This window comes from Pleurodeles waltl, chromosome 10, assembly GCF_031143425.1.
Source record: "Pleurodeles waltl isolate 20211129_DDA chromosome 10, aPleWal1.hap1.20221129, whole genome shotgun sequence".
In the NCBI taxonomy this organism is placed as follows: domain Eukaryota; kingdom Metazoa; phylum Chordata; class Amphibia; order Caudata; family Salamandridae; genus Pleurodeles; species Pleurodeles waltl.
In genome coordinates this window covers 575,798,004-575,942,182 of record NC_090449.1, presented here as the reverse complement: position 1 = coordinate 575,942,182, position 144,179 = coordinate 575,798,004, and positions in this window count along the sequence as shown.

Sequence of the window (144,179 nt, the reverse complement as noted above, 5' to 3'; positions counted from 1 at the left end):
GAATGTATTCAACATTATACAAAAAATCCTGTAAACGAGCAGACAACCTGGCAAATCTTGCAGAACCTTTGCCCGCCCCTCCTGCCAACAATACCTTCACTAGAGGTTTGTGATCTGTTCTCAATTTGAAACTAATGCCCCACAAAAATGTCCTAACGTACTCCACTGACCAGGCAGCTGCTAAGCCTCTCGCTCAATCACTGAGTAATTTTTTCACTTTCAGTCAGTGAGCGTGAGGCAAAAGCCACTGTCCTTTCAACTCCTTGGTGCAGTTGAGTTAACTCTGCACCCACACCAGACTCTCTTGCAACTACAGCAACAATAGTAGGGAATGACGTATTGAAATGTACAAAAATTCTTGCAATACATACTTCACGTTTTATATTGTCAAAACACGCTTGTTGAACCTCTGACCATATGAAACTACAACCTTTGCGCAGCAACAGTCTCAACCCCTCTGTTTTGTCTGCAAGTTTTCAACAAACTTTGAATAATATTCTATGAGTCCCATGAAAGATCTTAGTTCATCTTTGTTTTTCAGACATGGAGACAGCTTTATAGCCTCTAACAGATCTCTTTTTGGTTTCACTCCTTCACCAGAAATTGTGTGGCCCAAATACTCAATCTCCTTACTTAAAAAAACGCAATTCTCTTTACGCAGTGTAAGTCCCACTCCAAAAGTTTTTTAAGCACCTTTCTCAAAATTTGATTATGTTCTATAACAGTAGGTGCAAACACCAAAATGTCATCCTCGAAGAATACTACATTGTTAAAGCCCTCAAACACTTGCGACATCATATGCTGAAAAACACTTGCAGCAGATGATAGACCAAAGGGCATTCTGATGAAGTGAAAAGTGCCATCCATGGTGATGAATGCTGTAACATCCCGCGAACTGTGATGTAAACTGATCTGATGGTAAGCACACTTAAGGTCCAATTTAGAAAAGTACTTGTCTCCATTGAGTAACATAATGAGTTCGCTAATATTAGGTAGAGGAAAATTATCCGTTACAATGTTCTGATTAACACTGCAAAGGTCCACACAAAATCTCAATTGACCATTGGATATTTTTCTAATAACTATGGGCGAAACCCAATCAGAAGCCTCCACAGGTTCGATCACACCTTCCTTTAACATATGTTTCAACATATTACTGACTTCCTCTCTGACTACAATGGGTATCTTCCTAACTTTATGTTTTACAGCAACTGCTCCTGGCTTCATGCAACTTTAGTGCATATACCCCTTTAACTCCCCCAACTCTTCTCAAAACACTTCTTTTACTTCTTCAAGAATATCATTCACATCACAACCTTCAACAATCAAAATTGGTTCTGAATCTCTTGGGTTCACAATTATATTAAGGTTGTATTGGTGCATCCAACCTATGATTGGTGGTCCACTTTTAGCCACTTATACCTTGCCATAGTTTTCTCTCATATGACAGTTGAGAAAAACCCCAAAATCTCATTTTCTTCCCCTTGAGATCCACCTGGACAAATGTCTTTTGCTCCCAACTCAAGTTGTGACCACTTCTCTAGAAAAATATCTTTAGGAATAATGGTATACTTTGGACCAGTATCCACCATTAACTCTACATCTACGTTTTCAATGTTGAACAAGGCTTTGGGCCCATTTTCCCTTCTGTCACTCTCCATTTTATTGTCCTCACCTAAGCTAAGGATGCGATCAGATGGCTCACATCTATCTTCACACGCCACCACACCCTTTGACTTAGGCCATTCAACACACATGCGCGCAAAGTGGCCTTTGCACTCTTTGCCTATGGCATAACATACCTTGGATTTACTGCTGTGTAAATTACTACCACACCTGTTACACTTCTTACTATTTGACTTATTAAGAACAAATTTCTGTGTCTTCTGTGAATTCTGTGTATTCTTTCCCACAACTCCCATACTACCACAGTTACTTTCAACTCCTCCTACAACTTCTTGTGTCATTTGCTCTCCTCCTCCACTGGCAAATTTCCCCATTTCTTTCATGCATAATTCGGATTCTTCCACCACTTCGGCCATGTCAATGGCATCTTTCAAAGTAGGATTCTTTGCAGCCCACAATCTTTCCTGAACCTTTCTACTCTTGCACTGAACCATTAACTGATCTCTAATAATTTCTTCACACATGCCACCAAAATGGCATTTCACTGACAACTCTCTCAATCTGTACACAAACTCATCAATAGACTTGCCCACCCTCTGTGGTTGAGTATAAAACTTGTACCTTGCCAACACTACATTAGTTTCCTTCGCAAACCTATTGTTTAATCTCATTCTGTCTTCTCTGTATTGATCAGCAATCTGAGCTCCATTGTCAGTAGCCACAGGTATGAATTTAAATAATCTCTTCACCTCTGACCCTAAGCAATTAAAAATAAATTGCTTTTTTACGCACAGAACTAAAATCCTTGCTATCTAACGCCAACAAATAATTATCAAAAATATCTATCTAGTCTTCCCACTCGACCGCCGGTACTCCTTGATGAGGCAAGAAACATGGTGGTGCAGTAATCGAGACGTGTTCCATGATGTGCTAATACACAAATGCACAAGACTACAAAGTAACAAAAACAAACCAAGCTCACAACGTACAGTCAATGAATAATAACGCATATACACACATCCATTTACTTTAACGTATTGTTGTGAAAGTGTGCGCATCACCGTGTTGAATGTGAAGAAATTGAATGGTGCACACACTACTAGTCCTAGAATGTTAGGTGTGCATGTCACCGTGCTTGAATCTTAAAGTTGATCCCTTTAATGGAATTTTGCACTGCTCCGGTGAACCTTCCAAGCGCTATCCCCTTAAATAAATCAGCGCAGCCCCGTCCTTTGAAAAAAAGTCACTCCCAAATAGATGTTGCCCCTTTAAGAAAATATGACACCGCATCACCAGGAAATCTGTCTTCAGGAAGTCGCTCAGTGTAAACGCTGCTCTGCAATCCACAAGAAAGCATTATGCCTTGTAGCACTGCCCCTTCAGGAAGTCGGTCTGCTCCTTTATGAGCTGCTCCTTAAAATAAGTCTTACGCCGTCACCGTGCAACGCTTCCTAAACAGCAGGCAAACCTTCAAGCACGGTATTGCCTGAATAAAGCAAAGCGCTCACAATACCTGTAGTACGGCCGCATCGCAGGTATTTAAAGCAAAATATTATCGCTCACACTGTCTTCTTGCTGCCGCGTCTACGCCTCACTCTGTTCAGTAGTGCTCCAATCATTCAGTAGGTCGATAGTCGGCACGCTCGTCGCCAAATAATGTTATGAAAATGAAGATCACATCCAAATATCGAGGTAAAGATCCTTTTTAATCGACCTACTGCAGCAATCTTTTACTTTGCCAGCAACACTCCAGTTGGCTTCAGGATTCAAAACACAACATTCTTTTTTTCTTGTTCGGAACACGAGCGCTTCTCAACACTAGACAAGCGCTTGTGAAAACCAAGGTTCCACATATGGCACATTCCTCCTACCATGTTATACAAACTAGGTCAACACCACAGGTTCAACCACAATACCCTATTAAACATGATGCTAAAACACCAGTGAGAGAAATACTCTCACAATTCGAGTACCAGGGAGTAATTGAACCCTGCATATCACCAATGAACAACCCTTTGTTCCCCGTAGCTAAGCAGGACCATTCATATAGAATAGTCTTAGATTACAGATACCTTAACAATCACACGCGCATATTTGCAATGTAAACCACACACAGCATAGCACTTATTAACAACTTAGAACAAAAAAAATTAAAAAACAACCTTGGATATTTCCAATGTTTTTTTTCTGGCAAAATCTAGCACCTGAAAGTCGGAATTTGGGTGCCTTGAGTGCGCTTGGCTCTCAAGGAAAATTTTGCCGACTTCCACACTCCAAGATTGTTCTCTGTCTGTGTAACATAAATTTTACATGATATTGACCCCTAGGCATTGTCCTGTGTAGATGATATCTATCTCACAGATGACGACCTCAGAACACACCTAAAACGGGTGGACCACATTGTTGTTGGATTTGCAGAATTAGGCTACAAATTTAATTTAAAAAAAACTAAAACTGCTTTTCTCAGTGTCCTGTTTCTCAGATGAGGGAACGAGTCTGGCACCCCACTTTCTAGAAAAATGGGCACAGTTACAAACTCCTAATAGCAGCAAAAAGCTATAATTATTGTTGGGCTTTTTCAATTTTGGTAGAACCTACATTTCAGATTTTTCACAATGCATAAACCACTTTATGACTTAACACGTCCTGATTTTTCAGGCAAACATTGGACACCTGAACATATACAAATTCTTAGAGCATTGGAACAGGACATGCTTAAAGCAACACACTTACACACATGTGATAACAAAATAAACTTGGTCATCAGAGTAATTGCTGGTGGCATCGGGTTCACCTATGTAACATTCAATGAGGGTGACACTGTTCCAATAGCTTACAAATCACATTGGTACTCAACCGCTGAACAGCACTTTACTCCCACTAAAAAAAATCTGACTGTTGTTCAGACGGCTGTCATAAAAGAGAGACTTCTGGCTGAAGGGAAACGCATTATTGTTGTGACCCCAATTCCAGCCCTAGAAGTTGTTACAAAAGCATGCTTTCCAAACCAAAAGCATTGCATAGACGTTAGATTTAATGGGCAACATTCCTGATGGCCACTGATGTAGATTATGTTTTTGATCTAAAACTTCAGAACCAAGAATTCCTTCAATATGAACTCAAAAACCCAGTGCCTAAATACATTTGCCTTTTGATCAATACCAAATAATAATTCACACTGATGGTTCAGCTCAACCAGCTGTAGGCACTAAACAACAATGCTCCACCGCTTGCGCAGGAGTGAACAGAGTAACGAGAGACAGTAAATTCCTCCCTCAAAATACCTGCACGCACACCCTAGGGAACTGCACTGCACAACATGCAGAGCTTAAGGCTCTAATATTGGCACTGGAACACATGGATTCTGAAATTTCTACATTGATTGTGTGTGATTCACACTATTGTGTCCAGTCCGTCAATGAATGTCTGCATTATTGGCACCAAAATGGGTTCAGAAATTCAAAAGGGAACACCATCCAACACAAATTCTTGTGGGGGAAGGTAGCATATCTGAAAGACAAGCTACCAAAGGCCTATGTAGGCCATACATTGGGTCACCAATGTGTTGGAGTACACGTTGTAGGAAACACTTTGGCCAATGAGACAGCCAAATTTGCAGTAGCTATGGCTCCTGTTGCTGCGATTAATTTTTCACATATGAGGTTGGATTATGAAACACTGGATGCTGTGAAGGCTTTGGCTGACAGCAAGCCCTTACCTAAGGCATATCCTGCCAAATATTCCGACCACCTAAGTGCCCAAAATGTTGCATTTGCAACAATATCTGGGTGGTTGATGGTGTGAATCCCTAACCAAGACCAAAGACTGGATCTCCTTAAAGCAGTGCATGAGAGGTTGCACCTACCCACACTGCAGCACTCATACTCCTTGACCTGTCAGCAGCATTCGACACGGTCTCCCACAGCACTCTGCGCACCAGACTCCATGACATAGGAGTCCGCAGAAGGGCCCTGGAATGGATCCACTCCTTCCTCACCGGCAGGACGCAGAGGGTAGGACTCCCACCCTACACTTCCAGACCCACAGGAGTTAGCTGCGGAGTCCCCCAAGGATCTTCACTGAGTCCCCCCCTGTTCAATTCATACATGGCCCCTCTCACTTACATTGTCAGAAGCCACAGTATGAACATCGTGTCATATGCCAATGACACTCAACTAATAATTTCTGTCACCGAAGACCCGGACACGGCCAAAAGGAACTTCCACTAAGGAATGGAAGCCATCGCCACCTGGAGGAGAGAAAGCTGCCTCAAGCTCAACTCTGATCTCATCATCTTCGGAAACGCCATCTCAGCATGGGACGACTCCTGGTGGCCCACATCCCTCAGCACCCCCCCTGCACTGACTGAGCATGCCCGCAACTTAGGAATCATCCTCGACTCTGACCTATCCATGACCTGCCAGGTAAACTCTGTTGCCTCCTCCTGCTGGCACACACTCCCCAAACTTTGGAAGATCTTCAGATGGATCCCAGCAGACTGTCGCAGGACAGTCACCCACACCTTAGTCACTACCAAGCTTGACTACGGCAAAGCTCTTTTTCACCGGCACCTCAACCACGAACATAAAAAAACTACAACTCATCTAGAACGCCGCCGCCAGACTCATTCTGGACCTCCCTTGCCAAGAACACATCTCCCAACACCTGAGGACCCTCCACTGGCTACCAGTCGAGAAGCGAATCACCTTCAAGCTTCTCACCCACACATACAAGGCCATACACAACGTAGGACCAGCCTACCTGAACCACTGCGTCCCCTTCCACACCCCCGCCAGATCTCTCCGCTCTGACTGAATGGCCATGGCCACCATCCCTCGCATCTGTAAAACCATTGCCGGAGGACGATCCTTCATCTGCACTGCAGCGAAGAGATGGAACAACCTCCCCCTGCACCTCAGACAAAGCCCGTTGCTCACCATCTTCTGGAAGAACCTCAAGACATGGTTCTTCGGATGAGGCCCCTCCCCCCCAGCACCTTGAGACACTCAGGGGTGAATAGCCATACTCTACAAATATTGATTGATTGATTGATTGATGCTGGTGTGGCAGCTATTATTTCCTTACATAAAAAACGCTACTTGTGGCCAGGTCAATACAACAAGACCAAACAGTATGGTGGTCATTATGACATTGGTGGTCAGGTTACCGCCACGCCGATGGCGGTAGTACCGGCGCCAGGCCGTCGGTAATGACTCCAAATAATGACCATGGCGGTGATTCCTTCCATAGAGAGCCAATGTACCACACCAACCGCCAGCAAAGTAAGAACACTGAAAACATCTACAGGCAGGCGGAAGACATGGATCTGCCTCCAAATAATGACGTAGCACACCACCAGGATTTCCGGGCTTGTAGCAACAATACCAAAAGCCTGGCGGAAACACATCATTTGAAAGGATACACTCACCTGCACGTACACAGAGGACTCCGCAGCTGCCATGGAACCAGAACTTCAAGTCTTCCCGATGCTGTACCACACCATGGCCATCCTGGAGCACCAACGCCAACGAAGACAACGACGGTGAGTACAGCCGCCTAGCACACAAGGAGGTGAGGGGGGAGAGTGACACACACACATGCACAACACACACCATACACACACACCACACACCCAGAACCAGCTGCGGAGTAAATCGACAGTAACACGACCCACGAGCAAAGAAGACCAGGACATATACCTCTGTTCCAACTACTGTAATGTTGGATGACAATTCAAATTCAAAGAACATACAACTGCATATGTACATGCAGTCCCAAAGGTCAGTTCAAAGTCACAAATGCCCACAGGGCAAAGTCCAGGTCCCAACGTGACGCCTGACAACTTTGGACTCCACTGTTCAGGGGCATCATGTTGGAAATGGGCAGGCACCTCAGGGGGCGTTGGGGATTGGGTGGGTGGTGAGTGCATCTCATTGTGAGGGGGCTCCTAGCCCACTGGTTCTGGAGGGGTACCCTTGCCCACTGGATACTGAGGGGGCTCTTAGCCCACTGGTTCTGGAGGGGACCCTTGCCCACTGGATACTGAGTGGGCTCCTAGCCCACTGGATATAGAGGGGGCTCCTTGCCCACTGGATACTAAGGGGGTTTCTTGACCACTGGATACTGAGGGGGCTCCTTGTCCACTGGTTTTTGAGGGGACCCTTGCCCACTGAATACAGGGAGGGCTCCTTACCCACTGGACGCTAAGGGGGCCCCTAGCCCACTGGTTCTGGAGGGGACCCTTGCCCACTGGATCCTAAGGGGGCTCCTAGCCCACTGGATAGTGAGGGGGCTCCTTGCCCACTGGATACTGAAGGGGCACCTTGACCACTGGATACTGAGGGGGCTCCTTTCCCACTGGTTCTTGAGGGGACCCTTGCCCACTGGATACTGATGGGGCTCCTAGCCCACTGGATACTGAGTGGGCTCCTTGCCACTGGTTACTGAGGGCTGTCCCTGCCCAATGGTTACTGAGGGCTGTCCTTGTCCACTGGTTCTGGAGGGCTTTCCTTGCCCACTGGTTCTGGAGAGCTAGCCTTGCCCACCTGTTCTGGAGGTCTGTCCTTGCCCACTGGTTCTGGAGGGCTGTCCTTGCCCACTGGTTCTGGAGGGCTAGCCTTGCCCACAGGTTCTGGAGGGCTGTCCTTGGCCACTGGTTCTGGAGGGCTGTCCTTGGCTACTGGTTCTAGAGGGCTAGCCTTGCCCAATAGTTCAGGAGGGCTATCCATGCCCACTGGTTCTGGAGGGATGTCCTTGGGCTTTGTCTTTGTTGGGGCCTCCTTGGGCTTTGTTTTTGTCGGGGCCTCCTGGGCTTTGTTTTTGTAGGGGCCTCCTTGGCCTTGGTCTTGGGAGGGATCTCCTTTGCCCTAGGTTTTGGAGGTGGATCCATGCTCTTGGTTGTCTGTTTGGTAGAGCTCAGCACTTTAGCTCTCTGTTTTGTGGGTGAAGGACTGTCCTTGGGGCGGAGGGCTGGCGTCGCACTCATGTGCCCCTTAGTAGATGCTGGAGACTTTGTGGGTGGTACAATGTCAGTCTGTGAGCTTGAGGTACTGTCATCGGAGGGGTGGGACCTTCCTCTTATGGGCAGGAGGTGGAGGAGGGGGAGGGTGGAGGTCAAGGCAGGCAAGGAAAAAGCTTCTTAATGGGGCGGAAAGTGGGAGGAGGGATGGGAGTACAGGTAGAGGGAGTGGTTCTAGGAGGAGGAGGTGTGCTGGACTTGGGTGCAGGTGCATGGACAGTGTGCGTGTGTGAGGTGGATGGCTGTTGGGGGTCTGAGTGCGAGCATTTGTGTGTCTTGGGGGGGCAGACAGGTTAGGGGAGGACAAACAGGACATGTGGATGGATGTAGTGGTGGTGTCTGCAAGTGAGGTGGGTGTGCTGCATGATGTGGAGAGGTGGTGGTGGTGACTGTGCATGTGGTGTGTGGGGTGCAAGTCTGCGGGTCTGCGGTTGTGGTGACTGTGGGCAAGGCTGTGTAGGTGGCAGGTTCAGGGACTGTTGATGCAGTGCATGCAGGTGTGACTGTGAGGGAGGAGGGGAGATAGTTGAGGCAGTGGATGATGTGTGTGCATCTGTCTGTTGACTGTGTGGGTGTTTGTGGGCTGAAGTGTGCTGTTTATGTGCATGCTTGTCTGAATGCGTGCGTGGGATAGGTTGTGGGTGAGGAGATTGGGACTGGGAAGTGGTAGTTGGAGGGGGGACGGAAGAAACAGGGACACTGGCTGCCACCAGAGAGCAGGCCACAGCCTGAAATGATCTCTGTAGGGCTACAAAGCCACCGTGAATGCCCTCGAGGAAGGCATTGCATTGCTGCATCTGGAAAGCCCCTGGACGGCATTCACTATGGTCGACTGCCCTACAGAGATGGATCTCAGGAGGTCAATAGCCTCCTCACTGAGGGCAGCAAGGCTGACTGGAGAAGGGCCTGAGATGCCTGGGGCCCTGGTGATGCCTACCCTCTGGGATGAGCGGGCACGGGCAACTCAGTGGGGGGCTACTTGGAGGACGGTGCTGGTATGGGGTGGCGGTAGAACCTGTAGCTGGGGTGGTCCCAGAGGGGTCCACCACCACCAGGGAGCTCCCATCAGAGGAAGAAGCAGAGTCAGTGGACCACCTCCTGTCCCCGCCGTGGTGCTCCCCTCGCCCTCCGTCCCATTGGTCCCCTCGGCGTTGGTGGATTCTGCCTCCTGGGTTCCGTGGGCTGCAGCTCCCTCACTCGCCGGTGCCCCTGCTCCTTCGCCAGATGATGCTAATGTACACATGGACAGGATGACAAAAGAAGAGGGGGGAAGAAAGAAAGGGAGCACAGGGTCAATCACAGCACCAACAGCACAGATGGCATACACATCACTGTCACACCATGAGACTGAGAATGGGCAGTATGGACCACACTGGCATTCCATTGGCTAAGTACCACAGCCAAACACTGCCAGCTACACTTCCACTGGTACCAACTAAACCTTGTCTGCCATGGAAAGCCAGCTGCCTACCTATCAAAAACATGCATTTTACCCTATTTACCTAAGCTGGACCACGCAGCAATGTCTAAACTAGCATAATGGGGCATCCACTGACTAGTACCCTGCACCCATATCCCATGCCAGGCAACAGAAATCGTTGTCAAACACACTGTACTCACCCCCTTGTGGCTGCTGTAATGCCCTCAAGCGCCCATCCAACTCATGATTGGCCACCACCACTATGCGGGCCATCGGAGGGGACAGGTTCCGACGGGCACCCCTCCTTCGTTGGGAGACCATCCCCAGCTGGGCCTCCACGGTCTTCCGGGCCCAGCTCGGGTCCTCACACCATTTTCTGCAGTGGGTCCTCCGCCTGCTGTAGACCCCCAAGGTCCGCACTTCCTTGGTGATGGCACACCACAACCCCTTCTTCTGATGGATGCTGACCTGCAGAAGAAACACAAAGACTGGGACACCATGAACAAAACAATCCAGCCTGTTACACATATGGCCTACAAACTGCAGTAGCCCCTCATCAGGCACACACATGACCCGTATCCCTGGATTAACAGTGACACATGCCATAACCCCCCCAATGAGACACTGCTGGCACACTCATACATCTCCATGCAGCCATGTCACATTCAATGTACCCATGATGGACTCACCTGTTGGTCTGGAGGCCCATACAACTGCCTATACAGGGGTAGGACCCCATCAGCAAGCCTATCCAACTCTTCCGCCATGAAGGCTGGGACCCTTTCCCCTGATGCACGTGCCATGGCAGTTTTCCAGACACAGGTCACAGCAGCACATGCAGTAGAGATGTTGTCCTGTGGAAAGTCAGGAATCAAGTGAAGTGGTAGAAAGAAAATGGCAGTCACCACCGGTGTTGATCTTCATTGGTATCTGTACTCCATAGAGGGCCTTGTTAGCCAAAGAGGAATTGCACGGAAGTGCAGACCGCCTCCCGCCATGACGCGAACGCAGGTGGAGTGAGGTCACTTCCACCTGTCTCTGCATACAGGACAGGCGGTAGCCATTTTCTGAAGCTAATACACATGTACAGATTTAAAAGTGCGTCATTGTACTTGAATGTACTCACCTATACAGTTCTATTGTCCAACATACAAGCATGCTCTGTGTACACTGCTGTAGTGAGTTCATGGTTCCTGTTGTCACTCCCTTCTTACTTTTGGGTCCCTTAGGTACCAACCACTGAGGAGGAATAGGAGGAGGAGGCAAGCACCCATGTACAGACCCCTTGTGGGCTTGGATACACTGGAGGACAGGCACATCATACTCACCTATTGTCTGGACAGGGCCACAATTAGAGCATGATCTGCTACCTGCTATCCATTGCACCACAGTAATACCCCCTTTTGTGCAGCTACTCTCAGTGCTCCATTTCCTGGCAACTGGCTCCTTCCAGGTGACAGTGGGCTTGGCTGCTGGAATGTCATAGCCAATGTTCTCTCTATTGTGCTTGCAAGAGTTTTGTCTGCCATGCTCAAACATGTGCAGTTACATCGCACTACCCCAGGTAGATGATTTACCCACTGTGAAGGCTGGATTCTATGCGATGGGACATATACCACATGTAATTGGGGCCACTGACGGGACCCATATTGCCTTAGTCCCCCCAGGGCCAATGAACAGGTGTACAGCAATCTGAAGCGTTTCCACTCACTCAATGTCCAGATGGTGTGCCTTGCTGACCAGTACATTTCCCATGTCATTGCCAAGTATCCTGGGTCGGTGCCTGATGCCTTTGTCCTGAGGAATAGCAGCATCCAACAGATGATGCACAACTACAGAGGCACAGAGTGTGGCTTATACGTGAGCCTGAGTCCCCACCCAATGTATGTCAGTGTATGCCTTCAGGAGTCATACCCCATTCCATTGTGCAGGACTAATGTGTGTCCCTCACTTCCTGCAGGTGATTCCGGCTATCCAAACCTGTCCTGGGTCCTGATCCCTGTAAGGAATCCGAGAACAGGGGCTGAGAATAGGTACAATGATGCTCATGGGTGTACCAGGAGGATTGCTGAAAGACCTTCTGGCTCCTGAAGGCTAGGTTCAGGTGCCTCCATCTGACAGGTGGATCCCTATGCTACTCTCCTGAGAAGGTCTGCAGGATTGTTGTTGTGTGCTGCATGTTGCACAATTTGGCCCTCAGGCGGCATGTGTCCTATCTGCAGGAGAAGGGGGGTGACAATGCAGCTGTGGCAGCAGTGGACATTGAGGACAGTGAGGAGGAGGAAGAGGAGGAGGATGTGGAAAACAGGACACATATGATCCTGCAGTACGTCCAATGACACTCAGGTAAGACTATTGAACTAAACATTTCTCAATTTTTGTGTTGTGCTGTGTGGCTCTAGCATTATGCTAGTCATTACCTTTGCATCCCACTTGACTGTCACCTGTGTCTTCCCTTATTGCAGATGTTGCTGTGGTTACAACAGTGTAATGATGTGATGTTGTAATGTAGCCATTTTTAATATAACTCCATGCACGTTCGTTTAACATTCTAGGCCGCTGTGCACTTTGCCCTAGATACATTTTATTCAGCCCCTCACTGTTATTTTACAATAACCAGTTTTACGGTCTTGTTTTTATTTCCTTCTATCACACTGTTTAGCTTAGTTCAGCACTGTGTTCTCAAATAATGCATTCTTGATCGCCTTGTGCTTCAGTCAAGGCTACAGTCTGGTACATTGCCGGTAAACGTGGTAGAAGTTTAGTCTCCAGTATTCGTAGAAAATACACATCTTTACGTAGGGACATTTTCTTAGAATATCTGCGTGTTAGTTATAAAAACACTTCTTAGTCCTAGTATAGGTCAGAGAGAGATTCCGGCCAGGAACCTACAACTAGATGCTGACTGCCCCGTTGCAGATGCTGATGCAGATTACAGGCCTTTGCTCAGGTATGAAGGTTGATGTCCTCCCGGGGGAACCTGAAAGGCAGGCTTAGAGCTCCACATGCTGTGCTCGAAATATAACTTAGAGAGAACATAATCTAGTGGCACTATGATAGCCTTATTCTTGTGCTTCACTCTCATCGTTACTATTTTATTCCTACTGTGTTGTGTAGTTCTGGTTATTGCAGCTCAAGCTTTGCTATCTAAAATGCAGTCGTTTTATTAAACCAATCTTTAAAACTTAAACTGCCTTTGCCATTTCTATGTCAGACCGCACTGTGTATGAGAGAACCGGTTGTGACCTGAGTGACCACGACTTCCCTAGGAAGTGCTAAGATGTCATGCGCTCGGCTGCCCAATTGTCTCTTCCCTTCGGGAGAGATGAGGCACTGCTAGTTAGCCGGAGCAAAACCCGGATTTAGAGTGACAAGGGTCCTTTACCGTGGGTCAGACTTAGTCCCCCACCCTGTGAACGATCTTGCCGCTCAAAATCCAGTAGTCTCATTAGGATAATGAGAGCCTACGTGACAATGTGTACAGACTGCTAAGACACATTTGTAGAATGGATCAACATGTAACTGGCCATTTACACAGGTTCATGCAGTTCATACCAGTTTGATACATTGAACATTACCTTCAGATAAAGCACTATTACTGAAGTTGTGTCCAAGGGTGTTTATTAAGAATTAGTATACAATGCAAAGTGTAATAGAGTGGGATGATGGTTGAGAATAGTCCAGTGTACTGGGCCAGTCTGTTTATAGCACAGGTCCAGTGTCCAAGGGGCCATAGGAAGGGGAGCAACGTCAGTTCACAGTGGACAAGGAAAATGTGGAACACAAGGGGGACATTCAGGAGGGGCTCATTTCCTGGCAGTGGTCTTGGTCTTGGCAACTGTCTCTAGTGTCTGTCTGGGTCGCAGGGACCGTTTAAGGGGTGGTTCACCTTCTGCAGGAGGAGGGGTGCTGGTGGCCTGTGGGTCCTGTGGAAGGGCCTCCTGTCCACTAGTTGCAGCAGATGTGGAGGGCTGCTCAGTACACAGGCTAGTGGAAGGGGCCCTCTGATGTGCTATGTAGTCCCTCATGATGTTGGCCATATCACCCAGCACCCTTGCAATGGAGACCATGGTGGTGTTCAGGGCCTGCAATTCTTGCTTGATCTCATGGTGGTGTTCCCCCTGCAGCCGCTGGTTTACCTGCATGATATTTATCACCTGACCCATCTTGTCCTGGGATTGTTGGTAAGCCCCCAGGACATTAGTGAGTGCCTCCTGGGCAGTCCGTTTCCTGGATCTGTCCTTCCCCTGGTGCACAGCTGTCCTCCAACCATCCCTGCCCCCTGTGCTTGTGTACCCTGAATGGTGTGCCCACTGCCACTGACCTTAGGACCCTCATTATCTTGCCTGTGAGGTGTGGACTGGGGTCCCTGTACAGGTGGACACACTACTGATTGACGTGTCCTAGGGACAGAGGTCTGGGGATGTTGGGTGGCTGCTGTGGTGTTGTATTCTGAGGGGGGAGGCTCTGTAGTAGATTGGGTTTGGGATGGCGTAGCCGACTGACCAGTGGTCCCTGATGGGCCAGGGAGTTCATCCAGATCCAGAGCTCCAGAGTTGCTATCATCACTGGGGGCATCTTCTGGTGGGGGACTGGGTAGCCATGGCACCTCCTCGCCGCTGAGATGGGCTGGTGCACCTGTGGGGATGTAAGTGGTGTATTATACTACATGTCTGTGACATATTCCGCATCACTAGCTTCCCCTATACTATTGCTGTTGCCCTGCCACCTTTGTTTGCAAATGGTGATGGATTGTGGGATTGTTAGTTCTCCATGCTGTGCATGCATTGGTGGTGGGTGTACATGCAGGGCTGGAAGGGATGTGCATGTAGTGGGTGTAGCATGCAGGGCTTGGCATTTAGATTTGTTAATTGTGTTGGTGCACTGTGTGGGACGGAGTGGGGTGATGGGTGTCAGGGTGAGGGATGGTGGTGGCATGCAGGTATGGGGGGTGATAGGTAGTAAATGCTGACTCACCAGTGTCCAGTCCTCCGGCTGCGCCAGTGAGTCCCTCAGGATGCAGGATTTCCAAGACTTGCTCCTCCCATGCTGTCAGCTGTGGGGTAGTAGGTGGGAATTCACCCCCAGTCCTCTGGATGGCGAGCAGGTGCCTTGCTGCTATGGAACCCACTTTCCCCGTAGGTCATTCCACCTCTTCCTTATGTTGTCCCTTGTGCGTGGATGTAGTCCCACGGCGTTCACCCTGTCCACGATCCTCCGCCATAGCTCCATCTTCCTAGCAATGGATATCTGCTGGAACTTTGCTCCAAACAGCTGTTGCTCTACCCTGACTATTTCCTCAACCATGACCGCAACTCCTCATCGGTGAAACGGGGGTGCCTTTGTGGGACATGGGTGTCATGTGGTGTGTGTAGGTTGTGCAGAGGGTGATGTGTGATGTCGTAGGTTGTGTGGTGCCTGTGGGATGAATAGGTAGTTGTGATATGTGTGTGTGTTTTCTTTTGTGTTAGCGTCGCTAAATGTATCCGTCTTGTTGTGTTAGCAAGGGATTGTGAGTGATGTGGGGGTGTGTTTTATAGTGCTATTGGCGGGTGAGTGGGGGGGGTGTATTTGTGTCAGGTGTGGGTTTTTTGTTCAGACCAATGTTGTCTTGTTTTGTATTTGGGTGGACTTATCTGTCGCAGCGGTGTTCACTGCCAATGGTTTACTGCCGTTGAATGTCCGCTGTGGTGATTTGTGGGTCATTATTTGGAGGGCGTAGTTTTGGTGGCATAACAGTACGGGTGGTAGTTCCGACAGTTTATCATGCTCAGTGGGTCTGGCAGATTTGTGGTTGTTTTCTGTTGGTTTTGTGTGTATGTGTCATAATCTGGCGGATGGATGTTCGCCTCCGCGGCAGTATGTTGGAGGCAGTCACTGCTGTGGTATTCAGAATTTACCACCAATGTCATATTGACGGCCTATGTCCTATGTTGTGACATCTGCCAACAAATAAAAGAGTCCACCGCAGACACCCCTCCTGATTTCCAACAAACTACCCCAATGTGTTTACCTGGACCATTGTGGTCCCTCACAACCTGATAATGCATAAAAATATATTTGAGTCATTGTTGATTCATGCTCCAGACTTCTATAGGCATGGCACTACGATCAGCTGACACTCGAACTGTTATTAAAGATGTACAATTGTTTATTGGGACATATGCAGTTGCAGCATTCTATTCGGATCAGGGAAATACCTTTGCCTCCAGGGGATTCAGGGACACCATGGTGACAGTAGGTGTTCAACTCCATTTCTCATCTCCATACCATCCCGAGGGAAACGCATTTGTGGAGCGGAAAAAACGAGACTTTAAGCAATCCTTAACAGCAAGAGTACAAGGTACGGGTCGTAGTTGGCTTAGCTACCTGTATGGAGTCCAGAGAACACTAAATAATATCCCCAGGTCATTGGGAGGGCATATCCCATACAAGGTTCTGTTCAGCATACCTATGTATGTTCCAGATCTTAATGGCTCTGGCGTGGTGGCAGCAAAAAACACCTTTTCAAATAAAAGAAAATGTCACTGTCTTGAAGAAATAACAACAGTTTAGTCATGGAAATTCATCTGCACAAGCCGCCACCTTGGAAATGAGGGATTTGTCAGCAGCACCAACCGGCTGGATTCCAAAAGTTGGGGATCTAGTGCAAGAAAGATTGCCCGGAAAAAGGAATTTGGCCCATCATATAGAGCACCGGTTCCAGTCCTGGGAATAAACAGTACCAGAACTGTCATTCTACCACCGCTTGTTCTAAAGAAAACTGATTTGTTTCCCTTGACAAAGTCAAGCTACAATATGTGGCCAGTCCTGCACAGTAGACCACGAGGACTCCTGGGTATTTCCAGTGCCCCTCTCCCTGCCAATCAAGATGTGCGTTTACAAATATTAAACAACAATGAAGAAACTTCCTCGAGCATGGGGAGGGTGGAAAATGACCTTTCATTAGTCCATGTCACTATATCTACTACAAGATATTTCCAAAGTTCTGAATGATACTACTCAAATTCAACACATACTGATGGAATTGGTTACTACATACCACCCAGGGATACATGTGCCTGCTCTCCTTCAGAGACACCAGCTCCAGTATTTGAACGTACTGCTTCTGGTTATTTTGTCGACATCAACAACTCATTTTCAAATTCTTCAGCATCTTCTGCAGCACCTGTATCAAAAGCATATAAGCTTTTCTGCTGGCTTAGAACAAACTATCTAATTCGTCCCTGGAACTATCCGTGGATTCTTTTGACTTTGCTTGCCTTCCTTCTCTGGATTGGTTTTGTCATTGTTTTCTTTCTGCTGATACATGGTCATTATCTTCCTGAATGTTCTGCTGTTGAAATGGTGGATGAAGTTTTAAAACCTTACTTGTCCCGAAGATACTTGTCCCTAGTGAACATCTCAGCTATTCCAATTCCAGATTGGATTGTTTGGGATAAAGTACCATTTGATATCTTCGGTCTGATGGAAATGATTCAAATTCCATATGTTTTAAAAGTTTGAAAGAATGATATTATAACACCAGGGGTTGTTTCTGATGGCTGAGATGTAAAAACAGTTGATTCTAAGCTTTCTGAACATGAATATTATACTGCGTTTGAGAGTGAAGATGTTTATCAAACAACTGCAAATTATGGGGAAATGTTCTGTTACCATCATTATAGACATTATTTTCTGCACAAAGCCCTCACCCTGAGAACTGTTTATAATTACATGCATTGGAAATATTGTCCAACTCACCAGAGGGGAGTTACAAAACATACGTAGAAAGGTCCTTGTATTTCACTGGGCATGATGTGAAAAATACAGAGTCTTTTTATTTTAAATTGACACCTTCAAAATTGCAGAACATTTTGTTAACTGATACAAAATTGATAATTCGAAACCTGTATGTTGGGACTGTTCCCCCGTTTTAAGGGGCAAAAGTGGTGTCATAATTCGCTGATTAATCATTTTTACTGGCTAAACATCCATTGATGAGAAGCTGGATGTCTGCAGTAGTACCTACTATAATGCAATGGTGGGAGGAAGTGGGGAGGTGGGGACTGGCAGAGAGACCAGCTCTCTGCAGGGAGGAGTATAGGGGACTACGGAAGAGGCTGATTGCAATGGAGTGGGACGCACTATTGGAGTCCTTTAAAGCCCATGAAGATCCTAATAATTATATCATCCAATCAATCCACAGTGTAACAGACAACACTGGGCATAACAGTGACATTGTCATATCAACATGGGTAACGAGCTACGAAGCCACCATCCAGTTGAGGCAAATAGATCAGGAAAATTTCCAGAAAGCTCTAGCTGTTGCTGATAATGGTATGAACACATTGTCGTACCGCATTTACACCCTGAACAACATTGTGTCATCTTCAATTGCCATTATTCAAAACAAGATGTCATTTTTATATCGTAGACAGAGTCAACAGAGGTCCATTATGCAGCAAGGTTGGACGTTACAAGTTCTGAAAAGAGGTTGCATGCCCTGGCAATACTTCAACTCCAGGGACCTATATTCTGCTTTTAATTTGGCATGAAAGCAGCAGATAATGGCTAAGAAAGAAGCAACTTACATTGTGCTTAACACTGAAAAGTTAGAAAAGTTGCCTTTTACTGTGGCGGAAATTACATCAGCAGTATGGTTAATACATAGAGTAATTATTCTGCCAATTTCAACATTTCAGTTCAATTTGTGTTTGAAACACATTCCAGTAGGAAGATTTGAGCAGCTAGGAGTTGCATTCATCAGGTGTGGGAGCTTCTTTTTCACAGAGCTTGTAATGCTTCAGTAGCAAACTTAGGGGCATATTTATCCTCCATTTGCACCTAATTTGCGTCATGTTTTTTAAGAAAATTTGTCGCAAAACTAACTCCATATTTATATTTTGATGTTAGACCCATCTAACGTCAAAATATTGGAGTTTGCACCATTTTTTAGATGCATGAACCTACCTTGCATCAATGAGATGCATGGTAGGTGTTCCCATCTAAAAAATGGTGCTAACCCAATAGCCCCATATTTATCCGCCTGTGCTAAGATGACGCACGGGTGGGAGGAGGGGCTAAATGATGGTGCAAAGCTGGCTTTGCACCATTATTTAAGGCCTGGGTCAGACCAGGTGTTGGGGACCTGTGGACCCATTTCCATTGTTGAACACCATAAATGGGCCCACAGGTGCCCTCCTCAAGCCCCAGGAACACCCTCATCCACACCAGAGGGACACCGGAAGATGAGGGACCCCGTCCCAGGTAAGTAGGTTAAGTATAGGTGTTAGGGTTTGTGCACAGCAAAGAGCATGTCCCCTCTCACTGCACTAGTGGGTTCTGTAATAGCTCCCTTTTAAACTTACTATTCAAACCCTTTCTTGTTATCTCACCTTCCCCCCCCCTTAGGCTTCTGTGTATGTTGTTTAATGTGCTGTTTTGTTTACACATTGGGCCTTGCTTTTACCAAGGCTTCTTTAAAACACTCCTCCTTAGGCCATGTGTTAATTCAACTCATTTGCATAATAACAGAAACTCTGCACACCTTTCAAGAACATGTGCAGCATGTGAGGACCACACCCAGCCCTTCAAACCACACCCAGCTCTTCGAACCACACCCAGCCCTGTCTATAAAAGGCAGCCCCCGAGCCTCACCCAGTGCTTGTGCTCGTCTACCTCCCGCTTACCTGAGAACAGATCCCTCGGCGCTGGCACTCCTGCTCTCTACAGACTTTCATTGGCTTCAATGCGCGCAGCTGCTGGCTCTTCCTTCTTCTGGTTTCCGGTTCCTCCTTGCCTCAGCCTCTCTCCTACAAACAACCTGCAAAAGAGAAAGAAGACAAGGTTAGACTGATCAGTATCTCTTGCCAGCAACAAGTAAGTGCAAAACTTTTTATTACCTGAAGGAACTTTGACAACAATTTCTGGATTCGTGTGTGGACGGTTTGAAGCAAGATACCTTCCACGAACATTGTGATTCAGGCTCTTTGTTGCAAGAATACCTTGCGGAGCTTTGTGAAACAAACATTGTTTTTTTTTTATGGAACTTTTAAGAATCGAACAGTGGAAACCATTAACAGCAAGGCAAACAGTAAATCAAGGACTTGCACAAATTACATGCTGTATTTTGATGTAAAAGTACAGTATTTGTTTTCCAAAAGATTCTGGAGATATGGGAAAAGTGAGTCTGCTATTGGGAATTTAGGCTTTAGTTATATTAAGATGAATGTTTGATATTGGTAATTCTGATAACGGTATTTGTTTAATGTTTTAGAAGCTTTACAGTAATAGAAAGCACATCCCAGAGCAGTAACACATTCCAAACCTGGAAACTCGAGACCAGGATCCAAGAGGTACTTTTAGAAGAGAATTTCTAATAAATAAAGGGATAGTCAGGAACCCATTTAGGAATAGGTTGCACTTATCTGTTCTTTGTTTATGTTTCATTAGGCACCAGTTTCTACAGAAGTCAGAAAGGGCCGCAGATTTGTGCAGCACTTCAACAGTGGAAACGCAAGAACGGTGTTGTCTCTTTTTTTTTTATTTTATCCACTTCCCCCCTACCCTTGAGCTTCTGTTCTTAGTGCACTGTGTTAAAAACTAGTGTGCTGGAACAAGCAGTTTCAGGGTGGGGTCGGATTGTCTTCAACCTCCATCAGAACTGAACAAGAACTCAGGTGAGCTGGGCTTTGACAGAAGCACAAGCCTTAAAAAAAATTCAGTTCTGGTGGACGATGAATACCGGGGAAGAAATAGAGGGCATTGACGTCACGGATATGGCGCAGGCCCTAAATGAGGACTTGGCTCATAATGAATCAGTGTCTGGCATCTTACAACATATGCAAGAGGAAATAGAGAGATTAAAGATGGAGAATACCTCTTTAAAACAGGATTTAAGCAGGTATAAATTTAGGGGATCTCAGTGGAACACAGCTTTTACGCCTTTGTTTAAAACCACCTCAGAGACAGGGGCGCCATCAAAACATACAACTTTGCCTCCCCCAGTTGAGGTTACTGTTAATGTTCCTAATGCTGTGCCCTTAGCAGCACCTGAACGTTTTCATGGAGATAGTAACAAATTCCATGTTTTTATCCATCAATGTCAATTACACTTCGTTTGTAAGCCACAACAGTTCCCTACTGATGCTACGAAAGTGGCATTCGTCTTGTCTTATTTGGGTGGCACAGCAGCCAATTGGTCAATTCCTTTCGTGGATAGAGATGATCCCATCCTCCATAATTGGAATCAATTTAAACGTACCATGACCAGCCTTTTTGCAAAACACACTTTCATGCAGGCAAGTGATAATGAGCTTTTAAATCTTAAACAAGGTAACAAGGATTTATTGACCTATCTCACTAGTTTTAATCGTTTACTCACCGAGACACAGTGGCCAGAAGGAAAGCGTGTCTCCCTTTTTTATAAAGGTTTGAGAGACGAGTTAAAAGACGCGCTGGCTCATATCGTTGATTTGCCAGAAGACTATTCGGACTTTGTAGATTTAGTTGTGAAATTAGAACATAGACTAGGAGAAAGAAAGGGAGATAAATACAAGCTGGAATCACGGTTAACTTTTATTAAACACGAGAAGAAAGACACAGATAATAAACTCCCTGAACCTGAGCCTATGCAAATAGGGACACTCAGAGGTCCACTCACATCAGAGGAAAAAGAAAGAAGGAGAAAACTTCAATTATGTTTATATTGTGGCAGGGCAGGTCACTTTGCCAGAGAATGTCCAGTAAAGCCTAAAACTCCACAAAAGGGTGCTGTTTCCTCCACCTCCTCAACTGAATCGGGAAACGATTAAGCTCGACAAGGGGAGAGGTTACTTGTTCGAGAAAACATCTTAATCAAACCTCTAATGCTGCAGCCTTCATGGTACCGCACATTCCTAGACATTTCATAATTCAGGTCGTTTTAATTGTTACTACCCAAGTGAGGCATTCTCTCCCTGTCCTACTGGACTCAGGCGCGACAGGAAATTTTGTGGATAATAAGTTAGCTGAAAACTTAGGACTTCCTATGTGCCTAAAGCCTTGTCCAGAAGCAGTATGTGCAGTGGATGGGTCAGAATTGACCTCTGGATTAATCACAAAACAAACAAGTCCACTTGTTATGGTCTGTCAGAACGGGCACACAGAGGTGATTAGCTTTGATCTGATAGATACTCCTAATTTTGGTTTGATTCTCGGGGTACCCTGGTTAACAACTCATAACCCAAAAATTGACTGGGTGAATAGAACTGTTACTTTGGATTCCTCTTTCTGTAGAACCAATTGCTATCAAGAAGCAGGTACAGAACAGAGCACAGTATTACACTGTGCTAGTGTTACACAAGATGAACCAAGTCTCCCTCCTGAATATTCTGACTTTAAAGACGTCTTTGATCCAGTAAAGGCTAGTGTGCTGCCCCCACATCGGTCTTATGACTGCCGTATAGATCTTATCCCAGGGGCCCCTTTACCTAATAACAGAGTATATGCTTTGACTGACGAAGAAACCAAATACTTAAGAACCTACCTAGATGACCTACTACAGTCTGGGTTCATCCGTCATTCCACATCTCCGGTATCATCTCCACTCTTTTTTATCCCGAAGCCGGATAAATCCCTGCGCGCGTGTATCGATTATAGAGGACTAAATAAGGCTACAATAAAGAATAAATATCCTCTTCCTCTAATACCTGTGTTGTTGGATCAATTAAGACATTCTACTGTATACACTAAACTAGATCTGCGGGGAGCTTACCACCTGGTCCGAGTAAAAGAGGGGGATGAGTGGAAGACAGCTTTCAAGACAAAGTTTGGTTTATTTGAGTACACAGTAATGCCCTTTGGGTTATGTAATGCCCCTGCGGCCTTTCAGTTCTTTATAAATGAGGTCCTACACGAATTCCTGGACGTTTGTGTCATAGTATACATAGACGACATCCTCATTTACTCTAAGAACTCAGAAGAACATACCCAACATGTTCGTGCAGTATTATCAAAGTTAAAAGAAAATCATCTTTTTGCTAAGTTAGAAAAGTGTACTTTTAATGTCAGCAAGGTGGACTTTTTAGGATACTGCCTGTCACCTCAAGGAATAACTATGGATGTAAAGAAAATCAGTGCTATTGCTGATTGGCCAGAACCATCCTCTGTAAAAGATATTCAGAAATTTCTGGGTTTCGCCAATTTTTATAGGAGGTTTATTGCACATTTTGCAGACATTGCGGCCCCAATAACTACCTTGTTGCGGAAAGGGCAACGATTTCTTTGGACTGATGAGGCGGCACACGCCTTTCAACTCCTAAAACAAAAGTTCACTTCAGCCCCAATTCTGAAACATCCTGATCCTGACTTGCCCTTTTTTGTTGAAGCGGATGCTTCACAAGTAGCTTTAGGAGGAGTTCTCTCTCAACGAGATATAGTAGATGGCCAGTTACATCCTATAGCCTTCTATTCCAAAAAGTTATTACCAGCTGAACAAAATTACACTGTGGCTGAAAGGGAACTACTAGCTATCAAAGTAGCCTTTTCAGAATGGAGGCATCATTTAATGGGAGCCAAGTACCCAGTTACAATCTTTTCTGACCATAAGAACCTACAGTTTTTTGGATCACTTAAAGCACTAACACCACGTCAGATGCGCTGGTTAAATTTTTTTAGCACATTTGACTTTGTTATAACCTATAGACCAGGTGCACAACAAATTCAATCTGATGTGTTATCTAGATACGGACATACCTCAGACATGAAACAAGATAAAATAGGAGAACCCATTATTCCTCCCCAAAACTTTTTGGCACCAGTACAACAGAAGGATTTCATCACAGATCTATATAATGCACACATGCAAATAGCACCTCAGGATTGGTTAAAGGATTCCCATAACACAATACAACGAGGTTTATTGTATCACGACAACATGCTGTTAGTGCCCACCTCTGAATTACAAACACAGGTGATAATTTGGCATCACGCCTCACCATTGGCAGGTCATCCTGGTTGGGTAAAAACCCTGGAAAATGTGCAAAAACACTTTTGGTGGGACACTATAAGAAAGGACATTAAGCAATTTGTCACTACCTGTCCAATTTGTGCAAGACATAAATCTTCTCATAAGGCCCCTGACGGCTTGTTAATACCAATGCCAACACCCAAGCAACCTTGGCACACTGTGAGCGTAGACTTTATTGTAGGCTTACCACCTGTAAAATCCTTCACAACAGTGTTGGTTATAGTGGATTTTTTATCTAAAATGGCACATTTTGTACCATTACGGAAATTACCCACGGCGGCAGAATTTGCCGATATTTTTATAAGGGAAATTGTGCGTTTACATGGTTTGCCAAGCAAAGTGGTGTCAGATCGAGGGAGCCAGTTCAACTCTAGATTTTGGAAAAAATTATGTGAAAAACTGAAAATAAATGTGGCATTATCCACTGCTTTCCACCCAGAGACAGATGGACAGACTGAACGACTGAACCAAACCTTACTTCAAACGCTACGTTGTTTATTGGCTGATTATTCTAGTGAATGGTTGGAAGCTCTCCCTGTAGCGGAGTTTGTTTATAATAATACTGAGCATTCAGCTCTACTTTGCTCACCATTCTATTTCTTGCAGGGGTATCATCCAAGAGCTATACCCATTTTGTTAGAAGAGTCCCTGTTGCCTACAGTAACGGATAGACTAACGAGGTTAGGTGACATACAAGACAAAGCCAGGAAACATTTATTAAAGTACAAGGAAAGCATGAAAAGACAAGCAGACAAACACAGATCTGAGGCCCCAATGTATAAAATTGGTGACAAGGTATGGCTCTCCACAAAGAACCTAAACATAGAGGGATCCCGAAAGCTGCAACCACGTTTCATTGGACCCTTTAGTATAACTGCCATAGTAAACCCGGTAACAGTAAAATTAGATTTACCAAAAGAATATCCAGTACATACTACATTCCATGTGTCCTTGCTTAAGCCGTACAACCCAAAAACCCGACCTGAACCACCACCTCCACCCATACCAATTAAGGGAAATCTAGAATATGAAGTGAAAAGCATAAAAGACTCAAAAAGAATTAGTGGACGTCTGTTTTATTTAGTAGAATGGAAAGGATATGATGAATCTGAGAATTCATGGGAACCAGCATCATATGTACATGCCCCACAGCTGATTAGACGGTTTTATTTAAAAAACCCAGGAAAACCCCGTCCTGTAGGAGGGCCTTTGAGGGGGGCAACTGTTAGGGTTTGTGCACAGCAAAGAGCATGTCCCCTCTCACTGCACTAGTGGGTTCTGTAATAGCTCCCTTTTAAACTTACTATTCAAACCCTTTCTTGTTATCTCACCTTCCCCCCCCCTTAGGCTTCTGTGTATGTTGTTTAATGTGCTGTTTTGTTTACACATTGGGCCTTGCTTTTACCAAGGCTTCTTTAAAACACTCCTCCTTAGGCCATGTGTTAATTCAACTCATTTGCATAATAACTGAAACTCTGCACACCTTTCAAGAACATGTGCAGCATGTGAGGACCACACCCAGCCCTTCAAACCACACCCAGCTCTTCGAACCACACCCAGCCCTGTCTATAAAAGGCAGCCCCCGAGCCTCACCCAGTGCTTGTGCTCGTCTACCTCCCGCTTACCTGAGAACAGATCCCTCGGCGCTGGCACTCCTGCTCTCTACAGACTTTCATTGGCTTCAATGCGCGCAGCTGCTGGCTCTTCCTTCTTCTGGTTTCCGGTTCCTCCTTGCCTCAGCCTCTCTCCTACAAACAACCTGCAAAAGAGAAAGAAGACAAGGTTAGACTGATCAGTATCTCTTGCCAGCAACAAGTAAGTGCAAAACTTTTTATTACCTGAAGGAACTTTGACAACAATTTCTGGATTCGTGTGTGGACGGTTTGAAGCAAGATACCTTCCACGAACATTGTGATTCAGGCTCTTTGTTGCAAGAATACCTTGCGGAGCTTTGTGAAACAAACATTGTTTTTTTTTTATGGAACTTTTAAGAATCGAACAGTGGAAACCATTAACAGCAAGGCAAACAGTAAATCAAGGACTTGCACAAATTACATGCTGTATTTTGATGTAAAAGTACAGTATTTGTTTTCCAAAAGATTCTGGAGATATGGGAAAAGTGAGTCTGCTATTGGGAATTTAGGCTTTAGTTATATTAAGATGAATGTTTGATATTGGTAATTCTGATAACGGTATTTGTTTAATGTTTTAGAAGCTTTACAGTAATAGAAAGCACATCCCAGAGCAGTAACACATTCCAAACCTGGAAACTCGAGACCAGGATCCAAGAGGTACTTTTAGAAGAGAATTTCTAATAAATAAAGGGATAGTCAGGAACCCATTTAGGAATAGGTTGCACTTATCTGTTCTTTGTTTATGTTTCATTAGGCACCAGTTTCTACAGAAGTCAGAAAGGGCCGCAGATTTGTGCAGCACTTCAACAGTGGAAACGCAAGAACGGTGTTGTCTCTTTTTTTTTTATTTTATCCACTTCCCCCCTACCCTTGAGCTTCTGTTCTTAGTGCACTGTGTTAAAAACTAGTGTGCTGGAACAAGCAGTTTCAGGGTGGGGTCGGATTGTCTTCAACCTCCATCAGAACTGAACAAGAACTCAGGTGAGCTGGGCTTTGACAATAGGTAAGTATTTATTTTTTAATTAAAGTGCCATCGGGGGCCCAATTTGGGGCCCCCTGCATGGCACAGGGTGCAATGGTAATGCCCAGGGGACACTGGAACCCTATGTCGGGCATTGGAGTGGTGGGCATGAATTCTGTCTTTTTTAAGACAGGAGTCATGTGGTATGGATGGTTTTGCACCAGAAAATGACGCTAGGCTGGTTAAAGGCATTTTTTTTGCCTCTAACCAGCCTAACGTCATTTTTTGGTGCAAACCCCTTTCTCCCATACCACCACCCTGGCTAAGGTCTTTTTTTTTGTTAACGCTAGCCCACCCTTTGCGCTGGCTTGCGGCATTCTGTAAATTAGCCACCCGGCTGGCGCTCTGGAATGGCACAAGCCGGCACCATACTTTTTGACACAAAACTGCGTTTGCGCAGTTTTGCATCAAAAAGTATAAATATGGGCCTTAGCTTGTTTATCTGAGGGGTGTTCCTGTCCCTTTGATTCATCCAGCACTCCAGGTGCTCTCGAATAGGAGTTATGTGATGCTGAACGATGAAGGCTGCTCTGGTATGCAGGCCGGGATCGCCTACATGGTTTCGGTTTCCCAAATTGTGACTTGTTGCGGAAATGTGCTTTTCCCGCCAAGCGAGGGATAAACATAGTAGAAATAAGGCCTCATATTGCTAGTCTGAATGTCAGTTTCGATAAGCTGAGCAGACTGAAGGATCGTTTGTTTCAAAAACACATGATGCTTATATCTGCTCACAAGACCTATGATCTCCAAGTGGTGAGGTAATCTGCAGAGCTACAGTCCCTTTCAAATACCAACTTTCCAAAACGTTTTGGTGAATTGATTTGTTGCATTTTTAATGTATCTAACACTCCTGGGATTGTATACTTCTTTAATACTGTTGGTTCTTGTTTTGTCAGCACCTTTGAATCTGTCTTTGGAGTAATACCCTCAGCCACCCACTCACTATTTTAAAGTGTTTTCCGGGGATTCCCTATAACTTTGGCATTCATTTGCGGTATTCTGCTGTTTTTCATTTGCAATGACTGCCCCAACGAGAAATTATGGCGCTTTCACCAGCCCAACTGTGTCGTGAACACATGATGCAGTATTTTGGAGTACCACTCCTGGAAGAACTGGAGTTGAACTGGTCTCTGTCATTCCAACATGCACCAGAAGTATGTCTTGTTATGCGTGAGTACCTTCTTTGGATGCAGGTCTGATTGTGTTCTCGCTGAGGGTTCATTGCCAGGCGTGCCCAATGAGATTGCTATTGCTGTGGGATGCTTCATATGAGCTGCCCTTTGTGGACCAAGTGGCTCCTGGTGCTATAACACCTGGAACTACACAGGATGCTATTGCCCAGGCCGGAACTATGGTTGAGGCACTGGAACATGAGTGCTCCCTCGCTTTTCTTGCCAAAGAGTTGGTTACCTTATCGCCTGCCGGAGTGTGATCTTTATTGCATTCCATCACTATTGATGACATTGGTGATTTTTTGCAGGATCACGATTACTGTTAAACATTGACATTTGGCCTTAATTTGCACTAACTTTAGACAGAATTTTAAATTGACCATTTTAATTTGGGTCTACTTTGGTCTGTCCTACTTGTCAATATAATTTTTTTAATCTCTTTTATGTACATTTTTAGCTTGCTTTTAAATATGTATAGTGGGAATAGTGATTATAGCATAAGGTTTTTAGAATAGAGCTCTGCACTCTTGCACTCACCCAATGGGGAGGATGTTGGGTTATTTTAGCGCTTTGTATGAGCACATTTGTTTTTAACTTTAGGCCTGAGGCCTGTGCCCTTTTACTTAGTTGAATTTCATTTTATTATTTTTATTATTTTAACAAAGCTCATTATAGTGGAGATGTTTTATTATTTTTATCAGTTGCCCTTCCAAGCAGAACTTGTTATTGCACGACATTTCATCTTATGCTTGGCTCAAGGATGTACATGATTATTTACCAGGTATTGCCGGTCCGAAGAGTACAATGTCTACGTTATACAGAAAAGACTTATCATCATGTCAGGGCAGTTCTTAGAACAACAACATGTTTTATTAAAAAAAAACACACTGCCCAAACTAAGCCAGACAGGACATTCCAGTCAGCCAGCCATCTTATGCTGCACCCTGTCTTTGCAGTTCTGCTGAACCCGACGTCTTCTCTCAATCCACTTGAGAGGGTCGCCAGCAGACCAATAGACCGCTTCTCTACCTATTGCACTAGTATGGGGGTTGGGTTTCCTTGCAAAGAATAGGTGGGAAGATCAGGGCTAACACTGCTATTGCTCTCATGTAGATTTATAGTAGTGAATGTACGGATTCTTGATTCACTATTGTTACATAATGTTGGGACCTTTTATTTGTTTCACTTTTCTGGTCACTGCAATAATAGTGTTGTGTTTTATTGTCCTAATAATCACAATTCATGCCTTTTTATATAGAGCACCGTTGCTTCAATAAAATGTTTCGTACCAAATCCTGCTTCTGCTTGTTTTTTGCATATATGAGACTTGTGTAACTGAGAGAAAGGGGTTAGATCTGTTCCATCACAACTTCTCTGAGACGTCTTAGAGTGCCATGCTTCAGGCTGCCACAAATCACCTTTTCTTTTGGGTTTTATGTGAGGTGAAGTTAGCTAGCTGAAAGGGTTAGGACGACAGCTATTAGACAGTGTGGTATAAGACTCAGTCTCCCACGTGTGGTGGTGCTGCTGCCTGAATCCAGCAGTTTCGTTCCCATGACAAGAGACCTATGACATGGCACCAAACGTTGGTTAGGCACTAGCTTTACGAATTTCTCAAGTATGTCTCTCATTACATGCTAAAGACACTCTAATTACCTTATACAGAGATGCCCCTGGCATTAGGGAATATCCTCCTTAGCTAGATAGGTAGTACGTATTTGATGCTTGTTAGAAATTGGGTCTCTAGTTGGCAGAGGTATGCACCCTGTTCAAGTAGGGACCACAGTCCTAGTCAAGATAAGTCACAACACAACCGAAATTACCCTGTGCTCATCCTCCGGTAGCTTGGCACATAGCAGGCAGGCTTGACTTAGAAGGCAATGTGTAAGGTATTTGTGTAATAACCCATACAGTAACACAGTGAAAACACCACAAAAGTACACCAAACCAGTTTAGAAAAATAGATAATATTTATCTGAATAAAACAAGACCAAAATGACAAAGATCCAATCTAGACAAAATATCACTTTTTAGAGGTTTAAGTAAGTCTTAATCCATAAGAATCAATGGATATACCCTCTGATGGCTTGGCACAGAGCTGTCAGGCGTAACTTAGAAGGCATTGTGTAAAGTATTTGTGCCAAGTAAAGAGAAAGTTGCAGTCTCATTACACGTGAAGGGCTCACATAGTTCACAACTAATACCCCAATAACTTACCAATAATGGTAATTATCTTTTACAGACTCAATAAAGTGACTTTCGAGAAGGCCACTCTAAAGTCGACCATGGTTTTCCCATATGGGCTATTGCTTAGAAGCTGACCAAGCAAAACAGAGATTGTGCTATTGCTTTATCAACCTCGGAACAGCATTTGACTCTGTTGATAGAGGATGCCTGTGGGAAAAACTAAGACCCAAATTTATAGTTTGATGAACAGGGTACTCCACCACAAACAGTGGAGTATCCTGTCTGCCAAGCCTTCGGACCACCCACCTCCCTGATGTTTTTTGTTGACAGAGCCCCAGTTGGCTCCATCAATGGAAACATTTCTCTGATGGATTAGAGGCTATCTGAAGGAGGCCATTACACCCCATGCCCTATGTAGGGTAGATGGTGGGATGTCATCTTTCCCTGTCTGTCACTGCCAGGAAATGAGACAGGAAATATAATGCCCCTCCAACTCCCCAAGAGGGGAGAAAACTCCCAGAGTGTGCGAGTCATTATTTTTAGCTTTTTTCTGAAAAAACACACTCTTTGTGAGTTTGTTTCAGAAAAACTAAAATCTTTTGAAAGGTTTGGTGAACACCCATCCAAACCAACAGCAGAAGTTCTCCAAACCTGGACAGGCACTGTCTCTAAATTTGACGGCGGTAGTCCTTCACGATGGTGGAGGCAATTCCTTCCACTATCCTGGTGGTGGAGTACCATCTGTCAAATGTCAAATCATTCCCCAAGTGCTTTGAAAATTCCAGTAGGCCTATTATCAATTATTCTGACATTAGGTCCTTCCAAGTAGAACCGGTTCTATCCTGTGCCTCTCAAAAAATATCACAATGTTAAATGGCTTATGACACGGATGTGTATTTGCCCCCTCCTTATTTGGGTTATAGCTGACTTGGCATCAGCTTTAAAAAATAAATTCCTCTTTTCCACATTCCATGTATTTTATATGCTGATAATTAAATATTACCGGATTATGGGGCAGATTTATAAGATATAATTTTGAGCAGGCGTTAAAAGTGCCATAAAAAATGGCGCAAGGAAATCTCATAGATTTCCTTATGCCATTTTTCCAGGTCCCCTGATGGGGGAAAGCCCCCTTTGGATACATTATGCCTGGCGCAGGCATTATGTAGCACAAAGGGTTACAGAATGGCGCAGTGCATGCATTGTGCCTCCCGCTGTAAATAAGGCGTGGGGATTTCGGCCTCGTTGGGCCACATTAACGTAAAAAATATTTATGTTAATGTGGAGCAAAGTGGCGCTAGGGCATTATAAATATGCCCCTATAATTCTGTGGGTCTTCAAAGGAATCTGACTGTGCTATTCAACAACAGTAAAGCAAATGTTTAAAAAACAAAAATAATGGTGTTTAGAAAGAATCAACATAAGTTGATATAGGTTGTAGGCAACAGTAGACTAGAAGTGGTAAACTCTCATATATATATATATGTAGGCTTATACTCTATGAGTAATCTGAACTGGGAAGAGCCACGTTAAGGCCCAGATTTAACAGACAATGACAGTGCCTCGCTCCGTCATTTTCACAATGCAGGGATGCGCTGTATTTAATAGAATACAGCGCATCCCTGTGTTGATACCTGCGAAGGCGCTAAATTTGCAGCAGAGCGCCAACGCAGCCACCCTTGTGCGCCATTGTGCAAGGATGGCTGCGTTGAGGGGGAGATTGTGCAGGAAGGGACATCTTCCTACACAAAAACAATCTGAAATAGCAACTTGCTCTTTGTATGTGTGCTGCAGAATGCAGTACACATAGAAAGAGCAAAAACAGAGGGAAAATAAAAGTATTTCTCCTCATTGCGCCCTGCTAACGCCACCCTTGGGGTGTATTAGATTTTGGTGCCGCCTCAGGCTTATGAAAACTCGTAAATCTGGGGCAGCGGCAATATGCAATGGGTGTTGCAGGTGGTGGTAAGGGGGCGCAGCGAAAGTGGCGCTGCACTCAGTGCAGCACCACTTTCCATAATTCTGCCCCTTTCTGGTTCAGAATTATTATGGTTAAATTCCAGTGTGTTATGGGGATCTATCAAAAGCTGCTGCCTGAAACAGATTTTAACTCTGCACACTGGATCAACGATCCAGGCTATTCCTTATGTACTTAATATTACTTCATGGGCATCAATGGCAAGAATTCAAACTCTACTTTTTTCGTAAAATAAATTAGCTACATATGAAAGCCCCATAAAAATACCTTGGAAATCTTTCATCCAGCTTGGAACAACTCGATAACATGCTTGTCTATTACATAGGATAATTATTATTTATCAAGGAAAGCACTAGTTTTTAATCTCATGGAAATTTAAAGCATTTTTCCATATTCTCAGTTTAAATTGGTGGACTTAAAATTATGATTCAGGTTATTGTCTGGCAAACTTTAACTGTTCCTGATTTTTATTCTAGAGTGTAGGCAAAAAGCGGAGTCTGTCTGGCACATATACTATAAAGTGTTCATTTCCCATGTGATAATAATACGCTGCCCTTTATGTCTAGAGATTGGAGGAAGGTTTTAAAACCTATTTTTTTATAAATTACTCCACTCTTTTGGGACAACCTCCCGTTGATCGTCTGTTAAATATGTGCTTCTTATATGTTGAAATCAGAATAGTCTGTCTTTCATCCACTGTTAAGCAGTATTCTCTTTAATTGGTGATGATTTTATTCTGTAATTATTTTGTATGCCAATTTTTATAAATATATTTTCTTAAACTTTGTTTTTAATTTAAGATACAGGTCTTTGGCTGCAGTGGATGGCGACAAGAAGTGCGATGGCTAGAAGTTTGCCAGTGCTTATCGTTACTTTCTGGGACATATCACTGGTGTAACAATAGCCCCTGCAGTGGGGGGGAGTGGTGGGAGATCCAGGGGCCCCCCTCAGCACAGTACACTGTGCTCCTGACAGAGTGAAGGGGCTCTCCATGTATTTTGCTGGGGATCCCCTCAAGTTTTGTTACACCACTGGGACTTCTCACCCATAGCTGGTTGGGCAAGGCCCCTAAAGGGCAATGATTGGAAGGGGAGATGCATGTTGGCCTTTTAACAAAGGATTTTGCAACAGGAAAGCCTGTAGGTTTAGACATGAATGCACAAAGTGCTGTGCCAAGCATTCAGCCCCACACTGTTTCAATCTAGTTGGAGGCAAGAAGGTGGGGGACAAGGAATTCAAGGGGGTAACTGGCAGCAGCAATCGCTTAGTGGAAAAGAAGGACAGGGTCAATTGGGAAAGGATCCTCACGGTGGTTAAGATGGAGGTTACTGAGGCGTGGCTTCGGGCGTCAAGATGGCGGTCGCACTCTGAGAGTGCTCTGGACCCCTCCGTCATCCGCCCGTAGTTAGAGTGGCCTGACCGAGCCGGAGACGTCGTTTTGACAGTCCTTGTGACCCCTGGGCCCCTGAGAGGCTCCGGCGAGGAACTCCTGGCGAAAGCAGCCCCCGTTGTCGAGCCACGATCGTCCAGTCCCCGAAAACAAAATGGCGGCCGGGACTGACTTCCGCGGCTGAGCTGGGGCCGGACCGGCGATCCCCCCGGACGCGGCCGCGCTGGAACAGAGGTGCGACGGGGTAAGAAGGGGACCCTGGATAGGGTTGAGGCTACGACCCTAGCGCGACTCCCGCGGCGTGTGGGGCGGCGCCGCTGCATCTGGAGGAAGAGAGCGCCGCGTGGATGAGGCTGCGGCCGTGCGCAAACTTGGGGACAGCGGCGGAGGGAGCTAAGCGGCTGCGCTGTACCCGGGACCCCGCTGGCCGGAGCTGGAGCGGCGGAGGGGCGGTTGCAGAGAGGGACTCCCTGGTGCCCTGAGTGACGGCGGAGGCATGCCGGGGGTCCACGGAGCGCGGCGGAGACATCGAGGCAGGATGAGGCTGTGCTAAAGTTACCGATACGGCCGAAAAATCAGCACCGCGATCCGAACTAACGGAAGGGCAATGGCCCTGAGTGACCTCATGGTGCCACTGGAGCAGCGTAATTAACACCGGGGCCGGTCAAGGCTTTACTGAAGGTACCGGCTCAAAGTGAAAACGGGGTGCGGGAGGGGAAAGGAGTCAGGGAGGAAAGATGCCCTACCCCCCCCCTTAGCACTTAATACCTGGCAACTGGGCCAAGATGAAACTGGACTCATCAGATCTCAAAGGTGAAGAAGATCACAGCTTGGGCCTGAATGCCTCTCCCCACGCACTCATAATCGCAGTAACAGTAAACGTGCAAGGGATCTAGACTTGATTGGAAAACTACCCGACTCCTGTCTCCGATGCCGTGATGGGGAGAGACAAGGCGAACAAGCAACCTCCATCTTCCCAGCAAAAGATTGACCAGTTCACGACACCGGCTGGCCAACGAGGAGAGGGAGACACAGCTAGCGGAGGCCCCGCACCGGACGGAGTGAGTGCCATCCTTCAAGCCATTCAAGCATCACAGTCTGCTGTGGAGACTAAGAACGGGGAAGTACGAGAAGACGTGGGTCTGGTTCGGCAAGACCTCAGAAACGCAGTGAGCCGGATCACCGAGGTTGAAACTAGAGTCTCCCAGACTGAAAACGACCTAGCTGACCTTAGAAGTAAAGTGGCCCAGCTGCAGACTCGAACTGGCGAGCTACACCGTCGTGCGGAAGATGCAGAGAACCGATCAAGACGCAACAACCTGCGTTTCATCGGATTTCCGGAGGGCGTGGAGGATGGTGGGGCATCTGAGTTCCTAGAAGGGTGGATTAAAGCATGGATGCCGGACCAGTCCCTTTCGCCCTGGTTTGCGATTGAGAGAGCCCACAGGGCATTGGCCCCGCGCCCCCCACCGGGCGGCCCAAAACGACCAATGATTGCGCGCTTCTTTAACTTTAAGGATAGAGACAATATCCTTAAAGAGGCTAGGAGGTCGGAAGATCTTCAATGGGAGAACCATAAAATCTTAATTTTCCCAGACTATACCCGTGAGGTCCAGATCCGCCGCCGGTCGTATGAACACGTTAAGCAGAAACTTAGAGCGATGCAACTTTCATACATGCTCCTCTTCCCCGCGCGGCTCAAGGTCCTCTTGGCCGGGCGAGCACATTTTTTTGAAACACCTGAAGAGGCTTGGGACTGGCTGACGGAGGAGGGCATCGGTGCCCGGAGGGGGCCCCTGGAGCACACGGAGGGGGCCCCTCGGGTCGGACTCCTCACCCGGGGAGGCCCCCAGAGGAGCCGGAGGCGCACCAGATACCGGAGAGGGAGACCGAAAGACACAAACAATTTGGACAACAATGAGGAAATCCGAGATTCTGGCTCACAAACAGAGAAGAAATCCACGGACCCTTCTGGGCCTCAGATCTCAGGCCAAACGGCAGATGATAACGGCCTGAGTCAGTCCCCGGTCCTTGGTTAATATGACACACTTGACACCTGCTGATGGGAGTCCAAAATGACTTGAGATGTCCGTTTCACCTATGCAGACCTTACAAGGGTCACTACAGAAGGCGTCATGCCTTTCTACTATAAGATACCTGAGACTTGGCAGGTCACCACTAATTGTAATTGATCCGACTATATGGAGGGGTCCACCACTCCACCCCAAGGACAGTCCTGCTGGCTGTCTGGTTTTGGTTGGATATTTGGGCGACAGATGCTTCCGGGGTGGGAGTATGGGGAGGAGGGTGGTTGGGGGGAGGGTTTTTTGAAGTTAGCCTAGATAGGAAGAAGTTGATTAGCTTCCTTATTATCTTACTGTTTTGTTTGAAATGGTCGTCCCTGGGTCCACAGCCTGACACTCAGCCTTATGCACCACCTATACAATTCACGCCTGGCACTCATTAACTCAGGTTCTTTCTTGGAACGTAAATGGTCTGTTGGATAAGATTAAGAGGTCAGCAGTATTTAACACTCTCCGCAGATACTCCCCCTTAGTGGTCCTTCTGCAGGAAACCCACCTCCTTGGGACTAGGTGCCCCATGCTCATACGGGGAGGGTATGACAGAGTATACCACGCAGGCTTCTCCAGGGGCTCTAGAGGGGTAGCCATTTTACTTCACCGCTCTCTGCCTGTGGTGATCACAGCAACACAGGCCGACCCACAGGGCAGATTTGTAGTGGCTACGGGGACTCTTCATGGAACTCCGATGAATTTTATATCTGCGTATGCCCCCCCGACGAGACTTGATGCCTTCTTGCACTCGCTTCGCCGAGTGGTTGTGGGATTGCCCCAGGGGACCACCCTGCTGGGGGGGGACTTCAACGTGGTTCTCGATCCGGATTTGGATGTATCCGGCGAGATTACGGCCAGTAGATTAGCCAGGGCTTTGGCTCTTACTAGTTGGACCGAGAGCCTTGGCCTCTGCGAGGTATGGAGAACTTGGCACCCTAGGGATCGCCGGTACACCCACATGTCGGCCGCCCACCGGACGCAATCCAGAATTGATCTGGTATTCATGTCTGCTCTGGACCTCTCGAGTGTCACAGGGGCAGAGATACTCCCCCGGGGAGTCTCGGACCACGCACCAGTGCGGGTCCGACTGGGTGGAGCGGATCCCTCCAAACGCCCAGTATGGCGCCTAAACGCATGGTATTTACAAGACAAAGACTACACCCAAGAGATCAGAAATCAACTAACTCAATACTTCGATCTGAATCTGGGGTCGGTCCGCTCCCCAGGATCATTATGGGCCGCCTGTAAGGCTACCCTCAGAGGGCATGCCAAGTACCTTCTCCGTACCCGCGAGCGGGACAGGAACTCCCAGATCTCTGACCTGGAGGCCAGGGCCCTGAGACTGGAACGCCAACAAATGACTTCTTCGTCTGCCGCTGCCCTGAGACAGCTGACTATGGTTAGAGAAGAAATTAAACACATAATGCTAGATTCAGCCAGGTGCATTTGGAGAGCTTCGGTGGCCCGTATATATGGCTGGGGGGACAAAAATGGGAAGCTCCTACATTGGCTGGCCGCGCGTCCTCTGGCCAGCAGGGTTATACCTGAGATTTTGGAGCCCTCGGGCGCCCTCTCTAGGACACCAGCTGAAATCGCACAAAGTTTTGCGTCCTACTATGCCCACCTCTATGCAATGCACCCCGCCCCGCTATTGAGAAAGAGACTCCCCTCCTGAATGAGATCACTCTCCCCAGGATCTCCCTGGAGGCAAGAGACAGGCTAGATGAAACTATTAGCCTTGCAGAGATCACCAGTGCAATCTCCAGCCTGGCATCGGGCAAGACCCCCGGCCCTGACGGATTTCCGGCAGAGCTATATAGCAAATGCAGTGATATACTGGGTCCCCACTTACTCAACATGTATGGGGAAGCCGAGAAACTAGGCCGATTTCCCACCGAGATTGACCAGGCGACAATAGTAGTGATTCCCAAAACTCAGCCCCCATCGAGACATTGTTCGGCATACCGACCCATCTCACTTCTAAACATTGAGATCAAAGTGCTTTCCTCGACCCTGGCCTCTAGACTGAAAGAGATAATGCCTACACTAGTGCACCCTGACCAGTGTGGCTTTATGCCCACTCGTAGCACCAGGCACTGCATTAGGCGGTTGCATCTGGCTCTGGCACATCGCAATACTCTGTCGCACGCACACTTGGCATTACTCTTGCTGGACTTTGAAAAAGCCTTTGACACAGTGGATTGGTCTTACCTTAAACTGGTCTTGCAGAAAAATGGACTCGGTCCCAGATTCCGAGGCCTGGTGAGACTCCTGTACTCCAAACCGACAGCTCGAGTCCGGGTGAATGGAGTGGTCTCTGACCCATTCCCTATTGGCCGCGGAACCCGGCAGGGTTGCCCGCTATCCCCGTTGCTCTTCGCATTAATGATAGAGCCTCTTGCGATACTGCTGCGAGGAGATCCCCTGATCGAGGGCTGGTCCTGGCCTGCCTGTGTAGAAGACCGTGTGGCGCTATACGCAGACGATGTCCTCCTATACCTATCCAACCCGGCTAAAAGTGGCCCCCGCGTGCTAGAGATCCTGGGCCTCTTCGTGGAAGCCTCGGGCTGATCCTGAACCCCGCCAAGTCCCTACTGGTCCCCCTACACCGCTCCGGGGATTGTGTGGACTGGCAGCAAAACATTCCAGTACGAAGAAATAGCTTCAAATATCTGGGAATGTATATTTCACTTCTCCCTGAGTTGTCATGGGAACTTAACATTACACCGTTAACCAGAAAAATCAGAAGTGATCTCCTACACTGGAGGACACTCCCCCTTAACCTGCTCGGTAGAATCGCGCTCTATAAGATGATGATCCTTCCTAGGCTCCTCTACCTCCTGCAAAATTTTCCCCATCCCATCCCTAGGAAATGGTTTGGGGAAATGGACTCATTGGTGCGCCAATTTATATGGAGCGGAGCCCGCCCACGATTAGCGCTCAAAACCTGCCAGAGGGATGTATATGATGGAGGTTTGGGCATGTCCAATATCCACTCCTACCACCTCGCGACACAAGTACTTGTGATTAATGACTGGATGGGGGGTGGGTGGACAGACCCGGCGTACCGACTGGAGCTCCAAATGATGGGTTACCCACGGATTTTGGACACCTTCTATGGAGGTCCGATCTCTCGAGACGTCCCAGATGTGACCAGGGTGGTTCTACAGGGATGGCGGACGGCTCAAAAATCGACGGGGTGGTGGGGACGACTTACCCAGCAGACCCCACTGTGGCATGGGAGGCAATTGGTGGAGGTGGCGGGCTTGGAGGGGTTTCGGAACTGGGACAACATAGGCATCTCCACACTAGGCGATGTCTGGAACGGGTCACACATACGGTCCTTTGAAGATCTCCAGAAAAACTTTTCATTAAACAAGACACAGTTCCACAGATACCTCCAGCTCCGACATGCCTTATCAGTACACATCCGAGAGGGGGAAAACATACCTGAATGCAGCCTCATGGAGGCCAAGGCATTGATGGGGAGCCTAGGTAGGGGAGGTGTTTCCCAGATATATCGCACCCTGGTCTCCGGCACCTCGAGCTCCCTGGGGGTGCTTCGCCAGAGATGGGAGGGGTGGGTGGGCCCTATGGAAGAGATGGAATGGGGTGAGGCGCTAATGGCCCCGCGGGCCCTGGCGATCGCCACCCGTTTCAGATTGATACAAACTTACTTTTTGCACACAGCATACCTCACACCCGACAAACTACACAGAGCGGGCCTCCGCCCCAACGCGGAGTGCCCTCGCTGCAGAAACCTTACAGCTGACTTCTTCCACATGGTGTGGACCTGCCCGGCCATGGTAGCCTATTGGGGAGCGGTCCTGGGGGAGATTTCTGAGGTGTTGCAGGAGAATATAGAGAGAGAGCCTCTACCCCTCCTCCTCGGGATCATGGGTGACATCGAGCTAAGGAGACCAGATCTAATTTTCCTTGGGGTGGCGTGCTTAGTGGCTAAGAGGGACATAGTGGCAAACTGGAAGGCCAAGAATGCCCCATCATTGGCTAAATGGAGACAGGGAGTGGATTGGTGTGCGCAGAGTGAAAAACTTGTATATGAGGCTAGAGGATGTCCGAATAAATATAATAGGATATGGGGGAAATGGGAGGCCGCACTAGGCTCCTGAATACTATGTTATCTGTTATCTTTAATATTAGTGCTATCTGGGATCACAGGTTCGACCAATGTTGGATGCCCGTTGGCATCGTGTTATGACGTTTGTATCATGGTTATTTTTTCTTTTGCAAAAATCAATAAAAATTCTTTATCAAAAAAAAAAAAGATGGAGGTTACTGGATGTAGTTTACCTGAATTGCAGGAACACCATTTTTGTTGAAGAAGGGAATTAGTCAAGATTTTAGATTTGGTTAGCAGGAACCTAGGATTAGCTGGTGAGAAGATTTTGCATTTAGGTAGGGAGCATACCGAGATGGCTAAGTAAAAGCAAATGAAAGAAGTTTCTGAGAGCACAATAAAATGACTTTTCAATAACTGGCCTTTTGAGGTTTTGGTAATGTCACCAATAGGGGTGGTACCTCTAAAAGATAAAGGATAGTTTAGCTTGATTCAACACCCTGCGTGGCCAAGGTGCACTCAGTGAATGTCTTATAGCGATTAGTTGAGCATGGAACATTATGCCTCTGTTGTTGATGTAGTATGCAAGGTCTTTATGACTGTGTGATATAAAGCTAACTTTTTATTTTCTGTCAGTACACTCAGTAGAAATTGAGCTGTTTGGGAAACATTTTCAAAGTCAAGTACATGTGGACAAAGCATTAACTCTAGAATGTTCTATTTCATGTTCTTTGAGCCATTTAGCATATATTTGCAATAGTTGTTCTCCTTTGCAACTGATATAAATGCAGCTACACATTATTTGGCTAATTTTATGTCTGTAGGACCCGTTAACCAGGGTACTTGCTAGGTCAATTCCAACAATTTTCAGAGGCTGGTGGCAGAATTGGAAGTGCTTTCGTCATTGGGTCCAGTGACAGTCATTATGTTGGTGGGGCTCAAGCTAGATTCAGTGGAGATGGAGGTGGGCACCCTACTGCCTGGAACGACTTGTGGTGGCCCACCACACTGGGAAACGTCCCCACTCCCATGGAACAGGTACACAATCTGGGCATCATCCTGGACTCCTCTCTATCCATGACCCGCAAAGTCAACGCCATCACATCATCATGCTTCTATACCCTCTGATTCCGGTGAAAGATTTCAAGTGGATCCCCTCCGACTTGAGGAAGATGGTCATCCACGCACTTGCCACTAGCAAACTGGACAACGGCAACACACCCTGTTCCGGCATCACCAAGAAACTACAATGAAGACTACAAATAATTCAGAATGCAGCAGCTAGACTCATCTTGGACATCCCCCGACACAGCCACATCTCCTCCCACGTCACAGACCTACACTGGCTCCCAGTCAACAAGCACATCACATAAAAACTCCTGCTCCAGCATACCTTAACCACTGCCTTGCCTTCTACGTACCAAACAGACATCTCAGTTCTTCCCACCTCAACCTTGCGGCTGTTCCCAGATCCGGAAAAACACAGCATGAGGAAGATCCTTCTCCTACCTTGCAGCCCGGTCATGGAACATGCTACCTCAAGCTCAGGCAGACTGCATCACTGAAGCAGTTCAGGAAGGAACTCGAACTTGGCTCTTCGATTGAGCAGCACACCCACAAACAGCACCTTGAGACCCTACAGCTGATTTGCTGTGCTTTAAAAATCACTGATTGATTGATTGATCCAGACAAAAATTGGTAATGTCGGCGGACATGTTGGCCAAGAAGTTGATGCAGGCTAGGTCTATATAGGTGTTGTTAGAACACCTCAGTTTTGCTTGGAGACTAGTTAGAGCTGGGAGAATTTTCAGTAGGAGGATTGGGTTGGCAGCAAGTTTTCTACCCTATCAGAGTAAAGTTGTCAGCTAGGTTAGGGCAGATGTGCAAATATATAGTTCCTGAAACATTTCAATGGAGTGTCGCTATGAAGTTTTGGTGTTAAAGCAGAGTGGAGTATTTACATTTTTTTCAGAGGTGACAGTTTCAGCTTATTCTAGCATGGTGGTAGAATGGCCAGTGCATGGAGTCTTGGAAGTGGGAAGGGCAAAACATTGCCCTTGTAGAGTGTTCCCTCTGCTAATAATGTTGATACTTTGGGGTAAGGATTTTGGAAATTCTGGCCTAGATGTAAGAGGGCCTAGCACCATATATCGCCACATTAGCGTCATTCTTTTACACTAATGTGGCAATATTCTGGCAAAAACTCTGCACTATATTTACAAAGTGGCACAATGCATCTATTGCGCCACTTCGTAACCCCTTCTGCCACATTATGCCTCAGCCAGGAATGATGTATGCAAGGGGGTCGTTCCCCTGTTAGTGGGGGCCCACAAAATGGCGCAATGAAATCTAAAAGATTCCTTTGCACCATTTTTAGCTGCATTTTTAATGCCTGCACAGAGCAGGAGGTAAAAAGAGGCACACCATTGTTTTCAATGGGCCTCAACGTGCTTTGCAGGATTAGCATCAACATTTTTGGCGATAATCCTGCAAAGTGCCAAACTAGTGTCAAAAAGTTTGACGTTAGATCCCTAACTACCGCTATGGTGCACCGTATGTTAAATATGGTGCACACATGGTGGCGTTAGGGGGCGCTAAGAGGCGCAAGAAAAGTGGCAGTGCATTGGATAACACAGTAGTTGCACAAATCGCAAACAGACAGTCAATAAAAGATTTGAGAGTTCTCAAATTACTGTGATTTTTTTTCGCTCTGAGCAGTTGCAGAACAAAATTGTATAGTATAAAATTGTATTTAGGGAAAGGCACATACATATCTGAAATCAACAATGAAATTGCATATGTGCGGTGTTGTTTGCGGTGGAGGAGGATCCATGAGCTGGCACCAATAGTAGATATTTATGATACAAATATAGTTTAGGCGGATGAGAGTGATACATTTTAAACTGAAATCATTCACATCTTTTTAGTTTCAATCCATTTTTACTGCATTTCATCAAAGTTAGCACCATGAACCCATAAAAGTTTCCCAAAATCCCATTCCGAACCAAACCCCTCCCTCTCCCACCTGCAACCTTCCCTCATCCGACTAATTCTTATCTCCGGGTTAAAAGCAAACATGTTGAACATAAGTCCTAGAATAATCACATAACTGCTATTGAATATTAATATTATAATATTATAATATAATAATATTGGTACAGAATATTGGTGCTACTCCTGCAGAGTACATAGGGGCACATTCTAAATAATGTAAGCCCCTATTTAACACCTGCTCTAAGCAAGCATTAAAAGTGCCATACAAAATGATGCAAAGATATCTCTTAGATTTCCTTGCGCCATTTTTTTGGCCCCCCTAATGTGGGAACGCCCCTTTGCATACATTATGCCTGGCGCAGGCATAATGTAGCGCAAAGGGTTATAAAGTGGTGCAATGCACGCATTGCGCCACTTTGTTAATATGGCACTAGGATTTTGTCCTCGTTTGGCCACTTTAGCATTAACAAAAAGATGCTACTGTGGCACAAGGTGGCACTAGGGGCTTATAAATATGCCCCCGGTCTTTGTTACTGGCTGGTGATGCCATACCATTGACGTATCTTCCATCACCAGACACCAAATATGACACCGTGCCTACTCTGAATTTATATTTATCTCTTTCAAGTGTGAGTCCTTTATCTTTCATGTCAGGACCTGCCATGATGTTAAATCATGGCTCACTTTATCTTTACCTTATACAAGAATATCATCCTGAAAAAAGATGACAGTCAATTCCTGACAATATTTACTTCATTCGTCTCAGAAACCAAGCATCCAGCCAGGCCTAACCAAACTGTATTCTTATAAATCTTAAAGCTCCTAATAGTATGATAAAAGAAGTGAGAGTTCTTGAGTCTTCCTGAAAAAACACTGATGGTGTGCCGCAAAAAGGTCCATGACACTGAAAATGTTAGCACCTCCTAACATCAGCAATATTTTAACGAAGTTAGGTAGCTGCTTTAGATCCACCCCTATACATCTGTTGACGTTACTTGGATCAAAATACAGTCTCAATTTAGTTCGATAATGTTATGTGCCAAAACTATAGATGACAACCAGTCAGAAGCCTCTATTTCCTCAGTGACCCCTCATTTACCAACCTTTTCAAATCTTCATGTAGTGGTTGTAACATAAGGCTTGCTACTGTCCTTACGCTATGTACAACAGGATTCTTGTGGTTGAAATCTTTCAACAATCCAAGCTCCTCCCTAAAAATCACAATAAATTCCTTCACAACATCATCATTATCATAATTAGCATTAGCTACTAACAAAACCTAGTCAGAGAAATTAGGGTTTAAAGTGATACCTAGATCTCTTTAGTGCTGCCACCCTAAACGTTTGTCATTCTGTTTGGATACATAAACGTTTCCCAGAGTTTCCCTAACCTTGAACGTATTGCTACAGTGTAACCAAACAATTCATTCTTTAATCCAACATATAATTTTGGGTTAATTTCTAGAGATAGTAGAGCTATGTTTTCATTTCCAAAAACGTTGTCCTGATTCTTGTCGCCAATGAGCATGAAAGAATATGAGGTAGCCAAAACCACCACATTTTTCCCAGCAACCTTAATTTCACATTCAGGCATGATAATACGCCTACCATCTATCACTCCATTCAGTGATTTACTCCATTTACCAGTGCTGTCACCTGTAGTATCTCTTTTTGGCCCATTTCCGGGGCATCAATAACATCATGTACTTAGATATTCGTGCACATAAGGGCAAAATTACCTTTCTTGCCACAGTTCATGCAATTTGAACTATAAGCATAACAATAAGGGTTATTTAAGGGACAGCTCGCACTGCCAAACTTATAACGCCTGAACTTAAAATACTGAACAAAACTCAAGTTGGCTTTGTGGGTCATCACCAATTACTTTTGGTATCAACATTTTGTTGCCATCAGGTCCCTCTCAGTCTGGTCTCAAACTAATTACTTTTCTACCATGTTTGCTGACACATTAGGCATTTCTTTGACCCAACAAGACGTATGTTCAGTTCCTTCACCATGAAGTTGGCCTCCTTCAAAGATGGGTTTTTGACTCACAGTTTCTCCTGTACTTCCAGATCATTTGCACAGCGCACCACTTGATATCCAATAAGGGACTTTGTCTTGTCTCCAAATTCACCGCTTCATGCTGGACATTCTTTGCCAAGGTTATGAAGCAATACTACTTGCTTCCTTGCTGGTGGAAACATTTTCACACCAGTTTGCTATCAAATATGAATCAATAGTCATTTCTATTTCCTCCATGGTAGCAGAGGTTCATCAGATTCAGACAGAAATTGTAGGGGGTTGAAGCCTTTGTTTAGGAACATCCAAGATTGAAATTTGATGCAACTAACAAATGAAGAAAACTAACGCAATGGCATAAAATACCAAGCCAAATTCACATCAGAGATTGAAATAAGAACCATGTTGCAATCTTTACCTTTAAACACTTTCATTTTCTGATGTGATTGTGCCATTGTCTCATTAAAGTGGTCTTTTTCACACTTATTTCATGTTATGGTTATTGACTACCTCTCCCAATAATACTCTTCTTCCTTCACTAATCTAGTGTGGAAGCAGAAGAGGAGTTTTGAAAAAGCATAAAAAATGCTTACAGGTGAAGACTTTAGCACATGATGCTTTTCCGATGCAGTTGTGCAGTTGTGCATCGTCGTTGAGCGCAAGATGCAGCAATTTCTCATTCTATAAAATGTATTGAGTTGGCTAGACGGCTGGCAAGCATCCATGCAAAATGTCTGCTGCCAGCAAGAGCAGCCACAATTAACTGGAAGGGATCCCACTGCAGAGAGTTGCCATCCTACGGGGTCAGAAGGTGGATCTTAGGAGGGAAAGTGCTTAAACATTGGGGTAGTGTCAAGGCTGGTGCCAATTATCTACTGTTGGGCCCTGGATCCTCAAACAGAGACCTGCAAGTGACGGTCTCCTTGAGGACCCAGGACAACACATAAGATTGCCTGTGAAACCAATTTCAGGGCTCGCTATATATCTTTTTAGTCCTGTACTGCTGTTTAAGGTAAAGACTTTAATGCATTGTTATATTTTCTCACTTTTGGTCACAAAATATAGCGAGTTCATCACAAAAGTGATGTAAAGAAGCTGGCTTCCTACTTGCGCAAGGAGGGGTTACAAAAGTTTTCATGATGTAAAATAATTGATGTGTAATGTTATCTGCTGTTTAAATGGTATTTGGACAAAATATAAATTAAAACATTTAGAGAGACAGAAATTTGGGAAATGAAATATTGTGACACAAAAATATTGTGATGCAGAAATATTGTTAACAAGAATATTGTTTTTTTAGATAAGTAATATTATTGTAAATAATATTGATTTTGTAATATTGTTTCACCAATTTAGTGAGTAGCAATATCATTTTTTTATTATTTTAATATGCTTTAGTTGATATGTTAATTTTATGTGTTACTATTGTTTATGTAAATGTTATCAATTGTTTTTTAAATATAGCTTGTAATTTCACCCAATTCAGAATTTGTTTAATTAATTTTTAGTAGCAATTTATAGTGTTGTAGGGGGCTGTTGGGTTTGTAGGGTGATATGGTGGGAAGTTAATTAGGTAGTAAATAAGAATTGTTAAAAAGTTTGTATTTAATTATATGACTGCCTTTTTTAATTTAATTTTTGTAATACTGGTTAATTTTAGTTAAATGTTATTTGTGGGATGTTAGGTTTGTAGGGTTTAAGGGTGGGAATTTAATTAATTAATAATTAACAATTTATCATTACTTAATTATTTAATTGATTTAAATATGTACCATATGGTATACTGACGTTAGTTCTATTTTAGATGCAGGATGCTAGGTTTGTAGGGGTATAGGAAGGTAAGTTAATTAAGTAATAATTAACTGGTAATTATTATTTGTAAAATAATTATTTAGTTGAATTGTAAGTATACACATTGTGAAGTGCTTATTTATTTAAATTTTCTTTTAGGTGCAGGATGCTAGTTTTGAAGGGGTCTATGGCGAGAAGTTAATTAAGTCACAATTACAAATTACTTATTAATTGTTAATTATTTTAATTAATTTAAATATGTAAGTTATTAATAGTTATTTTTTAGCTAGATTTTAGGTGTGGTCTGCTAGGTTTGTAGTGAGAAGTTTGAATAACATTTATTTAGTAATTGATAATTTTGTTTATTGAATAGTGATTATGTAATTTGATTGTTTTTAGTTTTTTTATATGTACATGTATTATGTTAATATTTTTTATGCACATTTTATTTTTTCTACATTCATATGTTACTCATATATGTAATGTGCTTGAAGTGAAGTATTTTTCCGCTTTCTCTAATCTTGCACTGAATGGAGTAGGACTAATACATTTTACCATCCGAAATCCAGTGCTTTTTCTATTGTTTCCCAGTTTGGAGTGAAAATAGTAAATATAACCCCTTCAAAGTTCAACACTTTCCCCCCACGTTGCACTGTTTGGAGTGGGAATCATAAATGTAACCTCTCCAATGCCCAACAATTTGCCTACTGTTGTGTAGACTGGAGTGGGAATAGTAAATGTCACCCCTCCAAAGTCCAACACTTTACCTAATATTGCTTGGACTGCAGTGGGGATAGTAGCTTGCACCCCTTTGCAGTCCCACACCTTCCCTACTGTTGTAGTGACTGGAGTGAGAATAGTAAATTTTACCCCTCTGAAATCCAATGTTTTCCCTACTTTTCCCTGTTTTGGATGAGAATAGTAAATTTCACTCCTCTGATATCCATCGTTTTCCAAACTATTGCATAGACTGGGGTGGGAATAGTAAATCTAACATCTCCGAAGTCCAACACCTTCCCTACTTTTGCATAAGATGGAATGCGAATAGTATATTTAATATTTTTAGACTCGAATAGTTTCCATAATTTTGGTTAAATGGATTTTATAGCATTAATTTTTTTATTTGTGTATGTTCTATATTATTTGTTTTTTTTAATTGTTACATTTATTTTCAATATTTATAGTATTTTTGTTAATGTGTGTTTTGGATTATTCAAAATTTTCATATTGTATTTATTGTCTATATTAATTAATACATTCAGTTGTGTAATGTTTTATGGTTTTCTTGTGGATATATATATTACCCAATGGTGGTAGCCAATAGGTAGTTATAGTTAGGACCTACTTTCCATGGATTTTCTTTTTTGAATTGACTATATCTTTGGTGCCGGTTGATCAAAAATTGTTTGCCCAAGGGTCTTGTTGTAAATGGAAAGTTTCAGGCTCATCCTTCAAGCGGTAACAGAGAATAAGGGGGTCAAAAAAAAGTGTGTTACCAATTTTAATTCCACTGCATGACTACAGCCTGAGTCACTTGACAGAATTACACCACATTTGGCAGAGAGGTAGCTTTAGGTCCAGAGATCACGCTTTTTTTTGTTATTTGGTGTAAATTCATTCAGTAGTTTCAAAGTTATTAAATGAAAAAGAAATTTGTATATCTAGAGGTGCGTATCATCCTCGGATTCGGATGAAAACCAAGGCCCTGATTGGCTGGCTGCAACCTGAAAGAAAAGTTGCCTCTGCTATTTTGCTTCTCACATTGGCTGGGAGGAGGGAAAACAGTGTAAACACCACTGCTCCTGACGTGGCTTTCCTGACCGAAACCTGGTGGAACGACTCCTCGTCTCCGGACATCGCCATCGCCATACCGGACGGCTACAAAATCACCAGAAGAGATCGAACCAACGGAATCGGCGGCGGAATAGCCATCGCTCACAAAGCTACCCTCAAAATCCACACCCACTCGGACGACACCCTCAGGACAGCCGAACACCTCCACTTCCAGATCCACACGGACCCCAACACGACCCTCAGAGGAACCCTCATTTACCGCCCTCCAGGACCAAGAGCCCCCTTCAACGACACCATCGCCGACCTTGCAAGCACCCACGCCCTCGCTTCCCCGGATTACATCCTCCTGGGAGATCTGAACTACCATCTGGAAAATGCCAACGACGTCAACACCGCGTCACTGACCTCCAACCTCCTCAACCTCGGTCTCCGCCAGCTAGTCAACACACCTACCCACATCGCCGGTCACACCCTTGACCCCCTCTTCACCTCTAGCAACCACATTTCCTTCAGCCACACCTCCGAACTCCACTGGACTGACCATCACTGTGTCCATTTCACCTATAAGAAAACCACAGAGCAACACCGCATCCAGCTACCTCCCCACCGCCGCTGGGGCAAAGTCACTCAAGAACAACTGACCAGCACCCTCATCAACAACCTTCCACCCGATGCAATCGACCCGAGCACAGCCGCCATCAACCTCCATCAATGGATCCTCGACTGCGCCAACACCCTTGCCCCTCTCAAGAAACCCGCCACCACCCAAGGAAAGAAAAAACCAGCCTGGTTCACAGACGATCTCACCACCTCCAAAAGCAACTGCCAGAAACTCAAAAAGAAATGGATCCAAGAACGCACACCCGACAACCTCGCCGCCCTCAAAAACGCCAACCGCGAACACCACCAACGGATCCGCACCGCCAAGCGCGCCCACTTCACCGAACGCATCAACAACAACGCCCATGACTGCAAAGAACTCTTCGGCATCGTGAAGGAACTCTCCAATCCGAAAGCCAACTCCAACGACATCCCGCCCTCCCAGAAACTCTGCGACGACCTCTCCACCTTCTTCCACCAGAAAATCACCACCATCCACGACAGCTTCATCACCGGTCCACCGCCAGACCCCACCCCGACGTCTCCTCCCGCGACTGCCGCCTCACCGCCTGGACCCACGTGGACGAGGCAGAAACCATAGCAACCATGAACACCATCCACTCAGGCTCCCCCACGGACCCCTGCCCCCATCATGTTTTCAACTCAGCCAACGCCACCATCGCCCCCGAACTCCGCAAGATCATCAACCTCTCCTTCACTTTTGCCACCTTCCCGGACAGCTGGAAACACGCAGAAATCCAACCCCTCCTCAAAAAACCCAAGGCTGACCCCAACGACCTCAAAAACTTCCGTCCGATCTCTCTCCTCCCTTTTCCAGCGAAAGTCATCAAGAAGATCGTCAACACTCAGCTCACCCACTTCCTCGAAGACAATTCCATCCTGGACCCCTCACAATCCGGATTCAGACGAAACCACAGCACTGAGACCGCCCTCCTCGCCGCCACAGATGACATCAGACATCAAATGGACAACGGCGAAACCTCAGCCCTCATCCTCCTCGACCTATCAGCCGCTTTTGACACCGTCTGCCACCGCACCCTACTGACCCGCCTCCAGGAAGCCGGCATCCAAGATAAAGCCCTCCACTGGATCTCATCCTTCCTCTCCGACAGAACGCAGAGAGTCCGTCTCTCCCCTTTCCGCTCCAAAGCCACCAACCTCATCTGCGGCGTCCCCCAAGGATCCTCCCTCAGCCCCACGTTGTTCAACGTCTACATGGCCCCCCTCGCTCAACTGGCCCGCCAACATCATCTCAGCATCATCTCCTACGCCGACGATACCCAGCTCGTCCTCTCCCTGACCAAAGACCCGCTCACCGCCAAAACAAACCTCCACGAGGGACTAAAATCCATTGCCGATTGGATGAACAACAGTCGCCTGAAACTCAACTCCGACAAGACGGAAGTCCTCATCCTCGGACGCACTCCCTCGGCCTGGAACGACTCATGGTGGCCCTCCGTCCTCGGACCCCCACCCACCCCTGCCAGCCACGCAAGAAACCTCGGCTTCATCCTGGACTCCGCCCTCACCATGTCCAAACAGGTCAGCGCCGTCTCCTTCTCCTGTTTCAACACCCTCCGAATGCTCCGCAGAATCTTCAAGTGGATTCCAACAGAAACCAGAAAGACGGTGACCCAGGACCTCGTCAGCAGCAGACTTGACTACGGCAACGCACTCTACACAGGCATCCCAACCAAAGACATCAAACGCCTCCAACGTATCCAAAATGCCTCCGCCCGACTGATCCTCAACATACCCCGCCGAAGTCACATCTCCCCTCACCTAAAGGAACTCCACTGGCTCCCGGTAGACAAGAGGATCACCTTCAAACTCCTGACCCACGCTCACAAGGCACTTCACAACACCGGACCCTCCTACCTCAACACCAGACTCAACTTCTACACTCCAACACGTCAACTCCGATCCGCCAACCTCGCCCTCACCATCGTACCCCGAATCCAGCGCAAGACATCCGGCGGCAGATCCTTCTCCTTCCTCGCCGCCAAGACCTGGAACTCTCTCCCCACATCCCTTCGCCAGACCCAGGACCTCCTCGCATTCAGAAGGCTCCTCAAGACCTGGCTCTTCGACCGCTAAACCAGCAGCGCTCCCCCCCCCCCCCTCAGCGCCTCGAAACCCTGACGGGTACATAGCGCTTTATAAATACTATGATTGATTGATTGATTGATTGTAAACAATATAAGGGGCCCATAGAATGCCCTTTTTTCAGTGAACTGAAGATTCTCGGGTCCTTCTTGGATCCTGGAGAAAAGCAAAGCCCTGATTGGCTGGCCGCAACCTGACAAAAATATTAATGTGTGTATTAAAAAAATAACAGAAATTCACTGAAAAACCAAGGGTTACAGGGACTTTATAATTAGGTTGATGCTTTACCCATACAATACTATAGCAATTTAGCAGTTATAGTTATACTTATCTGAAGAAATTATAACTTGTGCCAGAAAGTAACTTTAGGCAACGAGTTATAGTTTCCTAAAATAAGTATAACTATAACTGCTGAATTTCCATGGTTTTGTATGGGTAAAACATCAACCCAACTATATGTATATATATATATATATATATATATATATATATAGCTATATCTGTTTCAAATGGTCCGAAAAAAAGGTGGCCAAAATGTCAGGCACTACAGGACAAGCACAATCACAAAAATGTATTGCCACAACAAACAAAAAAGGAGACGACTTTCAGCACTGGGCCTTCAGCAGTGTTGCTGGCCCGCACTCCATCATACATCTTATACCAACCTCCCCGAAGCAAGTAACATTGAGTAAGGAAAACAAAACTGCTACTGTGAGGAAAAATAAAAGCAGAGAATGTGGCTGCCATCTTATCACATTACACATATTACAATTCATATCAACCCCACATTGATCAATTGTGAATCATACACACTTGTAACACTGTTGTAACCAATCAAATATCATCCCAAAAGCTGTGATTGGCTTACCCAATAACATTTTACACAGATGGACATTTCTCAGTTGAGGAATTTACTCTCACAAAGCCAAAGAAATATATATGTTTCTTTGGCTTTGTGAGAGTAAATTCAGAACCTAACTATAATGTCCCTATAACCTTTGGTTTTCCAGCAAATTTCTATAGCTTTTTAAATGTAAAGTAATTTTAATTACTATATGTTAATCCAAACACATGGCCTTTCCCCTATAACCACTCAAGCCCGCATCACTTACAATCAGAAATGTTCTGACAAATTGAAAAAGAAAATATTTGTCAAGTTAAAAGAGTGACATCGTCTTTCTGTATGTACCTTAAAGATTCTAAGTTGAAAAGAATTTAAAGCTGAGAAATGACAACTGACAAACCTAGACTGGAATTCTCAATGTTCTGTATGATGGTCTTCTACCCTAACCACTAGGACGCAGGTGAATCCTGATTGTGCGTTCTACAGACATATCTATCACATTTAAATCCAAAGATTGATGGCAAAAAGACATAAATGTTCCATCACAAGCAATGAATAGAATTAAAAATACGAGGAAATAAACAGACACACTGCCATGAGATACCAGGATTTGAACCTTCAACTTACTGAGTGACAGTCCAAGAGCTTTACCAGTAGACCAGATGTGACTCTGTTCTGCTGTGCATCAAAAGGTAACTATAACATCCCAATCAAACATCTTGCTTGTGTGCCGCTTTGAAGTCATTCTATGGAGAGACCATTACAATAACAATCTCTCTCTCTCTCACTTTATGGGATGGAAGAGAGAGAGAGAGAGAGAGACAAGGAGTGACAGGACCAAGGAAGGAGCCTCAAGGCCCCCCCCCCAGGTCTGAGCTGGCTCCCCTCGTCCTGTGAGAGGAGTCCTGGCTCCCGCTTGTAGGGAGTTGCTGCAAATAGCATCTCCCTATGTGTGTGAGCAATGTTTTCATCTCTTTCCCTGCCTGCATGTCTTCGGGCAGGGAAAAAGATGAAAACTCCGCTTTCAGCAAGAGTGAGCATTTTGACAGTTCCTGCTTGCTTAAACTGGAGTGTTTTCTTTTGCTCTCACCAAGCAAAAGCTAACAGCTACCTCCCAAAGGTGGGCACCTTGGGGGGTAGCAGGAGCTGGTCCTAGGGTGTGGCAGTCCCCATGGCCATATATGGCTCCACAAGGGCGACCATGTGGCCCCCCTCCTTGTTTTCAATTTGGCCCAGGGCACATGGTGATCTCCGGGGCCAGGGTTCTGGGACAGACCCCCTACTTAAATGTATTTGTAGCCCTGGGAAAGTGGCGGGCCGAGGCCCCTCGCCATATTTTATAAACAAAGCCCCGTGGAGGTGGCAGTCCTTGGGGGGATCTACAGGCGGCCCCTACTACTGAAATAGAATATTGGTCTGGGGGGATGGTAGTTTCCGGCAAAGGGAACCCCCCTGTATACCTTGAAAACACAGCCCCAGGGAGGGCCCTAGAAGGGGCACCCTGTGTGCCCCCTCCTTTATTCCCCCAAAATGCCCCCAGGACCGTGCCCACCCGGGGGCAACAAAACAGAGAAACACTGGAGACTGCATTTTATTAAAATTACGGTGAAATTCACTGATTCACTCCAAATTTCACAGTGATTTCAAAGAAAAAAATACTTTTAAGCCTGGGGGAGAGGGTCCCTGAGGGACCTTTGCAACAAGGCTACAGAATTAGGGTAAATGTACCCTGACCCCCTTTCTTTTTTTTTTTACATTTCTTTTTGAGACTTGCTGTCAACACTTCCTGGATGAAGTGCTGGCAGCCAATCACAGGGATTGGGACTAGTTGTGAAGACTTTGATCCTATAGATGTACAAATTTGGTTTTCTTTTAATATTTCAAAAACTAATGAACGGATTTACACCAAGTAACAAAAAATACTCTTTCTAGATTCAAGGAGGATCAGCACCTCTAGATATACACATTTCTTTTTCCTTTAATACCTTCGAAACTACAGAATGGATTTACACCAAATAACAAAAAGCCTGATCTCTGGACCAAAAGCTACTGTTCCTCCAAATTCGGTGTAATTCTGTCCAGCAGTTCGGGCTGTAGTCTTGTTCAAAATCCCTCTGGGAATTAAAATGTGAAATGTACTTTTATTTACCCCTCCTTTTCTCGTCCACCGCTTGAAGGATCATCCCAAAACTTTCCATGAACAACAAGACGCTTTGGCACACTTAGTTTGGGAAGTTTTGCAAAGATTCGTCAAACGGCGCCAAAGATATAGCCACGTCTAAAAACGTTTTTTCAATGGAAACTAGGTCCTAACTAATTAACATGAATGCATAAATGCATAAATATGTTCATACTTATAATGGTTAAATGTTAAAAAATAATATAATGTAAAATAAATATTTTTATTATATATCTTCAAAGTAATGCATTTAAAATATAAAAACTATGATATAAAATATATATTTTTATTAATTATGTTAATGTTACAAATTACATATATAACCTTAGTGGTGGTCACTACTAAGTAGTTATAGTTACGTCTGCTTTTCTATGGAAAGAGCGTTTCTTGGATTGCTAATCACTTTGGTCCAATTTGACAAATCTTCACAAAACTTTCACAAAACATTCAACCACCTCAGCTCCTTCCTGGAAAGTTTTGGGGTAATCCATCAAGCGGGGGCCGAGAAAAAAAGGGAGACTCCCAAATGCAAAATTCCCATGCATTTTCCATAGACTTCGTTAGACAAGGCTACCGAAAAAATTGCTGAATGGGTTAACCCCAATTTTGGCAGGAAGCTAGATCTTGGTCCGCAGATTGTGCTTTTTGTGATTTGGTGTAAATCAGTTCAGTTGTTTTTGAGTCAACAACAGTTGTATGTCTGGACAGTAGGGTTTGCAATGGTCTCGAGGGTCGATCACAGGTACGCCAATTTAAAAACAAAGCATTCTGATTGGCCCAGGGAGCGTTATTGTACTTGGGCCATCTCACTCCTGTGGGAGTCAGACTCCTGTGAGAGCAAGCGCTCTGATTGGCTTCCAGTAACATGAGAAAAATGTTGCAGGCAGCCATTGCAGGACTCAGGACCCTGAAAAAATAAAGCTATATAGGGACAGGGGAGGGGATTCCCTGACCTCCACAGGCACCAAAGGGGGGCACCCAGAGGGACCCCAAAGGGCCAAAAAGAAAAAGAAAGGGCCAGAAATGCTACAATCCTGCAAGACTCTCAAGGGTTAGTAAAAAAATATGGAGGCCAGGCCACATTTATTATATTTATGCCCCCGACTGATTTCATAAACGGGAGGGGACTGCGTGGCAACCTTCCCTGATCTTCCAAAAGCTCTGGAGAGACCACCCTGGGGCTAAAAACTGTTTATATGGAGAGGGGGGACACGTGTCCTCCATCTTGGACTGGCCAGAGGCCCTGGGATGCCCACCCCTAGGGCTAAAATTAGCTTATGTAAGGAGGAGGCCCCGGGACCCTTCCCTGAACCTCAAAAGGACCCAGGGAGCCCACCCCCAGGGCCAATTACTTTAAGGGAGGCCTTCCTCTCTGAGCCAATAATGGCCTTGGCTCAGATGCTATATCCCTGGAGTCCACCCCAGGACATAGCAGTTTCCCTGCCCACAGCAACACTGGCAGGGAAACCTGTGTTTGCTCTGGCTTGGCAGGAGCATTTTCAAAACTCCCAGCTTTAAAAATGTTCCCACCTGCTGCGAGCAGACTTTTGATCTCTTTCAGTGCCCATGCTGATGCGCGGCTGGGGCCCCTGGGGTCTAGGGCCTCCCTCTGTGACCCCCAACAAAACTATGGTGGGTGCCCTTGGTGGGCACCAGGGCACCCATCTATAACAGCACCAGGCCCTGGGGAATGGGGTCCCCGGGGCCAAAATAAGCTTGCAAAGGGAGGACTGTGTGCCCCCTCTGCCAAAAAATAACAGTGGGCATCAGGGCATGAGCAAAACCTGCCCTTAAGGGGGGGGGGCACATGCCTACCTCCCCTTAATTTTAATGAGGGACCCTATGTGCTGGGGACTCCAGGGCCTATCAAGGCTCGAGGATGGGGGCCATGTGGACCATCACCAATTCAAAACAATGAAGCCCTGAGTGTTGACGTTACCTGGGCCTAAAAAGGCTAGGGGAGAGGGCCAAGCAACTCCATAGTTAGAAAAAAGGGCTGGGAGATGGGGTCCTCAGAGCCTAATAAGGCTCAGAGATTAGAGCCATGCAGCCCCCTCCTCTTTCATAAAAAAAGAAAATAATTTAAAAAAGGCCCTGGGGATGGTGTGCCCGAAGGCTAATAAGGCTCTGGGAGGAAGGCCATGTGGGTTGGCTACTGGGCCTGGCCACAGGCCAAGGCCAGGCCTTGTGGCCAACCATCCACTGCGCAGGGCTGAAGGTCGTACGCAGGATGTGGCTGGCTGCATGTGGTAGGTTGATGTTCCTATAAATCCGTGGTTCTAGGCAACATGAACTCGGCTACCCATGACATGTATGGTAAAGGGTCAATGTTGCAAATAACATAACCTTGCTTTACCTATGGGGGATGTATGTATGATAGCAGGAGCTATTTTGCACTTACTTTCATAGCTCTAATGGTATACCCATTTAAGGAGCAATGTGTTCAAAATAGGCTTGGGGGATGTCATCAGTGAGGCCATCAATGATGTTATAAATGATGCCTTAGAACATGTCATGAGCGATGTCATATGTGACGTCATCTGCAGTGCATGGTGGGGCACAAGTTATAGTTAGTGCTTTTAACTATAACTGGTAAATTTCTGTGTTTGTTTTAGTTCAAAACGTTAATGTTGTCACTGGCAAATTGACCTAACTATAACGTTACTTTAGCCTTTGTTTTTTTCAGTGAAAAAAATATACATTCAGAAAAGGAATAAGAGAAAAATGTCTGTTTGTCTAGTAAATTTTTTAAGCATTTAAGCATAGGATTAGCACAGTGCCATCCACATTGACCTAGAAAGGGTTAAAGTATTTTGCCATTTCTACAGCAAAGTCTTTAAGCAAAGGATTAGCTAGTGCCATCCATGTCCAGCTGACATAACGACAAAAGCCTTTTACAGGATCAGATATATGGCTATAAGCAGATAACCATCAGGCAGGTTCAAAGAAGCAGAGAGGTTGCTCAGTTGAACAAGAGGTATGATTTTCTGTAGCACTGTAATTTTGAAGGGAACATGCAGGACAATTCTATTTACTTCTTTAAGCATTTACATCAGCCTTAACTTTGAGACTAAACTATGGCTACCTCCTGCATGTTGCTGTAAACTGCATCCACAAAACCTTGTGTTCAGAAGGTAGGAGGGAACTGGTGTTGTCAAAAAACAAGCTTTAAACTAAAAATAAAATAAAAAAATAAATATTACAGACCGGACCCTCAAATACTGAAAACATCAAGCTTTCAACTGCATTTCCACAGCCTCAGTATTCAAAGTCATGATTATAGGGGCTGCTGAGGAATTCTGCATGCTCTAGGCAAGACTTGTCTATAAAAAGGATACCAGCTGGCACTGGAATTTGCCTCAATAGAGTGGATTTTGAGATGAGGATGCATCACTTTGGTACAGGGATGGACGCAATATAGGCATGGATGAGGTACCACAAAATGCTTCAAGGTGTTTTTTTCTGTTTTACAAGGTTTTTAAGCTATGGTGCAAACACCTAAGGGCCAATGACCAATATCCATTGACTATGGAGTGTGAAGGAGACACACCATAAGCTCATTGAAAGCCAGAACATCAGTAACTGCACCTGTTTGCAAGGGGATGTCTAGGGGATCCATAGGACCTCCTTCACCTCCTCCAAAGGGCTGCCATCAGAGGGTGCCTGACAGTGCACCACCTTTTTGCAGGTATGGGTGCAGACGCAAAGCCCAAATGCAAGTGAGGGAACACCCTCTGATGATAGCGCTGGCACTATCTGTATTACAGAAGGGGCCACACAAGCGTCTGCAGCCCCATCGGTAATACCAACGTGCCCCAGGGCCGCACAAACTAGGCACATATGCCCGTTGCACTCCCAGGGCATTTTGTGTAATGCAGTCCCTGTTCTGTTATGTATGTGTAGCAACTGAAGAAACTGGGCCAGTATGGTTAAGTACCAATTTATTCTTGTGACTGAAAGATCATTTACAGAAGCTGACACCAACATGGCCACCTTCTTTCTCCGTTTTCAGGGCTCCTATTATATAGAAGTTTTGGATGTATTGAAAGGCTCCAATTCTCAAGGAAGTCAGAGAGTATATATTTTGGCATATATGATAGGAGAGTCCAAAGACCATGATAAGTCTGCACCCGGTCTGGCGTCTATACCGTATGTGTGTGGCGTCGCCACTAGGAGCCTTGAAAAAGTCAATTTTGACGAAACACGTGTCGGCTGTTTCCTCACAATCATGAGAACTGTTTTGGCTTTCAAACAACTTACCTAGTGTGTTTCATTGGATCAGGGGACTTGTTTCCTGAGACATCACCAAGGAATAAAGGGATTTTACTACAATCCTGCGATGTGCCGTGGGTTTTCTTCTTTGTATACATGGGCTGTGACCTTTCTCAGGTGACAGCTTACACACCCTGTGGCTGGGTGTACAACCACTTGAGCACTCCCTTCTTCAAATCAGACTTTCTCTTCATGAACTGTGTGCATTGAAAGTATCAGAAATTTTGGAAGTGCGCACCATCTACACACAGCCACAATTGTTGATGTCAATGTGGCTATATGTCCAGCTGTCGCACCAGGCACTGTATCCCGCGTGCCCACACCACTCTTGCCCATTTCCAAGATATTGGTGAATCCGCTGCCCTACTACTTATGGACTTTGAAAAAGCCTTCAACACGGTGGACTGGAGCTATCTTGACTCCGTGTTGCACAGCACGTCATTCCGTTCTGTATTCCGTGCTTATATTAAACTTTTGTACAAATTGCCCACAGCACAAGTCGTTATTAATGGGCTGCTGTCCAGTGAATTGCTGATATGGTGAGGGACCATACAAGGCTGCCTTTTCTCCCTGCTCCTCTGTGCTCTAGTTATTGAGCCCCTGGCTCAAGTTATTTGGTGTGACGCTCAGATGCGCATTATATGCAGATGATGTCTTTCTCTTTCTCGCTGACACTTTAACATGTGGCTCTCGTCCATTGACTATTCTACAGCTGTTTGGGGAAGACTCGGGACCCCGGATGAATTGCAGCAAGTCACTTTTGGTTCCATTACACAGAGACAATGTGGTAGCTGAGTGACAGTCTGATATTTTCCGATTTGCCATCTCACCTTCAAATATCTAGAAGTGTAAATAGTTACGGTGGACTTCGCACGTAGCCTCAATCTTGCTTCCATCATAAGAGAGACTAAAACCACACTGAACACCTGGCACAATCTACCCCTTAACACCTTTGGTCATGCCACGGTCATAAAAATTATGATACCCACCTGTTTTCTCTATATTTTACAGATCTTCCTGCTCCACAACCCCAACACCTGGTTTGTCGGGTTGCAGCAATGCTTCAGTCCTTTCTACGGAGAGGTAGACCCCCCACTTAGCGCATGCTAAATGACACTGCTCAGTATATGATGAGGGAACATCTGGCTGTATTACTGGGCATCCCAACCCCTAGTTATTAACAATTGGTTGTCGGTTGGTGGAGCGATCCAGCCTACCACCTGGATGTTGCCTGATTTTGACTCAATGGTATTATGCACTTTCTATACGGCCAACCAGTCCCCCTCCATGTTTCTCAGGTCACTAGGGCAGGCTTTCTGGTGTGGTGAACGGCCAAAAGATTCACAGGGAGAGACAGAAGATTAACCCAACTAATTCCAGTATGGAGAGGTCGGTTGCTGAACCATACTGCACAATTAGAGGGGTTCCGACATTAGGATCTGATTAAAGTTACAGTGCTGGGTAACACATGGCGAGGTTTCCTTCTGCTTTCTTTTCAAGATCTCCAAGCCCACTTTAGACCTTCCTACACTGAACTCCATAAATATTTGCAACTGTGGCACGTGCTCTTGCAACAATAGGCACACCTCACTGAGTTACCTCACATTAGTCCTTTGGAAACTAAGTTGCTGATGGGTGGCCTGAGACATGGGGGGAATTCCCCGGATCTATTGTACCTTTGTCTGCAAGTCTACTGAAGCACTACGGCATCTCCGACTGAGTTGGGAGCAGTGGGTTGAAGACCTGGAGGACACTGAAAAACGAGAGGTGTGCATTGCCCTGTGTGTGCTTACTATTTTAACATGGCTGCGGATGATGCAATTGCATTATTTACACACGACCTACACGCCACCACGGAGGCTCTGGCATGTGGGCATTCATCCCAAACCAGACTGTCCTTGGTGCTCTTCCCCTCGGGCCAAATTCATGCATGTGGTATGGCAATGTCCCATAAATGCTTGTTACTGGAGACAGATCAGCTGATTCTTAGCTAAGATCCTTGCCAGACCTATTGCGTTGACACCAAAAATGGCCCTGCTACGTCTGGGCCTTAATTATGAGTTTCGGGGTTGACGAGGGGAGCTGATGCTCATGAGTCTGGCGGCACTGATTGACAAGAGACACATAGCATGTAGTTGGAAATTGCAACAATAACCGGTGCTGACTGAGTAGGGCCAGCATTGACGGGTGTGCCAAGCAAGAGGAGCCGATTTACACTGCTAGGGACTGTCTGCGCAGTTTTCATCGGGTCTGGGGCAATTGGTGGGAGTTCTATGGTTTGGCAAACACACCAGAAGTGGTGCCCTCACGGGATTAAAATCCTCCATGTCTTGATGAGGACCTGGGGTGGATAGGGAGGTGTGGTATTGACCGTAACACGATTTTTCTTTCCTTTTCATTTTGTCCTTGTATAGCAACTCAAAAATCGATAAAATATGCATATAAAAAGTGGGTTAGAAAACACATAACTACATGACGAAAAAAGGAAATTGAAAGAATGAGTTATAAAAATGCATCAACATTGAAAAAACAATTCAATTAACATAGAAGCACATATACATGTCCTTAACATAAATGAAAATGAATATATTCCCATATTAGCTCACATATTTCTATGAACGTAACCTTCTAACCACTTTGACAGTTTTCTGGTTCTTTTGTAAAAGTCAAGCTCACCATTCCGTTCATGCAACTTTTTATCAGTCGCAGAATAATCACTGTCACAATGATCAGTTTATACACCAATACAACCCATCTCCTCATTAAACCATATCAAAAATCAAAGTATGAGAAACCCCATCCTCCTCCAAAACGTTATGTTCAGTGTGTGCAGAGATCACCTTTTGGCTGTTATTGCACATAGACTTACCCCGGTGACTCACATCTTCAATTTCATCCAACAGATTGCGTCAAACCCATGTCACTCCTTCTGAAATTGCTTCCAAGGCACACAATGCCCAAACCCTGTTATTCACTTTAATACTCACAGGTCTGACACCCTTTTTGATATCGTAATGCAATTTACTTTTCTTATTTCCCTGATAAATGTTGTCACACTCACAGACGACTGCTCAACTCCTTTGCGGAACAACCACTGATGAGTATGTTTGGTTCTGGGATTCCTTCCCCTTGTAATAACAAAAAAAGGTAGTCCTGTGGTTTCATTGTTGGTAATCCTGTAAACCCACACAGTTTTTCCAAGTTTAATGGTCCAGTTCTTGTTACTTGCCATGGTCAACTGTATACCTCTCTGTCATACTGTTACTTCTGGGATTATATAGAGAAGGCATTTTATGTTACACTCCAACATGCTCAAAGTAAAGCTTTGCTTTTGCTGGAGTGAATTTCTTCAGACTGCAAACCAAAACGCATTGAACTAAAACGTGCAAACGTCTATGCTAAATAATACATATATTATGTATTAAACATTTTGGATCAAATAGACATAATTAGGCTTATAAGCATACAAAAGAAATAATAATGTACTGAATTAAATAAGCCTAATGGTCGATGCTATATTAATAGAGATTTATATACTAACATTCGAAAGCATATTTGTCACGATTTAGCTGAAGTTTTGCAAAATATGTTTTTCTCTTTTGCTGCAGATGCTGTAACTTTCCAGAAGACTTCTGTCAGTGAATAGGCATATGTTTTGTATTATACAACTGATAGTGTGGTTCCCACTGGGAGAAAAGACAACAGGAAGATTCATGATTCACGGGAAGAACTGCCTGAGCTGCAAAATGTGGCAACTGTGTAGGAAAGTACCATCTTTGTTGGCATGTTACCCCCATTTTTACCTGTACATTGTATTGTATTGTATTGGAATAGTATTTATATAGCGCTTACTACCCTTGACGAGGCATCGAAGGGCTTTTCGGCGAGTAGCACGCTACTCCGGAACCCAAAAGGAATTAGTGGTAGATTAGTATAGGGAAATAGGAGGACAGTTCTAGTATTGTATGCTTTTGCCTGTCTCATTGGGATCCTGCTGGTCAGGAGCCCAGTACTCATAGTTTGTGGCCTAATGTGTGTGTTGTGAATAGTGCTTAACTTTGTCACTGAGGCTCTGCTAATCAGAACCTCACTGCTTATGCTCTCTCTGCTTTTAAATTTGTCACTATAGGCTAGTGACTTCATTTATCAATTTCAATTGGCACACGGGACCCCCCTTATAAGTCCCTAGTATATGGTACCTAGGTACCCAGGGCATTGGGGTTCCAGGAGGTCTTTATGGGCTGTAGCATTTCTTTTGCCACCCATAAGGAGCTCAGACAAACCCTTTCACAGGACTGCCATTTCAGCCTGGGTGAAATAGTGCACACATTATTTCACAGCCATTTTCACTGCACTTAAGTAACTTATAAGTCCCCCAGCCTCTGGAAATGCTTTGAAGGGCACAGATGGTGCCCTCCTTGCATAAGCCAGACTACACTGTTTCAGGGACCCCTTGTCCCTGCTCTGGTGTTAAACTGGACAAAGGAAAGGGGAGAGACCACTCCCCTGTCCATCACCACCCTAGGGGTGGTGCCCAGAGCTCCTCCAGTGTGTCCCAGACTTCAGCCATCTCGTTTTCCATGGTGTGGGGACACTGTGGAGGCCTCTAAGTGGCCAGTGCCAGCAGATGACATCAGAGAACCCTCCTGATAGGTCCATACCTGATAAGGTAGCCAATACCCCTCTCAGGGCTATTTAGGGTCTCTCCTGTGGGTTTCTCTTCAGATTCTACTTGCAAGTTTCCAGCAGGAATCCTCTGGAACTACTACTTCATCCTCTGACCTCGGATCGACCGCAGACTGCACCAGGAACCACTGTAACAGCCACAAAGTATCCAGAAGGGCTAATTTTCTTCTGCAACTTCGGCTCCAGCCAGCAACTACAACAGTTTCCATGGTGTGCATGCTCTGGGGACTCCCTGTCTTCACCCTGTACCAGAAGGAACGAAGAAATCTCCTGTGGAGTGACGGAGTCACTTCCCTGCTCACGCAGGCACCTTCTAAGTCAACGACCGGTTCTCTTGGACTCCTCTCCTGGCAACAAGCGTGCTCCTTGGAACACAGGTGGTGAACCCCTTCAACACAGACTTTCCTAAGGGCCTGCCGTCCCAATTTGGAGGAGGTAAGACCTTGCCTTCCTCGAGTACGACAGTACCCCTGTGCACCATGTTTTCTCCACCTCCTGAGCTCTCTGTGCACTCTTTGCAAGATTATTTCATGCACAGCCTGGCCCAGGTCACCAGCACTCTATCCTGCGACGCTCAACTCGCTGAGTTGTCCTCCGGCGGCATGGGACCTTCCTTTGTAGTGCTGCACCAACCGCAATTTGCACCTCCTTTGTGCCCGTGTCCTGGGACTCCCGCGGGTGCTGTCTGGTGTCCTGAGGTCTTTCTAAAGTGCTGAGAGCCCCCTCTCCCCCTCACACATAGTTGAGGCCCCCAGGTCCCTCCTGGGACCAGATAGCGTCATTTAGATGCAAAACACGACTTTGCAGGAACCAAGGCTTGTTGGACGAATCCAGTGCCAAAACTCGCCTGCATCCAACATTGCTTCATGGGACATCCATTGCATTATGCAGGAACCCGCCAACATCTTCCTTGGGTGGATTTCTGTAGTCTTCATCCAACTGGAGACTCTTCTTTTGCACCCTCTTCTGGGTTGGCAGAGGCTCCAGTCCTTCCTGGAATTTCTTCCAACTTCTGGACTTTGTCCGCTTCCTTTGCAGATCTTCAGGTCCAGGAATCGACCATTTGTTGTTTGCACTCTTGCTTGGTTCTTGCAATAACTCTAATCACAACTTGTAGTGTGGCCTAAGGAAACTTGCAATACTTTACTCCTACTTTCCTGGGCTCTGGGGTGGGGTAATTTACTTACCTTTACTGTATTCTTACTCCCCCAGTGATTCTCTACACACTACACTTGTCTAGGGGGGAATTTGTGATTCGCATTCCACTTTCTTAGTATATGGTTTGTGTTGCCCCAGACCTATTTTCTCCCATTGCATTCTATAGCATTTCTATTGTTTGCACTATCCTATGTCTAATTACTTATCTTATTTTGGTGTCTAGTGTATATATTGTGTATAATACTTACCTCCAGAAGTAGTATTGCCTCTAAGATATTTTTCGCCTTGTGTCACCCAAATAAACTACCTTTATTTTTGGTATCACTGAGTATTATCTTTACTTGTGTATAAGTACTGTGTAACTATAAGTGTATGGAAGGAGCTTTTCATGTCTCCTAGTTCAGCCTAAACTGCTCTGCTATAGCTTCTTCTATCAGCCTAAGCTGCTAGAACACTACTACATTTCACTAATAAGGGATACCTGGACCTGGTATAAGGTGTAAATACCCAAGGTACCCACTAGAAACCAGGCCAGAATCCTACAAGCAGTATCTGTTGAAGGACTTGTATCTGGGGTCTATTGTGAAGGCGTGAGAAATTGGGGAGTTTACCTACTCTCAGGGGTTTACTGAAATCCTGTTGGATGCTGTGAACAGAGAATGTTATACGTGTTTTGAATCATAATTTGCGATGTTTAGATTAACACATGTTACTAGAATAGGTTGTGACATTCTCTCATAACCCTCTGGCTTTTGACAGGTAGGGTTCTTTGAACTTTACTGATGTCTGTAGGGGTATCCCCCTTACAGAGAGATTTTCATTTAAACTTTTCACTAATAAGATGTCTGAAAATTTAGAGATGACAATATTTTCCAGCTTGATATTTCTTTGGCATAAATGTGAAAGCGCCATGCTTATGCAACTATTCTCTCATCAGAGCTCTTTATTAGGTTTCTGTACTGACGTCTTTACTCTGCCTATTTGCCAACCTATACCTTTAATTCAGCTTAGTGGGAGTGGCCTGGCACCATCCAAGATGTCCGCACATTAGCAGACCTTTATGGTGGCTGCCATAATAACCATTTTGTCTGTCTAAATCTCTGGCATTTTAGGTGCAATCTGAGGCTCGATGTATGGGCCAATGCTCCTGGTCAGCCTGAGCTGCCGCTTGGTGCACCCCAAGGTGGCTCGGGACCGATCGTAGCAAGCAGCCTACGAGTGGTAAAGACCGTGCGGCAGAGACAACAGCATGCCAGATCAGATGCTGCTGTGTGCCTCTTTCATACCAGACCTGCCTGGCGGGAGAAGGTTCATTGGCGACACTGGGGAGCATGTTGGAAGGTGTGAAGGGGCTGCTGCTCCATTGAGGTAGGCTCTCGCTACCTGCTACTGAATAGTAGACTATGGATGTGTCGCGTGGGCTCTCATTATTCTAAATGAGACTACTGGATTTCTAGGTAGCAGGATCGATAACGGTGTGGGGGACTGAGTCTGACCCACGTGTAAAGAACTCTGTCACCCTAAATCCGTTTTTTGCTCCGGCTAACTAGCAGTGCCTCATTTCTCCCATGTGGAAGGAATGATTTGGCAGCCGAGCGCATGACATCTTTGGAACTTCTCAGGGAAGTCGTGGTTACTCAGATCCAAACCAACTCTCTTATTTCCAATATGATCTCATATACAAATGACAAAGACAGTATAAGTTTTATATAATGTTTTAATAAAACGACTGTATTTTAGATATTAAGGCGTGAGCCGCAATAACCAGAACGATACAACACAGTAGGATTGTAATAGTTACCAGGAGAGTAAAACATAAAAACAAAGCTATCATATTGTCAAACAGTTTCTACTCTCCCTCTGCTTGTTCTATCTAGAGCACAGCATGTTAAGCTTCTAGCTTGCCTATTAGAATCACCGTGGAGATATCAGCCCTCATACCTGAGCAAAGACCTGTGATCTTGGTTCAGCATCTGCAACGAGGCAGTCAGCGTCAAGTTGTGGTTCCCTGGTCGGAATCTCCCTCTTGCATGTATTGGGACAAGGAAGTGATTTTATTACTAACATGTCACCGTGATCACAAAATGTCCCTACGCAGGAATGCCAAGTCTAAACTCTTACCACGTCTATCGGCAATGTACCAGACTGTATCCTTGACTGAAGCACAGAGTAAATATGTTATGGAGAACTCCAGTGCTGAAGTAGGCAAAACAGTGTGATATGAATAAAAAACAACACTGTAGAACTGGCTATTTGAAAAATAACAGTACGAAGCCTAATAAAAAACATGTAAAGCAGAGTGCACAGAGGCTCTAAGCCGTCAGCAAATGAATAAAATATATTCAGGGCAAAATGCACAAAGGCCTAAAGCCTGAAGCTAAAGCGCAATGAATACGTAAAACTAACCACACTACACCCTCCCCTTGTCGGTAGCAAGTGGTTCCAATAATATAAAAGGATGCCCTAAATATAAACAATATCTAAAACAAGTATTTCGACAAGGTGAGAATACAACAAAGTCATAAATTTAGGTAACATGTGAGCATAACCAAATTCAATATAGTGTCAATTTCGTAAAAATCCAATCGTCAGACAGAAGCAATAGAACGCAGGAGTTCCTCCACTTCGATATATGTCAATATCGGAAGATCCACGCCACAAAGTACCATGGAGCAGGTTTGATCCAAAGCCCCAAAACCATTCAGGGCGGCACCCCGTGCAGGGCCAATGAAAGAGACAATACCATCTTCCTCCAGGAAGGGAATCTCATAAACTGCCTCACGAAGCAAGCGCATCCGTAGTGCACAAGTCTGGGAATGAGCCCTAATCGGGAACATCAACAGATCAGTATCGACCATTGGAGGGCGCTGCAATGAGAGACAGAGAGCCAGTGCATGTTCAAACGAGCACCAAAGGCATCGAAACACGGGTTGCACACAATCCAAAACCGGTCTGAATGACACAGACCAGTCGCACTCCAAATGTCCCAGGAGTGTTGCTCCAAAATGCTGCATCATGCGTTCACGACACAGCTGCGCTGATGGGAGCAGCAGTACAGGATCTCGTCGTGACGGGACAGCCATTGCGAAAAAATAGCAACAACAGCAAGACTCCAGCCAATAAAGCCAAAGTAATCGGGAAACCCCCAAAAATGCTTCAGAAAATAGAATGTATAGCCGAAGGTATCAAACCGAATGTGGAAGAGAAGGTATGAGCAAAACCAACACCAACGACTTTGAAAAAATGTGCAATACCAGCGGTGCTGGATGCATTAAATATACGTCCCACAAGTTCACCGAAGTGATTCGGAAAGTTAGTATTCAAAAGGGACTGTATCTCCGCCGATGACCTTGCCACCTGAAGTGCGTAGGTCTCGCTAGCAGATGTAAGGGCCACATGCTTTTGAAACAATAAAGCTTTTAGCCGACTCAACTTGTCGAAATCAACCTTGGAAGTAGCAATATGAGGCCAGATGTCTGCTACCTCCCTTATTTGAGTGGGGGGAAACAACACATTCCCGCAGCACGTAACGGCCTTGTTGACAACGACGATGTAAACTATTCCGGCACGCATGCCACAGCAGCGTTCGCTGTTAAGAACAATGTAACTGCCGTTAGAAAGCACCTGGAAAGTGTTTTTAATAACCGGGACTGGAACTCCCTTCAGATAACAAGCTAAGTTAGCAATCGAAGCGTTACACGCCCCGTGCAAGGACAGCTGTTTACAAATCATTGAATGGCTGACAGAAGCTTCGCATTCGCTGCCGCTAAGAAAAACCTCCTTCAAACCATTAACACATCTGTACTGAAAGGGAAGGTCCCACACCTCGTGTATATAACTGTCTCCCAATAGTTCATATCTACCCACCGGAATGTGCTTCAAACACGAAGTAAATTGCAAAGTAGAGATAGGCAAATTAATAACCCCATGGATCAACCATTCAGCTGACGGAATTTCAGCTACCGTGAAAGGCAACTTCTCAATATTTAACATAACATATGTCGCTTCCTTTTTAGCCATCAGTTGTTGTTGACGAGTCAAATTAAAAGAGATAAAGATCTCTCTGGCACGAACTTGCTGCCATGGAACGCGACCCGCCTTCAAGGTCTGAAGAGTCCAACCCAGCTGCATGATGGACCGCGTCTGACTCTGCCCATGATATAAAGAAGACATGTCCGATTTAATAATGTCAATGGCAGAGGAAACAATGCTGTCAATCGTGTAAACACGTTCAGAAAGGGTATGCATGCCATTATCAACAACAGACAAAGTCTGCATCAGATTTTCTTGATCAATCTGCCTCAACCGGGCTGCAGCCTCTTGTTGTGAAAGCTTCCAAATCTCATTATAAACCTCGTATAAGAACCTTTTCTTCCGTGGTACTCTGGGACCTGACAAAAAATCTTGTAAATCAGTATTATTAGACAGTAACATGAGATGTGACTTAACTGCATCCAGTGTGGATGACTTCAACCATTGCTGACAAAGCTTCCCCACACTGTATGTAGTTATAATATCAGCATGTTCTGGTGAAACGTAACGAGGGTCTGCCCTACTAGTCCTGAACCCCCCTGAAGAGGTGACAAAACGTTGATGACACATATTAGTGTCTACAGGCCATAATAACCACCCGCCTGGATGTAACGATGAAGTGTTAAGCGTACTATTCTGGACCCAATGTGTAAAGTCACTGAAAGTAGCATTCACATAGTGCTGCCAATTTTTTAATTTAGAAGGGACAGGTATACTAGGCAAAGTTAACTCCCTAATCGTCGCCAAGCCCAAACAGCTAGTCTGTTGTACTGTGTCATTGAGGAAAATCATCTGCACAGGGATAATACATGCTCTAAATAACGTGTCCCTGCCTTGCATTTGCCAATTTTTCGTACCCCAAACACTTTTCAAGTCAACAGTTTTGAACCAGTATTCATATCCCTCAACCGACAGTTTAGATACAAACAAATTGGAATACAGTAATTTAGTATCGGTCAATAACATTTGCTTATTAGAATACGGTGTAACTTTAAAATAGTAGGACCTAGCATTACGTGGATCATGCCCAGCAAAATATGCAAATATTTCATAATACGTTTTTGAACTCCATTGTGGAGGAGTCGAGCAATGTTCCCATTGCACATAATTAAACATGTGCTTAGGGCTACTAGCTTTATGAATAAAGTGGTGTCCATAATAGTTGTAACAAAACATGTCACCATGATTATCTCTAAACTGGTAAGCATCTTCATCGTCATAGACAGTATAATATTGCAAATCCGTTAGCATAGAATCTACTGTCTTCACATCCCAATCATCAGAAATAATGCCAGGTATAACAATATCATTCATTGATAATTTGAGGACATACGGTATTTGAATCAATTCAGTGGGACCATATATATCAAACATTACTTTATCCCACACAATTCCATCCGGAACTGGTATAGCAGAAATGTTCACTGTGGACAAGTCTCTTCGAACCATATGAGACGAAAAATGTGGTTTTAACACAGTCTCCACGTGCTCAATGTCAGATCGATCAGGAAGAAAATGACCATGTATTATCAGAAAAAAAGTAACCACAAATCCCAACCATAATAAAATAGTCATCACGGCCAAAAACAGCCAAAAATAGTTCCAAGGAAAAACAAAATATGTTCGTTTAAGCCATCCCAGCAGCCGTCGTGGACCGTGGACAGAAGACATCGAAGACGAGGAGCCGGACCCATCATTATCAGCGTCGTTGAAGCAGCCAGAAGCAGTTCTAGCAAAAGGTGCAACTGTGAACAAAGAAGCAGACGGAGGCTCTCGCCGTGGCACGCTATAAACCACATGTTCAGAAACGTCAGTAGAACGTACAGCAATTTGATCACAAGATTCCATATTAATCGCCGTCGGTGGAACAATCGCAAGATCATCATCCACCCTCCCCAAGCTCGGAGAGGAAACAGTGTCGGTGAAAATCACCTGCAGCGGGACTTCTTCCCCAGTAGTGAGAGGGATTCCGGAACTACTGGGTGTCCCTCTTGGTCTGCTGTGCAGAATCGGCCACATGTTGTAACTTGACATTATCAATGGAGACAAAGCAATTTCCTTTGGCCCCTCGCAGCGGCGGTAAAATCACAGTTCTCGTGCCGCTTACCCCTAACACAGGGACAGGTTCTCGATAAGAAGGTCCAAATTCTTTTTTAACTGCGACCTTTTCACGCACTAGATCCCCAATCTTGGGTATCCAACCAGTAGGTGTCACTGGCTCATCCTTAATTCCTGAGGAGGCAGCACTGGCAGAAGAGTTATCTTCACGGAATTGTTGTAAATCCTGCAAAACAGTGACACGATCATTTATGTCAAAGGGCGTATCTGCCGCCTCCACACCAGGACCATCTAGATCAGGAACATACATTTGTGTTCCAAACAGGCACTCATATGAAGTACGACCCCCCAGTGACCTTCTAGGCAAGTTATTAAGTGCTCTCTGTACTCCATATAGGTGGGCTAGCCAACCACGACCCATACCTATAACTCTGGCCGTTAAGGACTGCTTTAAATCACGATTTAAACGCTCCACAACAGAATTTCCCTCGGGATGAAATGGAGACGAGAATTGGAGTTGGACCCCCAACGAAGCCATGGTGTCCCTGAATGCCTTAGACGCAAAAGCAGGGCCCTGGTCCGAATGAAAAGCCGCAACTGCAAATATATCGACAAAGATGCGCAAATCTTTAATAACAGTTTGAGCGTCAGCCGAGCGTTGTGGCCATACCTATACAAATCTGGAGCACGAATCTACAGCAACCAATATATATTTGTATGCACTATCTGGTGTCAGCGGACCACAATGATCCAAGTACACACACTGTAATGGCTTATTTGAAATCAGAAGGGGCGTCTGCTGCGGGCGTCTAGCCGACGATGCTTTAATTTGTTGACAAACGTCACAACAGAGGACATATTGCTTCGTCTCTTTATAGAGACCAGGCCACCAGTAACGAGCCTGTAAAAGTGAAATTGTGGCAGCCACCCCAGCATGTGCAGAAGCCACCCCCTCATGTGCTGCAGAAATCAATCGAGGTCTCTCAATTTTATTGGGAATTTCACGTACACCAATGCCTGGAATTGTAACAGTAGCATTTAGCACACCATTCAAGCAGTAACTATATTTTGAAGGAAATCCTTTAGGAAAGGGCGTGCCATCAGCCGTAGCCTTTATGGCAGCCGAAATTTCTGTGTCTGGTTTGGAACTCGAACGAGTCACTGCGGCCACAGTGGCGACAGCCACTGCCGATTTCGCGGCTTCATCAGCCAAAGTATTACCAGCAACGTGTATTCCAACGCGCTGGTGTCCAAGTGTATGCACAACATGGACTTTAGGAAGCGTTTCCTTCAGATCCGCAACCTTACCCCACAACATTTTATGCTTAATGGTGTTGCCTTTAGAATCTCTGAACCCATTCATCTTCCAATAGTGTAAATATTCGTTGAAAGACTGCACACAGTAGTAGGAGTCACAGACCAGCAAGGTTAAAAGTGCCGGATCCGCGTACTCCAACGCTAACAATAGAGCTTTGAGCTCAGCCAGCTGTGCCGTGCAATCTCCCAAGGTTTTAGTATAAGTATGTCGGGGGCAGAACACTTCCCCCTCCATAGTGCCGCTCACCACCGCACATGCAGCAGAATACTGTTGTTTAGTCCCAACCGCTGGTTGCGCAGAGCCATCAGTATACATGACCACTTCATATTGGTCAATAGGCAATGTACCAGCAGGAACAGGGTATTCTATTTCGTATTGAAGAAATTCTTGAGTCTGCAGTTTAGGGTCAAATACATAATCTACATCAGTGGCTGTCAAAGACGTAGCCCATTGTATCCATCGCGGGTGTAAGGCTTTCGAATTAGGAACACTCGCTTTTGTAACAGCCTCTAAGGCCGGAACCGGGGAAACGACAACTATGCGTTGACCCTGGGCCAGCGGTCTTTCTTTAATAACAGCCATCTGTACTGCAGTGAGAATTTTCTCAGTTTGTGCAAAACGTTGCTCTGCAGCTGAATACAAGTGAGACTTGTATGCAATCGGGACAGTCTCCCCTTCATTAAAGGTGACATAAGTAAACCCAACAGCCCCAGGTATCACCCTGATCACTAAATGTGTCTTATTGTCCCGTGTGTGTAAATGGTTAACTGCTAAAAGATCAGTCTGTAATTCTCGCAGTATGTGTGTATGTTCAATCGTCCAAAATTTACTCGAAAAATTTCGGCGAATCAACTCGTATAAGGGTTTTATACGCGTTGCATAATCAGGAATGTAAGTTCTGCCAAAATTCAGAAACCCCAACAATGACTGGAGCTTCCGAACCGTATTAGGAGGCTGCAATAAAGCACATTTCTCCAAAAAATGTGGCGCTAAGCTCTTGCCCTCACTCAACAACTCATATCCCAGGAAAATGACGCTGAGGAAGGCAATCTTTGATTTCTTAAAATTAAACTTATAGCCAATATCAGCAAACCCCACAACAATGCGCGATACACGCCTTAGATGTTGCAGAATCTCATCATCTGTCAGATATATGTCATCAACATATGATAATGCTTCAGGGTCGAGCTCATGCAGCATTTCAGTTACACGAGCCGAAAACAGTCCTGGGCTATTCTTATACCCCTGAGGCAAACGCCAACATTTTTTCTGAGAGCCAAACGCACTGAAACAGGTATAGTCCCGACTCTCGGGCGCTATATTCTGGCAGAAAAATCCATTCGAAATATCTAATGTTGTTTTGTATTTTTTACGCACTATATTATTCATAAGCGCTGCGCTATGTGAATTCTGTATTGCATATGTGCGTGTATGACTATTCAAATGTCGGTAATCCACCACTATCCTATATGAATGGTTCGGTTTAGCAACCGGAAACAAGGGATTATTCATCGGCGAGACACAGGGCTCAATTACACCCTGATACTCCAATTGTGTAAGAATTTTTCTAACCGATGCCCTAGCTTCAAATTTGATAGGATACTGCGGTTGTGGCTGAGGTTCGCCCTTTATCGGAATTACATGATAAGGTGATTGTCTGTCCCACCCCACGTTATTTCTATACAAGGCGGGAGCCTGTGCTAGAGCCCATGATTTACTATAGGACTCCGCGAGTTCTCTCGGAACAAGTGGTGAGAAGGAAGGTGTAATAACCTCCTCCCCAACTGGACAGTCACGAACAAAGTCAGGTGGCCAATCTTGTTCGGCCAACAGAACATCATATGATTTTACCACATGGTCCCAAAAAATGGCGTTTATAACACGGTCAATGTCCCCTTCCAATCGCAGAGTCACTTCATATACTCTATCAGGATCAGAGACACGCATATCCGCCGTTTCGACTTGTATGAAGTCATCAGTTGCTTTCACCTCCAGATGCTCTAGAAGACTCCGGCGAACTATTGTGACCTCTGCCGCGCTGTCTAACAGTGCTAAAGCCCATGTCTTGTTCGTCAAGAGAACTCTCTTCTTGAGCGGCATGTCTAACTGAGACAGCTGCCACTTTCTTCTTTTTAAATTGCTGTTTTTGTTGCAGCGGTTTCTCTTCTTGTTTAATAGAAACCTCCGCTGAGCGTTGTGAATCCTGTCTCGGTTTCAAGGACTCCGTCCTCCGCTCTGACCGCCCACCTCTCTCACTTCTCTTTTCCGAGGAGTCCTGAAAGGAACGAGATTGGCGTGTCTCAGTATATTGATATCTATCAGGCGTCTTCAAAGTATCCCTATTCCTGAGATTATACTTATTCTGTGGGGTCTCCGGTTGCGGAGACTGCCCACCATCTTTCTTAGGTGTTTGCTGTTTCTTTTCCCAGCGCTTTTTCGAACCCTCAGGTTGTTCCTGTTTAGCATTTTCTTTATTATTTTTACCCTGTAACTGGGGTTTTTGTGGTCTAGCCCCTAGGCTATCACGACCAATACTAGAATATGTTTCCGCTATTATTCTCGGAAGCTCCCGCTCCTGATTAAGCAGCGGTACATCCCAAAGACGCATACGCACTGCTAGTGCTACTACCTCTCCTTTGAGATTACTCAAAATAATAGAAGAAACTGTGGCAAAATTGCCCAGCAACTGCATGCCCAAATCCAAGGCAGGGGCAGCCCCATATTCATCCTGAATCTGTTTAAGTACGTCCGGTAAATTAGCTAATGTCGGTGTACCGTGTGCCGTAGTGTAGAGCGCGGCAAACACCGTGCCCCAGGTATTACAAAGGTCCACCGGAGGAACCATCCCGTACGGCAAACACATCGTCAAAATTCTATGTTTATCCTGAGGTCCCGTATGGGGAAATACTGCTTCCAGCGTATTAATTTTTTGCGCCAGCCAAAACGGAGCCTCCTCTCGTTTAGCCGGTACTTTACCAATAACCGAGTGTACAGTGGCCGGATTAAGACCCGGAACCACAGCCTGTGGGTGCGCTGGAGCAGCACGCGCTGCATTCGTATTTAATGTCTGCATCACAAACTGAACTAATCGTCTATATGTAGCCGTTAATTCTGTATATAAACGACGAACTTCAACCACTGCCAATTGAGCAACCGCAGGATGTGGTGTATATGTAGCCAATAAAGGCCAGGTAGGACCATCATTACTCAGTGGACCTAACCTAACTTGTGCTATTGAGTGTGGGAGGGCGCCATCAAGCCAATTATGGTGTTCTTGATAAGATAGAGGTATTTCTAAATAAGCGTAAGCCCTGTATTGTCCAGGGACATTCGCAACTGTGTATTCATGAAAAGTATTTGTTCCCCCATCCACTGCTGGAAATGCGACCCAAGAATAAAAAAGTTCCGTTCTATAGGCTGCATGGGCATCCACCACAAAAGTGACTGGACCCCCCTGGACTGTCAGTCCATGTGTCAATAGATGTCCCGTGAGCGGATGACGCATATTAATTGCTATGTTCACTACATTAGGATTCGCCATTTTATAAAAAACAGCTACAGGTCAGAGAAGGCACACCAATATCAGGGTTCTTTCCTTTCAAAGTTCAAGCTTGAACAACCAACCACTAAGCAATAGGAAGCACCTATGCCGTGGCGGCGGAAACCCTCAGCCCCACGGACGTCTCCGTATACGGAACCGAGGAGTCAAAATATATATGAGACCAAGAGAGTCAGTCGGACCTAATCATTAGAGCCAGACCAAACGTTGGCGGCGCCATGTCGCGTGGGCTCTCATTATTCTAAATGAGACTACTGGATTTCTAGGTAGCAGGATCGATAACGGTGTGGGGGACTGAGTCTGACCCACGTGTAAAGAACTCTGTCACCCTAAATCCGGTTTTTGCTCCGGCTAACTAGCAGTGCCTCATTTCTCCCATGTGGAAGGAATGATTTGGCAGCCGAGCGCATGACATCTTTGGAACTTCTCAGGGAAGTCGTGGTTACTCAGATCCAAACCAACTCTCTTACTTCCAATATGATCTCATATACAAATGACAAAGACAGTATAAGTTTTATATAATGTTTTAATAAAACGACTGTATTTTAGATAGTAAGGCGTGAGCCGCAATAACCAGAACGATACAACACAGTAGGATTGTAATAGTTACCAGGAGAGTAAAACATAAAAACAAAGCTATCATATTGTCAAACAGTTTCTACTCTCCCTCTGCTTGTTCTATCTAGAGCACAGCATGTTAAGCTTCTAGCTTGCCTATTAGAATCACCGTGGAGATATCAGCCCTCATACCTGAGCAAAGACCTGTGATCTTGGTTCAGCATCTGCAACGAGGCAGTCAGCGTCAAGTTGTGGTTCCCTGGTCGGAATCTCCCTCTTGCATGTATTGGGACAAGGAAGTGATTTTATTACTAACATGTCACCGTGATCACAAAATGTCCCTACGCAGGAATGCCAAGTCTAAACTCTTACCACGTCTATCGGCAATGTACCAGACTGTATCCTTGACTGAAGCACAGAGTAAATATGTTATGGAGAACTCCAGTGCTGAAGTAGGCAAAACAGTGTGATATGAATAAAAAACAACACCGTAGAACTGGCTATTTGAAAAATAACAGTACGAAGCCTAATAAAAAGAATGTAGAGCAGAGTGCACAGAGGCTCTAAGCCGTCAGCAAATGAATAAAATATATTCAGGGCAAAATGCACAAAGGCCTAAAGCCTGAAGCTAAAGCGCAATGAATACGTAAAACTAACCACACTACAGATGTGTGTTGTGAGAGGAGCGGATGTGGTGTTCATGCCGAACGGCCCTGGCCTGGGGAAGTCAGCTGGTGTAGCGGTGGCGCTTTGCAGATTGGGCCTCTCTCTTCCCGTCCCCCATCTCAATCTTCTTTGTTGCTGTGTCCGCAATACTGATTGCGGTGAAGGGGAAAAAAACAAAAGTTCGTGCGGAGTTGAACTCTGCTATGAACAACACTGCTGAGATCCGGCAGCAAGGAGAGCCTTAGCGGGGTGCAACATGCCAGGAAACTGGCGACTCTGACCCAGACAGCCACCTGAGTAATGGAATGTGGGTGCCCCGGTTGCTCTTGTCATAGTAAGTGCACTCGTGGGAGACAAGATGAGCGAATGTCGGGACCGAAGACTGGCCCCTTCTTGCCGCACTGAAAGAGTAAACTGTTGCTGGGCTAGAGACCCTCCCCAACCCTAGCCTCCATGAATACATAAGAGGGGCTACATATCCTAAACTGACCGCTATGTTCTGGGAATGTGATAATCCCTAAAGGGGGTGTCTCATGCTGTATTGCCCGCCTGGCTCAGCTGGCCCTGTGTCATGCCCTTCTTACTTCCCTGAGACTGTATCTGGTGATATCTGACTATGGACTGAAGAAGAGACTCGGCCTGTTGCTACTTTGAGGGCTCCAATCCCTCCATTAAGTACATTAGGGTGAGGACCAAAGGGCCTGTGGTGCCACAGGCCAACAAAATGGCCAACTACGCTTTGCCAAAGACACCGGCTGACAAGGATGATCATGGGGCAGAGCTTCCTGTGGCCTTTAGGGGCTATTATGGCAGTGATTCACAATTTGATGGGCTCATTGGAACCCAAGCTGGATGCTGTGACAGTTGATCAGTTGATGTCTTTGTGCTGACTTCAAGAAAAATAAGTGAAAAGGTGAGACCAGCCATGGCAGCTAAACTCGAGGACCAGGAAGGAAGAGCAAAGAGAAACAATATTAGGGTCGTGGGAGTCCCAGAAGGGGATAAGGGCCAATGTGTAAATCTTTTCCTAGAAGACCTTATTGTTAATACACTCTGCCCCATGCGCCTGTCTAAATTTTTCTCCGGTGAGAGAGCCTATAGGGCACCAATATCCCTGGCCAAGCCTGGTACCCCCCCAACAATCATCAACCAGATATTTAGCTATCGAGTCAGGGAAGCAATTCTTCTGGCCGCATACTCTCAAGGCGGTCTGAACATTCAAACACCATCATTTGTTTCCCAAACTTCACCCCGCAGGTCCAATGCAAAAGGCACAGTTTCGAGAAAGTGAAGAGGGAACTCAGGGCATGAGAGCTCAAGTACATGAAGCTTTATCAGGCCAGACTGGGAGTGATGGTAGAAGGTAAAACATCGCACTTTGAATCGCCAGAAGAGATCTGGCAGTGGTTGGAGGAATGGCGCACCACTGCACGGCAGAGTGACCGGGGGGCATGGGGTGATCAGAATGGCAGACACGCAGACAAGGATTATACTGATTCTCTAGATGGGTGGGCTGAAGAACCTACTCCAAAAGACCCCTGAACAATGTTAATATGAAACACACTAATTACTTTCCTATTTACAGACAATGTTGGGGGCTGTAAGTGATTATTTTTTGGGCTGGGGGTGCACCCGTGGGGTCCAGTAGCGAACATGTGTATTTATGTGCTCACCTGGGGCCACGATCACTTTGTCAAAATAGATGTGAATCATGTTATATTGCCACACCTCAAGATATGAATGCAATGTACTGTTATGTACTGTTAACGAAGGGGTACAATAATTACATATATAGGATCCGTCAGTCAGTCAAGGCTGAGCTGCTCCTTGAGATGCCACCGGAGACATACATTCTGGGCGTGGGGGGCATGAATGATGTGGTGGATCTGGAAATAGACAAGAGTGCCAGGACTGCACCTACAAGGGTATTAGGCCCTCTGCAGGACTTTATGATGGCTATGGGCCTACCAGGCCTCTGGCACAAACATAACCCAGGGACATGATACTATACACATTTATCTGCAGCACTTGGTAGTCTAGCTCGTCTGGACTATATCCTCACTACGACCAAAAATGTAGGCATCTTTATAGTTGCATTCGCTGGTGGAGGTGATGCTATGTGGCACTGTTAATGACTACATACTTCCACCCTGTGTCAATCATTGGCACTTTAAGGATAGAGCATTTAGAGCTTGAATGTGAGACTGGGCAGACCTATATTTGTGAGACAATGAAGGGTCAATTGCATTGGTCTGTATGCTGTGAGAAGCCTTTAAAGCAGTCATCTGAGGCCATGCTCAGGACTTGGTTGGGGGACTGAGGAATGAACGTAAATTGAAATGCAAGGCTCTGGAGCATGGTTGTGCTTCAGTGGAGGGTCGCCTTGTGGTGGGAGAGTCAGCCACTCTCCCACTACAGCATCAATTGCATCTGAAGTGACACAAATTGAGGGAGCTGGAGGAAGAAAGAGTGCTTTCCCACACTCTGGCTACCCAGCATTGCCTATACAATGCTGGGTACAAAGCCAATAAGTTGCTTGCATGGCTAGAGAAGTGAGGCAGGAGACAAAACTGGGTCCTTGAGATTTTTGATAGTGAGGGGACACTACAGATGAAAGGTACAGCCATTGCAGAGACCTTCGCCACATACGACGAGGCTCTATATAGCCCCTGGATCACTACGTCGGATGAGGACTGGGCTGACATCCTGAGATACCATACCCTTGGGACACTCATTGATAATGACAGAAACACACTAGATCAGGACCTGGCAGTGGAATAACTTGGACAATACAAGCCTTAGACTCATGTAAGGTGACTGGGCTGAATGGCCTGCCTGTGGAGCTGTAAATGTATGATTGATAAAATCAGAGAGCATCTGTTGAACATGTTTGAGGCAAATAGAGAGGAGGGGAATCTCCCTGAGTACCAAAGAACTGCTGCAGTGATAGTCATCCCTAAGAAGGGTAAATCAGCAGATGAATGTGGGTCGTATAGACTCATTTCATTGCTCAATTTTGAGGAAAGAACCTGGCGAAGGCCTTCATGACCAGACTGCGGGGGGTAATTGATACGGTGGTCCATCCGGACCAATCCCGATTTATGCCGCATAGAGCGACGCATTTAAATCCCCGCCACCTACATGGGGTATTACCTTCAACCAAATCTCCATTTCCCAAAAACCAGCACTGTTATCACTGGACACCAAGACGGAGCTTGACAGTGTTGAATGGAACTATCTGCTTGCCATGCTCGAAAAGATGGGCTTTGAACCCCAGTTTATCGGCTAGGTCAAACTCCTCTATGTGGGTCCTCTGGCATGAGTGCGAGTTAAAAAAAAATACTGTCTCAAGTCTTTACCCTCCACAAAGGAACAAGATGAAGATGCCTGCTGTCCCCCATGATCTTTACACTGGCGCTTGAACCCTTGGCTGACTGGGTTTGCAGGATCCCTTCATACGGGACATTCAAGTTGAGCAGGAATAGGATGAGAGAATCTCCCTGTATGCAGACGACAATGTGCTATATGTCAAAAGGCCGGTGCTCTTGATTGATAGGATACTGCAATTTTTCAAGTATTTGGTGATCACTATGGATATCTATTAACTGGGAGAAACCCTTAATATTCTGCAGCTCTCCCAAGATGCACAGCCCCAATTGTACTTCCTGGCTTTAAGTACCTGTGTGTCCATGTCACACGAGAGCCCAAGGAATTTTTGGACAGGAACTAACTCCCACAGCTAGATCGGTTCTGCAGAGATTCTCCATAATGGCAGGCACTCCTGCTATCCCAAATGGACCGCCCAGCCCTCTTTAAGATGATAACTCTCCTGCACCTACTATATATTTTACAAAACATGCACTATAGGATCCTACCAGATTTCTTCAAAGAGATAGATTATGAACTACACCAATTGCTATGGGATGGAGGCAGCTCATGTATAGCTTTGCGTAAGCTACAAAGGAGCATCTATGAAGGAGGTCTGGCAGTTCCTGACATATTTAAAAATTACTGAGCCACCCAATTAGTGGCAGTCAACGATTGGGTATTTACCAACCGCACAGAATCAGCTTATTGAGAAGATAGAATAGCCATGGGCACTAGGGGAAAGCCACCTGTTCTCTATTAAAAGAGGCTAAAACAAGACAAGCCTTCCCATACTCAGACTGTGGTGAGGGTGTGGAGAGAGAGGCCACTAAGTACTTGGGATGGGAGGGTAACTGATAGAAAAGACCCCCCATGGGACAGTGACCTTTTGCGTGAAGTGGGTGGCCTTGAAGGTTTCACAAAATGGGCACTGATCTGTCTGGAACATTTGGGTGATATGAGAAGAGGCAGGGGTTAGTATCGTTTGAGATTCTAAAGCAACAGTATGAACTGGGAGATTCAAAGTGATTCCTATATCTGCAATTGGGAAATGCTTTGTGGGGCCACATCTTGTAGGGGGAGCAATTGCCTGAGTCAGCTCCATTGGAAGACCATCTCCTATCAGATCCATTGACAGACAAAGCCATTGCAACTACTTACAGGAAGGTGGTGTGTAACTCCCCGGACCCTATTATAGCCCTGAAACATGGAAGAAAGACTTAGGAGTACTGGAAGATGATGATTGGGTTGAGGCAATACAGAGTCCCCGGGAAGTGGCAATACAAACCCGCTTTTGATTAGTCCAGCTAAAAATATTACAGGACATACTACTACAAAACATTACTACACCGAATGGAGAGAGCTGACACTTCGTTATACTTGAGGGAGTGCTGACAGGAGGGAAGCTTATTTTAAGTACTGTGGGGCTGCACCACAATTCAGTGCGTCTGGGTGGGGCTGGTGCAAATAATGGCCAAGTCACAGGACTAGAGGTCCCCTGTTGGCCACATGGCATCTCCTCAACATTACAGGTGATGAGAAATGGCCCAGATATCAAAGGACTTGGCTGGTCTTAGCAGCAGCAGTTGCCAAAGTAACATTGCGTGAACTTGGGGAGTCATCTCCCTCCCTACATTGATGATTGGGAAACAGACCTATATTGGTGCCAATGGGCGGAGCACACAATATACCTCAGCAGGGGCTGTCCTCACAAATGGGAAAAGTTATGGGGTGACCGGCGCAGTTACCGGGGCACTTGAATGGGTAATGATGTTAGCTAAATGCCTGGACATTCCATGCCATGACACTCGTAATATTGATGCAAATGTTGTGCTCTATGTCGTCTGATTTGAAATATTTCAAACTGTTTTCTTTGCTACAAAACTGTCAATTGAGCAATTGTTCAATAACATTTTTTTTTAATTAGCTGAGGGAATTCCATTATGGAACACACTTCCTGCATTCTTACTATATAGACTTTAATTTTCACTAATATTGTATTTTATCAACTAATAGATCATTTAAATGTATAAGAACAATGACTAAAGAATAATAATTTCTAAATAAAATAGATTGAATTTACTACATTGCTAATAAAACCCTTTAAATCACACAAATGATCTTTTTTGACTTTACACATGTAAAATAAATTGGTTGATAAAGAAGTATAGTTGTAACTTTTCACTCCTTTTAAACTCTCTTCATTGGTGTTCAAAGGTGCATACGACCAGTGGCCGGGGTTATTTAATGATTACACCTGAAGACTGAGATATAAACATCCCTGCTCTGTAGTTGCAAACTGCTCCCCATTATCACTCAAAATGGTAGCTGGAATGCCTTCTGAAATAAAATTTGATCAAGGAACTCCAGAACCAAATATGTATCAGCCTAACCCACAACCTTCACAATCGGCTACTGAGAAAACAAGTCAATTAGGCCCAAAATATATTTCTAAGGAATCCCAGTAGGCCTCACAATATCTCCAGCTACAGATTTCCCATGGATTTTCAGGAATCCAACTCTCACTCACTGGAGGTCTCAAAGTTTGTAAACATTTATCAACCTAACAGCTATTAAGACATTCCCCACAAACTTTTCCATGGCAAGGTCCATACCAGGCCACCAATTTTTTTTTTTTTACAATAGATTCATTTCTAGTAATTCCAAAATGTACCTCATTCTTTAAACTGATAACCATTTCCTGCGAAGTATGCAGAGTTAACACTCTTCCTGTTCTCAAAATTGTACCTTTGTCTGCCATCAACTCTGACCTAATTTTTTAGAAAGGTCTAATTGGTTGCCCCATGCAGTCTTTTTTTGGCTATTCATCCCACAAATAAGTCATAATTGCTTGAAATATCTTATCTTTCTTATATTCAAAATCCCATTCCTCTCCTTTAGCAGCTGGTGTACCATAATCATGCAGTAATGCTATCTGAAATCCATTCCACCATTCATCTTCACACTCCTCCATGTGGGTTGGTATTCTGGATAATAAATCAGCCACATTATCTTTTCATGGTACATACATAATTTTGTAGTTATTATATTGAAAGTGCATGGATAACCTGTCTAATCTGGTGCATGCATTCACTGTACCTTCTGTTGTCAAAATTTAAACCAGGCACTTGTGATTACAATGGATAGTACACGATTTTTCTCAAACAAAATGTCTAAAATAATCCAAATCCCAAGCATGTGCCAAACTTTTAAGCGTAATAAATTGGGTATTTTTCCTCCCAACTGTCAAAGATCTCGAGGAATACACAATTGCAAATTCTTTCTTACACTTATCAATTTGAGTCAAACTGCACTCAGTCCTTTATTGCGAATGTCAATCCCGATGATACTGTCTGCATTCTGGTTAAAAATGTAAAAACTGATGCATTGGAAAGGGGTGAGCACCAACCACTGAAACTGCCTTATTGGAAGTCACGGAATTCATCAAAGAAAATATGGATATTGAACGTGCTGCAATGGTGGTCCTTTTGGACCTGCCAACAGCATTCGACACAGTCTCTCATGCTACCCTTTTAGGAAGATTTAAAATGGCAGGTATTCAAGGGAAAGCCTTTTCTGCGTTGAGGTCCATTTTACAGGAGAGATCACAGAGAGTCCATCTTCAGCCATTTTCATCCACCTCAAGGCCCATACTTTTTGGAGTCCCACACAGTCTGCATTGAGACCTACACTCTTCAAACTTTATTAAGCCCCTTTGGCTCAACTAATTGAAGCTTGTGGTGTACAAGTAGTGTCATTTGCAGACGATACACAACTCCTACTCCACCTTGATTAGGTTCAAAGAATGCCTCAAGTGAGTTGCAAGCTGGATGAATGATGATTTTTGAAAGCTGAACTCTGATAAAACGGAGGTTCTTCTCTTAGGTACGAGCCCTTCTCTTTCTCCTAACATATGGCAGCCTCATGAACTTGAATTTGCCTTTGGCCAACAGACCATGCAAAAAATTTGAGAATCATGTCTAATTCAAGTCTTTAACAAGCAAGCTAAACAGGTGTCTTCAATTTGTTTTGCCAAACTGAGATCTCTAAGGAAGATGTTGCATCTGATCCCAGGACAGACACACAAGATAGTGGTCCACACATTGGTCCCCTCCCAGTTGGACTACACAAATAGTCCACACCTAGGACTCCCTGCTTTTTTTAAATTTGCATAATGCAGATCGTGCAGAATGCAGCAGCAAAGTTGATCCGAAAAGTCCTGTATAAACAGGCCATATCCCCTCACTTGAAGTAACTACATTGGCTACCTGTGATAAATCATATCAAGTTCAAGGCTCCAACACTAGCTTTTAGAGCTTTTTCTGGACAAGGACCTGTATATTGGCAAAAAAGATTGCACCCATATCAACAATGTAGAGCGCTCAGATCTAACCATCTGCTACTACTTCATGTCCTAAACGTTGTGAGGGCAAGGCAAGGAGGAAGATCTTTCACAGTTTTAACAGGCAAGCTGTGGATCTCTCTCCCAATACATTTGCAAAGAGCTGCATCATTTTCAATTTTCAAAAGATTTTTACAACTTTTCTCTTTAACAAAAGCTAGCACTGTTCATGGAATTGCATTGGATTTACTGGCTCTCAACTTTCCGCTTGAGCACCTGGATGCATCATTGGAAGCAGCTATGCACTAAACAAATGGATGATTGATTGATTAGCAATAGCAGTTTTTATGGTGCAAAAACATTTTAGCACTATTCAGACCATTGAGGTTTATGTCTACATTTTAATAATTGTTTAATGTGATAAGTTTTCTCTGCAAATTAAGGAATATATTTAGAACAATATTTCGCTAATCCAAATGAATGTACGTTATCTTTACTTGTGGGAGCAGATGCTTCCTGAACTGCTTCAAGATGGATTTAATTTAACACTTTATCCGCTTATTACAGGACATAGGGCCAGATGTAGCAAAATAACATTTTGCGACTTGCAAATAGCGAGTCATTGCGACTCGCTGTTTGCAAGTCGCAAAATGTTATGCAGAACGGTGTCTCAGACACCGTCTGCAAGTCGGTATGGGGTCGCAATGACCCACCTCATGAATATTCATGAGGTGGGTCGCAAATTGCGGCCCCATACCGACTATGGGCACTCGCAAACATGGAGGCCTGCTGTAGTCAGCAGACCTCCGTGTTCGTGGCTGCTTTAAATAAAGCAGTTTTTTTTTTTTTAAGTGTAGCCCGTTTTCCTTAAAGGAAAACGAGCTGCACTTAAAAAAAAAACCGAAACCTTTAGTTTCGGTATTTTTTCAGGGCAGGGAGTGGTCCCTTGGACCACTCCCTGCCCTGAAAAAATGTTTCTGGGTCCAGTCACAAACTGGAAGGGGTCCCATGGGGACCCCTTCCAATTTGCGAGTGGGTTACCATCCACTTGAAGTGGATGGTAACTGCAACACCATTTGCGACCGCATATGCGGTCGCAAATGGTGTTGCATACCACTAGGAATCGCAAATAGGAAGGGAACACCCCTTCCTATTTGCGATTCTGAAATGCATTTTGCGAGTCGGTCCGACTCGCAGAATGCATTTCTGCATAGGAAAATGTGATTTGCAACTCGCAAACGGCAGTTTTTGCCGTTTGCGAGTTGCAATTCCTTTCCTACATCTGGCCCATAGATAGGTAACACTGTTTTCAGCATATTTGCACTTTGAGAAATTCAAGAGTTAATCCCTCTGACTCCAGTATATTTAGCACTCTATCCAACATGTTGTCATTCATATTTTTGTTGTTGTGGCCAAATCCTAACATTTCACAGTGAAAAACCTTTACGCCCACTTCTCTGCCAAACAGCTTAAACACTGGGGGCCAGATTTACCAACATTTCAAGCAGCACAACATAGCCAGCCACCTTGCTGCGTGAATAGGAAAGAGCAAATATGGTGCATTCCTGTCCTCTGCCTGCACTGGCGCACAGTTAGCAGCCTAGCACCAATGCAGGCACAATGGAGCACAGGTGATGTGGTGCAAGGGCAATGCAAAAACATGATAAATCTGTCCCTAAGTGTTGAAAAGCTGCTGCTGCTGATGCTTAAGTTGAAAACATCCTTCAGGTGTGATAAATGATGCAATTTTCCTAGAGTCTGGAACTAAAGAAATCTGATGGTAAACTGACGACAGTGCTATGGCAAAGAACCATTTGGAACCTTGAACACATCACTATTTTGTTTATCTTAAGCAGTGGAAATTGGTCTACGATTATGTTGTTAGTGAGGTGGCATAAATAAACACATAAAAGGAATCTGCCATTGTTTTGTCTGACCACAACTAAAGGAGAAACCCAGTCTGATGCTCCTATTGGTTCAATCACACTAAGTGAGAATAGCTTCTCCAACTCCTTAGAAAGGTTATCCCTAATCTTAAAAGGAATGTTTCTCACCTTGTGGACCTCAGCTTTTGCATCATCTTTTCATATAATTCTCTGCTCAAATCCTCTTAAATTTTCCAATTTGCACTTAATACTTTCTGAAATTTTCTGAGCACATCATCACTAGGGTTGGGCGGAACATGCAGAATTTGACTCTGTGAATTCTGTGGAGTTACAAAAAACTCTGCAAGATTCCGTGGGGTTCCGCAAATGAACAGAAATAGGCACCTTGTGCTATGATTTAGTGCTGGGAGCAAGTACCATGAGGAAAAATCAGTGCGAACGGCATCATGTGCATGCCAGAGGGTGCAGCTACTCAAGTTGATTTTGCTGCAGCTCAAGTAGATTTTCTACTTCAGCACCAGCCTTCTGACTGCAAATGGTCGCAACAGTCCTCGTTGAAAATATCTCGCCAGATATCCCCCTAGTGACACTAGGCAGAGGGGGAGACCATCGGGCCTCGCATATCACATACATTTTTGCCCCGTGGGTGATGGTCCCCAGGGCACGAGGGGTCCCCGCGGTCTCCGCTTATAACTCAATATAGCACCAGGGAGGTGGTGGCTGTGGGGGAAGCAATCAGGCCTCCCCCACATTAAAAAAGGACCCCTATTAAAAAGAAAACAGTGCCTTCTGGTTTTGGCCCACCCAGGGGCATATATAAAAACAAGTGCAGGTGCCCGCGCTTGTTTTTTAAAAAAATATTTACTGCGGATTCGCAACCCCATTGCGAATTTGTGGTAAAACATTTAAAACAATGCTTTTGAGGCTTGGGGTTCCCCTTGGGACCCCAGCACCATTGCTAAGGGGTCAGGGAGATCATACCCTGGCCCCTTTTGTGTTTTTTTTTTTTTTTTCTTCTTCTGGGACTTTGCCCGAGCTGAGTCCCAAGATGGCTGCCAGCACTGCAACGGCTATCTTGTTGAAGTGTTATCAGCCAAATTGATCTCTGCATGAGATTCAATTTCTCTAAAACTACTGAACGAATTTACACCAAAACAAAAAAGGTTGCTTTCTGGACCAGGACCTACCTTTGCACCAAATTTGGGGTAAATCCGTCCAGTAGTTTTGGCGCTATCGCTGTTCAAAATTCCTATGGAAAAATGAATAGGGAAAATGTGTTTCAGGACCTCCTTTTTCTTGACCCCCCCTGAAACATTCCAGACAGCAGCTGACATGACTGGCAACATTTTTGAGAAAGTTTCATGAAGATTCGTCAAGCGGCGCCAAAGATATAGGCACGTAAACAATTTTTTTTTATGTAAAAACTAGATCCTAACTATAACTGCCTAGTGGCGACCGCCACTATAACTACCTAGCGGCGACCATATATATATATATATATATATATATATATATATATATATATATATAAACCCTTGCCACCCAAAAACCAGTACCAACCCTAAAAATGTCCTTGCCATCCAAAAACCGATACCCACCCTAAAACTTTAAAATGCTTTTGCACCAAAAACCAATTCCCACCCTAAAATCTAAAATGCCCTTGCCACCCAAAAACCATACCCACCCTAAAACCAAAAAAAGCCCTTGCCATCCAAAACCCACATCCACCCTAAACCCTAAAAATGCCCTTGCCATCTAAAAACCCATACCTACCATAAACCCAAAATATGCCCTTTCCACCCAAATACCTTTACCCACCCTAAATTCTAAAAATGCTCTTGTCACCCAAAAACCCATATCGAACCTAAACCCTAAACATTCATTTGCCACCTAAAAGCAGATATCGCCCTAAACCCTAAAAACGCCCTTGCCACCTAAAAACCCATACCCACCCTAAATCCTAAAAATACCCTTGCTACCCAAAAGCCCAAACGAAACCTAAAAATGCCTTTGCCACTTAAAAAACATACCCACTCTAAACTCTTGGAATGCCCTTGCCACCCTAAAACAAACCCTAACCACCCTAAACCCTAAAAATGCCCTTGTCATTCAAAAACTCATACCCACCCAAAAACCTAAAAATGCCCTTGCCACCTAAAACCCCTACGCACCCTAAAACCCAAAAATGCCCTTGCACCCAAAAACTCATACCCACCCAAAAACCTAAACATGCCCTTGCCACCCAAAAAGCCCTACCCACTCTAAAACCTAAAAACGCCCTTGTCACCCAAAAACCCATACCCACCCTAAAAACTAAGAATTCCCTTTCCACTCAAAAACCCAAAGGTTAGAGGGACGCTATAGTTAGGTTTGAATTTACTCATACAAAACCATAGAAATTCAGCAGTTATAGTTATGGTTATCGTAAGTAACTATAATTTGCATATTATTATTATAAGATTTGGGTGGTGAAATGGAGAGTTGGTGCTTACCTTTGCAAAGTATATTATAGTTTTGTGCAAGTCAAATCTTATTAACAACAGACGGTGCTCTTGCAAGGTCCCTCCCCTTATAAAACCTTGTGAGTTCGACAATCCTAGGATTGTTAACCTTATATGTATAAAGTTTAGGCACACGTCTTCTTAAATATATTGTAGATACAATTAAATTCAGTCCCAACAAAGTCCCAAAATTCTTTATTTCTTCTTATTAGTATCACTTCAGCCAAGCCAACATGTGTTTCATCTGGGGTGTGTTGCCCCACTACTTCCTCAGGGGTTATTGAGGTCTCCTCTCTGGTATTCTTCATTTGGTATTATTTTGTCCGTGGTATCCTAATTGTAATTACCGAGCTACTCCTTTTGCTTTACAGTTCCTAGAAATGTAGTTGAGCTGACCTTCTTACTGCAGCTAAGCAAAATGATGCAGTATCTTTTTGGAGGATAGTTGCACATGGGAGTAAAGAGGGGATATCGTACACTGAGCTTCATATAGATCCCGCCTCATAGGTCTGTCATTTTACTGATCTTTATTTGGATTCCATTAACCACTTTTATTACCCTCCTTCTACCAGGGAGCAATTGACAGGAGTCCCAGCGGAGAATATCTGCTTTAGTCTAGGTGAAACAGTGGCAGTTATACAAACTATCAAATCAGGCAAAGCCCCAGGCCGGAACAAGATTCCGGCAGATTTATTTAAACATAATATTGACATTTGGGCCCCATAACCCTGATAAGTAATGCAATAGCAAGAGGAGGCCTGATTCCTGAGATGTGGAAAGGAGTGTAAATTACTCCAATCCATAAAAAAGGATCCAGGCAAGAGCCCGGGAGCTATAGGTCGATCAGTTTAATTGATGCATCACAAAACATCTATGCTAAACAGGTGCTACAAAAAATTGCTGATTGGATGGAGGAGGGAAATATTTTATCATCTTGCCAAGCAGGTTTCAAGCCGAGAACTAGTGCAATCGATAAGGTCTTCAGGCTTTTATGCATTATGTAGAAATATTCTAAATTGCAAAAAAGCCATCTTTATATAGCATTAGTGGATCTACATGCTGCCTCTGACCTGGTTCCAAGGGATAACCTATGCGCCTTGTTAAGGAAACTAGATATTCCAGAACATCTCCTAGCTCAGATATTCCAGAACATCTCCTAGCTCAGATAATCAGGCTGCACGAAAATAACTACGCAAAGGTTAGATGGGGACTGAACGGGGAACTAACAGATCCTATCCCCATAAATAGAGAAGTGAGACAGGGGTGCATACTTGCACCAATCCTCTTTTCTCTCTATGTATCAATGATGTAGTTAATCACCTAAAACAATGTGCACATGAATCCTCGAGATTAAGCGAGGATAACGTCCTTTTTGCAGACAATACTATCTTAATGTCTTAAACGCATGTGGGGCTACCGTCCGATGAGTTTTGTGTGGAAAAGGGGTTTGAAACCAATGTAAACAAAACAGAATATTTAATTGTTAGACCTCACAGACTCCTTAGAAGGAATATTTCGATCCATGGGCAAACATTGGAACGTGTAAAACATTTTAACTACCTAGGGATAATGTTGGATTTTAAACTATCATGGACTCCGCATGTGGCCAAAGCTAAAAAATCCCTTGTATATAATTCCACAGCAATTAGTACCAAATACCGAAAATCAAGGGCAGCAGCAGTATCCCCTATGCTTGAAGTTTATTGCTACAAAGCACAAGCTGCTGCTTTATACGGGGAAGAGTTATGGGGATCAGCAAATCTGAAACAACTAATGTTCCAAGAAAACATCTTTATGAGATGTATACTAGGGTTACCTGCCTCAACACCCCTGATCCCAATGTTCCTAGATCTGAATATAAAGCAAATTGATCATTTGGCAATATTAAGACCTATGCTTTATTGGTGCAGGCTTTGAACAGTGCCAGATTTGGCTCCTTATAGAGAAGCACTAATGGAGCTAGTCGATTTACATAGATCTGTATCTTTCCCTTGGCTCAAACATGTGAGGTTTCGGTTTCTTAAACTTGTGCTTAAATCCTTCTGGGACGATCCTTATACTCTTACTGTGCATTCAAAGGTTATCCTGAAATGAGTGTACTGGGAGCATCATCTTTCTAACCTCCATCGAAATGTGAATTTGGGAAGATTAACCACCCAGTTTCTGAATATTAAACCAAAACCCAACTTTGTAGAATGGCTAGATGTAATACATCCAAGGCGTGCAAAAATACTTTACATGAAATTTTAATATGAAATTCTGCAAATTAAGGCACATACTGTAAAATTGGACCAGTTGAGAAATAATAGACACAATCCAATTTGCAACTTGTGCAATAAGAGGAGTATTGAAACTATTGAGTATGTGCTATTGTTTTGCAAAGCTTATGATAAGCCTAGAAGGACATGGATCCGCTTGGTTTGTATTAATCTAGGAATAAGGAGATACAAGGAAGTGGCAAGAATTTTGAGATCCGATAGTACTGCCTATGTAGTATTTGGAATAAGCCGATTCCTTTTAGCAGCCGCATATATCAGAGACAAAGAGGCCCTAAGGGCCAGATGTAGCAAACAGTTTGCGAGTCGCAAACGGCGAAAATCGCCGTTTGCGAGTCGCAAACGTGTGTTTGCTATGCAGAAATGCATTTTGCGAGTCGGAACCGACTCGCAAAATGCATTTCCGACTCGCAAATAGGAAGGGGTGTTCCCTTCCTATTTGCGACTCGCAGTGGTATGCAATTCCATTTGGGACCGCGTACGCGGTCGCAAATGGAGTCGCAGTTACCATCCACTTGAAGTGGATGGTAACCCACTCGCAAACTGGAAGGGGTCCCCATGGGACCCCTTCCCCTTTGTGAGTGGACCCAAAAATATATTTTCAGAGCAGGCAGTGGTCCAAGGGACCACTACCTGCCCTGAAAAAATCCGAAACTAAAGGTTTCGTTTTTTTTTTCTAAGTGCAGCTCGTTTTCCTTTAATGAAAACGGGCTACACTTGGAGAAAAAAAAACTGCTTTATTTAAAAGCAGTCACGGACATGGAGGTCTGCTGTTCCCAGCAGGCCTCCATCCCCATGAGGGCCCATAGTCGCTATGGGGGCGCAAATTGCGACCCACCTCATTAATATTAATGAGGTGGGTCTTTGCGACCCCATAGCAACTCACAGACGGTGTCTGAGACACCGTTCTGCATAGCAAATTGCGAGTTGCAATTTGCGAGTCGCTCGGACTTGCAAATTGCAAGTCGCAATTTGCCGTCTTCCTACATCTGGCCCTAAGTCTCTAGAATATCGTAGGCTATGCAATTTCAATTGTAACCTAAAGATAAGACCACTCTCTTATTGCTGTAAAATGTATTTAAGATAGATAATTTTGTATATTAAGTGCTGAGAACATTGAGCATAGATTTAAATTAATTAAATTTGTTTTAGCATCTTGCACCTTACAATTCAAATTGGATCAAATTGTTTCTTTGGGACAGGCCATTTTGTTGCTTAATCTCATCTCTGATTAAATATATCCTAAAGGACGCTGCCATCATTATACTGTCCTAGTATGGGAGATAGAGAAGTGACATAAAGTACTCTTGCTGACACTAGAACTAAGAAAATTGACGAACAATCGTGATTGTTAACAATAGTGGGGAAAACTTAGAATTGTTGATCTACAGCTAGCATCCCACACCCTAGGAGGAAATTAATAGAAGTCCATTATATCCATGCAAAACAACAAATTCCTCAAATACTATTAGCATGCATTCTGTGTTTCCAACTTTATGATCCAAAGTATTATCTTATGGAAGAAATTCAACATATTGGACCTAGCTCTAAGAGATTATTGAATTATGTTAAGTAAATGGAATCTAAGCGAACCAGGATTGTTGATGTACAACTTGATCAATTGATTGCTAATGATTTATTGAATTATTGTTTTTAGGAGGTTTTATTGATATTTATGTACATATTTTGTTACTGTTATTTTATTGATGTATCTTTTTATGGCTTATAGCCGAATAAAGATTTGTACCTGTCATTGTGAACAGGTATGTGGCTTATTATTCTGTGGATACACCTTCCTTTTGAGCTGTTGGTGAGCTCATCTCATTGTGTGAGAGCCAGAGAGAAGCTCTCAGGATTTTCTTTATCCCGGATGATTCTTCACACCTCAAGACTACTTCTCAACGTCTGTAGGAACACATTATTGGCCACATTGGGAGATTCCTCCACACACATCTTGTCCCCTGGAAGCATGTTATCACTATGCAGTGCATGCTACTCAATCAGAAAATAAACTTTTCCAGTAAGTCTTCGGCGCTTTCATTTCGGACATGCACAGGACTCGCTTTGTACCAAACATCTTGCACACAATTATGCTTGTAGGTCTGGTGGACACTCTGAGCTCCAGCAGTGCTCAGTGTTTTAGGGGAATGCATTAGTGAAGACAAAAGATCTAGCCTTAATGTGATACTGCAGGAAAGAGAAGGCATGGGCATATGCCTTTTATATGCATTAACGCATTAAGGGCCTGTTTACGAGTTTGCAGTCGAACTGACAGACCGGGATATTGGTGGCCACCAATAGACCGACATCTTGGAGGTCATTACACAGCTGTATTATGAGTTACACAGGAAGGACCACCAAAAACAAGTTAAAAAAATACACACGCCCAGTACCGTTGAGGGCGAGAAGTAGGCGGCCTGACCACCAGTACCGACAGCCTGTCAAGCGACCACCGAACGTATTACAAGTCAAAATTCGCAGTGCCAGACATCCATGATGGTCCGCCAATGGCGGTCCGAACCACGGTGCTCGTGGTCACCAAAGTAATACAGAACACCACATTGGTTAGATTTGAAAACAACTCAGTTGACACACATTGCCACACCTGACACACCTTTAAAGCACACCATAAAACACACCCCTTCATTAACCACAATTCTTTGCATCTATAACGTCAAACAACCCAAGACAGAGCACATCAACAAATTTACCAAATAATAGATTAGGCACCCCCACAACTTTCCCTAAGCGCACATTCTACATCATCGAAACACTGCTATTTCAAATCATATCCATTTGCACTTCCCAACCATGTTAACTCATCGTCACCTGTACATTTCCCACCACTCATTTTTTTATCCCCATCATTTCACCCCAGAAAAATCCCTGTTTCACTGAAGATGAGTTAAGAGTCATGGTGGATGAAATCCTAAGAGTAGAGCCTCATTTATTTGGAGCCCAAGTCCAGAACACTACTATCCCCAGGAAAATGTAAATGTGACAAAGGATAGTCGACAGAGTGAATTCTGTAGGCCTCACCCCATTCACAAGGGACGACATCAGGAAGAGGTGGAACAACCTGAGGGGGAAGGTCTGTTCCATGGCATCCAGGCACCAGTTGCATGTCCAGACGACTGGCGGTGCCCCCCCCTCCTCTCTTAGCACTCACATCCTGGGAGGAGAAGGTCTTGGCCATCCTGCATCCTGAAGCCTTGACAGGAATCCCTGGGGGAATGGAGTCTGGTAAGTCACAACACAAAAATATCTCACCAAAATGTATTGTCATGCGTGCTCACTGATCAACTTTTTCCACATTCACCAGCCCAGTGTCCACTTGTTCACAGACCCCAGTCTGACATCCAACGTGTGAAGTAGACACACCTGGGGGGAACAACATCTGTATATTGTGTGTAGTACAGGGAGGACAGCACTACAATTCCCAGCAGGCACTGTTCTACAATTACAAAAACCAGAACAGTGTATCCTACTCAAAATGACCTTGTTTGTCAACTCTTAATTGGAGTGTACTTAACCTGAGAGGATGACATCTGTATAGAGTGTGTGTAGTACAGGCACCGACAGAACAGTTATAGCCAGGAGGACAGTTATCGCCACTCAGCCAACACAGTGCCCTTTGCCCCAATGACCCTTGTCTCTGAACTCACCATTGAAGTGTACTCACCTGAGAGGATGACATCTGTATGGTGTGTGTGTAGTACAGGCACTGACAGGACAGTTAACGCCAGGATGCACTGCTACCGTTACTCCACTCAGCCAATACAGTGTCCTCTGCTCCAATGACCCTTGTCCCTGAACTCACCATTGAAGGGTACTCACCTGAGATGATGACAGCTGTATAGTGTGTGTGTAGAACAGGCACTGACGGGACTGATATGGCCAGGAGACACTGATACTGTCACTACAAACACCAGAACAGTATTCCCTTCTCTGAAGACAACAGTATTTCAAATCTCAAATGTTGATTACTCACTGGGGGACTTTGCCCCTGTCAGGTATTGTGAAGCAGTGAGAGTGACAAAGCTGCAGCTCACAGCAGGCAATCCTCCTCTACTTACAAACAACAAAACAGTGTCCTCCCCCAAAATACAGCTGTGTACCAAATCAGCATTGATGTGTACTCACCTAGGAAGAAACTATCAGTATAGTGTGTAATACAGGGAGTTACATGGCTGCACCTCACAGGAGCCTTCCTTCCGGTCATTTCATACACCATCCCAGTGTACACTTGCATATATACCCTTATTTTGGAAATCACACATGAAGCGTACCCACCTGGGGGGGGATGACATACAACAAGTGCATGAAGTACAGGGAGTGACATGGCTGCTAAGGCCAGGAGTCTCTGTCTTCCCAAATCCAAACATAAGCCCAGTGTGCATCTGTACAAATATCCTTGTTTGTTAACTTGCAATGGACGTGTACTCACCTGAGAGGGTGACCTATGTATACTGTGTAGTACTTGGAGTAACACGACTGTAGATCCCAGGAACGCCCGTCCCTGTACTCCAATAACCAGGCCAGTGTCTATATGACATTGTGCATCTGTCTGTGAACACACAAATCAAGTTTACCCACCTGGGAGGGACCAAACTGCAGATCATGGTACACTCTGTGATGTTGCTAACCACCGAGATCCATCTTGAGCAGCTAAGCCAAGATGAAAATATCGTGGACAGGAAGGACAGCTCAACCTGTGTAACAGTCAACTAGGCTATAAAATGATCTAAACCACATTCTGTTCAGCCACTGTTTTGCCTGCATTGCTGGCAAGATGTAATTCTATGACCATCCTCCCAAGTGCTAATTAACTCATACATTCTGCAGCTGGTTGCTTTAAACAGAATAGGTGTGTTATTCAAATGTCAGGCCAATACAATTGTTAGCATGTGTACCTGTCACATAAAGAAAATCTGCAAATCCAATGTGTACATGGTCTTTGCTAAATGTCACTGTAAACTGTTGGCGGTAGATGTCACAAAACAACCTTTAATGTATCTCTCACATCAATAGGTCTAGCTGCCACCTGAAACACTGAGCCCACTCAAGAGACTGTCACTACCCCCATGGATGAAGCCCTCAGAAATGATTACTCTTCTGGATGTATGGACATTGAGGACAGTTCTTACCCATCAGGGCAACCAGGTCAGATGACACCAGTGAGCCTCACTGTAAACACATGAATCCTCCCAGCCCATTTGCATCTACATCGCAGGCAGAAATTCACCCGCCAACCTTTGTCCTGAGGACTGTGACAACCATCTTGTGCCTCCCAGTCCAGGATCCTGAGTCACAGCAACACACCTCTGACAATGATGGTCCTGGAAACAGTGGTAGGGGGCAAGCTGTGCCAAGGATCAGGCAAATGGGGGTAGGGTGCATGGGCGGGATGTTGTGGGTCGGTGATATGAGGCTACTGGGAATGGTTCTGGCCAGGACACCATCAGCCAAGTCTTGGGAGCCTATCAAGAATTCCAAGGCATGATGCTTGCCAAACTCAGGGAGACCAAACAGCTGCAGAGATACTTTCATTGTGAGTATTTGGAAAAGTGGGAGGCCACCAACACTATCCTGGCCTTCCTATCAGGGGTGTTCAGGAAGATCAGCAGTACCCTGATCAGAGACTGTGAGCAACACCATACCCCTTTCTTTAGCCAAGCAACACTAGTCTCGTCAATATCTGTGGCAGCCACTGGAAGGGAGGCCCTGTCAGGGGAAGGACTTGCCTCAGACACCCCTGCCTCTGTAGCAGCAGAACCCCTCTCCCCCCGCAAGTGGGGACGCCCAGCCAAGCATTCAAGAGCTGTGGATGGCAAAACACCAACCACTGCCAGCAAGTGAAATTTATGTGCCACATATTTAATTTGTTGACTGTTCTTTGAACACCTTCCATTTACTATGGTTGTAGGACACTTGACCTTGGACTTCAAATGTTGTGGCATCTACTAATATGATAACATCCACCATGCCTAATTCCTCCACTTTACTTTTCCTGTTGCATCTTTCAATTATTTCCTGCACCTATGTCAATAAACTCACCTATCACTAAATCATTGTCTACTACCTTCTTTTCTACATTTGGAAATGTTGAAATGTAAGGAAGACACAGGATGGTAATGGAAGGAGGGGTATGTCTCAGGTAGTGTCATGCTGAGGATTACTTGCAACACAATGATACAAGTGTCTAGTCATATCAAACATGTTATTGCACTGTACAGCACTTAGGCTGTTAAAATGTTTACTATTATTGCCAAGAATGGCTGAACCATGTTGAGTCAGGCTAGATATCCCAAGGTACTGTCCCCCTGGGGCCACAGAAGAAAGGGCTTTGTCAGACCTCATCCCGTAGAATAGGCTAATAGATTGGTGGATATTGTCACCAGCTTTATCACATACCACAACCAGGTCTGCCAACATAACATATGCCATGGTACAGACAGAGGGCAGTACAAAAGTCCCAGATCATATGACCATCCCATTAGAATGACCAAGCATCTGGTGGTTTGCTACTAACCTATGTCAGTGTTGTGGCACAGGCACTGTGGCCTGCCATGATAAAACACATCTACAGCTACAAAAAGGTCATACTGGATCTTTGTCTACACAATGTGATGGGAGAATGCATGGATCGCACTTGATGAAAAAAATATTTCAAGGGCATATGATCACACACATGAGACAATTGGAACAACAAACCACATCAAACCAGTTATTGTGCACTTCAGAATTCAACCCACCCATTGTCCAAGCTGCTTGGGCACAGGACTCATACACCCTAAATCTGTGATTAACATTACCTGGATCAATCCATGTCCACTTCATATGTCAGAACAGCAACAGGTACCTGAAAATGTCACAACTCTGAAATTCCCACATGAGGATGGCATGGTGAAGGTACCAGGTCAAAAGCAATACACGGAGTTTAGGCAGAAAGGTTAATACCTATGACCAAAACCTCATATCAAACAACGCAGATAATCAAGGTAATGAAATGTTCATGTTGGACTTAGCAATCAAACCTTGGCTGTATACTGAAAAGCATGAGATCCCCTGTCTTTTGGGAAAAAAACCATACTCAACACATCATAACAACTACAGTTCCTCATACAGTCATAGTAGTCACATAACATTACATACTTACACTCAAGTAAATAGGTGATTGATGAGATATGCCCACAAGTCTTCACCTTCCTCTTCATCACTGTCATCCTCACTTGGCATTTCAGGATTCTCACCTGGTGGCACTGCTAGCTCCCCCTCATCTGGAATGTATGGGATATCCCTCGGCAGGGCAATTTTGTGGAGCATGCAGGAGGCCACAATAATCTTACACACTTTTTCCGGTGACTAGAGGAGGGTTCCACCTGTTTTGTCCAGACACCTACATTTGTCCTTCAGGAGCCCAAAAGCCCGCTCCACGAAAAGCCCTCTTCTTCCATGGGCATCGTTGAAGCGGACTTCCCCTGGCATACTTGGGTTCCTCACCAGTATCAACAACTCTGAATGGTCCAGGTTTTTGGAGTCTCCTGGTATGGAATGGGGCACATGTGCAAATATGAGTCCCTCTCATCACAATTTTCGCAACAGACATTGCACACAAACAAACAGGTCATATGTGACTTACCAACCAGCCAGGCCCTCTCTGGGTATAGCCATGACATCAGCTGGGGGATCGCGCTGTTCTGCATAATGAAGACATCATGGACTGAAACCAGGTAAGGGCACAACGCTGTGAAATGTAGAGGTCCACCAAGCAAACAATTTGGACATTGATGGAATGGAAGCTCTTTCTATTGCAGTACACTTGTTCATTGCCATGCGTTGGGACCAAGGCAACATGTGTACCATCAATAGCTTCCACCACATGTGGGATGTGTGCCAAAGCATAAAAATCAGTCTTCACATGGTCGAAATCCTCACGCTGAGGAAACGGGAGGTAGCTATCTAGGTGTATCAACTTTGCTGAGAGTACATCCTTCAAAACAAGACTAAACATAGGCTGGGACATCCCAGCAGATAAGTCCACTGTATTTTGGAAGGACCCTGTGGCCAGGAAGTGCATCACAACCATGACTTGTGCAATGGGTGGTATTCTATTTGGATGATGAGTTGCAGGCATCAAATCTGGCTCCAACTGATGACATAGGTCCATGATTGTTTGCCGATTCAGATGATAGGTCTGTATGATGTGGCAATCTTCCATGTTCTGAAGGTCTACCAGTGGATGATAGACAGAAGGTTGTGTGATCCTCCCCTCCCTGGATACCTATGTATGACAAGAAAGGATTTTGGCAATCATTTAATGTGTCCTTTGCAACATACATGATGCATGTCAATGACAAACTGTGACAAGGAATGTTGTAAGTTGAGGACATGATACACAGTGCACATCACAACTGTTTATGACACAGAAGAAATATGTTACCCACTTGCTTTGCAACACATGTATACACATCTTCAACAATTTGTGCACGAAACTTGCCACTCGAACTGTGACTTTATGTCCCAAGCTTTAAAATGGCCTTTGTCAGGGTGGGGCTATGCCCCCAAAGCAAAATGCCATATGTGCCTAACAAGGTACATGTCTGAATAGAAGGACCTACATGGCAGGACAAGACAGGCACTTATCACTGAAAAAACAACATTTTCACATTTGTGACACATTTTTCAAAGATATATAACACATTTTAGGCATCTAAAATGCCAGCTGCCTGACCTACACCACTGGACATTAGAAACCGCCTGAGACCACCAGCATAAGTCTCCAAGGCAGTCTGCGGTTGCAACCACAGAGGACACAGCCATAGGCTAACGTTGTTGCCAGTCGCAGTTGCAGGCCAATGGCAGTGTTTGCCGGATGTGACGGCAGCGTACGTGGTGGACGTGACCGCCACGTTCTGCAAAATCCGTCACTTGACTAACACTGCTGCCAGCAAGACCTCCACTATCAGAGCTCCTGTGTACCACCTCTGGGAGCAATCATGTCACGACCAGCAGGGATAGGGCTCCTGCCTTCTCCTCGGAGGAGCTGGAGAGGCTAGTCACTGAGGTCCTACCCCTGTGTGGGCAGCTTTATGGTGCACAAGAGGAGCAGGTAAGTGCATCATGTCCACATTTATTTTTATGTACTTCACCATATATTCCCTCCTCACCAGTTAGATTGTGCCCATGTGTGACAATATGTAAAGTCAAGGCCATGGAGGTGCAGTCGGTATGACATCAATTGGAGAGTCAGTGTGCATGTATCTGTGTTTAGTGCCAGATGTTGAGTCCTAATACATTGTTGTGTGTGTTTTGAGTATACCCTGATCTACCTTATGTTGGATGCACAAAACTAGGTGAGGTGACATCACAGCCATCCCCATACATCTCTTAACACATGGATGCTGTCAATGTGAGACAACAAGTATTTGCATGACATACACAACACATGCCAAACTGCTATTGGCTACATGATGTACTGTCATGCATTGAAGTAACAGGAATGGTATTTTATGTAGGTTCTGTCTGCTCAGCCTGCAGAGACCTGGGACTGTCAAATGTATTTCCCAGTATGGGTACAAGTCTAGGCTGGTGTTGAGTTACTTTTGCTCTGTAACTGTGGCACTGTGCCTACTTCCTGTATCCCGTTGATCCTGTCATGTGGCCAAATCTAGGTATCGTGCAAATTTGCAGCATATTGAAGCTTTTTCCCTGACAAGTATGAAAATGTTTTAGGGGAGGGTTGATGATCTGGGACCAATCTCCACTTTGCATCATTTTCAATGTGTGTATCTGTCCCCTGACAGGTCCCTTGCTCACACAGCCCCGTTGTCACCTTCACATAGGTGAAATTAGTCCTGTGCAGGCTTATGTCATAAATGATAGTCCCACAGTGCAGACAGTGTGTTTTAATCCCTTGGAAGCCATGATATTGTATTGTATTGTAATGGTATTTATATAGTGCTTACTACCCCTGATGAGGCATCAAAACGCTTTTCGGCAAGTAGTGCGCTACTCCGGAACCCAAGAGAAATGAGTGGTCGATTAGTATAGGGAAATATGAGTCCAGTTTCAGTAGTTAATTTGAGCAGAAGATATGTGAGTTTATTAGTTGGACTGACTAAAGTAATTGAGGGATAGAGGAGGGAAGAATCCAGAAGTGTTAATTGGGAGTTTCTAATAATAGGATGAGGCTTGGAATGAGTAAAGGAGAGATGGAGGAGGGAAGAGTCCTGTGAAAGAGTTAGGGAGACCATAGTAGCAGTAGGGGTTTTGGAAGAGTCAAAGGTGAGATAAATGAGGGAGAATTTAGGAGGGTTGTTTGGGAGATCATGGTGGTAAAGTGAGGTTTGGGTGAGCTAAGTGTGGAATAGGAGGGAAGAGCTTAGACAGGGTTATTTTGCAGATGAAAGTAGTAGAGTGGGTTTGGGATGAATAGAGTGGGGATGGAGGATAGATTTATAGAGACATGACATATGGTGATGGGTAGACAAAGTAAAGCTTGCAAGAGAGTGCATTTATATTATTTTTATTTATTTATTTATTATATATATATATATATATAATATATACATGCATAATTTGTAATCATTTTTATTTAATTTATTTATTCATTATTATTATTTTTTAACTTAAATTAACTTTTTTATAATTTGAATTTTATGTAGTGATTTTATTTCATTTCTTTTTATTTATACACACACATAAACACACACACATATATATATATATATATATATATATATATATATATATATATATATATATATATATGTGTATTCACATACATATACATTTTTAATCGTGAGTAAATATACATTTGTTAAACAGGTTTAAAGTGTATGGGTGTAATTTATTGTTATGACATGGTAGTGATACATATTTCCTAAAGATCAATACATATCTAGAATATACACATTTTCAGATTAAAAATATGTATCAACAGAGGCATATGCAGTCCATTGCTGTTTGAATATGGTGATGTGAGAAAGTAGCATCTTTCTAGCATGGTTACCCCTACTTTTGCCTGTTTGTGAGTGTGTGTCAATGTGTTTTTACTGTGTCACTGAGATCCTGCTAGCTAGAACCCCAGTGCTCATAGATAAAAACCTATATGTCAGTGTGTTTTGCCTGTCTCACTGGGATCCTGCTAGCCAGGACCCCAGTGCTCATAGTTTGTGGCCTAATGTGTATGCCTGTGTAGTGCCTAACTGTGTCACTGAAGTTCTGCTAATCAGAACATCAGTGCTTATGCTCTCTCTGCTTTTAAATTTGTCACTGTAGGCCAGTGACTTCATTTACCTATTTCAATTGGCGCACTGGACCCCCCTTATAAGTCCCTAGTATATGGTACCTAGGTACCCAGGGCATGGGGTTCCAGGAGATCCATATGGGCTCCAGCATTTCTTCTGCCACCCATAGGGAGCTCAGACAAACCCTTACACAGGACTGCCACTGCAGCCTGCGTGAGATAGTGCACACACTATTTCACAGCCATTTTCACTGCACTTAAGTAACTTATAAGTCACCTATATGTCTAACCTTCACTTACTGAAGGTTAAGTGTAAAGTTACTAAGTGTGAGGGCACCCTTGCACTAGCAAAGGTGCCCCCACATAGTTCAGGGCCATTTCCCCGGACTTTGTGAGTGTGGGGACACCATTACCTGTGTGCACTACATATAGGTCAATACCTATATGGAGCTTCACAATGGTAACTCCGAATATGGCCATGTAACATGTCTAAGACCATGGAATTGTCCCCCCATTCCAAATCTGGTATTGGGGAGCCAATTCCATGCACCCTGGGGGCTCCATCATGGACCCCCAGTACTGCCAAACCAGCTCTCTGAGGCTTGCACTGCAGCTACAGCTGCTGCCACCTCACAGACAGGGTTCAGCCCTCCTGGGGTCTGGGCAGCCAAGTCCCAGGAAGGCAGAACAAAGCATTTCCTCTGAGAGCAGGGTGTTACACCCTCTCCCTTTGGAAATAAGTACAGGGGTAGCCTCCCCCAGCCTCTGGAAATGCTTTATAGGGCACAGATAGTGCCCTCCTTGCATAAAGCAGTCTACAACGGTTCAGGGACCCCTTCTCCTCTACTCTGGCGGGAAACTGGACAAAGGAAAGGGGAGTGATCACTCGTTTGTCCATCACCACACCAGGGGTGGTGCCCAGAGCTCCTCCAGTGTGTCCCAGACTTCAGCCATCTTGCTTTGCAAGGTGTGGGGGCACTGTGGAGGGCTCTGAGTGGCCAGTGCCAGCTGGTGACATCAGAGACCCCTCCTGATAGGACCATACCTGATAAGGTAGCAATCTCCCTCCCTGGGCTATTTAGGGTCTCTCCTGTGGGTTCTCTTCAGATTCTGCTTGAACGTTTCCTTCAGGAATCCTCTGCAACAACTTCAGACTCTTCTGACCTAGGATCAATGGCAGCCTGCTCCAAGAAACGCTGTAACTGCAACAAAGTGTTTACAAGAGACACTTTTCTTTAGCAACCTCAGCTCCAAGTCAGCAACTGCAACAGTTTCCATGGTGTGCATGCTCTGGGGACTCCCTGTCTTCATCCTGCACCAGAAGGACTGAAGAAATCTCCCGTGGAGTGATGGAGTCACTCCCCTGCTCCAAGCAGGCACCTTCCAAGGCGACGACCAGTACCCTGGGACTCCTCTCACGGCGAAGAGCATGCTCCTAAGGATACAGAGGGTGGACATCATCGATATAGACTGTCCTGTGGTCCTGCTGATGCAATTTGGGGGAGGGTAAGACCTTGCCCTCCTCGAGAATGACGGTACCCCTATGTATTGAATCTTCTTTGCCTCCTGAGGCCTCTGTGCACTCTTTGCAAAATTCCTTCCTGCACAGCCTGGCCCAGGTCCCCAGCACTCCACCCTGCGATGCTCAACTCGCTGAGTTGTTCTCCAGCAGCGTGGGACCTTCTTTTGTTGTGCTGCATCAACCGCACTTTGCACCTCCTTTAAACCCGGATCCTGTGGCTTCTGGGGGTGCTGGCTGGCATCCTGAGGGCTCTCTGAAGTACTGAGAGCCTCCTCCTCACACAGAGTTGAGGCCCCCAGGTCCCTCCTGGATCCATGCAGGACTATTTTGATGAAAAACACACTTTTGTTGGAGCCAAGGCTTGTTGGCGCCTTCCAACACAAATCTCATCTGCAACGATCTTCACGCCGTGGAACATCTTTTGCATCAAGCAGGAACCCGCTGTTATCATCCTAGGGTGCATTTATGCAGTCTTCGACTAACCGGGGACTCTTCTTTTGCACCCTCTTCTGGGTTGGCAGGGGCTCCTGTCCTTCTTGGAACTTCTTTCGACTTCTGGACTTGGTCCCCTTCCTTTGCAGGTCTTCAGGTCCAATAATCCAGCAGTTGTTCTTTGCAGACTTAGTTGGCTGCTGCAAAATCCCAACAACGAGGTGTAGTGTGTCCTAAGGAAACTTGCAGTACTTTACTCCTGCTTTCCTGGGCTCTGCGGTGGGGTAATTTACTGTATTCTTTACTGTATTCTCACTCTTCCAGTGATTCTGCACACTACACTTGTCTAGGGGGGAATTTGTGATTCACATTCCAATTTTTAGTATATGGTTTGTGTTGCCCCTAGACCTATTTTCTCCCATTGCATTCTATAGGATTTCCTACTATTTGCATTGTTCTATGACTATTTACTTGTCTAATTTTGGTGTCTAGTGTATATATTGTGTATAATACTTACCTCCAGAAGGAGTATTGTCTCTAAGATATTTTTGGTACTGTGTCACCCAAAGAAATACCTTTATTTTTGGTAACACTGAGTATTGTCTTTACTTGTGTATAAGTACTGTGTAACTATTTGGAGGAGCTTTGCATGTCTCCTAGTTCAGCCTAAGCTGCTCTGCTATAGCTATTTCTACCAGCCTAAACTGCTAGAACACTACTACTTCACTAATAAGGGATAACTGGCCCTGGTATAAGGTGTAAGTACCCAAGGTACCCACTACAAACCAGCCACCTATAGGTGGTTATGAAGGAAAGAGCCAACTCTTGAGTAGTCTTCAGAAGACAAGATAGTTATCCGTGGATCTTATATTTGGGGGTAATGAATTCCATAGTTTGGCTGCTTGAACAGAGAATAATGTACCACCTATAGTCTTTTTCTTGTATAGTGGTGTTTTAAGGCGGGTGCCAATCTTGAGCGGAGGTTTCTTTGTTGAATGTATTTGGTTATTTTGTTTCTGCTAAAAGTCGTCCAGTTCCATGTATAGCTTTGTGGGTGATACAAAGCAGTTTTAAGGTGTATCTTCTGGCAATGGGTAACTAGTGTAGGGCTCTCAAGGCAGAGGAGATGCAGGCTTGTGGCTTTACATGTAGTATTAGCCTGGCAGCGGAGTTTTGAATACGTTGTAACTTTTTCATAGTGGATAGAGATGATCCATGGTAGAGGCCATTGGCAGAATCCAGTTTGGATAGTGAAAGAGAGATAGTAGCCTGCACCTTGTGTGGAAATCCAAGGTGGGAGAATATGCATTGCAGAATCTTCAAGGTGATGAAGCTTGTTTCTGCTAATTTGTCCACTTGGGCATTCATAGTTAACTTGGAGTCTTTGGTAATTCCAAGGTTTATAACTTCCTTGGATAATTGAGGAGGTGGTCCGAGATCATCAGGCCAGGCGCACAGTAGGTCATAATTTTTCCTGTCACCACATATGAGCATTTCTGTTTTGGAGGCATTTAGTTTGAGATGGCTCCAAGTCATCCCCTGATCAACAGCTCTGAGACAACTGAAGATTTGTGACTTTTCAATGTCTTTGGGGCATTCTCATTTAAGTAGCATTTGTGTGTCATCTGCATAGTTGTAGCATGTGAGTTGAAAATCATTGATCAGTTCTGGTAATGATATCATGTAGATGTTAAAAAGCAAAGGTGAGATGATTGATCCTTGGGGGACCCCTGCTTTTGTGAGGTAAGGTTTGGATGAGAAGGGGGGAGAATAGATAATATTAGTTCTGTTTTGAAGGTAGGATGTAATCTAGTCGAGAGCAATCCCTTCTATGCCGGCTTTGTGGAGTCTTTGAATTATGGTGTCATGGTCAACCGTATCAAAGGCAACCGAGAGGTCCAAGAGAAGTAGTGCAGCAACCCTGCTGGGGTCGACTGTGATTTTAGGACCGTCCCAGATTGCTATGAGTGCCGATTCAGTGGCTCTTCCTGGGCGGAATCCATTGTGGTAGTCTGAAAGTATGTAATTGTCTTCAATGAATTGTGACATCTGGGCGAATGCTGCTCTTTCTATCAGTTTGCCAGACAAGGTTCATGTGTGATTGGTCTGTAGTTGTTGGGATCCTGCAGGTCTAGGTTTGTTTTCTTTAATAACGGACGTATGTATGCCTTTTTCAGGTCTTCTGGAAAAGTTCCTGTAGTTAAAGAGTTGTTGATGATTTTTCTTACAGGTGTGGCTGCAGAAGTAGATAAAAGAATGTTCTTGAAGATGTGTGGTGGACAAGGGTCAGGAGGGCAACCAGAATGCCTGCTTGCTTTGACCAAATCCATAAATTCACCTTGTGATATCTGTTTGAATGACTGTAGAGGCTGGGTTGGTTTATTCTTAGAGGGGAGTTTAGGAAAGGGGTTGGCACTGATGGTTTTCTTCTGTTTTAAATAGCAATCTAATGTGTCTGCCTTGGTTGTGTAATGAGTTGGCAGTTTGTTTGTGAAATCTTGAGTAGTGGGATGACTTCCTTCCATGCATTTAGGTTTTTGAAATTCATTGAGAATTTTATAAAATTCTTTGGTTGCAGATTTAGCATTTTGTATTCTGTCTGACTAGTAGCTTTTTTGATTGATGATTTGTATATTCTGTTAAGTTTGTATAGCTGCAGTTTGTCTTGAATGTTGTTTGTTTTGAGCCAGATCCACTGCAACCTTCTGATTTGTTGCTTTATCTTTTTAAGTTCTGTGTTTCGCCAAGGTGTTGGTTTTCTTTTGTCCTGTTTAGTTTTTCTGAGTGGGATTAGGATATCAAAAGCTTCCTGTAGCCACTCATAAATTTTGGAACAGAATTAATTGTATCTAGATTTGTGTTGGCTGTTAGTTGTGTTTCTAACTAATAAAATTGAGTTTGCTCCATGGTCGATAAGTGCATGCATGTGAGTAATTGTGGGGTGTGTTGATTTGTGGTGTTTTATGTCGGAAAGTTATCAAATGGTGGTCTGACCATGTGATTGTCGTGATGCTATGAGCAGTAACTAGTTCAGACTTAGCAAAAATGACATCTAGGATGTGTCCAGCGATATGTGTGGGATTGAGTAGAATCTGATGTAGGTTCAATGAGACTAGGCCGGTGGTGATAGCTTTTGGATGGGGCATATTGGGTTTGTCAAACCAAATATTTAGGTCCCTAAGAATGCATGGGTTTGAGTATTTTGTAATAAGGTTTGAGAATGTATCTAGAAAAGCGTCTGGCAATGTTGAGTTGTTAGGTGGAGGTCTTTAAAGGAGGAGAAAGTTACAGGAGGAAGTTGGAGTAGGGTGGCATCTGGTGAGGAGGGCTTCACAACCTTGTATGGAAATGTTGTCTATTTCACTGAGATTTATTGCTTGTTTGAATATTATTGCTAGTCCACTTCCTCTCTTGCCTATACGGTTTTGTGTGATGGTTTGATAGCCCGGAAGAATGGCTTAATGCAACACTGGGCCCATGTTATCTCGCAACCATGATTCAGTTATGAATAGTAAGTCAGACTGTGTGCCTGTGAGCAGGTAGTAGATGTGATGCTTATTTTTTTAGAATGACCGAGCATTTATGAGCTGGCCGTTTAGAAAAAGTGTGTTAGTGTGGTGTTATTTTGTTTAGGAGAAGGGTGAGCGGTATATTTTGAGCTTGTAGCAGGTGGGCTGTTAGTTGTGATAACTGTGTGAGGGTCACAATATTCCTGTTTTTCAATATAGTATTCCTCTTCCAGCATGCTAAGGAGGCATTTCGTTGGGTCTGTGTGTGTCAGTGGTGGACTTGGTGGCTGAGAGAGACATGAAGAGCGTACAGTTTTTGTAGTTTAGCCTTATTATGTAATAGACAAGGGGATGCAAAGTTGTTAAGAGTGGTATGTTGTTTATATTGTTTGCGTCTGTTTAGTGTGGAAGGAGTATGGGTTAGGGGTGGTGGAGGAACATGTGGATCATAATCTAAGGCTCTAAATTGTGGAATGGATGAGAGGCAGGGGAATGAATGTTGCTGTATTGGGGTACTTATGGTAGATGTTTGTGAAGAGTGAGAATGTAGGGGTAAAGATAGGTCAGGATTTGTGTTCTTTGTGTAGTCATGAGGGTGGGAGTGGGTGTGACGGACGGTATAATGAAAGTTTGTGTTATTGTGAAACACTGATGTGTGTGATCTGAATTGTTTTTGTGGAATAATGAGAGGGAATATTGATGTAGTGGTTTTCTGTGAAGGATTTGTATGGGAGTTAGTGCTGGTGAGTAGTATTAGAGTATTACAGGGGGTGTTGATGTGTTTTGGAGATGAGTGTATGATGTGTATAAGAGGGGATAGATATTTGTCAGGGGGAGTGTGATTCAGTAGCTTGGTCACATGTCTGTAAATGGACAATGCATGCCTTTGTTTGTTAGATGCCATCTCTGTAGGATGGACACATATGTCCAAAAGCATGTTCTGTGGCACAAGTACATTGTACAGAACCCCAACCCCTTTAGGTGGCATGAGTTTGCATTTGTAAGTCCACATATCCACACATGTACAGGGTAGACACTTTCTTTACTCACCACGCCAGTCCCCTCATTGTTACCCACGTGTAATGGTCGAGTTTGTACTCTGGCAGTAGCTTGTAGGACCTTATGCAGAGAATCAATCTCACAGAGTGTGAGTGTTTTAATGTATTCATGTCTAAGGAGTCTACCTTTCAGAAGCCACAGAGGTGTGATGTGCCCTATAGTTCTTCAGAACTCAGTCAGATTGCTTAAGCATGTCCCACTAGATGTCAGCTGACCTACCTAGTCAGTGGAGGGCCTGAGCAGGGTGGTGGGTTGGTCAGCAGATTGGGAAGTGTTTGTAGTCATGTCCCTGTACTCAATGGCTAGTATGTGTGACACTTGGGCACTTTGGGCAAAAGAAGAATGTTCTTGGCTTTGTGTACTGACATGGATGTGACTCAGTAATTTTGGATGGGACTTGTGGACATAATTTCTTGTCTTGTCTTTTGCATCCATACAGGTCAATGCCCATCAGAAGAAAGGGATATGGTGAGCCATCACCAAGAAGATGCAGACCCTTGGGGTCTATAGCCGTTGGAGAGCCCACTGTCACAAGAGGTAGGAGGACCTGAGACGCTGGGCCTGGAAGATTGCAGAGGCCCAGCTGGGGTTGTCCTCCCAACGTGGGCAGGTTGCCCGTCAGACAATGACCCCCCTAATGTTCTGCATTCTGGCGGTGCCAAACCCAGAGCTTGATAGGTGTTTGAGGGCAGCACAGCAGCATACAAGGGGCTGAGTAGACAGCAAATTTCTGCCTGTGCCATTGCCAGGTGACTGAGTGGGGTACTGACTGCTCCCCCAGACAATTAGGGATAAGCCATGTGTCACACAGTAGATTGGAGATTGGTTGTGTTGACATGCCATGTGTATCAAACGGTTGTGCCTTGCCTTTTGAACGTGGGACCTAGTACAAAACTGGGGGAAAATCCTCAAACCACTTGCTCTTCAGGGACCACAAATAGCTGTGTACAGTGTTCATTCATGTACTGTTTGTTGTAGTGGGTGTAATTTCTAACCTACAGATTACTATCCCTAAATGTTACTGGCCAAAGGTAAGTAGGTTATGGGTCTCATCTCTGTCCTCTGCCATATGTCTGGGTATATGTGTATGTAGACATCTGCCACCCAGAAGCTAGTTATCTTCAGGATATGATGGGTGCTGGTGCCCCACTCCAGTCTGTGATGTGTAGGTGTCCATCTTACTTGTGATAAGGCTTACATGGCTAATTGTTTGCAGATGTAGAAATCTACTCTCCCTTTGTAAGTGGAGAATGTCTATTGACATGAATTATGTCCCATGGCTGTTGCCAACATTCCTTGTGCCTACGTCAGCATGTTTCTTTTGGAAACATTCTTAATCTGCAACTTCATGCATGTTCTACCCATGTTGATGGGATGATGTCTGTATTCCCTCATATATATGTGGATGGACAAATGTTTATGGAATAGTACAATTGCAATGGTGGACCATTTCATGGTGTGCCACAGACAGGACTGTGTCACCATTGTTTATTTTCTGACAGATACCATAATGCATCATAATATGCCATTTGGCATGTAGAACTGCAGTAGCAATGAGGGACATGGCAGTTAGGCCCAGATTGTGAAACCACTCTGTGTTTATCTATGTCCTTGATGTGGATTCATGTTTAAAAGTGCACTGCACGTGCAATGGTTGAGGATTGTGCCCTGACTGGTTGGTGTGCATCATGGAGTGACTTATAGTGATGCTGACATCACATGTGTTTAAGTACAGGCATTCATCCACAGACAGATACCAGGGTTGGCATGTCCAAGATGTGGATAGTGATGTTGCTTCTCATTGGACAACAAGTTGAGGTCCTTCTATAAGTCATTGGAAGTTCTGTATACAGAAACACGCAGATAATGTCATTGTAATGGGTGCCAGACATTAGTAGTGACTATCCTAGGGCTTGCTGATTCGTTGTTTTGTGTATTCTGGAGACATCTCTGTCAGACTTATTGAACCTGACTTCAAAAGTGTCCCTTTCAATGGCATATTTGAGACCTATCTGGGTAACATGGATACTTCCTCCTTGACTCTATTGGGACAGGTGTCACTTGTTGACGTGTACATTGTTGAAATGGTTCTACTGTGACATGGGTATTTCCATATGACCTACTCCAGGATATTGTACTTTTGAGATCAACATGGTTGGATTTCATGGCATCCATTCTAATTGTTGTTACATTATGTGTTTGCGAAAAAGATGTGTGCAACACCTTGTTTGTGAAATGCGGTAATGGACTTTCAAATGGGATACCATAATTTGTCAAAGGTTTACTTAGGTCTGCTGAATGTGACTGAGATTTGAGGATGGAGAGGTCTTCTAGTTGTTTTATGGTTATTGTGGTTGCAAGACTTCATCCATGCGATTGTAGTTGTTTGAGATCTTGATTTTCCTGTGGGCAACTTTAGCACATCCAGATGGCATACACGCATATGTTTTGACACATGTATGTGCCACTTAGGTGTAGGTTTTCTGCTGGGCTACTTGACATGTTGGTACTGTATGTCAATCAGAGTTGTGATTGAAGTGTTATAATGGACATGTTATGACATGTTATGACCCTATTTCTCTTTTCTTTTTGCAGCACAGCCAAGCAAAGGAGATGGGGCTGAGCCAAGTGGGGAAGCATCTGGCCATGGGACCTCGGGCCAAGACTCCACCGACACAGAGGGACCCAGTGGTCCAGAGGGTGACGGGAGTGCCATGGGGGACAATAGGACATCATCATCATCATCGGATTTCTCCTCCAGTGGCCACTGCCGAGTGGTGGCAGACATGGATGGTACTGGGCGATGACTATATGAGACACCCACCCACCACGCATCACCTCCACCTCCCCTAAGCCCAAGACACATAAACGCCCTCACTCACCCACCCAATCGACACCCACCATACATAAGCATACCTCCCATAAGCATGCACCCATGACATCCACACCCACCCAGACAACAACTCCCTCAACATCCAAACCCTGACCCCCTTCTGATGGCCATCCCTGTGTGTCCCAAAGACTATTTTGTTGACCTTAACCTTTGCCCTTTTCCCCTCATCCCAGACCCAGAAAGACCCCATCTAGCTACCAGACTGCCCCTTTCTACTTCTAAGGCCTCCCATGCCCCCCCTACAAGTACCCATACCTCTCCCCCTGTAGAAGAGCCCCATAATTTGCAAGAAGAAGCATCCCCCCGAAGACCACCCCTGCCAAGCCCAACCCCCACTCCCAAATCCGATCCCCACTCCTTGGTGCCCCTTCCGGTGGCAGCTCCCTGGCAGTTAGGAGTCAAGTGTGGGCACAGTGATGTGCATTGCCCATTGAGTATCGACTGGCCAATGACCTTGGACATTTTGAAGTTCATTTTAATAAACCCAAATAGTTTTGTTTTTTTGGGGTACACATTTGTCCTGCAACTCCTTTTCTACTTGATGATGTTCCTGAGTGACTTCTGTTGTGTGCCTCCAGTTGAGTGTTTGGACCTGCTTGCTGCTCCATGTGCTGCTGCTTGCAGTATGTGAGTTTGTGTGCAGTGCTATTGTCCCCCAAGAGAAGGGTATATGTTGTGTGTCTTGTTATGTGTGTGAAAATGCAATGGCGGTGTCATGGTATTGTGTACTGTTTTGTATGGTATTTCTTTTTGTGTTGTCCAATGTGTTGTGCAGGTATGGTGTTAGACATGTCCCCCTGATATGGCTTATGAATACATGTGATGTGTGTCATCTTGAGTTTTGTTTGTGCAGACATGGACTGTGTTAAATTGGGCTAGCTGTTGTTGCCATTGCCTGTGCATGTGTCCATTTTGGTGTGTCTTTTGTAGCTCGTTCCTGTAGAGGTATGTCCCATGGAGTAGGAGTTGTATGTTCTTTGTTGACTTGCCCCTCCCCATTGTGCAGATGTGCATGACTATTGGTTTTAGTGCTGTTTGTCCCTCAGACCCATATAGAGCCATTTCCTGTGCACATGTTGTTTGGGAGCCTGTTCGAAGTGTTATATGCCGTAGGGCAGTTTCTTTCCCTGGGTGACCCAGATGACCCCATCCCAATTGCGTAGGAATAGTTGTCATGTTGTTCTTGGTCTATTTGTATCTCTGAGTTTTGTGCATGCCATTGTGCTTCCATTGTGCTGTGAAGTGTGTGTCCATTGATAGGTTGTTTACTGGTGATGCTGTTTGTGTTCCAAGCCACATCTTTACATATGTGTGTTGTATGTGAGGACATTTCCAGGCCAGTGCAGAATGTGAGTTGAATTTGTGTACATGCTGTAGGTATGTTGTTGTTCATGTGTATGACAATGTTGTGTACCCTTCAGTCTCCCTGTGCCTGAGCTGGGTGGCCATGTGTATTTGTGTAGTGTTGCAGTGCAGTGAGAGTGTGCTGGCCAAAGTGTGTGCATTGTTACTGTGTACATGTCCGTGTTGATGTATGTTTGTGAGTGTGTGTTGTTTGCAGTGTGTACCTGTTGCCTGTGCGTGCCCCCCCACGATGTGTTTGCCTGTGCTACAAGCTTTTTTTGAGGTTGGTGATACAGGTAGGTGTGTGTACTTATGGTTGTTGGAGTCTATGGCGACTTAGTTGTCTTCCAATGGTCAGCAGCATGATGTTTGTGAATGGCTCCATGACGGTATCGAACGTGTAAAGCTGCCTGCAGATGAGTGTCTTCCTTTATACTATCCGTTTCCGCCTTCTTATACATGGTGGTTGGAGAGCCATGGTCACATTGGCAGTGTGCAACCTCATAATGAGTCCGCCGGGAATACAGGCTACAACGGCCTGTTTGTGCTTCCTCGTGACCATGGCGGTCTGTGTTGCCTTTCAGTGCTGGCAGACCGCTGGCGGTCTTCTGTTGGTTTGACCGCCAGAATCGTAATATAGCAGTCACATTCGCCAGACCGTTGATGGTCGGACCGCCAACATGGCAATCCCGGAAGGTTAAACTCATAATGAGGCCCTAATTCTGGACATTCTGGCCTTCCAAATGTGTATTCTAATGCTTTCTCCGCCCCCAGTGTGTGAAATGGTAACCCCACCAACAATGTTTAATACTAGCCCCCATGAAGGGACACCTTCCCGCACATAAACAATCACACCCCTCAATGCACGATGGTGCAAGAATGCCTGCGGTGGTAACTAAATTTAGCGCCAGCGCAGGGGACAACACAGGTGGGTGCTGTATTCAATTAAATACAGCGCATCCCTGCTTGTGAAAATGACAGAGCGCGTCACTGCAAATTTTGGCGCAGCGTCATGCTCTGTCATTTTCCCATAAATATGGGCCTATATTTCCAGCAATAGTCGGGAAGAAAAAAAACATTCCTTGGAAGTGCTGCTGCAACATGTGTCAGAATGCCTGTTAAATGGGAAATTGTTTGGCCAAGATGACGGCACGAATATTCAAGCAACATGATCTTACTCAGTGATGCTGTAGAAGTCAGACAATGCTGGTTCAACATAGAGTGAAGACGTGCATCTGCAACTACTGACATAAACAGAGTGGCGCAAGCAAAATCCAATAGAAATGCAGCTGCAACTGCAGAGTGAGCACAACAGAAACTTTGAAGAGTATCACAAACTACTGTGTAAAGTGGAAAAGGTGAAAAATTATCTCTAGACTGTTAACAAAGAGTACACATTTTTTTCACCCTACGATAATATGGAGACTACAGAGTTAATAGCAGTCATAGTTAATCCGAAAGGGTTTATTCCACATACAGGCTCGTCTTCAGGTAAGCTGATCACCACTTGTAGCAACTGAAGAAACTGGGCCACTATGATTAAAGTACCACTTTATTCTCTTGCCTGAAGAATCAGTTGCTGCATATGGAAATATGTAGCACCCTTGTTTTTTCTAGAATTGTCTATTTTGAATACATGAGATATTATGCATTATTGTCTCTGGTAGTATTATTGCTTTCTTTCTCCCTTCTGACTCCCTATAGGATCACTATGTAATTTTCAGTTTATGTGTTAGAAATTGGGTCTCTAGTTAGCAGAGGTATACACCTTATCCAAGTAGAAACCACAATCCTAGTCAGGGTAAGTCACAACACAACTGAAATTATCCTGACCTCATCCACTGGTATCTTGGCACAGAGCAGGCAGGCTTAGCATAGAAGGCAATGCGTAAAGAATTTGTGCTATAACTCATACAGTAACACAGTGAAAACATCACAGAAAAGTACCCTGGACCAGTTTAGAAAAATAGATAATACATATCTGAATAAAATTAAAATAAGAGCGTGATTAAAAGAATTAATGGTGAGACCAGATTTTTTTATCTTGTCTCTTGGCAAAAGGCCTACTGGTTCAACTGTGTAAATTTCAGCTTTTATGTACTTGTCCACACCCTTGTGCTGACTTTCTGAGTGCTTGTTAATCATGATTGTGTGTGTAGCACATGCATCCTGCTACACAAGCAATCATGCTTAACAAGCAATGGACTCCATACTCTGGCTCTTGTGAATGAGTATGGAGGCATGTGGAATCCATTTTGGACACACCTGTCCTGATCCTGCACAAGATGGTCATTGAGCACTGTGATCCACCAGCGAAAGTGTGTTGCTTACATTCTGCAGCTGAATGTAGGACACCCTGAAACAGAAGTGAGGGGAGTGCAGACAGTGCCCATTTAGATATTTATGAAAAATTGCTTAGCAACAAGCTGGTGACCATTCTCCCAGGAACACTGCCCTTTGGTGGTTAGTAGAGGGGATCGGTGTGAACGGCAGCTGATGGACAGAAGGCAGAGAGGCCAACAGAGAGGCTGGAATCAAAATTGGAAGTCAGGAGTCTATGTCAGAGGGCAGGCACGAGCACGGCAAGGAGAAGTGTAAACTTTGAAGTCCAACCTCTGAGGAAATCTGTAGGTGAGGCCTATAATTTTGTCTTTCCCTGACTGCTTCTTCATTTTGACTGATGATAGCCAGCTGCATAAACCTCACACCTCTTTGTGCAACTTTTGTGGGTTCACCATGATGGCGGCAGTCCCAGTGCGACTTACTTTGTGAAACTTGACTCTACACGAAGTATATTACTGGAGAACACTTCAAGAAGGAAACGTGAAAGAAGAGCCTCCGCAAACTGGTTCTTCAGTATCAGATAGTGTATCACACACAATGTCTGAAAACTGTGTATAAAACTGAGGCCAAAACTACCCCATTGTTTTCCAGTTCCAGGTTCTCTATGACTGAGGGAGGTAGTACTCTACAGAGAACACAGAGGACTGGGGTGCAACCAGGGCTGGTTTCTACCTGACAACCAGTCTTCCAGAGAGGAGGGAACAATAACTGTAGTTTGGATTTCATGCTGGAGGAGGTATGGGCCTGCCGTGAATTGCCTAGCAGAATGCCTGCCTGCTAACAGAGGGATGAAGCCTGCCTTGCCCTGCAGGAGGAATGACTGTGTAGTCAAGAAAAGAGTCAGGGAGGAGCCTAGTGTTTTTGCACCCCCAATGACTCCCTTCCCTCCTCGATTGTCATTCTGCTTTCTAATGGGAACTGTGATACCACATTTGCGTGAGTACCGAAAGCCTAGTCGTGGATGTGATTGTGTTACTATTAAAGTCACAGTCAATGTTTCACCTGCTGAACTACTGAATTACTGAGCTGGGCTGCAACTGCCAAATTACTGAAGGCCCAGTTGGGCTGCCTCTGTGTAACAGTCGGCCTGGATGTTGCCTACACCTACCTACAGTCTGGTCATGGCGATACAGATTTACAACTGCAGGTCAAAGAGAAAGCTGTGCACTTGCACCCGTTGAGGTTGGTTACACAACCATCCAGTTCACAACACACAGGCTCTGATCCAACCTCAGTGCAAAGATATATGAGTTATGTACAATATGCCTCACCTACCACAGCCCAATTCCCCCCATACTATATGTACATAAAAAAATGTATACCTGGTCTCCTGCCACCCTTAAGCACAATCCTCTGGATATCTCCGTAGCTGGATATCTGGTGAGGCCATAAGCAACATGAAATTGTAGCTGGGTAGCTGCACAAAAGGGGCCATCTGAATAACATTATACACAAGTATAGCTTCACTCTTGTTGCCCACTTGATGCCACTCAGAACCTCTCAGTGAAAAGTAATGGTTAATCACAGTTAGTCATCTATAATTCTGCATTATGTAGAGTTTCAAAGTACTGGGGAAATGAATGAACAAGGAGTTTTCTTTATCAAATTATTTTTTTAAGTTCACTGAAGTGATGTGGTAAGCAATGTAAAGACCCCACATGGTCATTCCACTTTACTGACACTCCACCACATCTGACTGACCATATCTGAATCCTCAATAAGGGCCCTAGGAGGCTTCTCAAAAAGACACAGGCCCTCATCATGACCCTGGCGGTTGGCAGTAATATGGTAGAAAGTACTGCCAACAGGCTGGCACTACTTTCCACCATATTATGACATTGGCGGTTTGGCTGAAGCCAAACCGCCAATGTACTACACAGACCACCACGGCGGTAACAGCAACCGGGGCTGGAGATATCAATCTCCAGTCTGGCGGCCATCACTGTTCGCCTCCGGGATAATGACCCAGCCTACTGCCATGGTTTCCGTGGCTTGCTTACCGCAACGAAAACCATGGAGGTAGGCACTATCAGTAGCACAGAATCCCTTCCCTGTCACTGATAGAGGTCTACCCACCCCCAATCCCCTCTCCAGATACCTCCCAACCACCCTTCCTCTCCAAACCCCCCTACATTCACGCCCCTTCACACACACACACATACACACACCCATTCCCACATGCATCCACGCATGCATACATCCATTCAAACACATATCTGCACACACTTTCATACATACACGCAGACACGCATTCACAGAACACAACAGACATGCACTCACACCTCCATACTTGCACACACGCATTCAACATGAAACACACACCCGCATACACGCATGCACATTCACATTCACACCCCCACACCCCCACAACACCCCCACCCCTTCCTCTGTCGGAGCACTCACTTACCTGTGTTCAGGGGGTCCTCCGGCAGGAGACGTGACAGGGCGCTGCTGCCAGCAGCAGCATCCGTCAGCAGAACACTGCCAGGCCGTATTATGGCTCATAATATGGCTGGCAGCAGTCTACTGGCGTGGCGCTGCTAGTGGCAGCAGCACCACCTTACCACCATCCGCTGGCATGGCCACAGACGGATTTCCACCATTCTTCTGGCGGAAATCCGGCTGTGGTCATAATATGGCAGACGGCTGGTAGCCGCGGCAATGGTCTTTTGGTGGTTGTGGCCGTGGCGGTAGGTGTTTTTTACCGCCAATATCATAATAATGAGGGCCACAGTCTCTTTAGAAATTACAAAGGAAATCACACTGCTCGTGTTCCTTAATGATAGCACCTCCAAGAGCACACAGAACCCAACCCATACATGAATCACCAATGATTCACACAACGCTTGGCTAAAGCGCCACATATGCTTGATCATTGTGAAGGAGAGAGAAGGATAAGATTGAGAGCAATGAAACCACCACTCCTTACTCTCCTGCTTGCTCATTTCTAAACTTAGAATGCATTGGCACGAACCACCGTGACTGTGATTTCTGTCAACGCTTGAAATGCCCACTGGGTCAGCGGACATTTCAAAATTTGGATGAGGGCACTTTTGTCAGGATGACAGAATAAATTACTCTGTCACCTTGGTGGTCATCCAACAAACAGTAAATCAGGCTCATTGATGGGAACCACTGTGACAGCAGTTTCTGCTAATGTATTGTAAGTTTGATTTACTGCTCTGTCAACATTACAGAGATGAACATCAAACGTACGATTTCTTTCTCCTAAAGAAAGTCTTAAAGCAGTATTTTCTTTTTGAACATAAAAACAATGCCTCCCCCACAGAATTTGATTTTTTTTTCTCCATGGTGAGGGAAGAATTCAGCACTTTTCAATGCCCATTACAGCAAGGTTTTTCCCCGTTGGTGATGGGCATTGAAAATAATGTATGTCTGCCCATCTTAAATCTTCACTAGTTGGGCGGACATATAGCCAAATCTCAAATGGCCCTTACTCTGTTGGGCTATCGGAGGTGTTTCACCACGGTGGAGATAGTAGTCTCTGCCATCTTCAAACTAAGGTTCACCCGAATATAAATCGGGTAGGCAGACCATAATGCTGGCAGGGCTGGAACTCCATTGCCAGTGCAATTGATTCCTTCTCCGCCCACATAAATTGGTCTCACAAGTAGCACAGTAAAAGTGACAATACTTAGCAAAGTTCATAAAGATGCGTTGATTTGAGAATATCCATCTGATTTGCTTGCGTCCTCCTTTATTTCCATGTAGAACTGGATTATTATTATTTTTTTTAGCTTTTTTTTTTTTAACTTTGCTTGGGGCCAAACCGCCAATGTACTACACAGACCGCCACGGCGGTAGCATTGTTGAAACAATAAGATGTTTCCTTCTCGTTGGAGCTCTTTCTACAGGGGGCCAATGTTGGATATGACGTTGCAGGACCTATATAGGTGCCACCCCGACACACTGACGTCAGTATCTTTTCACAACTTTCCACGCCAGAAGTGTGGCGGCATGAAGAACACTGACCACCTGTGCTCAAAAATAGGACTCCGAAAGGGAAGTCCCTGTCCCTAGAAATCAGTTTGCAGAGCAGGTTGGATGGGTGGGTCGGGAAGGAACCTGCAATTAGAATATGTATCTACCAAATAAGGCGTTACTGAAGGTAAATAACTTTTTCATCTGATAGTGACTTCTAGTTGCAGATTCCATATCTTATAATAGAGCCCAAGCAATACCATCCCCGGAGGAGGATCTGTGCACCAAGATTATACTAGGAAGTCCTGCAGGACCAAATGGGCAAAGTACCCGTCCCTTCGGACCTGACTAACCAGGCAGTAGTGTTTGGTAAATGTGTGCAAAGATGCCCACATTGCTGCCTGACAGATGTCCAGGACTGGAACCCCGCATGCTAATGCAGTGGTTGCAGCTGTCTCTCTGGAAGAAAGAGCACACAAACCATCTGGGGGCTGCATTTTAGCCAATGCATAGCACATCTTATTGCAGAGAATGGCCCATCTGAAGATGGTTCTCTTCTGCACTGCCCGACCTTTCTTCACACCCACTTGCCCAACAAAGAGTTTATCATCCAACCGGAACTCTTTGGCACGAACAAGGTAGAACGCCAACACTATTTTTGGGTCCAAGCGGTGGAGTCTCTCATCTTCCTTAGAAGGATGTGGGGGGTGTAAAAAGTAGGCAAGGTGAAGGATTTGCCTACACCGAAGGGTGTAACCATTTTCGGAAGAAAGAGGCCTGTGTGCGAAGCACCAATGTCAGGATGGATGGAAAGGTAGGGTGGCTTAGATGCCTGCAGTTCACTTATCCTGCGGGCAGATGTAATGGCCACAAGGAAGGCTGTTTTTAATGTTAGAAGCCTGAAAGGACAATTGTGAAGGAGGCTCAAAGGGAGCACACATGAGGAATGTCAGAACCAAATTCAAATCCCATCGGGGCATGATGAATGGGGAAGGAGGAAACATGTGAGTGAGACCCTTAAGGAACCTACTAACAATAGGACACTGAAACAAAGAGGGTTGGTTAGGTAATCTCAGAAATGCAGATACAGCAGACAAATAGCCTTTGAGGCATGTACCGTTTTGGTGGAGGAACGACTGGCTGCCAAGTTAACATTACATACTTCAGGTGGAAGGTCAAAAAGCTGTCAACTGCCGCCGCTCAATCTGCATGCAAGCAGGCAGAGACTGGACAGGTTTAGGTGGTGAGCCCTCCCCTCCTGCTGCGACAAGATCCTCCTGAAGGGGCAGGCTGATCAGAGGATCGATGGCCATGCTCGACAGCTCAGGTTACCAAACTCTCCGTGCCCAGTCTGGAGCCACAGGGATAGGCACAAGTGGTATGGGTGGAAAGCCATAACAGAGGCCTGAGCTGCACTCGAAATGAAAAGTGTTGCCGAGCGAGTGCTGCCTTGGAAACTCCAACGTGCAAAACTGCTGACATTGCGGGTTCTCTGCGGAGGTGAACAGATCTAACCAAGGCTCTCCCCACTGCTGAAAGAGACCTTACGCCACCGGACATTGCATGTTCTCTGCGGAGGTGAACAGATCTAACTAAGGCTCTCCCCACTGCTGAAAGAGACCTTAAGCCACCTCTGGATGGAGACGCCATTCGTGATTGACCAGGCATTGTCGACTGAGTTTGTCCGCTCTGGAGTTCAGAGAGCCCACCAGGTGTTGAACCACCCGGGAAATGCCCTGATGTTCCAGCCATGTCCAGAGGCGCACAGCCTCCCGACAAAGGGTCCACGACCCTACTCCGCCCTTCTTGTTGCAGTAGCACATTGAGTTAGTGTTGTTGTGAACACCTGCACCACTTTTCCTTTGAGAAAGGGAAGAAGTGCTTTAATGCCAGTCTGATTGCTTGGAGCTCCAATAGGTTTATGTGGAGTCCGGACTTCATTGGAGACCAGTGCCTCTGATCTCCACCTCTCCCAGGTGGCTGCCCCATCCCAGGAGTGACACATACAGAGGACTGGCGGTGGACCCCCACATCCTTCCCCACAACTCAGAGCATGGGAGGAGCAAGTCTTGGCATTACTGCACCCTGAAGGACTCACTGGAGTAGCTGGAGGACTGGACACTGGTAAGCCAACATTTACCACTTATCACCCCCATACCTGCATGCCATCTCACACCATCACCCTCACTCCCATCACTCCACTCCATTCCATTCCATACACTGCACCAACAGAGATGACTAACCCCAATGCCAAGCCCTTACTGCCACACCAATGCATGGACAGCCCTTTCAGCCCTGCATGGACACCCATCACCAAAGCATGCATAGCATAGGAGTACTAACAATCCCACAATATATCACCATACACATTCAAAGGTGGCAGGGCAACAGCAACAATAGAGGGGAAGATAGGGATGTACAATATGTCACAGGCATGAAGCATAATACATCACTTACATCCCCACAGGTGCCCCAGCCAATCTCAGCGGAGAGGAGGTGCCACGGCTATCCAGTCCCTCAACAGAAAATGCCCCCAGTGATGACAGTAACTCTGGACTTCAGGATCTGGATCAACAACCTGGCCCATCAGGGACCACTGGTCAGTCGGTCACCCCAACCCACTCCCAGTCCACCACAAAGCTTCCCCCATCAGTATCCAACACCACCGCACCCACCCAGCATACCCACACCTCTGTCCCCAGGACACGTCAATCAGCAGTGTGCCCACCTGTACAGGGACAGCAGTCCACACCACGCCCCCAAGATAATCAGGGACCTGGAGTCAGTGGCAGTGGGCACACTGTTCAGGGGACAGGGGCACAGGGCAACAGGGACATTGGGAGGACCACTGTGCACCAAGGGCAGCACAGGCCCAGGGAACCGACTCTCCACGAGGCACCCACTAATGTCCTGGGGGCTTACCAACAATCCCAAGACACGATGGGCCAGATCCTGAACAACATGCAGGAGAACAAGTGGCGGCAGGAGGAAAACCAGCAGGAGATCAGGGAGGACTTGCAGGCCCTCAAAACCACCATGATCTCCACAGCAGGGGTGTTGGCAGACATAGCCAACATCATGAGGAAATGGACTGCACAGCAGCAGGCCCCTATCACTAGGCAGTCTATTGACCAGCCCACCACATCCGCTGCAGCTAGTGGACAAGAGGCCCCACACCAGGACCCACAGGCCACCAGCACCCCTCCCCTACAGAAGGTGAACTACCCCGCAAATGTTCCCTGAAGCCCAGACATAAGCCAGAGACACTTGCCAAGACCACTGCCAGGAATGAGACTCTCCCGATTGTCTTCATTGTGTCCCACCCTGTCACCTTGTGCAATTTGAACTGCCTTTGCTCCCTTTCCTATAGCCTCTTGGACACTGGACCTGTGCTACAAACAGACTGGAACAATACCTTGGACTTTTCTCCACCATCACCCCATTCCTAGCACTTTTCAGTCACTTATTTGCACTACAATAAACACCCCTGAACACAATTTGAGTGACACTGTTTTATGTGTTGAAAATGTGAATTTGTGGGAACAGTTACATCTAGTGCAAATGATATGAACACTGTGATAGCATACAAACAATGGCCCTAACTGTCTGAAGTGATCACATCAGGACATTGTTGCCGTATCACCAACATCTGGAAAATGAGAAGCCATAGGTGACAGTAAGTTGAGATGCAAAGGAACTGAATGCCATCATGCTACAGCCACACAGAAAACATCAATAGTCAGAGTAATGGACAGTTCCACTGTCTCACCTGTGTGTCATTGGAAGTATTGACATATAACTGATGTTCTGCTGTCCTCATCCTCATCCTCTGCCTCCTCATTCTCACTGTCCTCAGGGTCCACTGCTGCCAAGAGGCATCTCCAGTCTCCTCCTCCTGCAGAAAAGGCACATGTCGTCTGAGGGGCAGGTTGTGCAACATTCAGCATGCCACTACTATCTTGTAGACCATTCCAGGTGAGTAGCACAGGGATCCACCTGTCAGATGGAGGCACCTGAACCCTTGCCTTCTGTAACCCGAAGGTCCTCTTGATTATTCTTGTGGTTCATCCATGTGCCTCATTGTTAGACCTGACAGCCTTAGGGTGGTCACCGCTAACTTTTTGCCTGCCTCCCTCCACTTTTTGGACACTGTTTTTGCTGGTTTTAGGACTCTGCACACTTTACCACTGCTAACCAGTGCTAAAGTGCATATGCTTTCTCCCTTAAAACTTGTTGACATTGGTTTATACTCACTTTGCTTATTTAATCTACTTGCAAGTCACCAGTAAAGTGCACTACATGTGCACAGGGCCTGTAGATTAAATGCTACGTGTGGGCCTGCAGCACTGATTGTGCCACCCACCTAAGTAGCCCCTTAACCATGCCTCAGGGCTGCCATTGCAAGGCCTGTGTGTGCAGTGTCACTGCCAATTTGACTTGGCATTTAAAAGTACTTGCCAAGCCTTAAACTCCCCCTTTTCTGCATATAAGTCACCTTTGAGGTAGACCCTAGGTAACCCATAGGACAGGGTGCTATGTAGATAAAAGGCTGGACATGTCCCAATGTAGTTTATATGTCTTGGTAGTGTAAAACTCCTAAATTCGTTTTACACTGCTGTGAGTCCTGCTCCTTTCATAGGCTCACATTAGGGCTACCCTCATATACTGTTTGAGTGGTAGATTCTGATCTGAAAGGAGTACCAAGGTCATATTTAGTATGGCCAGAATGGTAATATAAAAGACTGGTGAAGTTGGATTCAATGTTACTGTTTAAGAAATGTCACTTTTAGAAAGTGCAGAAACAGCAGATGATGGATGGAATGCAGAGCAAATCAAACATTCGCCCCCGTCACAGATCTTGGTTTAATACATCAGTTTTTTTGCATGCCATTCCAGTTTGGACCCAGCCACATGAAAATCAGTCTTGACCCTGTTCCCCATGGGAACAGTCCAGCCCGAACTTCCAGGCAAGGTCCCCCATGGACCAGAAACAAGCATCATGGGACAAGTTTCAGGGTATCACCCTTCATCAGCCAGGCTAGCTTGAATCCTGTGTCATAGCAAGCACAGGACCCCACGTCTGAGCATACCCTTCCCACTTGGGGCGACAAATGCAAAAACAACAGTTGATGGACAGAATGCAGAACAAATCAAACATTCGACCCCAGTCACAGATCTGGGTTTAATCTATCAGTTTTTTTGCTTGCCATGCAAAAACAACAGATGATGGACGGAAAAAATGATGGATTAAACCCAGAACTTTGGGACTGGGGGTGAATGTTTGCATTGTTCAGCATTTCGTCCAACTCAGACACTTCTGGAGAAGATACCACTGGAGAAGAATCCCTGAACCAGAACCTGCAACATGCCAAGAGGAACTGCTTGGCTGCCCAAAGGGCTCACCTGTCTGCTTTTCTCCAACGGATTGCTGCCCTGCTGTTGCCCTGCTGCCTTGCTGCCCTCTGGCTCTGCTGCGAAGTGCTTGCCTCCTGTTCCTTGAAGTCTCAGGGCCAAAAATACTTCATCCTGCAAAAAAACTCCTTGTGCGGTGAAAATTCGTCGCACAGCCTGCAAGAAATGACACATAGCCCGCATTGTGGTGAGAAAATCACTGCACTCCGAACCGGAACGACGCAGCCCGGCTCCCCGAAGTGGAGATCAATACAGCGCCAGGGTTGCGCCGGAACTTCGACGCACAGCCCACTGAATCGACGCAAAGCCAAGCCGGAACGACGCAGCCTGACTTCCTGAGAATAATCGATGCAAGCGCCAGCTGTGCGGAAGAGATTTCCATGCATCGTCCACCGGATCGACGCAGCTCCTGTGACTTTGCCCAGCACACCCAGGATTTCACTGCATCGTCCCCAGGGCGTCCGAAAACCCTGCAACCCGAAGAGGATCCAGGTCAGCATGCTGGAAATCGACGCAAAGCCTTCCCTGCGTGAAAACTCAATGACGCATCATCTGTGTGCACTGGAAAAATCAACGCACACCTCCACGTTTTCCACGCATCCCCTCCTCTGCGGCCCCTTGCGGAGAATTTTAACGCAAACAAGGTACTTTGTGCTTGCAAGAGACATTTGTTGCTTTTTAAAGATTAAATACTTCTTTTACCATTTCCTACAGTAATAACTCAAAGTGTACTAATCAAAGCTTGATCGTTTTGACCTGTATTTGACCAGATAAATATTATGTGTTTTTCTAAACACTGTGTGGCGTATTTTTGTGGTGTTATACTGTGTTATTGCATGATTTATTGCACAAATACTTTACACATTGCCTTCTAAGGTAAGCCTGACTGCTCAGTGCCTAGCTACCAGAGGGTGGGCACAGGATAATTTGGATTGAATGTGACTCGCTCCTCCCCTTCCCCGCCAAGGTAATAGAGAAGACCGTCAACAAACAGCTGACCACCTTCCTAGAAGACAACAACCTGCTCAACCCTTCACAAACCGGATTCCGAACCAACCACAGCACTGAAACCGCCCTCATCTCAGTCACAGACGACATCAGAACCCTGATGGACAACGGTGAAACAGTCGCCCTCATCCTCCTCGACCTCTTGGCTGCCTTCGACACCATCTGTCACCGCACCCTAATCACCCGCCTCCGCTCCACTGGGATCCAAGGCCAGGCCCTGGACTGGATCGCCTCCTTCCTCTCAAACCGATCCCAAAGAGTCTACCTCCCTCCGTTTCGCTCAGACCCCACCGAGATCATCTGCGGCGTACCTCAAGGGTCATAGCTCAGCCCGACACTGTTCAATGTCTACATGAGCCCCCTCTCCGACATCGTACGCAAGCACGACATCATCATCACCTCCTACGCCGACGACACCCAACTTATACTCTCCCTCACCAAGGACCACGCCAGCGCCAAGACCAACCTACAAGAGGGCATGAAGGACGTCCCAGATTGGATGAGGCTCAGCCGCCTAAAGCTGAACTCTGACAAAACGGAAGTCCTCATCCTCGGCAACACCCAGTCCGCTTGGGACGACTCCTGGTGGCCCACGGCCCTCGGCACCGCACTGACCCCCGCAGACCACGCCCGCAACCTCGGCTTCATCTTGGACCCTCTTCTCACCATGACCAAGCAAGTCAACGCCGTGTCCTCTGCCTGCTTCCTCACCCTCTGCATGCTCCGCAAGATCTTCCGCTGGATCCCCGCCGACACTAGAAAAACCGTGACCCACGCCCTCGTCACGAGCCGCCTGGACTACGGCAACACCCTCTATGCTGGGACCACCGCCAAGCTCCAAAAACGCCTGCAACGTATTCAAAACGCCTTGAGACCCGCACGGGTGAGTAGCGCGCTTTATAAATGTTAATGATTTGACTTACCATGACTAGAGTGAGAGTCCTTGCTTGGACGGGGGTAACTTGACTGCCAACCAAAGACCCCATTTCTAACACTCATTATAACGGTTCTCAGCCCCTGTCCTGGCAGTGGTCAGGAGCCACGATAGGTTTGGATAGCCAGAGTCACCTGCAAGTATTGAGGGACAACATTTAGCTTTACACAGTGCTATTGGGATAACATCTGAGGGCATACACTGACATACAGTGGGTGGGGACTCTGGCTCACCCATTAGCCACAACCTGCGCCTCTGTAGTTGGGCCATCACACTTGGGATGCTGCCATTCCTCAGGACAAAGGCATCATGCACCGACCCAGGATACTTGGCAGTGACGTGGGAGATGTACTGGTCCGCCAGGCACACCATTTGCAAATTCAGTGAGTGGAAACTCTTATGATTCCTGAACACCTGTTCATTCTGACGGGGGGACAAACGCTATATGTGTACTGTCAATCGCCCCATTAATATTGGGGATATGCCCCATTGCATAGAATCCTGCCTTCACACTGGCCAAATCTTTCACCTGGGGGAAAGCAATGTAGAGCTGCACATGTGTTTCACCAGGACAGACAAAACCGTTGCCAGCATGATTGAAAACACAGGCTGTGACATTCCTGCTGCCAAGCCCACTGTCACTTGGAAAGAACCAGTTGCCAGGAAATTGAGCACTGATAGCACTTGCACAAAAGCGGGGATTCCAGTGGGATGACGGATAGCTGAAATCAGGTTAGGCTCCAATTGGGCACACAGCTCTGTGATTGTGGCCCTGTCCAGTCTATAATTCAGTATAATGTGAATGTCCTCCAGTGCAGGCAAGTCCACTAGGGGTCTGTACACGGGGTTTGTCTTCTCCTCCGATTCATCCGCAGCAGTAGGTATCTAAGTGACACAAGAGTGAGTAGGCTGTCATAATTTGAACAATGGAACCCCCACCTCAGTGTACATAGTGCATTTATTTGATGGGACAGTGGGAATGGCAAGGTATGTGCCAATCTAGGCAGTGACCCAGTTAAGGTTAATCTGATCGTTGTCCACCACCATGAAATGGCGACCGCCTGCCCTGTATGTAGGGACAGGTGGAAGTGAGATAACTACGCTGACGTTGGACGTCGTGGCGGAAGGCAGTCTTGCACCGCCGTGCAATTGCTCATTGGATAATAAGGGGCTCTATGGAGTACAGTGGCCAATAGGGATCAGCGTCAGCGGTGACGGTGTACACCGCCGCAGACGTGACCGCCATTTTCTATCTGATTCTTCACTTGTTTTCTGACCTTCAACAGGAGAACACCTACACTGTGTGTGCTGCTGTGACCTGTGTCTGGAACCTACCATGGCCCATGTGACTGGGGAAAGGGCCCCTGTCTTCACTGCCGAGGAGTTGGAGCGATTTGTGGATGGGGTCCTACCCCAGTACGGACCGCTGTATGAGCCTCCAGACCAACAGGTAAGTACACCTTGGGCATGTGGGAAGGATGCATGGAAATGTGCGTGCAAGCATCGCGTCATCGGTGGGGATGTCTTGTGGTGGTGTACATGGTGTGTGACGGACAATGAGTGTGCCACTGGTGATGGAAACTGGATTGGTGGGCCATATGTGTGAAAAGCTGAATTGTATGTGTAATGGTGTCCTCCCATCTGCATCGCCTCTGCAGGTCAGCGCCCATCAAAAGAAGGGATTATGGCGTGCCATCGCCAAGGACGTGCGGACCCTGGGGGTCTATGGCAGGTGGAGCACCCACTGTCGGAAACAGTGGGAGGACCTGAGACACTGGGCATGGATGACTGCAGAGGCCCAGCTGGGGATGGCCTCCCAACGAGGAAGGGGAGCCAAGCAGAACCTGACCCCCCTGATGGCCTGCATACTGGCGGTGGCCTACCCAGAGCTGGATTGGCTCTTGAGGGCATCACAGCAGCAGTTACAACAATAATTTGTAGGTGGCATGGGATCCGGGTGGTGGGTGTCAGTTAGTGTGTGCCCCTTAATGCCAGGCCAGACATTGCAGCGTGATCCAGCTCAAGGGTATTGGTTCAAAGGGAAAACAAAGTAACCTAGCTAGGTTGCATTTCATGTCAGACAGGGCTTAGAGGGTCCCAGGAGGGGTGCAGTTGGTGGTGGTTGGCCCTCATCTTGCTGAGGCATCTAGCCAATAGTTTGGCAGTGCAATGCATAGTGCTCAATCCTAATCCCTGTGTGTGATGACACTGAGTATACCTTCTGTGGTGTTGGTGCAGTAATTGACCTAGTGCTCCCTTTCTCTCGCTCCCCTTTTTTCTTCTGTCTTCCTATCCATGTGTGCATTAGCATCAGCTGGTGGAGAAGCATGGGCACAAGCGACAGAGGGAGCTGCATCCCACAGGACCCAGGAGGCAGAGTCCACTGATGTCAAGGGAACCAGTAGGACAGAGTGTGAGGGGAGCACCACGGCGGAGACAGGAGGTGACAACACTGACTCAGATACCTCCTCCGATGGAAGCTCCCTGGTGGTTGTGGACACCTCGGTGACCACCCCAGCTGCAGGCACCTCCGTACCAGCACCGCCCTCCCAGTAGCCCCTCAGCAAGTTGTCCATGCCGCTCACCCAGGAGGGTGGGCATCTCCTTCGCCCCAGGCACATCAGGCCCTGCCCCGTGAGCCCTGCTGCCATGAGTGAGGAGGCTATTGACCTCCTGAGGCAGTCAACCATTGTGAATGCCATCCAGGGGCTGGCATCCCAGATGTAGCAGTGCAATACATTTCTGGAAGGCATCCACAGTGGATTGGTGGACCAACAGAGATCGAGTCAGGCTCTGGCCTCCTCTCTGAAGGCAACCATTGTCCCTGTTCCTACCACCCCCCCTCCAACTACCACTTCCCAGTCCCAGTCTCCTGAACCCCAACCCATCCCATGCACACATTCAGACGGGCATGCACACAAGCCATCACACAAGAGTGGCACAAACACAGGCACCACACTTCAGCACACAAGCACTCACGCAAACACCAGACAGTTGCAGACACAACCACATCCACTGACTCCACTGTCTCCTCCTCCTCCTCCACCTCCCTCATAGTCACGTCCACACTCACACCTGCATGCACTGCATCAACATCTACCACCAGCATCACCACACCAAGCAGCACACACACCTCACTAGCAGACACCTCCATAACATCCATCCACGCAACCCCTGTGTCCTCTCCCACCCTATCTGTCCCTCCCCTCCTAAAGGACACAAACGCAAGCACTCAGACACCCAACAGCCATCCACCTCACACTGCACACTCCCAATGCACCTGCACCCAAGTCCAGCAGACATACACCTCCAACAACCACCTCAACCAACTCCTCAACCTCCACTCCCATCCCTCCTCCCTCTTCCCGCCCCACCGTCCCTAAGAAGCTTTTCCTTGCCCAACTTGAACTCTCCGCTCCCTCTTCCCCCCACCCTGCCTGTAAGAGCAGGGTCCCAACAACCCAGCCCAGCACCTCAACCAAACAGTACACCTGGACAGTGGAGGCACCTCCTAGTTGTGGAGCCAAGACTGTGAAGGATCCCACTCCACCAGCCAGGAAGGGTAAGGATCCCACACCTCCTGCCATGAAGAGGAAGAAGCCTTCAACTCCTGCCATGAAGGGGAAGGAGCCCACACCTCCTGTCATGAAGGGGAAGAAGCCCTCAACTCCTGCTATGAAGGGGAAGAAGCCCTCGACTCCTGCTATGAAGGGGAAGAAGTCCTTGACTCCAGCAGAGGCCCGCAGGGTGACACCACCACCACCATCAGTGGTCACGGAGCCCTCACCTCCAGCTGAGGCAGTGCAGACCACTCCTCCTGCAGAGGCTACACCTTCACCTCCTGAGACAGTGCAGCCCTCACGTCCAGCTGAGGCTGCCCAGGAGGCACCTTTACCTGCTGAAACAGTGCAGCCCTCACCTCCAGCAGAGGCTGGCAGGGTAACACCACCACCAGGGTCACGGAGCCCTCACCTCCAGCTGGGGCTATGCAGCCCTCACCTCCAGCAAGCCTGCCCAGGAGGCACCTGCTGACACAGTGCAGCTCTCACCTCTAGATGAGACAGTGTAGCCCTCATCTCCAGCGGAGGGCATGTAGGCTACTCCCCTGGGACTGCTGTACAAGGAGCCCCCTCCAGAACCAGTGGGCAAGTCACCCACCTGAGAGACTGTGACCTTGCACTCCACAGCACAGAGAAATGGTCATGGAGCCCCCTCCAGAACCAGTGGGCAAGTCATCCACCTGACAGACTGTGACCTTGCACTCCCCAGCACTTAGAAATGGTCATGGAGCCCCCTCCAGAACCAGTGGGCAAGTTCCTGAATTCGGCTGAGGTGCCCCCACCCCCTTAAGTGCCTGCCCACTTGGAAACTGGTGGCCCTGCAGAGTTCTGTGCAGATGATGTCAGGAAACAAGTTGGGCCTTGGACTGTGCCCTGTGGCCATGTGGGCCCTTTGTACTTTGGAATGGGCATTGGCTCTTTGTGGACATTTGTACATATCTCTTTTTCATCAAATTGGTTCATTTGGTGGCTGTTCCCATTCAATACATTCTCATTACTGCCTTCTTGTTGTCCTTGCATTATTATGCTGTGTGTTGTGTACTATTGTTTTTCGTCTGCAGCTGGTTGTATGTATGGTGTGTGTGCATGAATGGTATGTGTTGTGCGTGTGTGTGTGTGTCACTCTCCTTTTCCTCCCTCCCTTGTGTGCTAGACGGCTGTACTCACCATCGTGGTCTTCGTCGGCGTTGGTGTTCCAGGTGGAGCATGGCGTAGAAGAGCATCGAGAAGACTGGCAGTTCCGGTTCCATGGCGGCTTTGTCCTTCTCTGTGTCTTTGATAGTGAGCCTTTCGTCTTCTATATAGTGTTTCCGCCAGGCTTTTGAAGGCTTTGGTTCCGCCCCGGAAATCGTGGCGGTGTGCTGTGTCGTGATATGGTGGGTGGTACTTTGTCTTCCGCCAGGCTGTTGATGGCGACCACCGGCGTGCATGTTGTTCACACCCTAGTGGATGGTGTGGTACGTTGGCTGTCTATGGGAGTTCTCACCGCCATGGTCATAATTTGGCGGTGATTACCGCCGGCCTGTTGGCAGTATTTCCGCCACTTTATCACTCATTGCCAATGCCATAATGACCACCTAACAATGGCCACTTGCCTGTGACCCCGGCCCTCCAGCGTCATGGCGAGTGGAGCCACAGCGTCCACCTTCTCACTGGGACCACTGGACCTCAACACGTTGCTGTGGTGATGTTCTCCCGGGTATTCTCCTGGTCTCCTTCCTCTCTCTCCTGTCCGGGCCGCCCTCTGCCTCATCCTGATCACCGTCCATTGCACATCTTCCCGCCTCGCTCTCCTTTTCTGGGCTTCTCTGTGTCCTTGGGTCGTCTGTGTCCACGCAGATGCCTTCCTCCTTCATGGGAAATTATCCAATGCAGAATTTGGGGCCACCGCGCTCTTTCGCAAGAGCACAGGCTGACGGTCCAGTGACATGGGTAGCTGGTGCACTGTAGCTCCCTATTTCGGGGTTCATGTCGGCAGCCATCTGGAAGTCCTAGGCCACAGGGAGCGCAAGATCACAATTACTGTTAACAATGCTATTGTGAAACAAGTTTTCGTTGAAATACTTACATTTTTGGAACAGGCAGTTGAACAGTATGGAGGCTGCATTGCCAGTTTTTTTATTACTGTTCCAGCAAGTGTTGTGAGATATTAGGTGTAATTTGTTCACCCAAGTAGAGATCCAAATAAATCTATGTAAGACCATACTTTTTGTTTGTTCTAAGTGGTGATTTAGGCTATGAAATGAGTCTCCCATATTAGAGGCCACTTATTTTGTAGAAATATTCAGTTTTTATCTCTCAACACTAAGGCCCTCATTACAACTTTGGCGGGCGGCACCCGCTGCCCGCCAAGTTGTAACCACTGCGCGGCCGCCAATGCGGCTGAACTTTGTTTCCGCCCGCCGGCCCAGCGGGGATGTCGGACGCAACACAGGAGCCGGCTCCAAATGGAGCTGGCGGTGTTACGGCAGTGCGACGTGTGCAGTTTTCACTGTCTGCTATGTCTGGCCCAGGCGTTAAATAATGGTGCAAAGCAAGCTATGCACCATTATTTAGCCCCTCCTCCCACCCGTCTGTCATTTTAGCATGGGGGGATAAATATGGGGCAATGGGGTTAGCACAATTTTTTAGATGGGAACGCCTACCTTGTATATCTTGACCCAAGGTAGGTTCACGCATCTAAAAAATGGTACAAACTCCAGTATTTTGACGTTAGATGGGTCTAACGTCAAAATATAAATATGGAGTTAGTTTGCGCTGAATTTGCATTAAAAAAATCACGCAAATTCAGCGCAAATGGAGTAAATATATGCCCCTAGGTCTTTTAGATAGAAAATCCCTTGTCCATACCATTAGTCCCAGAGCACGTTGGTGCCCTCTATTTAAAATTTCTTGTTGAGCCACAGAGAAGTGAGGCTCGACTTTTTCAGTGTGATGTCAAATTTACAATCTAGTATGGTGAAGGTGTTTTTGTGTCCCACACGATCATTGTAGAAACTTGAGAATGAATCTTGCAGTTCGATATTAGCGAGATTAGAGAGCTATCACTTAGGAGGTAATGTTCAGGTTTTAGCGAATGTGGTCGAGAAGGGTCCTCTGCGACGCGCAACAGTGCTCATTGTTTTATGACAAAAGCTGCCAGATAGGTTTGGAATTCTGTTAGGTTAACAACATCCAGACATTTGGAAAGGTGAAGTTTCTTTAGAAAATTGTGGGCTTTTCTCCTTCTAAAGTACGTCATTAACTAAACTGTCTATTAAAAAAGTCTTCCAGCAGACTGATGAGGACCATATTAATTGAGTAGATGATCACTAAGATAGCCATCATCTTTTTTTTACTCTTGCCCTTCATGAAAGGATTTTCTGAGTCAACTTCCTAAAATATCAGAGTTGTTTTTCAACGATTTGTGTTCATTGTGTTTGTCAGATGGCTTTTTCTTGAACTCATCAGTAAGAACAACAATTATTTTTTCTGAAGGACATTAGGTAGCAGCACAGACAATAACAGACCATGTAATTTTGCTGTCTAATATTGCGGAGGCTTGGAGCAGTTAGGTTAGCTTTATGGTTCTGGCCACTCCCTACTATGTGCTAGGACAGTCATTATATCTCTAAACAGATTCTTACACGTAGTGCTATTGAGAGAGTGTAGCATTTACACTCAATATTAACAATAAATGTTTATGAACTAATGCATAATAATGCCGCATAGAAAATGTATTAATGTACTTTTGCTAAACATGCGCTTGAAATGTGCCCACGGGGAGTGGCCACCAATGTATACAATGACTAATGAAATTGACTAATAATAATGAAAATGAGATGTTAAAGTATGATTTTACACTAATATTAAGAATTATGGGCCTCATTCTAAGTTTGGCTGGCGCCGGCCCAGCGGGAAAGACCCTGCAACAAGGAAGCCGGCTCCGAATGGAGCCGGCGGAGTTGCAGGGGTGCGACGGGTGCAGTTGCACCCGTCGTGATTTTCACTGTCTGCAAAGCAGACAGTGAAAATCCTGCTGGGGCCCTGTTAGGGGGCCCCACGACACCTGTTCCTGCCATCCTGTTTCTGGCGGTGAAAACCGCCAGAAACAGGCTGGCGGGAAGGGGGTCGGAATCCCCATGCAGCGCCGCCATGGAGGATTCCCCCAGCCGGGGGAAATCCGGCGGGAAACCGCCGGTCCCGGCTGGGAAGCCGCGGTCAGAATGCCTGTTGGCGGTGCTTCCGGCATCCTCCACCCTGGCAGTCATAGACCGCCAGGGTTGGAATGAGGGCCTATATGTTAAGGTTTTGCTAAAAAAAATCATTAGGCTTTAGATAGCATGAGTCGAGGCCTAGCTGCCCGGTTTCCATATTAAAAATGTTTTTCTAACGTGCAGTGTGCTGACTTGCTGAAGGACATGTACTCGTATTTTTGCAAAGCTAAAGGATGAATGTAACCGTAGTAGATCTGTTCTCATGAAATCTGACTTGCTAGAAGAAACATTTTTGCTAAATGCAACACTGTAGACTAGTAACAGGTACAAGGTCACCTGAACCGGTACAGACAATGGACCTACTGACTGAAGATGCGAGAGGACCACGAGAGTATGAAATCATACCAGACATTCTGCCCCCTGGAGACGTCAATCATAAGAACCAATAAACTACATGAGAACTGTTATGGGGTGACAATTTTGATGAAATCTTTGAAAACCTATTGGATGGAGATAGTGGGGTGCCAACCCTGACCAATGAAGAATTAGGGGACTGTACAACAGAAAAGGGTTAAAACCTTTGACACGAGGAACTATTAGGAGAGATGCCATTGCGAACTTGTTATGACCCAGACACTTTGTCACTCTGCATAGAGACTTTGCTGTTTGGTTCTTCAAACCATCCTTGCCTTGCCTTGCCCGTTATATACATTTCCTCCTTATGAGGGAAGTGACCCTTTTTACCCATCTTGCTGTGTTTCCCTGACTGATGGCGAATCAACTGATGTCCTGAGGATGAAGATTGAATCTGTATGCTGACCCATTACGGTGGGTAACTATATGATGATGAAATTGTAATTGTCTGATTGCCTTTCCTTTCTAGGTACCAACTGCTTCTTTTGACAGGGACCATAGTTAGATGTTTTCCAAATTCGTGTTACCAAATTGTTTTGCATGAAGCCCAACATGCCAATGCTAATTCGAGGTTAGTTAAGGGGATCACTGAATCGGACGCAAACAGACACATGACTGGTTCAATGCTTTGTTGAATGATGTGCTGATGATACTCTGTTAAGGTTAACCTATGTTGACGTCGTGCTAAGTTCTAATGTTTGTGATCGTTGCCTTATTGAAATCTTATTCGAGTTGCCATATTATGACAATGCTAATGTGTGTCATGGTTTTGAGACTAATAAATTTGCAGTAGAATTGTAATCGATAGGGAATAAACTTCATATAATCGTACTAAACTGGTGTGGTTATTCATGACTGCAAGGTCATGGTGGTTCCTGAGTCTTATTGATGACGTTATTGACATATTGATTGACATGTTGATCAGTTATCTCGTCCTAAGATGTCTTCAATCAGGGTCAAAAGATTCATTGGCCTAAAACGAGTCCCAGAGTGAATAAAATAATCAGAAAGGGACGCGTTAACAGTTTTGGTAGCAGAGGATGGTTCTGGCCCTTTGGGGCCCTAGGACGAGGGACCATTGTTTAAAAGTGTTTTTTGAATTAAAGGTATGATGTGTCTCTAAATTCCCCATGACTTTCCCGGAATCTCAAAGCTTACCTAAGTGAGTTGGGTATGTTCTCGGCGTTTTAGTATGCGTGGTATAGAATTTGCACTTGCTCACCTTGTGCATATTGCAGGTGATTTGTGAAATTTGTGTGGATTTAGGCCTGGTAATGTTGTTTTAGTAGGAATGGGCGTACTACACAGTATGAGAGTAGGGAAGTCGGCGAACGTCATGTGAGTGTGGCGCTTTGTGCTCAAAATTATCCACATGGTTGTTGGTGATGTACGGACCCGGCGTGGTCTGAGACTCCGGAGTATATTGAGAAGTGTATGAGACACTTGGTTTATGTTGTAATTTGTGCGGTTTAATAGGTCAATCAGGCGTGGTTGACAAGTAGAGTTTGAGTCAAATTGTGTGATTGAAACCTTCGATGGAGATTTGGCAAGTTCTAAAGTGCACTAGAACAAACCATTGACAAGTCAAGAGTAGGAGTTGTGGGTCGAATTCTGCTTGCGAGTGCGGGAGCTGAGAAGGAGAGAGTAGCGGCCGAGACTTAAAGTGAAATCTCAGTAAAGTTCTGAAGCAAATGTGTTACCCTTCCTGTAGTAAACCGGCAAATTTGTTTTTTTGTTGTTAAAGGTGCTCGCAATATATTGCATTCGTTTTGTGTAAGGAGGACAAGCCGCATGACTTTGTCAGCCGCAGAGAGTGTGTGAGTGTGACGTCATTTGAGCCGCGCTGGGATAGGTCAGTTGCTGAGAGGGGTCACGCATGGATTGGCAGCCGTCCGTGAGAGGCATGTGGTTGAGAAGGTAGGCGAAGAGTGTTCTGGGGATTAAAGTCACTTCCTGATTAGATTCTAAACAAAATAAAAGACGCAAAAATGAAGTTTTTCAAGGCTTTGAAGTGTGCTTTGAGGGGAGATATATACATTACAGCGAGTGTGGGGGAGTCTACACCGCCTGAGGGTACTCCAGCTTATATCGTAATGGAGGAGAAGGGAGTCGCGCCATGTCTTTGGTTAAAGCAGTGATGCAAGTTGACAGAGAAGGAGGGATGTTTGGCGTTTCCCGAACTCGGAACATTTAATAGAAGAATTTTGGAAAATTTGCGGTTGATGTTAAGTGTGCAAAAACCGCCCGAGACCAGCTCAGTATGAGGCATTATCAGTCTGGGATTTAATGGCCATACAGAGGCAGCAGAAATTTATGAGGAGAATGAAAAGAGCAGAAAAGACTTTAGCGGAAGCTAAATGGGACAACAAGACCAAAATGTGGAGAAGGGGACTAGTTGACGGGATTAAAATGTTTCTGGCAATAACCCAAGAAGATAAGATGCAGGGAAAGAAAGCCACATGTAAGACAGACAAGGGCTCTAGTAAGCAAAAGGAGACTCAGAGGTCTTGGGTAGATGAAGATGATTCAGACGATGAAGAGTTTCTTAACCCCTTCGCTGCCAGGCCTTTTCCCCCTCCTGTGCCAGGCCTTTTTTTGCCTATTTGGGGCAGTTCGCACTTAGGCCCTCATAACTTTTTGTCCACATAAGCTAACCAAGCCAAATTTGCGTCCTTTTTTTCCAACATCCTAGGGATTCTAGAGGTACCCAGACTTTGTGGGTTCCCTTGAAGGAGGCCAAGAAATTGGCCAAAATACAGTGAAAATTTCGTTTTTTTCAAAAAAAATTGAAAAAGTGGCTGCAGAAGAAGGCTTGTGGATTTCCCCCTGAAAATGGCATCAACAAAGGGTTTGCAGTGCTAAACTCAGCAGCTTCCTAGCTTTCAGGAACAGGCAGACTTGAATCAGAAAACCCAATTTTTCAACACAATTTTGGCATTTTACTGGGGCATACCCCATTTTTGCAATTTTTTGTGCTTTCAGCCTCCTTCCAGTCAGTGACAGGAATGGGCATGAAAACAATGCTGGATCCTAGAAACCTAACCATTTCTGAAAAGTAGACAAAATTCTGAATTCAGCAAGGGGTCATTTGTGTAGATCCTACAAGGGTTTCCTACAGAAAATAACAGCTGAAAAAGAAAAATATTGAAATTGAGGTGAAAGAAACATACATTTTTCTCTACGTTTTACTCTGTAACTTTTCCCTGCAATGTCAGATTATGGAAAGCAATATACTGTTACGTCTGCTGGACTCCTCTGGTTGCGGGGATATATAGGGCTTGTAGGTTCATCAAGAACCCGAGGAACCCAGAGCCAATAAATGAGCTGCACCCTGCAGTGCGTTTTCATTCTATACCGGGTATACAGCAATTCATTTGCTGAAATATAAAGAGTAAAAAATTGCTATCAAGAAAACCTTTTCATTTCCAAAAAGGGCACAAGATAAGGTGCTGAGGAGCAGTGGTTATTTGCACATCTCTGAATTCCGGGGTGACCATACTAGCATGTGAATTATAGGGAATTTCTCAAATAGATGTCTTTTTTACACACTCTCCTATATTTGGAAGGAAAAAATGTAGAGAAAGACAAGGGGCAATAGCACTTGTTTTGCTAATCTATGTTCCCCCAAGTCTCCCGATAAAAATGATACCTCACTTGTGTGGGTTGGCCTAGCGCCCGCGACAGGAAACACCCCAAAACGCAACGTGGACACATCCCATTTTTTTGAAAGAAAGCAGAGGTGCTTTTTGCAAAGTGTCTACCTGTAGATTTTGGCCTCTAGCTCAGCCGGCACCAAGGGAAACCTACCAAACCTGTGCATTTCTGAAAACTAGAGACCTAGGGGAATCCAAGGAGGGGTGACTTGCGGGGCTCGGACCAGGTTCTGTTACCCAGAATCCTTTGCAAACCTTAAAATTTGGCTAAAAAAACACATGTTCCTCACATTTCTGTGGCAGAAAGTTCTGGAATCTGAGAGGAGCCACAAATTTCCTTCCACTCAGCGTTCCCCCAAGTCTCCCGATAAAAATGATACCTCACTTGCGTGGGTAGGCCTAGCGCCCGCGACAGGAAACACCCCAAAGCGCAACGTGGACACATCCAAAATTTTGGAAGAAAACAGAGGTGTTTTTTGCGAAGTGCCTACCTGTAGATTTTGGCCTCTAGCTCAGCCGGCACCTAGGGAAACCTACCAAACCTGTGCATTTCTGAAAACTAGAGACCTAGGGGAATCCAAGATGGGGTGACTTGCAGGGCTCGGACCAGGTTCTGTTACCCAGAATCCTTTGCAAAACTCAAAATATGGCTACAAAAACACATGTTCCTCACATTTCTGTGGCAGAAAGTTCTGGAATCTGAGAGGAGCCACAAATTTCCTTCCACACAGCGTTCCCCCAAGTCTCCCGATAAAAATGATACCTCACTTGCGTGGGTAGGCCTAGCGCCCGCGACAGGAAACACCCCAAAGCGCAACGTGGACACATCAAAAGTTTTGGAAGAAAACAGAGGTGTTTTTTGCGAAGTGCCTACCTGTAGATTTTGGCCTCTAGCTCAGCCGGCACCTAGGGAAACCTACCAAACCTGTGCATTTCTGAAAACTAGAGACCTAGGGGAATCCAAGGAGGGGTGACTTGCGGGGCTCGGACCAGGTTCCGTTACCCAGAATCCTTTGCAAACCTCAAAATTTGGCTAAAAAAACACATGTTCCTCACATTTCTGTGGCAGAAAGTTCTGGAATCTGAGAGGAGCCACAAATTTCCTTCCACACAGCGTTCCCCCAAGTCTCCCGATAAAAATGATACCTCACTTGTGTGGGTAGGCCTAGCGCCCGCGACAGGAAACACCCCAAAGCGCAACGTGGACACATCAAAAGTTTTGGAAGAAAACAGGTGTTTTTTGCGAAGTGCCTACCTGTAGATTTTGGCCTCTAGCTCAGCCGGCACCTAGGGAAACCTACCAAACCTGTGCATTTCTGAAAACTAGAGACCTAGGGAAATTCAAGGAGGGGTGACTTGCGGGGCTCGGACCAGGTTCTGTTACCCAGAATCCTTTGCAAACCTCAAAATTTGGCTAAAAAAAACACATGTTCCTCACATTTCTGTGGCAGAAAGTTCTGGAATCTGAGAGGAGCCACAAATTTCCTTCCACACAGCGTTCCCCCAAGTCTCCCGATAAAAATGATACCTCACTTGTGTGGGTAGGCCTAGCGCCCGCGACAGGAAACACCCCAAAGCGCAACGTGGACACATCAAAAATTTTGGAAGAAAACAGAGGTGTTTTTTGCGAAGTGCCTACCTGTAGATTTTGGCCTCTAGCTCAGCCGGCACCTAGGGAAACCTACCAAACCTGTGCATTTCTGAAAACTAGAGACCTAGGGGAATCCAAGATGGGGTGACTTGCGGGGCTCGGACCAGGTTCGGTTACCCAGAATCCTTTGCAAACCTCAAAATGTGGCTAAAAAAACACATGTTCCTCACATTTCTGTGGCAGAAAGTTCTGGAATCTGGGAGGAGCTACGAATTTCCTGCCACCCAGCGTTCCCCCAAGTCTCCCGATAAAAATGATACCTCACTTGCGAGGGTAGGCCTAGCGCCCGCGACAGGAAACACCCCAAAGCGCAACGTGGACACATCAAATATTTTGGAAGAAAACAGAGGTGTTTTTTGCGAAGTGCCTACCTGTAGATTTTGGCCTCTAGCTCAGCCGGCACCTAGGGAAACCTACCAAACCTGTGCATTTCTGAAAAGTAGAGACCTAGGGGAATCCAAGGAGGGGTGACTTGCGGGGCTCGGACCAGGCTCTGTTACCCAGAATTCTTTGCAAACCTCAAAATTTGGCTAAAAAAAACACATGTTCCTCACATTTCTGTGGCAGAAACTTCTGGAATCTGAGAGGAGCCACAAATTTCCTTCCACCCAGTGTTCCCCCAAGTCTCCCGATAAAAATGATACCTCACTTGTGTGGGTAGGCCTAGCGCCCGCGACAGGAAACACCCCAAAGCGCAACGTGGACACATAAAAATTTTTGGAAGAAAACAGAGGTGTTTTTTGCGAAGTGCCTACCTGTAGATTTTGGCCTCTAGCTCAGCCGGCACCTAGGGAAACCTACCAAACCTGTGCATTTCTGAAAGCTAGAGACCTAGGGGAATCCAAGGAGGGGTGACTTGCGGGGCTCGGACCAGGTTCTGTTACCCAGAATCCTTTGCAAACCTCAAAATTTGGCTAAAAAAAACACATGTTCCTCACATTTCTGTGGCAGAAAGTTCTGGAATCTGAGAGGAGCCACAAATTTCCTTCCACCCAGCGTTCCCCCAAGTCTCCCGATAAAAATGATACCTCACTTGCGTGGGTAGGCCTAGCGCCCGCGACAGGAAACACCCCAAAGCGCAACGTGGACACATCAAAAGTTTTGGAAGAAAACAGAGATGTTTTTTGTGAAGTGCCTACCTGTAGATTTTGGCCTCTAGCTCAGCCGGCACCTAGGAAAACCTACCAAACCTGTGCATTTCTGAAAACTAGAGACCTAGGGGAATCCAAGGAGGGGTGACTTGCGGGGCTCGGACCAGGTTCTGTTACCCAGAATCCTTTGCAAACCTCAAAATTTGGCTAAAAAAACACATGTTCCTCACATTTCTGTGGCAGAAAGTTCTGGAATCTGAGAGGAGCCACAAATTTCCTTCCACCCAGCGTTCCCCCAACTCTCCCGATAAAAATGATACCTCACTTGTGTGGGTAGGCCTAGCGCCCGCGACAGGAAACACCCCAAAGCGCAACGTGGACACATCAAAAATTTTGGAAGAAAACAGAGGTGTTTTTTGCGAAGTGCCTACCTGTAGATTTTGGCCTCTAGCTCAGCCGGCACCTAGGGAAACCTACCAAACCTGTGCATTTCTGAAAACTAGAGACCTAGGGGAATCCAAGATGGGGTTACTTGCGGGGCTCGGACCAGGTTCTGTTACCCAAAATCCTTTGCAAACCTCAAAATGTGGCTAAAAAAACACATGTTCCTCACATTTCTGTGGCAGAAAGTTCTGGAATCTGGGAGGAGCTACGAATTTCCTGCCACCCAGCGTTCCCCCAAGTCTCCCGATAAAAATGATACCTCACTTGCGTGGGTAGGCCTAGCGCCCGCGACAGGAAACACCCCAAAGCGCAACGTGGACACATCCAAAATTTTGGAAGAAAACAGAGGTGTTTTTTGCGAAGTGCCTACCTGTAGATTTTGGCCTCTAGCTCAGCCCGCACCTAGGGAAACCTACCAAACCTGTGCATTTCTGAAAACTAGAGACCTAGGGGAATCCAAGGAGGGGTGACTTGCGGGGCTCAGACCAGGTTCTGTTACCCAGAATCCTTTGCAAACCTCAAAATTTGGCTAAAAAAACACATGTTCCTCACATTTCTGTGGCAGAAAGTTCTGGAATCTGAGAGGAGCCACAAATTTCCTTCCACCCAGCATTCCCCTAAGTCTCTCGATAAAAATGGTACCTCACTTCTGTGGGTAGGCCTAGCGCCCACGAAAGGAAATGGCCCAAAACACAACGTGGACAGAACATATTTTTTCACAGAAAACAGAGGTGTTTTTTCGCAAAGTGCCTACCTGTGGAGTTTGGCCTCTAGCTCAGCTGGCCCCGGGAGGGGGGGGGCAGAAATGCCCTAAAATAAATTTGACCCCCCAAGCTCCCCCTGCCCGGGAACAACCCCTGCCTACGGGGTCGCTCCCCCTGCGTGACATTGGCGTCAAAAAACAAATCCCAGGTGCCTAGTGGTTTCTGCCCCCTTGGGGGCAGATTGACCTAAAATCGGCCAATCTGCCCCCAAGGGGGGCAGAAATGGCCTAAATACAATTTGCCCCCCAGGGGAGCGACCCTTGCCTGATGGGTCGCTCCCCATCTCTAAAAAAAGAAACAAAAAAAAAAAACCACCAAAAAAAAAATTGCCCTGGCGCCTAGAGGGTTCTGCCCCCCCCCCCGGGGGCAGTTCGGCCTAATAATAGGCCGATGTGCCCCCGGGGGGGGCAGAAATGGCCTAAAATAAATTTGCCCCCCCCAACTCCCCCCCCCCGGGAGCGACCCTTGCCTACGGGGTCGCTTCCCCTGCGTGACACTGGCGCCAAAAAACAAATCCCCGGTGCCCAGTGGTTTGTGCCCCCTTGGGGGCAGATTGACCAAAAATCGGCCAATCTGCCCCCAGGGGGGCAGAAATGGCCTAAATACAATTTGCCCCCCAGGGGAGCGACCCTTGCCTGATGGGTCGCTCCCCATCTCGAAAAAAACAAACAAACAAAAAAAAAACACAACAAAAAAATTTGCCCTGGTGCCCTGAGGGTTCTGCCCCCCCTGGGGGCAGTTCGGCCCAATAATAGGCCGAACTGCCCCCAGGGGGGGCAGAAATGGCCTAAAATAAATTTGCCCCCCCAACCCAACACCCCCCCCCCGGGAGAGACCCTTGCCTACGGGGTCGCTCCCCCTGCGTGACATTGGCGCCAAAAAACAAATCCCAGGTGCCTAGTGGTTTTCGCCCCCTTGGGGGCAGATTGACCTAAAATCGGCCAATCTGCCCCAAGGGGGGCAGAAATGGCCTAAATACAATTTGCCCCCCCAAGGGGAGCGACCCTTGCCTGATGGGTCGCTCCCCATCTCTAAAAAAACAAACAAACAAAAAAAAAAAAATTGGCCCTGGCGCATAGAGGTTTCTGCCCCCCCCCCCCCCGGGGGCAGATCGGCCTAATATTAGGCCGATCTGCCCCCGGGGGGGCAGAAATGGCCTAAAATAAATTTGCCCCCCCAACCCAACCTCCCCCCCCCCCGGGAGCGACCCTTGCCTACGGGGTCGCTCCCCCTGCGTGACATTGGCGCCAAAAAACAAATCCACGGTGCCTAGTGGTTTCTGCCCCCTTGGGGGCAGATTGACCTAAAATCAGCCAATCTGCCCCCAGGGGGGCAGAAATGGCCTAAATACATTTGCCCCCCAGGGGAGCGACCCTTGCCTGATGGGTCGCTCCCCATCTCTAAAAAAAGAAAGAACAAAAAAAAATAAAACACAAAAAAAAAAATTGCCCTGGCGCCTAGAGGTTTCTGCCCCCCCCTGGGGGCAGATCGGCCTAATAATAGGCCGATCTGCCCCCAGGGGGGGGCAGAAATGGCCTAAAATAAATTTCCCCCCCCCCCGGGAGAGACCCTTGCCTACGGGGTCGCTCCCCCTGCGTGACATTGGCGCCAAAAAACAAATCCCAGGCGCCTAGTGGTTTCTGCCCCCTTGGGGGCAGATTGACCTAAAATCGGCCAATCTGCCCCCAGGGGGGCAGAAATGGTCTAAATACAATTTGCCCCCCAGGGGAGCGACCCTTGCCTGATGGGTCGCTCCCCATCTCTAAAAAAAGAAACAACCAAAAAAAAAAAAACACCCCAAAAAAAATTGCCCTGGCGCCTAGAGGGTTCTGCCCCCCCCCCCTGGGGGCAGTTCGGCCTAATAATAGGCCGAACTGCCCCCAGGGGGGGCAGAAATGGCCTAAAATAAATTTGCCCCCCCCAGCCCCCGCCCCCAGGAGCGACTCTTGCCTACGGGGTCGCTCCCCCTGCATGACATTTGCGCAAAAAAACAAATCCCCGGTGCCTAGTGGTTTCTGCCCCATTGGGGGCAGATTGACCTAAAATCGGCCAATCTGCCCCCAGGGGGGCAGAAATGGTCTAAATACAATTTGCCCCCCAGGGGAGCGACCCTTGCCTGATGGGTCGCTCCCCATCTCTA